Source organism: Tetrao urogallus (genome assembly GCF_951394365.1).
Source record: "Tetrao urogallus genome assembly, chromosome: 7".
NCBI lineage: Eukaryota > Metazoa > Chordata > Aves > Galliformes > Phasianidae > Tetrao > Tetrao urogallus.
Window position 1 is genome coordinate 16316739 of NC_136820.1, and position 144179 is coordinate 16460917.

The 144179-nt window shown below is 38.1% G+C and overlaps 4 protein-coding genes across 5 annotated transcripts; 2 read left to right on the top strand and 2 right to left on the bottom strand.

Annotated features, from left to right (window-relative positions):
* Nucleotides 1-71401: 71401 nt before the first annotated feature.
* On the top strand, nucleotides 71402-75486 carry SGO1 (shugoshin 1; the record flags this gene model as incomplete). The annotated part of the gene is made up of 8 exons (XM_079538345.1): nucleotides 71402-71537; nucleotides 71648-71844; nucleotides 72117-72221; nucleotides 72672-72736; nucleotides 72925-73076; nucleotides 73649-74506; nucleotides 74938-75112; nucleotides 75345-75486. 8 exons carry the CDS (start codon nucleotides 71402-71404, stop codon nucleotides 75484-75486), a joined length of 1830 nt encoding a protein of 609 aa, XP_079394471.1.
* A 3369-nt stretch (nucleotides 75487-78855) lies between these two features.
* KAT2B (lysine acetyltransferase 2B) lies at nucleotides 78856-118157 on the bottom strand (the record flags this gene model as incomplete). The annotated part of the gene is made up of 18 exons (XM_079538648.1): nucleotides 78856-79049; nucleotides 80550-80634; nucleotides 80732-80795; nucleotides 81049-81085; nucleotides 81867-81981; nucleotides 83642-83785; nucleotides 84522-84632; nucleotides 88144-88270; nucleotides 91208-91416; nucleotides 92777-92913; nucleotides 96470-96595; nucleotides 97946-98052; nucleotides 100183-100374; nucleotides 102946-103127; nucleotides 105125-105214; nucleotides 105739-105884; nucleotides 109775-109901; nucleotides 117933-118157. The coding sequence occupies 18 exons, from the start codon at nucleotides 118155-118157 to the stop codon at nucleotides 78856-78858; spliced, it is 2418 nt and encodes an 805-aa protein (XP_079394774.1).
* A 7915-nt stretch (nucleotides 118158-126072) lies between these two features.
* PP2D1 (protein phosphatase 2C like domain containing 1) lies at nucleotides 126073-131278 on the top strand (the record flags this gene model as incomplete). Its single annotated transcript, XM_079538488.1, has 2 exons — nucleotides 126073-127075; nucleotides 130044-131278. The coding sequence occupies 2 exons, from the start codon at nucleotides 126073-126075 to the stop codon at nucleotides 131276-131278; spliced, it is 2238 nt and encodes a 745-aa protein (XP_079394614.1).
* Nucleotides 131279-132821: 1543 nt separating this feature from the next.
* Nucleotides 132822-142008, bottom strand: RAB5A (RAB5A, member RAS oncogene family; the record flags this gene model as incomplete). 2 transcript variants are annotated; one of them, XM_079537984.1, is made up of 5 exons in its annotated part: nucleotides 132822-132937; nucleotides 135918-136011; nucleotides 137832-137954; nucleotides 138793-138944; nucleotides 141846-142008. In XM_079537984.1, the coding sequence occupies 5 exons, from the start codon at nucleotides 142006-142008 to the stop codon at nucleotides 132822-132824; spliced, it is 648 nt and encodes a 215-aa protein (XP_079394110.1). The 2 variants fall into 2 exon arrangements, with proteins under 2 accessions (XP_079394110.1, XP_079394111.1); XM_079537985.1 differs by lacking the exon at nucleotides 137832-137954.
* Nucleotides 142009-144179: the final 2171 nt, after the last annotated feature.

The following is a 144179-nucleotide window of genomic DNA, read 5'->3' on the forward strand; positions in this document are numbered from 1 at the left end:
GACACATAATCCTATTCAGTTAGCACTTCTTCACAGAGTGCAGAACTTCGATAAGCCAGTTCCAGAAGTAGAAATCATTCCAAATGCATCCAGTCCCACAGTTTTCCCCTTTTCACTTGCCCATCACTGTTAATTACAGCCCTTTGTGCTAACAAAGTATTACACAAATTTGGACTTGTTTAGGCGAATCTCTATTTGACATGCCTTGAAATTGCCAAATTCTGTCAAAGAAGCCAGCACACACAATACACAGCTTATGTCAGCTTAATATTGGATTTGAACTGACTGAGGGAAGACCAGATGGTGCCAATATGGTAGAAGACAGCAGAGGCACAAGCAAGGCTGATCTGCCGTAAAGCCAGAAGTTCACATGCCAATTTTTTCTAAACACACTTGAATCAGAAGAATGAGGTAGATCAGGACTTTGTGCCACAGGAAGAAAAAAGACATGTGTTTTTCATCCAGTGTTAAGTTCTGCAAGATCAGATTTACATTATCGTGCAACCACAACTTAAGCCAAAATTTCTGCTGCCTACATTCTGAAGGGATGTATTGATAAGATAAATGGTTCTTAGAAAGGAGAAGATTACAGAACACCCCATCAGGGAAGATTCAGCACATGAGACAACACAGTCTTGAACTGAAATAGTGTCTTATAGCTGGAGCAACAGAGTCTATTTTTCTTGCTTTCTCTTCTTTTCCTGCACTGTGCTAAGCACTGTATTTCTTCTCAGCCTTTGGCACCTTTCATAAATGTAAACCATCCTCTCTCTGCTCCTGCACTGGCATTTTATGAGAGAAAATAAAGAAATATGAAATTCAATTTCCAGAGACAGATACTTAACTGCATTTGTACTACTTAAACAACTCTGCCTTAACATCCAATTTGAGTAGTACATAAACTATGTAAAGTAATTACATAGGAGCATGAGAGAAGATGATGTCATTTTATTTTTAAAGGATTATTTTCCTATTTGTATTTACTTAACATTCTTCCAGTGACTCTTTCAGTTAAAACAGACACATTGTTCTCTGTTCAAGATGGGTGACAACTACAAAGCAGTTAGATGGCAAACACCTATTCATTCATTCTAAAACCAAGCCTGTGAGGGTTAATACTCCTCAGTTAAATTTCCTGAGGACTTTGCCCAGAGCCAGTTGTTATCCTTGGTGTCAGGGCTGAACTCTTCCACCAGCACGGAGAAAGTGCTTTCATTCAAAGAAGTGAAGAGTGATGGAAAGGAGACTCCCTCCTAAATGGAAAGCACACCCACTCTCAGACCCACAGGCCACTGAGGGTTGAGGCCTTTATTCTTTCTGGGTTTAGTTCCTCCTGTGGAAGAGCTGATCATCAGCTGGCTGATGAAACATCCCACTGTGTCCTCTTTGGTTGGACAAGCTTTCTGACTGAGTCAGGCTACAGAATTAAGGCCTGGGAGAAGGAAGAAAGGATGAAAAAAAGGAATGGAAAAGGGGATGAATAAACGTATAAATATCTTAACTATGGCCAAATTCCCAAAGACAGACATAATTCTGACTTCTTTTGACTATACCAAAAGCCAGATTGTGCTTAGCATGTGGCTAAGCTAGGTTCCAAGCTTACTTTTTGTTCTCTACACCAAATGAACATCTTTAATCTTTTATTCTACTCTTGATTCCTGGGATGTCTGCCACAGATATATCTGTACCATCCTTTCTTCTTTAATGTCAGAGAATACATTTTCATTTAGAGGTAGAGAAGAAACAGAAAAAGAAATAACAGATTTAAATTGTTTTCTAAAGTTGCAATGTCACTTCAAGGCAACAGTTAATGGATAAATTCTTATCTTCCCTCAAAGAGCAAGCTCAGCAGAATTGCTGCAGACAATTGCCTGCAGATCAGGAGAGATGATATTGTTTAATTACTGAACATTCTATTTTACCTTGAAGTAGATAAATTTGCCTATTTAAAGTGTTCAAAATTAACTCTGTGCCCAATCAAAAGAGTATGTCATTTCCAAGCCTTTCAGAAAAGTTCACTGGTACTTATCCATTCAACCACGTATCTTCTTGTCAGGTCACCCAAACAAAAAACAAACAAACAAACAAACAAAAACACCACACTTCAGGATTTGAATGCAGATATTTGATTTCTTCTCCCTATTTTTATTGAGCTATGCTCCAGGGAGGCTGATACTGTTGGTGCTGTTTTGACAGTCTGCAGAAAGCTTTTTTTTTTGCTTGTATTTCATTTGAGATATCACTTGTCGTGATCACAGTACTACTAAGTAACTCCTGACAGCAAGTTCTTAGCTTTGGGATTACAGCTTTTTGATATTTGGGTTTTTGTTCACATTTTTTTGTTAGTTTTTTGCCTTCTTGTTTTTTTCCAAAGATAAATTTTTTGCCCCTGAAAAGGACAGGGTAATATCATGTTATGGTTATGAGAAAGAAGCTTTACCCATATAAGTTGCCAAACTCTCCATCCTTCTAATATTTAAAGAACCCTTTGAAAGACAATCCAAAGGAAAATGAATTTCTGGAAAACAAAGTAATCAACAACAAAGGATTTGTGTTCACAACATTAAAAACAGCTCATTAACTTATACCTGCTCAGTTGTTAGCAACAGACACTGGATGACAGGCTATCTGCACCATCTTAATGCTAAGCAGAATGAAATCCTGCATCTTTTCTGCCCGGTACTGAGGGTACGTAGTTGTTGCAGATGGAGAGATCTGCACTATTCTGCACTCATAAGAGAAAAGCTAGAATATATTTATTGATATGAATACAATATAGTAATTTAATGAAGCTTAATTGTAAACAACACAAGAGCTTCACAAGATTTGAGATGACTGGACCACATTTACCACATAGAGGGTACAGTAAACACATTTATAAAGGAGACCCTCCCACTGAATCATGAGATTTAGAGCAGAACGCTTTACTTTCTAAAGACCCTGAGCCATAGAAGTAAGGAGCTGAGGCGCAGCTGGATCCACTTTCAGTCCCAGACTTAGCCAACAGCTTATGTCTAAGGGATTATATGTACACAATCAAAGGCAATCTTAGCAAAGGAAAAAATCTTAAAATGAAGGATACGAAATTATGAGCTAACAAAGCCTGAAACAGTTAATCATTCACTGGGGATCTATATCTGCAAGGCATCTTGACATCAAGGCATAAGGGATGTCTGCACAGGCATAACCTTGAGAGGCCCCTCCTACTCAAGGGGAGATCATGTTGTGCTGCTACCTGTCCCACAACTAAACTCAAAGGGGCTTTTGGACTGCTTGATAATTATGGGGTAAGAGGATTGACTCGTAGTCATAGGTGGCTCTAGGCACATGCTCAATGGTCCTCAGCTGTTGAGCCAGGTGTCTATCAGTTCGTTCAGCCTCTCCTAGTTTGAGACAGATTTGTGGTCATCATTAATACTGTTGCTCTCTGTCTTCCTGAGTAAGGCCTTGTGTATGAAGTCAGTCCAAAGGAAGAAGCTGAAGGAAGAAAGATGAGGGGGAACACACCATCACAGTGCTGCCTGCTGATTTTTTGCATGTTGCAAAGACATTTCTCTCTAAAGCCTAAGTGCCCTTTTATGAGCATTTAAGCATCAAGTGCAATTACAACATATATATATATATTTTTGCACAGGGCTGCATTGAGATAATGTAAAAGAAGATGAATGAGGCTTGAACCCAAGAGATATTTAAGTGTCTGTGTGATATCGGAACAGTATTCGCTTATAAGCTTGAACAAAGGATTCAGTTTCCTAAGGCATAACATGATGTATTGCCTTCGAAAGCCACCAGTTATATATGAGCACTGGTAAATTATTAAGTATTCAACAAGATGAAAACTTATATGGTGGTATTGTGTATTAGAGGTCTTCAGGCCACGATATATTAAAGTACGCAAACTGACAATAGCTCAGGGAAAGCTTGAGCACACACTGGCTGAGAAAGAAACAAATTGTAAAAGCTCAACTTAATAACCACTAAGGTAGTGGGTGGCAGCCAGCCAGTATAGTCCATATGAGATCTTCAGAATAACTGCTGTCAGACCAGAATTAGTATTAACTCCAGCCCAGGTGCAGGTTAACACAGTGGTTTCACTCCATCAACATTTCTTTTCAAGGTTATCAATACCGCAGCCAGTGGAGTTAGTCTGTTATGCTGAGCTGACCCCAAAAGAACAAGCTACTTTTCTTTTTTTCCAACCATGCATCTCCTGTTTTCCTTATTTCTTTATCTTGGATGGTGAACTTGTAAGATTTCACAAGCTAACGGAGGTTAGCTTGGGTCATTGGCTAGATATACAATCCAAAACATGACCACTGGGGTCTCTCCTTTGAGTTGCTGTTAAAGGTGAGTCTGGAGCAAAGTCATTCAGATAAGATCTGAACTTGCAAAAGCCTGAGAGCATTGTGATTGAAAGTCTTGGTGTGGGCACATTACTAGTTGAGGGCACAAGGTTAAGTACACTGTGATACCAAGAAAGAATAAGTCTCAGCTGCTCAGATTTGTTAAAATACTCACAAGACTCTTGGAAGGATGTGTTTCCAATAATACACAAAACCCTCTCATATTTAATGCTACAGAAATCACTGAAGTTCTCTAACTACTTCCCAAAAGTGTGTGATAAATGTTATACACCTGCTCTCTGATTCATACAGATTACTTTCAAATTTTCTTCAAGAGTGACTACTCTGCCATTTTAATGCCAGAAAGTTCAATGGGTTAAAAAAATGTTACCTTTACACGCTTAGAATGCCACTGTCTTGGAAGTCTGGATTTAAAAGCATGGTTTAAATGAACAGGAAAATATTTCACATTTATTTCAGGCTGTGAATGAGCTGCTTCCCCCAAACATTTTCATCTCGTACATTTTCCTTCCTGCCAGTCTACTGCAGTTCTGGTAAGTTACCAGAGAAAGAGCCACTATTGTTTTCCAGCCTCATCACTAGCCTTCCTGTTCATATGGCCTTCACAATTATTACTGAATAGCATACAGAGCTGAAAAACTACCACACTTAAGAATCACAATAGTTAACCAGTGTTCAGTGAAAGACATCTTTGCACTTGAAATAAAATGAAGTCTAGCATCTCTTCAGTTTTGAAATCTTCATAGCAACTCAATCCAATACTGTATCCTGGACTGCTTAGCTTATAGGTGAAATCACAGGAAAGCTGAGGAAAGGCCCTATCACAGCTGGTGAATGTTGGTTAAAAAGACAAATAGCCCCCAATGACAGACGCCTTCAAGCCTTGAATTTCTTATTTACAAGCTAAGTAAAGGGGAGGCCACTGTACTCCTAAAGTGGATGGAATTTTTATTATTGACTTCCAAATAATGCAGGCACTCATCCTTTTGGCACGTTTGTGCTGTCACTGACCTAAAACTGACATGTTTTATTTGACTCTGTTTAAACTTCAGAGTTTAATATCTGCCAAATCCTGTAGCATAAATGCAACACTGGAGTGGATTTTTTTTTAAACGATGAGAGAGAAATACTCTATTTTTAGAAACAGTTATTTCTCTGTCAGCCTACTTGTAAATACATTGCTAGTTCCCAGAAAGTGAATTCCTTATGTTATTACCATAACATTGCACTTTTAACTCTATTTAATATGCAGAGAGAATAAGCAATTGGTTAATATTACTTCCTTGACACAATATTGCATTGGAGCAGGTGCAACTGCAGAATTGTTATGAATACAAAATAGAATGGCAGTAAGTTAGTAGTTACATGTCATTTAAAATTGCCTTTTGAATTCTACTGAGGTATGGAAAAAAGGCAAGGAAACCACAAGCTACAAAGAGCAGAATAACACTATATGATAAAGCAAATTCGCACCTGCAAAAATGTTTTTCAACATAGTCACCATTATTAGCTATGCATTTTCAACAGCGATGAATATGAGCCTGCAAGCCGTATTCGTGAAAATTTGCACCAGCAGAGGTGGCCCACTGTCACAACTGCTGAAACACACCACCCACTGCCTCCCTGTGCTCACATCCCCTGTTTGGTCACCATAAACATTCAGCAAGCATCAGTGAACGTCAGTGGGTCATTGTTTTCCACATGGAGGAATTCAGTGACAACCCTTTTCTTCAGAGACACCTCCATGTCAGATACCATTTTGTCAGACTGCCCCTCTGCTGCCATCTGTCACACAGCAACAACATGTAATGGAATGCTGGTGGGAAGATTCAGATTCTACTGCCAGTCTACCAACATCTACCCCTGATGTCATGGGCCAACATAATAAAATTAGGTATTACGTTCAGGGCAGCCTTCATATGTACTCAGAACTAGCAGAGATTGACAATCTGAAGAAAAAAAAACAACAACCAATGTCACCATGAGAAGAGAAGTCCATAAAACTTCTCAGGCACTTAATTAGTGACTATCTATCTTCAGAGGCTGAGCGTACTGATACTTTCTTAGAGAGGAACTTATTTATACCCTCAGACTTCAGTAAATAAATAGACTCCAATACTTGTTGTCAATGTTTTCCTTAGCTATGTATAAAAATTAAAAAAAAAAAAAACAACTGTATACTCAATTACCAGTTTCCAGTCCAAACTGAATCTTACATTCATATTTAGAAGGGAGGCTGATAACAAAGGCAGTAAGAGGCTTATTACTGCAATGATACTAATGTCTAAATTAATCCACACATGCCTTTAGATATTTCAAATTTTTGGACGACGTACACAAAAATATCCTGAGTTGAAGCTTCCAAATCACTAAAGATTTGATTAAATTCTAGTTCTCACATTTCACCATTTGACTACTTGAATACTGTGCAACTAAAAGTCATTTGGTTTACCAGTTTCAGATCGTTTTTTGAAACTTTTCTACCAATATCGTAAAATCATAGCATCCTTAGAGTTGGAAGGGAACTATGAAGGTCATCCAATCTAACTCCCCTCCAATGAACAGGAACACCACAACTAGATCAGGTTGCCCAGGGCTTTATCCAGCCTCACCTTGAAAGTCTCTAGGGATGGGGCATCAACCACAGCACTAGGTAACCTGTTCCAGTGCATCACCACCTTCACTGTAAAAGATTTTTTCTTTTTATCTAACCTAAATGTACTCTCCTTGAGCTTGAAACCATTTCCCCTTGATCTATCACCACAGACGCTGCTGAAGAGTCTGTCCCCTTCTTTCCTGTGCCTCCCCCCCCCCCCCCCCCCCCCCCCTTTAGATACTGAAAGGCTGCTATCAGGTCACCTAGCAGCCTTCTCTTCTCTAGGCTGAAAAGCCTCATCTCACCATAGGAGAGGTGCTCCATTCCGTGCATCATTTTTGTGGCCCTTCTCTGGATGTGCTCCAACAGGGCTATGCCTCTCCTTTACTAAGGATTCCACATCTGGACTCCAGATGAGTCTTTACCAGCATAGAGTAGAGGGGCAGGATCACCTCCCTCGACCTGCTGGTCACTCTTCTTTTGATGCAGCCCAGGATATGGTTGACTTTCTGGGCTGCAAGGCACATTGCTGTCTCATGTCCAGCTTCCCATCCACCAGTACCCCTAGGTCTTCTTCATCAGGGCTGCTCCCAATCCTTTCATTTCCCAGTTTGTGTTAGTTATGGGGGTTGCATTGACCCAGGTGCAAGACCTTGGCCTTGGATTTGTTGAACCTCATGAGGTTCACCTGGGCTCACTGCTCAAGCCTGTCTTGGTCCCTCTGGTGTCATCGGCAAACTTGCTGAAGGAGCACGCAACCCCTCTCTCAATGTAATTGATGAAGACATTAAAGAGTATCCACCTCAGCTCCAACCACTGGCAGACACCACTCGTCATCAATCTCTACCCAAACATTGAGCCATTGACCATCACACTCTGGACTTGATGTATTGAGTCCAAATGTATCACAAGGTACTGTGATACATTGGAGACTGATCTACAGTCATTAGGCATAGGTGATAAAAGAATTTCTTGGACCACACTGCACGCTCCTAATTCAGTATATCAGCTTTATTAAGTGTATATTCTAAGGACCCTGAGGATCTCTTTACAGTCTTACAGAGTCAGCAAAAGAAAACAAACAAAAAAAATATTGTTGTCACTAGGACTGAATTTTCAGTGTAAGGCCTGACACCTGCTTCTAAAAATGCCAAGAGGTCTACAGATGAAAAGAGACTCACACAAAATGCATTAGAATGACAAGAATCTAGGATTTGAGTTTCACAAAAATCTTGACACCAGTGTCTCATAACCACAGACTTCTGCCTTTGAAATGCTGACCAGCTGGTGATTCTTTTCAAACTTGCCAGTCAGTTGAAATGAATTTTTCAATGATACCTTTTCATATAAGATGGAAAGAGTATTTATTTTTCTTCATTATGGATAAAGTATATGAAAACATTCTTTACATTTCCAGTTTTCTTAGATCTGTGCAGCTGTGAGTTTCCATATCTCTTCAGACGTTTTCCAGGTGCATTCATCCCAAAATTTCTAATATTGTTTAGAATACCTTGGTTTCAGCAATGTGTTACTGAACCTACAGTGTGGATTCTGTGGGATTCATGCTTGGGGTCCTGCTATTGTTATGTACTGGCCAATAGCCACAGTCAGTTTTTCAAAAGTGAAAAGTCTATCCTGTATTCTTTTCAGCACATGCAGAAATCCTGTGATTTGTAAGAAATAATGTATATGTAAGTGTATGTAATATGCATCTTATAATTACATATAATAAATATGACACATGTGTATGCATACTTATCTTCAGTTAAAAACAAAGAAGAATCTTTAATGGGGAATGGAGGAAAAGTGTTCTGTTTTTTTATGTCAGCTCTGTAATATCACTGTCAACAGCAAAATATTTTGATCATTTCCTAGAGACATAACACCTCCATTTCTTTAAACAGCTCCATTTCTCTTTAACATCCAAAGTCAGAAGTACAGTTCAGGACTTTTCTCTATTTATCACCCTCATCTGACTTTCCATCAACTTCTGCATCAAGTTCAAAATTCTCATCGTCAGGGCACAATCGACAATCTGCTAACATCCAAACTCTCATTCTCACTTTGTCTGCATATTTTACTTTCTGTCTACCTAAAGAAAGATCTCCTTTATCATTTTGGCTGATAATTTGCTTTTTTTTTTTTTTTAATGCAAATAAACGTATTCCTTATTCTGTGTCATCCTTAAGGCATCTTTCATGGAACAGCACCATATCTGTAGTGGCATTTTACCCAGCCTCATTTCAGGACATTTTCACAAATACTGGGCACATCTCACCATGGCTAGCTGCAAACACTCCTTGGAAAATTAGAGTACTCACTCTCTGAATCTCAAATAAATATGATTGCAGTTTTAGTTACACAGAATTTCACTCTTATGCCAGAAATAGGAGATACAATGACTCTTAACACTAGTCTTCAGGATTCATAACAGAAAAAACTAGACCCTCTGATCTCAGTTTATTCTCTCTCTTCACAGCATCATGTAGACAAAGGAGACATTGCTCTGACAGAGCACGACAGATACTCAGGCTATATGTAACCAGTAAGCCTTCAGAGCTTCCTGGTTGTCAGGGACAGATTGTGCAACAGTAATGGCAGCACCATCCCTCTAATTTAGACTGTAAACAATTGGGAACATTCAACAAAGAGAGACCTCTATGTGAGTTTGCATATGCATGTCAAAGATGCTGGGTTTAAGCATCATTCTCCATTCTATTAGGAAACTGCTGCCAGTTGGTATGTGTGCTGCTCTGTGACTTCCCTGGTTGATTGTTTGCTACAAGGACTAGATGTGTAGACATCTTAACCATTTGTTGCATATGCATTATGTAAACAGTCATGCTGATGTGTCATCCTTTCATTATGAAATGCTACAGTGAATGCATTTTCTATTCTAAACATACAACATTTAAATATTCCCATCCTGGCCTCAAGTAACGCTCCATATAATCCTATTTTCACTTTCCTAAAAAAATCATTCCTTCATTGTACTGCTCACACAGGTGTTTGACGCACTAAATGATTATGATGGACTCTTCATTACTGACAATTTGTGGAGTTTAGTTGCCCATGGTTGAAGTCTGAGTCTTCGATGTTAGGGCCAGCAGATGGGCTGCAGATGGCAGAGCTGCTGCCCAGAATTTAATAGTTGCTGTAGAAGAAATCACCATGCTGGTTTGCTGTTTTGGGGAGTTTGGACTGTGATATCAAACCTAACAAAGGTTGCTGTGATGTAGAAAGGTAAAAAATAAAAATAAAATTAAAAAAAATTCACAGTTGCTTTAATAAATCGGTGTGTGTGCGTGTGTGTGCGTAGTAATCAAATGAAGTATGCTTCTAATGACAAGATTTCATACTTCTGGTATTTATACTTGGTGTTACTTAAATCATCTGACAGTGTGGAGAGACAACCAGATAAGACACCAAAGGAAAATCCTTGGAAGTGAGTGAAGACAGGGAAGATGGAAGGAAATGTCACCATCAGTTCAGAAACTGCATTTCTTTGAAGTGAGTGTTACCACCAGAAAAACTCTCCCTTTTTACATCAAGGAGCTGGGAAGGAATTGTCTCAATGGTGCTGCGAAAGAGCTAATGAGGCATCCTGACCCAATTTGACGAATAAAGGAAAGCTTCTTCTCAAGATAGTATTTCTGTTGGCCACTCTAATCTATTTGTTACCAAGAGACAAAATTTTCCCTCTTATTTCCAGGGTGGTGAACTCACCTTCAAACCTGTGGAAATACTAGAGAGATCTCAGCTTCAATACGGAAAGAGGATCTTTTATTATCCTTCCATTTTGGGATGATCATCCTTTATTGTGAAGATCTGTCTTTCCCACAATTCATTTTGTGTCATGTTAGGCTTTATAAAATATAGATTCATTCTAAAGAAGGAGAGGGGAGGCAAGTCCACAAAAAGACCAGATATCATTCACAACATTAGTGAAATCAAGACCTCCCACATGTCTGTTTAACTCCCTCTGTAAAAAGACAACCTTTCCTTCCCATCCTCTAGAGTATGTTTCATGACATATTTTTCATTTGCAACTTCTCTTGTGATCAGCAAAAGAGCAATTCCCTTCCACCTATTAATTCTCCTTAATATGGATTTCTATGTATCATAAATACTTCCTAAAAGCAATAAAATTTCCCAGACATGCTGAAAACAATTAGGCCACCTCTAGCAGATGCAGGAATGCATAGTGAAGTGGATATGCTTTTGAATATAGAGCCAGATCATGTTACTAGCTACACCCATATGAGGTGCTCATGTGGTATACAGATGTGAGTCCTCAGCAGTGAAATTGCTAGGAAGGTGAAACATTGCCACATAAAAGTTCTTTTCTCCCACAGAGGCTTTCTCCACTAGTTGGGAGGGCAGTTGTACACTGCTGTCTTACATGGTGGAAGCTTCCCTCTGATTCCTGTCCTCATAAACAAAAGACTATATGAAGCAATATTTATGTGCTCTTTATCTCTTCTTCTACAAACTTCAAGCCATGTCATTCACTTAACAAACAAAGAAAAAGGATGATAAACTTAATGAGTCTCATTAATAGATACCCTATGCCCCTTCCTCCATATTGAATATGGAACACTACACCCTTAAGAGAGATAGCTATCAGCCTTGCATTTCGTTGTAAATGCTACGGAAATAGGAAACTAGGCCTTTGATCAAAGCACTGTTTACATTTAACTTATCTTGGAAAACTTAATTCAGAGAAAAACATCTGGTTTCTAACAAGTCTTGCCTTCCATCCAGTTATCCTTTTGGACCAGGTAAAGAGCAGGGAGATTTAACTAGCTGCCTGTGGTGACAGAGGAGCCCATAGCTCCATCCAGGCTAGAAGCCAGAACCCCTGCTCACCTCTAACTTCCACATGTCTCTGCAAACCTGAACATTCCAGACCTTCCATACTAAAAACTTATCCATCTGGCTCACAAACTGGATACAACCTCTTCTTCTCCCTCTGACCTGCTTTTCTGTTGGCTTTATTTTTTGTTTTGGGGTGGGTTTGTTGTTGTTGTTGTTGTTTCTTTGTTTTTCTTTTTTGTCTTTTTTGTTTGTTTGTTTGTTTATTTATTTATTTTGAATCTGTGGCAGACATGAGTGTTTCAAAGCATTATTATTTTAATCAAGAGAACAATGGTCTCTTTAAGGCCATATACTGAAAACCTGTGGAAAGACACATCAAAGCCAATTAGAAACCAGATGTTGCTGGTATGGATTGCCAGCAAAATCAACCAGAGGTGAGAGTGCAGAAGGGCTTCCTAGACCCATGTATTTGAGCACTAAATCTGTAGCTTCAAGCTCTCTGTGACCTGGCAAAGCAGAAGCATGAGGGTGAAATCTCAAAGGTTGTTGTTATGTTCTGTCCACGACATACCTTTAGTGTATGTAACAGTTATGTCCATATACATGTAAAACATATGTAATGCAATGGAAAGTGCAGCAATGACAGCAGAGTAGCAAGACCCCAGGCTGCAGCAAGCGAGAATTTGTTCAAATGCAACAGCTGTGGGCATAGAAATAAGGGGGAAAAAAATTGCTTACCTTCAGAAAGCCCTCATGTATGTCATATACGACAGTTTCCTACTCTCATAGTGTCTCATAGTACTTATACATAGCAAATAAATGAGTCTGAAGCTGTAAGTTCAACCATGCAGCAGTTTTTAGTTGAGACACATGCCCGTATGGCAGGACTTGTCCTGGTATAGGGAGGAAAATCCTAGCCAAAACTAGAAGTTTCCTCCTCATTCTTTCCATGATGTCCCTTAGCTCTTTAAATCTCATCTGGCAAAAGGTCTACCAAGTATCTTACTTATGCAACTATAGTTAAAACCCTTCCTGCAGAAGCTCACAGGCACTTCCATACAGACAAATGTCTAAAAAGAAAATTGTTGCAATGTTTCCAGACTTTAATTTTCACTACAAGACAACACAGTTCTCTCTTGCTCACTTTCAGAACAAGAATACAAAGAACTCTCTGCATGTCCAGCTAGTGGAAATTCCATTTTACATCAACAATCATTAAACTTTGTGCCAGTTTGCTAGATTTCTCCTGCCTGCAGTATTAGCCTACACTAATAAATACTCATTTTTCAGGTACTTATGCTTGCAGCAACTATTTGCAACTCCCAGCAAATTCCGTAGGAGCTACATCTGTGTATATACAACTTGTTCTGGACTCTAGTTTTGCTAATGATTTCCTCTAGTACTGTTACTTTTAAGTCAGAGTTTGTTGTCTGAACTCTCATTTTCAAGTAACTGTTACACAAAAGAACAAGAGAAACAAACACTAAATCTAGACTTATTTCAGAAAGTGGCAAGTTTGCCCAGTGATTTCCAGACACTGAGGGCCCAGACAAAAGCTCAGAAATATTGCTTCACCTCCTCCAAATATCCACAATTTCATCTACAACAGAGTTCATATGGCTTGTCTGTTTTTTTCCATTCTTACAGAGTTAATATCCTTCATTAGACCCACTTGCACTTTGCTAAAAAAGAAAAATGGATTTAAAAATGACTCCTGGGGCCAATGGACCAGAACAACTGTCAAACGCTGTCTGTACTGTGGACTCTAATAGAAATCTTGACATCAGATCAATGGCAGGCAGATGGTGGAAAGCAAACACAGAAGAGGACATACTACAGAAAAAAAAAAAAAAAAAAAAAGATGGAAATGAGAATCTCTTCTAAACAGTGCAAATTCACTGGCATTGAAGCAAACACTCCAAGGCAAAAGCAAGGCAAATGCTGCACTTGAGGTATGATTCACTTATTCCCCTCTAAGCAGCTATAAAACATAGACAAAACATAATAGAGAATTTAAAAATTGGGATTTGGCACCCTTTTAGATACAGAGACCTATGCAAGTTTGTAAGTAGATGAGGCAACAATTTTTCATCACTGAAACATAATTCTGCTGTGCAGAATTGAGGACTAAGTAGAGATACATGCTGATGACATGAGGAATATAAGAGGTCTGAAGAGATAGGCTGAGTCTCTCCTCTTATCACAGCCGTAAAGTCTGCTGCAGCGTAGGGGGAGTTATGGAATTAAGGACTTTTCAGCATGGCCACCAACACAGCACTTCACAGCACTTGACCTCCTCACATGCTAGAAGGATGTTACTCATTTGTTTACAAGTCATGTCCTGCTGCAGTTCAGACAAGAAATACGAGCAATCAGGTAAGCACTTAAACAATGGCATGCAGGCAGAAGGAATAAACTGGAACAATAGGGGATTTCTGCCTGGCTCCCTCTTCACCTCCTCCACCTGACTTTTCCTCCTACTATGGGGCTGGAAGTAGCGCTGTTTTGACTTAAGTGTCCCTCTGCAAAGCAGCGCCTTCAAGAATTTAGACAGACAGATGAAATCCACGACCTTTTTTTTCCAGTCCTTGTTTTCAGCCATCCTTGTGCCCTTCATCCAACCACTGCCTGAATAACAACAGCTGAAGAGTCACGCTAAATGGCAGGCTGCTATCCAGTTGAAATGTGGCAGAACTGCTTTTCACCTTGCCAAAAGGAAAAAAAACTCTTTGAATAATTCATTGTAAGGTTCGACAAACTGACCAGTGTCCCTGCTCTCTCTTGTCCCCTGTCTGTGTTTGAGGAAGGAAAGTGAGTCCTCTGTGTACTTTCTTCTCACTTCCTCCCAGCAGCAAGCCCTGCTTGAGAGCTGAATTGACTTCACTGTAGTAATATTGCTCTGCTGAGACAAGAGCGATGATCAGCACAACAGCACTGTTAAAAATGTTATAGGCTTCATAAAAACAATCACATCAGCTATAAAACGGTAGGTGATCATGACTGCTGCACCGTTCCCGTCATAACTTAGCTTGACTTCTCTGGATGGAGAAACAAATTATAGACAATTCCCTTTTCTTTCCCCATTACTGTGCAAAGTGATACAGTGTCCCTATTCCCCGCTACACCTCTGATGCTATAAAGATAGAACAACGATTTTAAAAGATTGGAGATATGATTTGGGGTTGGAAATTGTCTGCATAGTGTTACAAGGTCTGATAAAAAGCAGAACTGAGTAATAACCAGCATACATTTAAGGTTCATGAGAACCAGTAATATAATCCTGGATAGCTCATCTGTATTAATATATTGAGCAGCATCATCTGCATTCCTCACCTAGGTAAGGCTTCCTCTGTTAAAACCACTTATAGTTCTGAATCAGGTCCTGAATATATGTTCTCTGAAAGGCTTATGCTAGCGTATAACCAGCATTTTGATCTTCTCTTATGCTCTACACATGTTTACATGGCATAAGGCATCAGAACTTAGCATTGGGAAAATCATTCAAGAAAGACGTTTTGACTTTGGTCAGAAGAATGAGTGACGTTGTCACTCAGGAAGCTGTGGGAGTTTTTTCACTTCAGAGTGACGCATGAGTCTCCAGCAAGGTCTGTTCAGGAAAGAGAATTTATCTGCCACAGTGATGGTTATGCAAATAAACAGCTGATTTTTCAGAGGAAAAATTATCCAAAAGGAAAAGAGGTGAGCAAGCAGCTTAGGCTTTATCAAATCAGACTTCTTTTGCTTGTTCTTTTGTTTTCCTTGCTGGAATGAAAAACCAAATAAAAGAATGTTTTATATACAGATGGCTCTGAAAGTAATGTCTCCTTTCATTTCCATGGAAACTACAACAGATACAAAGAACACAATAGCACTATTTCATAAAGCAAAGTATCAGCTACAAGATAATATTTTTCAACCATTAAAATTTGCACCAACAGAGGTGACCCACTGTCACTGTCATCACTGCTGAAACACACCACCCGTTGCCTCACTGTGCTCACATCTACTGCTTGACCTTCAGAAACATTCAGCCAGCATCAATGAATGTCAATCAGTGTCATTCTTTTCACATAGAGAAATTCAATGACACACTTTTGCTTCCATGAGACACTTCCATGTCAGACACCATTTTGTCAGACTGTCCCTCCGCTGCCATCTGTTTTACAGCAACACAAGGTAATAGAATATTGGCAGGAAGGTTCAGTCTTTGCTGCTATACCACAGACATCCTCCCCTCATATTGTGGGCCAACATAATAAAATAGGAGGCATTACTTTCAGAGCAGCCCTTGTATTTAATGGAACAGTCTGAGAGGTCCCACACTAAATGTGCTGATTTGGATGGACTATGCTCTGCACTGCATTTGCCTTTTACAATGTTTACAAAGCATGAACAAGAAAACAACTTTCCCTTCCTCCCAAGGTGAAGGAGTTCTTGACTTAGCTCATGGATGTCCAACCTTTTGGCTTGCCTGGGCCTCCACTGAGTGGAGAGAAATTGTCTTGGGTCACATGTAACAATATAATTAATAATACAATTAATGCATGGCACTGCTAGGCTAACGGTTGGACTTGGTGACTTTAGAGGTCTTTTCCAAACCTAATAATGTCACCAAATAACAAAAGATCATGGCCTTTGCAGAGGTATGGACATGTCCTGTCTGCCATGACATATGAGGAGGCGTTGCATGTGTTCTGCCTTGGCTGCATCCAGCGGTGGGTGAGGCTGACAGCTGTTTGCTGTGCAGGACAACCATGAGACCCATCCAGGTCTCTGTGTAGGGAGTTGAAGTGTTCATAGAGTGCTTTGTCTCTTTGCCTGCAGTGCCAGTACCCATTTTCCATTGACTTCCATCATGGAACCACAGCAGCACCAAAGGCACTGCAGCACGAACTTTATTCTCTGTGCCATTGCCATCACAGCAGAAAGCTGTGAAGCCAGAGATAAGGGAAACAGTGGGTTAGGGTTAGGGTGAGGATTAGGGTTAGGGTTAGGTTAGGTTTAGAAGTTTCTAAAATAGGTATTTCGTATACAATAATTCAGGTGCATTGATTCACATTTCCTGAATATAAAGGCTTTGAAACTAAAGCCCTATCTCATTGAGTAGTAGTGAGTCATGACTTTTGAATAACAGTAAACTGCAGTGTCTAGCTCTGACAGCTCACAAGACAGTAAATTTTTGATCTGTCACTGATCTGAAAGTATTTCTAGTGCTGGGCTTTTGGGAAGGGAAAACCAGACGTGCTGACATCACTGAATGGTGCTATAGAATAAAAGTGAAATTACGTGCTTGGGAAAAAGAGAGAAACATTTTTTGTGGTCTGGTGTTTAAACAGTACTTATTGCAATTATGCCTATTTGCAAAAGACATATTTTTTATGGAAATGTATTAGCAAAGAAATTTACAAGTTAAAGGATCATAATCAGATGGCATAAGTTTCCCAAAGATACGTTACTGGCTATTTTGGCACATACTGTCATAACAGTGATTTTTTATTAAACGTTATTTTGAGCTGAGAAACATTAAAATCTAAAATATTTGCAAAGCAACCAAGAGAGTTTAGAACACGCTGCTCAAAAGTGTTTATCGTTCACTACTACATACAGTCAAAAGCCTTTGAGTTTAGTGTAGAATGTTACAACATGATTTGAAACATTGCCCAATTTGGAGAATTGAAGTGGATAAACCCTCTCAGAAGAAGATGTTTTAACTTTATTTGCTGTATTTTTTTACAGAATGAATCCTTCACAACAGTAATTTCACAGTTTGCTTCCCCTGCATTGATCCTCTATAGACTCCCCAGTTGTTTCAATATAAAAATGCATTACACTGTGCCATAGCCTTTTTGTCAGCGGTAGGCAGTACGTGGACAGGGCAAAGGGGATATGTAGGATCAAGTAATTCAGAGTCTTCAAAGCCACAAGGTTTGCTCTCAGCATATTCAGCAGACCTCCACCCTCCAGAGCACAAGAAGATAGTGCACTGGAGCATTTCTTCTCAAAGACAATTGTGCTCCTCCCTTTTAAATGTTTGAAACACTTAATTTTCTATTCTGCATCAGACTAACATTATATTGCAAAAACTTGTCCTTACTGCAGAATGTAGAAGCACACCTTTCCAGACAACTCTCCTATTAATGTCTCTAAATCAGGATGAGAGAAAGATTTGAAACTTTGTCTCACAAAGTTTCATATTTTCTTTTAAATGTGAAATTTTCTTTTAAAACAAATACACCATTGTGAAACATTCTACATGAACAAAAATGAGTTCAGGTCCCACAAAAACTGTGGAAGCATATCTTTCTAAGCCTGGCCTACCAATAATACAGTAGCAGATGGTGCAAGCTAGTCCTAAAAGCAAACCACAGTGCTTTCACAGTGGAATTCATCTAAATTCTTGTTTTCTAAGCTTTCATCACTGAAAAGGGCAAGGACTGGAGTGCTGTCCTACCCACACATCCTGAACGTGTCACTCCATCACCTCAGAATATGATATGCAGATCCCCAGCCCTCTACTGCAAGTGTTCTGATGTTGCATCTGGTGTTGGGCTAGGTACAGCGAGGCCCAGAATGACCAGAGTTCTCTTGAGACCTCTGCAAACTGTGGTCACTGACTCAGAAACAGGTGACTGATCTCCCTCATCCTGTTGTTACAGAGGAGGACAGAAGAATTTTCTGGATTTAACAAAAAAAAAAGCAGTTTTTTTTGTGTTTTGTTTTGTTTGGGGTGTTTTTTGTTTTGTTGTTGTTTTTTGTTTGGTTGGTGGGTTTTTGTTTTTGTTTTTTTGGTTCACATAAAATCTGTGCAGTTTTAATTTGAGAATTCAGCTCTGACTAAGAATTTTCTTCCCTCCGCATCCCCCATCTGGCTGTTTATTGCTGTCTCTCCTTCCAGCTGAGAACAGTAACTGGCACATCACCACCCATAGAGACTCTCTAATGATCCAGGGGAAATCTAATCACACCGTACCATCACATATATCACAGCAGTAAGTCTGTGACTTACAAAGCCCTAGTGAGGGCCAAATTTTGAGCTCCCAATATTCCAAGTCAGTTTTAAGGTGTGTGTTTGATTGTCTTTTCTTTTTTTACTTTTTTTTTTTTATTTATTTATTTATTTTTTTTTTTTTTGCAATAGATCTGCTTTCATTTCTGCATTTCACCTGCTGAGTCGATCTAAAGCATTGTAATGGCCCATAAAACTACCATCTGGGACATAAAATCTCCAGTTGCTGCTCACTAAAAAGTTCTACCACCTATTATGGCAGAACTTCCCCTGCTATGATGTGCTCTGATTAGCCCAGGTTGTTACAGAAGGAGACTGTGCATGTATGCAAGCTACTCTATTATAATAGCACAGCAGCACAGAGGGTTAAAGCCTAGGCAGATTTTTCCCTGCCAATATTTTAATTTAATGTAAACTAAGTGATTTCGGTGAAAAATTCCTACTCAGTGCACATGCAAACACACATGCAAAAATCACATATTCTCTGCTTACACAATCATATCTGAAATGTGTTGTTGTGATATACAACAAATATAAAAGGAAATCGAGCGCTCAGCACCAAATAAGTAGAAGGGCTATTTTTCCTTTTCACAGGAGGCTATTGACATCAAGTCATGATGAATCAGGAGTGTAATGATACTCAGAAACCAATTGATCCTGCACTTCAAAAGCGGCCATCCTTCTGAGCACCCACAGCATCCTTTAGCTATACTAAGAATTGAGGATTCAGTACTGCTGAGGATGAAGCAACGAAAGCATTAACTCAACAAGAAGAAAAGCTTACAGTATGGAATGACAGAAAAGAAAAATGCTTCAGTAGAAATCTTTTTGTGGCATCGGACACGACATGAGGTTTATGGTATCTATGTGAAAATAAAATCAACTTCCCAGAGCTTGTATCATTCAACTCCTCCCTTTCCTCCTAGCTTTTATTTTAGCCAAAAGGAAGCCTTGGTTGAAAACCTTAGGACATAAATTTATCCGATTCTGATTTACTGTCTCTACTTATAGCAGTTACTCCATCTGAAAACTAAAGTCCTTCCTAAGATTAGTTATTAAATATATAATCAATATTTAAATCACTCATTGATCCATTGTTTATCAAAACATAACAAACATTTTCAATAACCACACTGAAGTATTTAAATATGTATTAAAACAAACATTTGGCTAATTTTAGCTCTTGACTGGAGGGCACAGTAAGCAGCAATTCATCTTATGTAAGGTCATAAATTTGTGTGAGAATATCAGTGTCAAAACGAAGTCTGAGACCAATAAATAGAAAGCAGGAAAATTTTTCCCTTATAAAAAATGATCACAATACAAAAGTACTCTGATATTAAGACTTTAAAGTGACAAAAAAAATCTAGTTACTAATTGGCAATTCAAGTTCAACATGATCTAATTAATCTCTCTCTCTCCCTCTCTCTTGCTTTCATTTTTTTCCTTTAAAAGGAAGAAGAAAATTCTAATTTAGCTCCTGGTGCAGCATTTCATGGAACACTGATGAATTTTAAGAACTGAAATGGGTCACTATTGCCTTAAGAGGAAGCTGATGTAAATAAAGTATTATTATAACTGAGATGGTCGAGGACACAGAGGTACAGTTTTGCAGAATTAGATAATATATTTGATGATTAACAGTTGGTATGTTTGGAAAAAAATAAAAATCAAAAACCCACATTTTCAGTCTCAGAGTTCCATAAGCAAGTACTAGCATAGTGTAAGAATTAAATAAGTGCAAGTTACGTAGGCAGAGCTGGCAAGGAAGATGAAAAATATCACAGAGCAAAACATATGAAGCTGTAGACCAGTCTGAGTCTGGTTATGGCTCAGGAGCCTCTGAACACGCTCTATCAGGCACACATCTTTCACTTCCATACTGAGGGGTCTGGTGAAGGCACAGCATCAGGTACAGCCCACTAATGAGATCTAAAAGGCCAAGCATTGTCAGGAAGCATCAAGATTCATCCTGGCTGGGTGCTCTGATACTTTCTAGTCCACTCTCAATAGTCTGTACTTAGCAATAGTGGCCATTGATTTATGCGGAAGGTGACTACTTTCAAAACTTGGCTAAGAATAATATTGCTTAGATGTGATTGAGAGCAGGATACTGGAGCTTGCACAGGTAAGGCAGTTGTGGCTGCCAAAATAAGTACAAGAAAAATCCCTTATCCAGAAAGCCAACACATATCCTCTATGTCAGAGGTAGAGATTCAACATTCAGATCACATTTTCACAATTCTGGATGTAATTTTGGTCTTAAAATGCACGTTCCCTCTTTGAGTCACTTCTGAGCCAACCATTTACGTTAAGTCTGGATGTGTTGGTTTAACATTTTGGTGTTTTCTTTTCAACACGAGTGTAGCCTGGATGACTGGTAATCTCATTAACTCTGGACATACAGATACAGATGTTCTCCATGGCTTGTGCTGAAGACAAGTGTTTGGGAATCTCAAAGTGATCTCCTCTGCATGCTATCCCACTGCCTACTCAGTTGGGATTATGGGAGATAAGTCGCATTGGAACAGCAAGGTGACATTGGAGCTAAAAATTATTTATTTCTCTCTCTCTTACTAATTCAGTCTGCTGACTGTTTCATTGCTACCCAGTGTGAATAAGTCTCCTTACACAGAGCTCTTACAAATTAGACGAGATATCAATAATACAAACAGAATGTGAACATATGATTTCTTGTATTTCATGTGAGTTCTAGGCAAACTGCAATCTGTTCATCGTTAACACTGACAGAGTTGGTCGTGTGATGTTTTGCTTGGACATACCTATGAAAAGATGCATTCCTTCTCAACTTTCCTCCCAGCATATGAATGAGCTAGTGGAATGTTGTAACATATCTTCATGTTGTGAAGCTCTAGATTGTCTTTGTCCTTAGGAACAGGATTACACATTTGTTCAGAATGATAAGGAGACAAATCCTACCTAGGGTAAGAGTGATGGATTTGACTTTGCTGCCCCTGGGCTATATTGAAGTTTCTATGAAATCAGTTTCACATACACTATGATGCTCTGTCTTCTTTAACAGTTAAAATATTAATTAGAACAAAATCTAATTGACAAGCTGGAGCTGAATGGAGGAATTATCTAATAATGTATGATTAAACAATAGTAAACCAGGTCACTGCTTGACTAAATATTCAGTAATCAGTAATTAGATTTTGTTGGTCAATCTCTTTAAAAGATCTGATTGGAGATGACCTCTTTCTTCTAGATTAAATGTCTGCTCAGGCTGAGTTATTATTGATCAAGAAGCTGACCTTACTGCCAACACTGGTGTTCTTCCACTACTAATCTCTTTGCATATTGTGTGCACGTAGTTGCTGGAAAACTTCAAAGAGATTCGATCAAGTTGACGATTGCTTAGTTAATTAACAAGGTGCCATTTGTTAGTATTCCAGACTGAGTTGCTCTCTGTAATCTGTAAAAATCTGTAAAATCTGTAATCTCTGTAAAAAAAGAGAAATCACTCCTGGAGTTTAGTTAAAAAAGGAGACAGAGAAAAAAGACTATGGAGTTTTCATTCTATAGGACAAGTCTTGCCTTGTTTTCCCAGACATTGGAACTGAAGGTTTTTTCTCTTCTCTTGTAAGCAGAGGAAGGGTGTAACAAAAAAGGTGGTTCCTTTACTTCTTTACATCCTGCAGTGTGAGCTTAGGTGCATGAGTGGGACAAGGTGCTTTGCAAATAGTCAAAGCACAAGAATGACATCATGGAGGCTTTTAGCTACCTGAGCTTCAATTACCTGTCTTCAGATAGTTTATATGACCACGTGGGGCAATGAAAAAACATCTCCCTTTAGGGCAAAAAATCATAAAGCCTTATGTCTACTTATTTCCCAGTGGATATACTCCTCTTAGGCTGCATATTACCAGAAGTCTTTGAGTACTTCCTCCAAAATTTTCTGTAATTCTTTTTGCAGAAGTAAAACAATAATTCTTTCTTGGAGAAAAATGTCCAAATATGCATCAGGCACACAGTCCCAAAATTTTATCACCTTCAGAAGAATGCTGTCACATTCTCAGGAAATAATTATTTTCTTGGTTTGTCACTGTGCTGTAAGGAACTCACTGTTTAAGGGCCAACAGGGTTACTTAGGGTTTAAGGTATACCTGATAAAAAACACCACAGGTCTATACAAAATCTCAACCAGTTCCACACATACATGGAGCTCCAACTAAGAAGTCTGCTTAGTATGAGACATTTCACAGATTATGTACAAACTGTGGTTCAAGGATCTGCAGCAAATGTTTAGTGCACAACATGGATCTAGGCAGATATAAACATTTCAAGTGTCAGACTCTGCTTCGAGTTACCAGAACATTTACGTTTGAGAGCTTGAGAAGTGCTGACTGAAGGGATATTGTGAAGATGCAACATGGATGAAATCTTTCATTTAGCCTTTCATCGAATCATAGAATCATTCAGGTTGGAAAAAACCTTAAAGATCATCAAGTCTACCTGAAAGCATAGAGTGAATATACCCTCATTCAATAGCCTTTTCTGCTTTTATTTGCAGAGTCATCCATAGTTTTCTTCAAATTAAGTTCCAAATTTTCTATCTGCTATCTATGCTGTAAATGGTGCATATGGAGTTTGAGTATGGCTATTCTTCTGAAACAACTGAAATATATAGGGAAAGAAAATCAGAAGACAGAAAAGTTACAAACTTGAGACGAAGAATAGTGCAGCACACAATCAGTTCCATGCTCAGGCTCTGAATTAGCTGGCTGTTTTCTGTTTGTATATTTCTAGAGTCAGTTGTTACAAAAATATTACAGAGAGGAGCTTACCTGCATCCAACAGTTATTAAAAAGAGTGCTTATCTATGAGAGCTAAGCAACAAAAGCAACAAGTTTGAAATTAATTTTTCAGAACTGAGATATTCAACATTGATAGCATGTTAAAGATAAAAATCTGTTGGATATTTGCTGATGTCAGTATAAAACTTTCAGAATAAAGTGAAGATCAAAATGGAGAAAGAAAAGACAGATTAGAGATCTTTTAAAAGTAGTTTTTCTCAGAACACAGTAGCCACTGGCTTTATAGGTAGATAACTCTCACAATGTCATTTAGGGACAACTGCACAGGTTATCAGGCGATGGCAACCTCTGCTTTAATAATATACATATATGCTTACAACAAACTATTTGCAAAAGGTCAAAAATGTTAATAGTTTGCCTTCACAGGGCCTGTTTCTCTGAGATTTGCATCTCAACACAGACACTCCCTTATTTCTCTGTCTAAGTATAGATTTACTGCGATCAGTGGGGATTGTGACATATCTATTGGCTAGCACAGTGCATGCTCCTAATGGAGCTTTCTCTGCTTTTAAACAGATATCCTGGCTATATCCATACATGCTCTCATCAGAAGCAAGCATTTTCTCCCTGGGTCTTAGCTAGATGTCATACAGATGGACATATCAGAGAACAGCATTTTTTCTCCAGGCAATGCCAGAAATGATTATGATGTCATTAACTCTTACTTCTGCACCATTTGGTTGCAATAATGTCTAACCAAAGCACGTGCCTGGTTAAAAATGATGGTGGAAGCTGTGAGAAGAAATTGCGGTTCTCCTAGCCAAAACAGCATGGTTTGCAAGCTTTTTTCCTCTTAATTTTCAAGTTCTTTTTGTATGAAAAAATCCAATGTTGGTCAACCTTAAAATAAGAGAAATATATATTTTTTATTTTTTGCTCATGAGCCCCTTTCAAACTGTTATTAATAAGATAAAACATTTGGAGGCTTAACAGGAAGTGTTTAATTCCGGTGTTTGTATTCATTTGGTTTTTAAAAAGTCAAATTCCTAACTGAGGCATTCTTTCAAAACCCAAATTTGTAGTAAAAATATGTAAATGAAATATTTACATTCTCTCTTTCTGGAACATAAATTAATACACCTCTCACTGCAGTATTTGATAAATGCATTGTTTATTTGTGGGGAAAAAAAATGTTTTGGTGAAAAATGCCACTTGTGTTTGGAATTCTACCTCTGCTATATCTGTTCTCACTCCAGAGCACACTACAGAAGAGTACAAACTCATGTATGGTACATTAAGTGGCTTTATCATGTCTCTTTAGACAAAGAAATGTTAAGAGAACTCCCATTGCAGGGTTCCATTTAGCAAATATTTTTGTATTGGAAACTGGCTGTTGTCTCCTCCTGCTGAAGACATGGGCTGTGGTGAGCACATGCACCTGAGCCCTATTCTCACAAGGAACCCCAGAGATGTGGCACCTAAGCTAAATCTCTCCTACCACTTTGCTTTCCATTGTTTCCACCCAGGAAACAGTGGAAGCCATGAAAGGATTTATCTTCATAGCAGACACTCAGAGCTAAGAACACCTTGGAATAAAGTTGCCTGAAATCTGTCCTTCCCTCCCAATGCACAAGACAATTTGTGGAGACAAATGTGTGTGAGACTGGAGAGTTACTAAAATTCTGTGTTTAAACAAGAAGTAAACCAAAACCTCCTTCCTCACAAAAAAATGGAAGGTAAAAGTGTTAAGCAACATTCTGTTGAACATTTATTACCTAAGGCGCAGCTCTGGCTTGTAATTGCTGCTGAATACAACTTTTAAACAATACAAAATAGCATAAAAATAATAAAACTAGCCTGGAGAGAAGTAATAATTTGATTATTTTACTCCTTTAGGAGTAACCTGTGTTTAATCTACCAATCCTCTGGTTTAGACATCTGTTAGGCATTTATTTTAGATATGTTAGCACAGATCAAATTGTTTTTAAAATTATACCTCTGTGAGAAATACAGTATGTATACTGGAAAAAAAATACAAACAGTATCTTAAATAATTTTCAGGTGGATAATTTTCTCTAAATCCAGTGTCACAAGCAGAGTGAGAGTACACTAACAGTGAATTATCTTCAAGTATAGAAGGAATAGTTTATCCAAAGTAAGGGGTTAAATGTGAGATGTATGAAGAGTCTATTACTTGTTTGAAAAAATCACTGAATAAATATTAGGCAAGTTGTACCTTTCTGCTGACCTCCTAAGTGTTGGGGACTAGCAAAGGAAACAACAGGAAGAAATTCAAACAAAATTAACTCCTATAAAATAGCAAATTTATTCAGAAGGTATGGAGGAATGTTAATGCTTTCAGATGCATCCACCTTTCATGCTGCCCTTGAACAACTAAGGGAAGGTCATGCACCATACAGACAAGCATCTGGAGTCTGCTTCTCCATATAGCTTCTGTCTGCATGCTCCATAGTAGCTGGAATCCATTCTTATGAGTTTCGTGCCTGCAGTATAAAGTGCTAATACCAAAAGCATCAAGTGACCTAAAAGGCATGTCACCCCCATCTCTAGTGTTCCTTTGGGAATCAGAACAAGTCCTTGGGGGGAATCCAGATCTACAGGCAACCCCCAAACAAAGGGGAGGGAAAAAATCCAAATGGTAAATGACAAAAGCTCTGTAGATCAGAACATTGGGAAAATCATCTGCCCTCCTATACTAACCATGAGGGATAATATCACAGATGCTCAGATGTCCTGAGCTCTGAGGAACTGGCCCACTTTCAAGGAATTGTTCTAATTACAGCTGAGAATCCTGAGATTCACTGGCAGCACTTCACATTTCCAAGCTTGGACACCGTCAGGCATTGTGCAAAGGGTGCTTTCAGTTCTACATGGATTGAATGGCAGCTCAAGGCAGTAAGCTCTTAACATGGTAGGATCAGATGAAGGTACTAGCCCGTGGAGCAACTGCACAGTACTTTAACAGCTTTTATGATGAAGGCAGCTGGTTAGGCAAAAGTATCCCACAGGCTGAATCTGAACCACGCTGCCAGCTGGAGCACGCTGTGTGGTCAGGCATATAACTACAGGCAGAGAATATGAGGGGGTGAGGAAAAGTTCATTTATAGCCACCTCCTCCAAATGTCTTACCAAGGGCTCTGTACCAGTTTCCCATATAGGGAGTGATAGGAGAATTTCTTCTCACAAGCAGCTCAAGAATTTCACAAAGACTCCTGTAAGCACTATAGTTAACTCAAACCGTTTAATTCTAATTCCACACGTGGGAAGAAGGCGTCTAGGTTTACCTTTACCTCCCTTTTTATGTTTCACAAACTCTTAAAACACACTGCTAATGAAACATGCGTTCACTATGTGGAGAGAAGCAGGGAGACCACAGCTGAACGTCAGATTAATTTATTTTCTTTGGGGGTTATAAATTCACCATGGACTGCCGTGCAAGGCATATTCCTAACTCACCAACCCCAGCTTTCTGCCGGTTTCTAGGAGCTGGCAGCCCCCTACTGGCCACCCACCTGCTCTGCCTCGCACTTCCACCCTAAAAATCATCCTACAATAAGAAGTGAGACTGAATGTTCTTTAGTAGTGTCAGAAAACAGACAGTTTGGAGCTACAAGCTTAATTTTTACTGCATTCAGGTCTGGTCAGGCTGATAACAGCAGTCCATTTCCAAAGAATGAATCTCTTAATAAAATTAGGAGGCAGCTCATTGTGCTTCAGCTTTTTGTAGAACTTCCCTGGTGTGTGTATATATACTTAAGTCCTTGACAAATTCAGATTCCACTGGAGCAGTAAGAAAGCTAAAGTCAAATTAATCAGAATAGATTCCCTAGATGAGACAGTCATTGCTGCTGAGCAAACCTTTAGGGAGAAAAGTTGTCCTTGAAAAATATTTGATGAAGCTGTTGCACTGGGAAAGGGGCTAAAGCTATGAATAAAACAGCCACAGAGAGCTCCGGGGGCCCCATAGGCTCAGTTTGTTAATCAGAGAGACAAAGGGGAGAAAGGATGCTGATACAGAGAATTTCATCATGAACAAAAACACTAAATACCTCCAAACCTAGAGAAATCCAGATCTCTGTACCACCAAGTCCAAGAACCAGAAACAAGGTTTTGCCCCAAGGTGTTCTTTGAGCTAGGCTGAGCATTTAGATCCCTTGAGTAGGCAGCAATGGAGCCAAAGGGAAGTTTCTTCCTAATCACATTCCAAAACACTGGTTTATATGGGGGCTCTTCCTCCATTTCACAGCCAGATCTAGAGCAGAGGTTCTTTCTGGGTCATGATGCAGCCTGGAGACACTCACTCCTCCTGCTCCACCCATGACTTTTGTTCAGTGCTTGGTGCAGGAGGATCTTGCACCATCCGTAACTGACATTCAATTCAGCTTACCGCCAAGAAAGTAAGCATGAGGGACCATGCTGCAGTTAGATCAGGATATTGAGAATTCTTCATCTTTCAATCATACAAAAAATTATTTTTCCTTTTTTCTTAAAATATACCTGCAAATCTGACAGACTGGAATGTTTTTCTGAGCAACTGGAAATCCAGTGACTGAGGGAAAATGCACTTGTCCACTCCAATGGTCCAAGTGGTCCAGCACCCTGTGTCCAGCTGAGCAGCAGCTATATCAAAGAAGGAGGATGAGAACAGCACAGATTTTTAGCCTTCCTAACCCTTCCAAGCACTCCCTCACCCATCTGTGATTTGTAGCTCAAGGAACCTTCTGAAGCAGAAGCAGCATGTATTTTTAATTTTTTTTTTATATTCTTTATATTTGTTTGACTTCTTACACCCTTTGGCATGCTTATTTACTCTAGGGATAAACATGAACTTTTATCTTATGCCACACCCTGTGGCAAAGAATTCTCTAAAATATTTTTTTCTTATGACTCAGCAACAAAAAATGAATATAACCTCAAGCTCACCTTAGAAAACATTGAGACAAGTACGGCTGCTACAAAGCCTCTCTGTCACAGCATTCTTTGTTCTGCCACTGCTAGACACTTCCAAAGGACAATGCGGTGATGTGTGGAAATTATTTTTCAGTAACTGAAGTGATGAATTTAGTCATGAGACCAACATACAAGCTTTCATGTGATTATGTCAAACCCACTTAAATGAATTTCCTCCATAATCCTCAAACTTCAGTCAGATATCATTTTCATCTCCGTTTGTACTAATAAAGTTCCTTTATCATTGCTGTCTATACAAGCAGAATATATAGAAGTTTGGTTGTGTTTTTTTGTTGTTTTTTTTTCAGGAGAAGGCAGTATGCAACCTGATTGAAGCAGGATCAGGGTCACATGTTATATAAATAGAAATACTGCCAGATGTAACTTACTGTCAAACATCTAAGTTAGCAAGGAGTAACTCAGGCTAGTGTGAACAAGAAGTACACAGATCTGTTCACTCTGAGACACCTCAGTACTGAGTTGCACTGTCAGAGGAGGTTGTCCTGCAGAAGAGGCATAAAAACAAAGGCCTGACTACTGGTGATCTTGAAATTTCTACACTTATGTTTTTATAGCAGTAGTGTCAGCTCAACGCCAAATTTTCTGATATTCAGTTTGACTCCACTTTCCCTTCATCTACCATTTTCATCTGACAACAGTACCTTCTCAATGCATTTCTCTATGGGTTGTGTAGCAATGCTCATCTGCTGACTCCTCTGTAAGAGCTTCAGAGTATCTCAGAGTCAGAGAGGTTTCAAGGGGGACTTTTAACTGTTATTTCAGTGAAGTTATTCTCACACATAGTTTATAAAGCATTCTGAGATCCTAAGGGATGGAAGGTGCTATATAAATGCAAATTGTTGCTGTTGTTATGCATGAAACATAGCCAGGTTTTAAAGTAGACTGACTGTGAAAAATGTCATTCCTCCTGACCTTTCCTGATGAGAACCAGTATGATTAGAAAATCTCTAAACTGTTTGGACATAAAGACAAACTCCAGTTCAAATTATCTGGAAGGTAATAGCTATACTCAAAGTGAGCAGATGAGTTAAAGGAATAAAAAAATCATCCCTGACTTAAGGCAATACTGATAAGACCCTGGTCTTCAGGCCAACCAATTTGGACTTTTTATTTTGACCCTATTCTAGTTGTACTAGACTAGGACAACTGGGAGGGAATCTGTTCACTATTCTGCACTTCTGTTCTCTCCTCCTCCCTCACACACCATCTGTTTTGCCTATCCATATGCTTTATGTCTGTCTACATTGCAAACTGTCTCTAGCTCACTGTTCATACAGTGTTACTGAAACCTTATTCTCACAGTTTCCAAGTGAACAAATTGGGCTAAGCAGCTGTGTCAGGTGCTCAGGAAAAGGTTTGCAAATTGGATGGTGCTAACAGGAGGAGAAAAGTGGGTCTATGGACCTTCAATATCCTATCTTCTTCCTGCCAAGTAAATATTCAGATTCCTTACCATACTATTTTGAGAAATGTGAGCTAGCTCACAGTTAATTAGCTGGGGCAAAGTGCTGTATTAATATAGATTAATATAGCTGTATTGCCTCAGGTCTAAGCTCGATTGTGCAGAACCAGCCTGGGAATCACGGCATAATTGCGTTGGCCTTTGAACAGTTAGTTATCCTCGGTGCTAGATAAGAAAAAGTAACACAGAACAAGGAGACTGGGGAAGAAATTCAGTATCCACCTTCACTTATAATCATGGAAGAGTATTCTCCATAGTTAGTCCTTATATTGCCCTGCCTTTTGCATGTCCTCTCCACTGGATGTGAGCAGATTACCTTCTCAGGAACCCACTCATGGAAAAATACAGTCATGTTCATCTTGCATGAATCCTTTGGATCACATTTTGAAAGCTGAAAAAATCTTCGTGCTTCATGGCACCATTCTTAGCTCTTTCCTTCAGCAGTCTCCTGCATGGTCAATTCAGACAAACTTTTAAAATCTGTTTTGTCTATTGTTCTCCCATTCTGTTATGCCAGCAAATGGAGAGTAGCCTGTTGATTTGACTGCTGTTGGTAGAAGTTTAATATGGTCATCAAGAGACACCAGAATAATTGTGCCTGACCCATTCGCCAACTATTTCCCAGTCCCTCACCATGATTAAATTTCTAACAGAAATCACAACATTAGCCAGGTGTGATAGCTGTGAAAACCAGGGCAAAATGATAGCAGTGGGGAAGTAAGTGAATGTGAATGGTGGATCAGATAACCAAGCTGGTAATAAAAGGAACAGATGTCTTTCATGCAGTTTTAATATTGAAAGTACATTCTTCCCGTGTTAGCATACAAGGTATTTCCATTTTTTTAGTAGAGGTTTTATTTTGAAGCAAGATGACAACTGAGAAGTCAATGGTAGCATTTCAGCTGGTGGACTCTTGCCCACTTTTTATTTTTCTATTTTAACATGGGAAGGTGCAGAACTTCTAAACAAAAACGCCAAAGGGGCCAGCTTTGGTCCCAATTTATTTCATAGGGAGTTAAACACAGAACTGTAGAACTCAGAAAAGAAAGTGCTGGTTTATTTTTGTCCAGACTAAGAACAGAGTTGCTATTCAACCTAGCAGCTTATTCCCACCGCATCAATTCAACCTTTTCTGGACAACTCTTCCACAAGAAATTATGAAGTGTGAAATTAATCTTGGAAAGACTGTAGAAATTAGTCACTCCATACTGGGCATAAATCTCTCTCATTCACAGATCTGCTTTTTGGTATTGGCACAAAGTATCTCTCAGTATTCTAGGCCTGTATAAAAATTGCAAATCAGACACTGAGAAAGCCAAATATATTGTGAACTTGTGTTGCACCCAGCTTAAAACTAATCAGAGATTTTATTTATTTATTTACTCCAGAAAAGCAAAGTCTCTTACTTCTTTGGGCAATCCTAGAAGTGTTACCTCACATATGGAGACAATTACTCTCTTATCAAGTGTAAGAACCACCCACAGGCCTACTTCTAGCTTGAGACACTGGTGAAATGATTTTCACTGGAAAATTAGAAGCACCAAGAGAAAAAATATGCACATCATTCTAATCAGAAACTGTATCTCTTTGGAACACCACACAGAAATGGCACTTCTGGACTTGCACCCTACATGTAGCTGCCTACTCAATAAGTCTTCCAGTAAGATCATACTCTCACCAAAGAAAAAAAAAGAAAAGAAACAAAAAGAGAGAGAGAGAGAAGGGGAAGGGGAAGGGGAAGGGGAAGGGGAAGGGGAAGGGGAAGGGGAAGGGAACAGTTCTTCCTCAGACCCAAATGGGAAAAATTGATCCACCTGACTCAGGAAGAAATAAGTGCTGGAGAGAGTTCAGGTAGAGTCCAGAATTAGACCAGGATTAAAACATTGTTCAAACTGTTACCAAGCTAAGTACGAAAATTTCATTCTCATTTACAGAAGTGATCAACAATGCAATTTCACAGTTTTTACAAACCTTTCCCTAATTTCAAAGCAAGTCCAGTGACATTTGAGTTTACATGCTTGATATTTTGAAAATTGTGTTTAAAATAAAAAAGAGTAATTCTACTCCTGAGTGAAAGATTGCAAGATTGTATCTCCAAAATTAATTTAAAGCTTGTTTAGTTTCTGAAAAACTCTCTCAAGTGAACACAAATTCTTCCCACCCATTAAAGGTTTATACATATTACCCATATAAGTAGCTAACAACACTTAGAATGCTCTAAGAAGGAAAATATGCTTCATCACTGAATCAGTTTCTTGTCTTTGTCCAATCATGAAAAAAAAAAGAGTTTTGTTTTGCTTTGTTTTGTTTTCTGAAGGTATATCCTACGCTTACAAGGAAGCATTTCAGCTACTCTACCAACAGCAGCTGAGGAAGCACACAAACTTTACTCTTGATTTTTTTCCCCTACAAATATTATCCACTACCTGCATTTAAATTCACTTAAACTGTACCAGGATAAACCACATAAAAAGAATCAATGATAATGTGGAACTAACTGTCGTGTTTCTTCTAAGTTACTATACTGACAGGTATGCACCAGCAGATCTCTTAGAAAACAGCAAATTGCTTTACTTATTTTCAGAAGTTGCATAAAGTTTTGTAGAGAACATTGTGCATTTCATCACAAAGTGCTTTCAGCTGAGACAAAAACAATGTCTACCACAAATTTTCAAAACTAAAATTTTTAAAACTTTTTCTTTATACATCATCTTTCTTTTCTCCATTATTTCTCCTCTTTGATGATATTTTAATTTTTACAAAGTAAATGAAAACCATGTACCATTAAAATAAAATAAAAGGCAAAATACAGAAAAGTCAGAAGAAAATATGAACAAAACAGAACTGTGAGGAGGGTTTGTTTTCAGATGGTCAGTCCTTACTTTTCAAAGTGAAGAACTACACTCTCATCTTCCAGGATATAACATGAAATATGTATTAATCACCACTTAATATTGGCCTGATTCTGCAGACATCTAAATAATTCATATTGCTTCAGATTGAGTTGCTAAAGTTACTGTCAGAGGCAAACCACTGTATACCTCCTATTTATCCTTTTGTTTCCATGAAAGCATATTTCCTTAGACTGATGTTAGAGAAAATTGCATTTGTTTAGGTCAAAATTGCTTCATTTATTTTTCCACAGTATACACATACTTCATTGTCTCTATTAGCATGATAAACTTGTTCGACAAACTGGTTATTTAAATTTAAAACATATTTTAAGTTTTAATTTTAACCAAAGTAGATTAGGGTATTTTTATTCTTTGCTATTTCAATTTTTGAGTCAAATATTCCAACTTTTTCAAAAATATTGTCTTGATTGAATAATATTTTCAGAAAGAAGACTAAAAAACAAAGAAAAGCCTTCACCTCTTCACTGTCAAAATTGCATGACTATGGTCAGCTGCTGAAGCTCAGCTGATGCATTGGTACTGGTTGAGCCAGTGAACAACTCATATGTCTGAGCTCTTAAGCTCCTTCCTTCTTTATTCATCTTTCTGCAGGTTCCTCATCTTTCACATGTAATTCAGAATTATATTCACAATGTCAAAAGAAGGCCCTTCTTTTTCATGCATAAGCTTAATATGTATACGTTAAGCCTATGCCTGTCCTTTAGGCAAAGACAGAAATAGTAATGTATGATTACTATTGCTGTAGTGTATATGTGGTCCAAAAAACATGAGGAGCACACTGCAAACAGGATGCTCTGCAGCAGTCGAAGATGGTCACACAAGAAGGTTTGAACTATGCTGAGGGATGATCAAACAGTATGTCTGTAAACATCTGAACACAGAAATTAAATTAATTGCTGAAAAATAAGGACTAAGTCAAGTGCAAAATCAAAGATAAAACTAGGTCTACAGAACCCTATTGCTAATATTTAAGGAAGATCTATTTTCCATAAGAAAGAGGCTCATAACAAATAGGATTTGTACTTGTATTATGTATATACGTATATATTTGTTGTTCCCGGTGCAATGATATGGTGCCTCATAACTCAGAAGGTGGGGCAGGTTGGAAATATGTCATTTTCTCTTTTAAGAGAGCACTCTGACATTCTATGAAAAAATTACTCAATCCATTCTATAAAGGTCACAAGAACACTTGCTGCAAATACATACAATTATTCAACATCTGTAATGGTTGAAGAATTTATTGATGTTTTCCATCAACTTTCTCTTTTTTGTTCATGGTTAGTGAACAGTTATTATGAGGTGATGAATCTGACTGCATAAGCACTTTTTAATTTCTTGAACTGTTCTAGCTGACAAACAGCTGTTTTCAATGTAGGATTTAGAGGCAAGCTGATTCTGCAAGAGAATGTACATTACTCATTTTTTCCTCCTCTTTCCCTAAATAAACTCTTCACTGCAACCCCCTTAACCATCCTACAATCTCTTATTTCAAAATACGTTCATGCAGAATGAAGATATTGCAGCCCAGCACACAAGGGCTTTGCTCTAGTACTAAAAATATTTGCAATCTTTCCATAAAGTTATTAGCAACAGCTTACATTCACATGTTAAAAGAAAAATCATTTAATTTTTGCCTCCCTAAATATCCTATCTTACAAGTTAATCCATACGGCAGATTGTGTAAATGTTATGTTTTTGCCCTTAAAAGATTTATAGTTGTGGCATGAAGCGTAAAAGTTTAGTATTTCCTCATTTTATCACTCTTGTCACACAGTCCTTGCTGAAACATGCTGGGTATTACCATGGTCTGTAATGCTATTTATGACTGATACAATCCAGCTTGATTATGCAGTGCATAATACACTCAAGTTTTCAAAAAAGGCAAGAAAGAGGATCCAGAAAACTACAGGCCAGTCAACCTCACCTCCATCCCTGGAAAGGTGATGGAACAATTTGTTCTAGATACCCTCTCCAGCAACTGGAAGAGAAGAAGTTTATCAGGAGTAGTCTACACGGATTCAAGAAGGGGAAATCATGCTTGAACAACCTGGTAGCCTCCTGTGTCATCACAGGCTGGGTAAATGGGGAGAGCAATGGATGCTGTCTAACTTGACTTCAGCAAGGCATTTGACACTAACTCCCACAACATCCTTGTTATAAAAATAAAAAAGATATAGATGAGTGGATGACGAAGTGGATTGAAAACTGGCTCAGTGGCAGAGCTCAGAGGGTTGTCATCAGTGGTAAAGAGTGTGGTTGGAGGCCTGTAACTATCAGTGTTCCCCAAGGACCGGTGCTGGGTCTGGATGGAGGGAGAGAGTCCACCCTCAGCAAGTTTGCTGATGATAGAAAGCTGGGAGGAGCTGCTGACAGAGTGGAAGGCTGTGCTGCCATTCAACAAGACTCGGACAGACAGGAGACTTGGGCAGAGAGGAACCAGATGAGGTTTAACAAGAACAAGTGTAGAGTCTTGCACATGGGGAGGAATAACCACATACATCAGTAAAGGTTAGGGGATGACCTGCTGGAAAGGATCTGAAGATCTGAAGAGAAGGATCTGGATGTCTTTGTGGAGAACAGGTTGACAGTGTGTCCTTATGGCCAAGAAGGCCAATGGTATCCTGGGGTACATAAGATAGTTTTGGATTTAAAGTTTTGGACTTAAAGTTTTGGACTTGATGACCTTTGTGGGTCCCTCAGGATATTCTATGATTCCATATATTTTTATTAAGCAACAGCAACAATGAAACTTTATACTAAGAGGTATAGAACAGAGTTTTTCTACATAGAGAAAAATACACTTCACAAGATTGTGATATGATGTTGTAAACTATGACCACAATGCCATGTAAGACCAGAGCTGTCATTTGCTGTGTGTCCACATCTCCTTACACAGCTGGAATTGGTCCAAAGGCTTATACAGACAACCCCCAGTGAAAGAGATAGAAGCTCTTATTTATCACATCTTCCATGTTGGAGACATTCATGCACATGGGAATAGTCGGTATGAAAGAGAAAAATGGGAACAAAGACATCTTCACACTTCTCCTGCTTTCTTTTGAATTTCTGTATGAGAATAAAGTGGAGACTATCTGTGGTGCTGCATCGGGAATGCAGTAATTGTTATCTTTGGGGCAGAGGAGTGGTATTTCAGGTCTACACAAAGCAAAAGTAAGTGAAGATCCCCTTACTAAGTGCCTTCCCAGGAAGACTGTTCCTGATAAGTGCTAGAAGAGTTTGTCAGTATACATATTCAGAAATATCTCTAGAAAAAAAACGTTTTTCAGAAAACGTTTGTAAATATTAAGAAGCAAATATTTCCAGATAATTAAAATAAATAAATAAATAAATAAAAACCAACAATAACAAAAACAACATGATGGGGAATCTAAAACCCAGGCCACCTGGATTATTTTTAAGCCACAATTCCCTTCACTACATTTAAACAGAGAAAAATACCATTTTGGACAAATGTCTTACTTGACATTTTATATCATTCATGTCAGTCACACTGTATTTCCTAATGCAAAGTGACATGGGCAGCATTAAGCCAGAGCCACTTGTCAAGCCATTGCGTCTGCAAGAACAATTTCAATGAACTTTAATTTTTTATAAATTCAGAGGTGGAAGCAAGAGTATCTTACGGTGAATTTTGCCTTTTCTCTGTGGAGAGCTGATGCTGCAGTGGAGAATATCCTTCTACTTGCTTGAATTTTTACTTCCTACTGCAGCAAATAAATTACACCCATATATATAGAGAGGTAAATAACTCTCCCCTCCATTTGATAGTTTTGTTTTTAGTGAGCACTTCAATTTTACTAATCTGAAGTATTTATATTAAATTAAAATATACCAGATGACTAAACAAAAATCTGACAGCTCGAATGAGACTGGAACAGTACCAGTATAAATCAGCCCTTCAATGCCTAAAAGGTAATTAGAGAGCAGATAGAGGATTGTCTTTAGAAGGAAGCAGTGACAAAACAAAAAGCAACAAAACCAACCTGGGAAATTCCACAATCTTTTTTTTTTTTTACTATGAGAATAGTTAAACACTGGAAAGGATTGTCCAAAGAGAATGCTACTGGAAACTTTCAATATTTGCCTTGACAGGGCCCTGGACAACCTAGTCCAATGTCCTACTTCAGTAGGAATTAGTACTAGGTGATCTCCAGAGGACCCTTCCAACCTAAACTTTTCTATCTTTCCAGGATTCTTCATATTTAGTTGAGAAAAAAAAAAAAAAAAAAACCAAAAAAAAAAGAAGTTAATGTATGTTACTATTATTTCTCATTTCTTTTTCACATATAGCTTCGCAATGTAAACTAAGATATTTTGACTACCATTAAAAATAAAGCCAAAACATAAAAATTTAAATTCGCTCACTTCTATAGTGAGTTAAAACAAAGACTGAAAGTCTCTACAGAACCTTACACAATCTGTGTATCTGTAATCTGTGAATCTGTGTAACTGTGCCATGAATGTTTTGTAAATCTTCCATCACTTCATGCACTTAGCAAAAACACAACCATTTCTGCACAAATATACTGCACGCTAATCGTTATATTTGCCTATGAAATGAAAAACAGTGATGAACTAATTCTTAAAAGACTACTTAAAAAGAGAAAGAAAACAACAAGAGAACTTCTGGTTAAGTAATCTGATCTTTCCAGATTCTTTCTGATCTGCTTACTGACACTTAACTAAAAGCCCTAATCTTTGATCCTTAATTGTAGTGCCTTACCATAAAGAGCTTAAAAATACTTGCCTTCAATTAAAGAAAATAAATACAATCTGAACATAAAAAATAAATTAGGAACACCAGTTGAGATTATGGGTATAAAACTGCTTCAGATTTTCTGAAAAGGCAATTTTATATATAGAATGGGACCAATTTACTGATAGTTCTGCCATCAAAGTTGAAGTCTGTTTTGCAAAGTGGAGCAACTGGACTTTTTTTAGTTAAAAAACTTACTTTTCAAAAGTTCTTATTCAACTGACCTAACATTAGCATGTAATGTTAAGTCAACTGAATACAACATAGACATGCATAGGAACTGGCAAACACTTTCTGTTTAAATATATACTCACACAGAGAACACTTATGCATTTCCATCCCTTTCCTCTTCCCCTGTATATCCTATAAGATCCTATAGCTTAGTTAGAATAGCTTCTCAGAAATTAAATTAAATTCTCATTTCCCATCTGCCCAAATCACAGCAAACATCTGATTCAAGACATCCACATGTACAAGTACATACATAACAGATTAGGGAACAGTCTGCCCTACAGTGTCCATTCTCCCCTGGTGAAGGTATTATGCTTAACATTAGCTAATAGAAATGCAAAAAGAGCAGCAATACTCATATCTCTATTGAAAAAATACACTACCCATCATCCGCACTTTCCCTTATACAGTGACTGCTCGATGATAGATGTAAGGTGAAACAGTATTACATGGACAAATTCAGTTGAATATTTGCAATATTTGGTTCAAATGCTTAAACAAGAAATGAGTAAAAGGGAAGAATTGAAGCAAAATCTCCAGAAAATCTGTCTTCATACCCGGCCCCAAAGAATTTTAAGAAACAATCTCCACTGTTATATTCTCAATTTTGTGATTTTTTTACTTATTTTTGTATGCATTTCAAAAGTAAAACTTTTTGGAGGAAACAGTAGCTGCTATAAAACAAAAATCAACTTCTGTTTCAGCAAGCTTGTCTGATGAGATTTCGTTTGAGATATTTCATTTTAAAGATATTTTATATATTTTTTTCTGAGAGTTAGGAAAGCAGCCGTTTGGGAAGACAGTTTTGGTGAAATGTCCTGGAGAACCTATGGAAAATCTGCTAGATTTCATTTGCAGGCTTGAATCTTATTATTGTAACAAACCACACTCAAACCTTTTTTCTGATGGAGACATTTCCCAAACCATACCAGATAATATTCAGCTCAGACAGAAGCTGTGTTTTTATATATAATTCCAGAAGGATTACTTTTAAATTATAGGTCCATGATAGGATATCCATGATAGCTGTAAACCAGTCTCATGTGACTGCATCACAAATTCCACAAAAATACTGTGGCTTGTTTTAAACATGCACAATATAAGCACCCAAACAGGTCCTCCCCCCGGAGTTTACTACACGTGGTTTGTAAATATAGCAACCTTTAAATTTTACACAGGTGTGGTAAATGAGAATAGTGCCTGTTCTCTCTAAATCTTTTCAGTCCCCTTCAACAAAAGAATTCATATCACTGTCCTAGACACCATAATTAACAGATATCATATGCACTCTATAAGCTAAAAGTAAGGACAAGATCCAGTAAAGGGAGACATTCGCAGTCTCATAATTTGAATTACCATTTAGTGCAGTCTCACAACAACTCTGTTTTCCAGAACCAGAGAGTACAGAGGAAGAGCAGGCACATTCCAGACATGGCTAGCAGGGGGCTCTAGAAATTCAACTTCCTCTTCTAGCCTCATCATGATCCACCAGTGTAGCAGATCTTGCCATGCTTCAATTTATCATGTGTTGATTTAGGACTCTATTCTGATAAGAAGTAAGGGCACGCAGCAAAGAACTTTTTTGCAGCACAAAAACATACAAAAATATCATTAAAGTGAATGTAGTGTTAGACACTTTACTAGAACAGCAGAGATGGAAAAATGAGCTCTTATTATTTAATTTTCCTACTTAATTTTTTGGATTTGTTTTATTGTTCTAATTTTACTGTTCCTACTTTATGAACATTTTCTCTAACTTTCAACATTCAGATTCCTCCTCAAATTCTAATTTATAACTGTTTGCCTAATACTTGAGGGATTAAGTCAGAAAGACTTAAACAATTTACTGCAGGCCTTAAAAAAGGTTACTTTTTAGTTTTACTAGGGCCTTAACACGCTTGATATGTTAGGAAGTACTTGCCTCAACAACTAATACCAGGTCCTGACACACTGCTGCAGCGATCAAATGAATTTATCCAGAGGAGATCTTACTGAACTCAAATCACATACTGCAGCATTTGCAGGATCAAGGTTTAAAGTCTGTTAAGATTTCAGTGTAGTGACAGGTTTTCAGATATTCTGTCACAGAGGACGAATACAGAACAGTCTGAAAGATGCAAGAATGAAACTGTAAATTGAGACTAAACTGAAGACAAGTTCAGACATCCTTCTCTAGACATTTAAAGTTCCCCTGACCTGGTGGGGAGTTTGAGCTGAAAAAAAAAAAAAAGATTGGCTGAGTACAATGTCCAGGGTTGTGACACAGAGCATGACATTTGGGCCCTCTTTTCTCTGCTAAAGTCTGCAAAGCCATTAATAACCATGAGATAGGAGTGTAAAATTATGATACAGTCTTGCTTTGCATTCTGTGTTTTGATATAGGGAGATGTGTGAGATGCACATTAGTTTAGCATTACAATTTCTGCTTTCTTGTCTGTCTCCATGATCACATGTGATTCACTAACCAGAGCTCAGCTAACTGAAGGTAATGAAAGTAAATCAGATTAACTCATAACCTGCCAGTCATGCAGATGACATAAATGCAAATCTATTAAAATGACTTTCTCATTTTTCTGCATTTAAAATTTATATTTTGCTTTACTTATGGGAAATATTAAAAAAGCAGTTAGCAACATGATGTTAAGTTTCATTTGTGAACTGTTTGAGAAAAATCAGAATCTGTCCAGCCCATTAGTAAAATGAAAATTGTACAGGCAGAATTCCAGCACTTTGAATAATTGAATCTAGATTTGTTCATTACAGTAACCTTCAGGGAACTATAATGCAGATCCATGACACCAGCAGCTTTAATAGGGACAAGAATGTGAATTTGCCAGATATTCTCAGATTTTTTCAACTCTAAATTGCGTTTTGCTTACATACATTATCTATATTCTCTTTATATCTCCTCACACAGAGAAAGTCATTGGCTTTTTCTCATGTTATATGGAAACAGGAGACACTGAAAGATTATACGAGTGTTTCTGCACAAGTGAGGGTGACAGACTGGGCTAGAAGACTTCCCTGCGTCCACCTCCAGAGACAGGGTTCTGAGGTGGTAATCATTGCAACAACAGCAAAATAATTCAGCTACTGACTTATACCTACCTAAAGGTCACACATGACTCCTGCAGGAAGGCTTCTCTGCCTGAGCCTTCACCTCATGTTCAGTCCTATGCTCTGTCTTCTCCACCAATGATATTTATATCAAGAAAAGCAAGGAATATTTTTTTTCTAGGCTTGTATACTTGCAACAGACTTTTTACATCTTGAAGTAAGAGCTGGAACTTGACATCTAGGCTGTTTCTAAAGATTTGTCACTAAGTTGGATGGAAAAAGAGCTTACACATAGAAATATTTGGATCTCATGCTGAATTATGTCTTAACTCAAGGACTGCATATCTTAATCTCTCTCTGTCTTGACTCTTTCCATACTTTCCTTCCAGTATGGAACCAGAGCTCTTTAAAATGCATAGTAACATTTCCATTGATGTGGGTTGATAGGGGAAGAACGCCATTGGTACCACATTTCTTGCATCCTCTCTTGCTTTTCCAGACCATTGTTAGGACAGAATGAGATCTGAGAAAGGCAGTGCGTATGTATTTTATGGGCAGCTAAAGCAGATCTGCAAAAACTGCAAAGTATTGTCCTGCATTTGTAAGCAAGTGACTTTTCAGTCCTGGGTAAATTTTGTTCTATTGACAGCCTATACAATATTTTCCAATCAGAAAACTGCCTGAGTTTCAGCACTTTTAAACCATTACATAACAGAAATGACAGAGCAATAAAAATGCAAACAGCTTTTACTGGTTACATCTTCCCATTATTTATAGCTTCAATTCCCTTTTGGGAAATGCCATCCCAAAATTAAACTTAATTTTAGTCTCCAAAATTAGGCAAGTCCTATGACTCAGTGGAGGAGAGAATGTTACATATGCAAACTTCTAAATAGGGCGGGCAGCTTAGTCTATTAGAATTCATTAAAGTCTGAGTCATGATTGTGAAACTGAATTTACTTAGGACAATAACCTTCAAGTAAATATGACAGCGAGCCAGTTCTCATCTCAACAAAAAGTCAGGCAGCCTCCAAGCTTTAGTAACTGTGGTAATTGCTTAAAGTTTCAGCTTGGCAGGATTTAAGCTGCCTCCTCTACTTTCATATACCATACATGATACCTGCAAAAATGTAATATGAAATTGGTATTTCGCTGCCTGGAATGTTTAGTCTGTATAATATTATTATCAAGACACCAGGAATTCATTCCCAATCTAGTTAAGGAGTAAAATTATAAAGGGATAGCATGCAAAAATAATATGAATAAATAGAAACAGCTGAAGTATTTCCCTCTGCACACAGAGAATAAAGTCTAATAATAATTTATTAAAACAAAATGTTAAATGTCAGGTGAAGATCTAAAGCTGAAGTTTAATACTGGATGTACTATTTTAAGAATGAGAAGCACTGAGTACATAACTCTTAATAACAAAATTATTGACTGATGCTGAAATAAAAAATAATTCTGAAAGTGCTGTCTGCCAACATCTCGGTTTGGCAGGAGGTAATTGCTCCCACAATGAGGGCATGATTTGAGTACTTGCTTCTCATAAGCAGCACACAGTAGAGCCTGACTTTCTCAGTTCTGACTATGGAAAACTGTCATGGTTTTATGATTTTTGGTCATCAGTATTCCACACCATAACATCATGTAATGCACTGGGGGTGGGGTTTGATATCTGCCGAATGTTCGTCCGACGTCCAAACTACAGCCTCATTGTAAGCCCACTTTATCAGGTGACACGGAAGAAGAATGATTTTGTGTGGGGTCCTGAGCAGCAGCAGGCTTTTGAGCAGATTAAACAAGAGATAGCCCGTGCTGTGGCCCTGGGGCCAGTACGGATGGAACAGGATGTGAAGAACATCCTCTACACTGCTGCTGGAGAGAAAGGCCCCACTTGGAGTTTGTGGCAAAGAGCCTTAGGAGAGACCCGAGGCCGACCCTTGGGATTCTGCAGTCGAGCCTACAGGGGGTCGGAGGAGGGCTACACTCCAACTGAAAAGGAGATCTTAGCTGCGTATGAAGGGGTTCGGGCTGCTTCCGAAGTAGTCGGTACTGAAACACAGCTCCTTCTGGCACCTCGACTGCCAGTGCTGAACTGGATGTTCAAGGGAAAGGTTCCTTCCACCCATCATGCTACTGATGCCACTTGGAGTAAGTGGGTTGCACTGATTACACAACGAGCACGGATGGGGAACCTCAGCCGTCCAGGAATCCTAGAAGTCATCATGGACTGGCCTGAAGGTAAAAAGTTTGGAACACCACCAGCAGAAGATGTATCTCGTGCTAAAGAAGCCCCACCATACAATGAATTACCAGAGAATGAAAAGAAATATGCCCTGTTCACAGATGGATCGTGTCGTATTGTGGGAAAGCATCGCAGATGGAAATCTGCTGTGTGGAGCCCCACACGACAAGTTGCAGAGGCCACCGAAGGGAAAGGAGAATCAAGCCAATTTGCAGAGGTAAAGGCTGTCCAACTGGCCTTAGATGTCGCTGAACGGGAGAGGTGGCCAATGCTCTATCTTTACACTGATTCATGGATGGTAGCAAATGCCTTATGGGGGTGGTTACAGCAGTGGGAGCAAAATAATTGGCAAAGAAAGGGCAAGCCTATTTGGGCTGCTGACCTATGGAAAGATATTGCTACCCGAACAAAAAACATGGTTATAAAGGTGCGTCATGTAGATGCTCATGTGCCCAAGAGTAGAGCTACAGAAGATCAGCGAAATAACCATCAGGTAGACCAAGCTGCCAGAATTGAGGTGGCTCAAATAGACCTGGACTGGCAGAACAAGGGTGAGTTATTTTTAGCTCGGTGGGCCCATGAGACCTCAGGTCATCAAGGGAGAGACGCAACATACAAATGGGCCAGAGACCGAGGGGTGGACTTAACTATGGATGCCATTGTACAAATCATTCATGACTGTGATACATGCGCCACAATTAAACAAGCTAAGAGGATGAAACCTCTCTGGGAGGAAGGGCGATGGCAAAAGTACAAATATGGGGAGGCATGGCAGGTTGATTATATCACTTTGCCACGATCTCGCAATGGTAAGCATTATGTGCTCACCATGGTGGAGGCAACAACCGGGTGGCTCGAAACATATGCAGTACCCCATGCTACCGCCCGAAACACCATATTAGGTCTGGAGAGGCAAATCCTGTGGCGACATGGCACCCCGGAAAGAATTGAGTCAGATAATGGGACTCATTTTAAAAATTCACTTGTGGATACTTGGGCCAGAGAACATGGCATCGAGTGGATTTATCATATCCCCTATCATGCACCAGCCTCTGGTAAGATCGAACGCTACAACGGGTTGTTAAAAACCATGTTGAAAGCAATGGGTGGCGGAACATTTAAACACTGGGAGAAGCATTTGGCAGAAGCCACCTGGCTGGTTAACACCAGAGGATCAATCAGTCGAGATGGTCCTACCCAATCCAGCTCCCTACATATTGTAGAGGGAGATAAGGTCCCTGTAGTACATGTAAAGAACATGTTAGGAAAAGCAGTTTGGGTTTTTCCTGCTTCTGGGAAGGGCAAACCTCTTCACGGAACTGTCTTTGCCCAGGGACCTGGGTCCACCTGGTGGGTGATGCAGAAAAACGGGGATGTTCAGTGTGTACCACAAGGGAATTTGATGTTGGGGGAGTGCAGTCTGTAATCCCATGTGTTAAGCATGATGTAGTGATGTAGAATAAGGGGTGGAATGTCATGGTTTTATGATTTTTGGTCATCAGTATTCCACACCATAACATCATGTAATGCACTGGGGGTGGGGTTTGATATCTGCCGAATGTTCGTCCGACGGAGAAGAACTACATTTCCCCAGGAGGCTTTGCGGTCAGCAAGGGGATATAACTCCATGCAAGGTCACCTGATCCTTCTTCTTCGCCTGCGCTTCGCTGTCTGCGCTTCGCTATCTGCGCTTCGCTGCCTGCGCTTCGCCATCTGCACTTTGCCGTCTGTACTTCAGTCACTCAACTGGACTGCACTTCTCACCCCAGCATTGTGGTGAGGTCTATACAATTCAAACAGATTCTCTCTCTCTCTCTCATTGTATTTTACTAATACTATATTTAGTAAAATCATTTGTTCCACCTCAGATTAGTGCTGTTGTTTTCAAGTATTTTGGGGTCCCCTGCTTCCCCTTTCCCAGAGGCGCGGATCCGCAGATCCCTCCGCCCTGCTGGTCACGGAACTGGGCCGGACCAGCCCATAAACCGTTGACAAAAACACTGAGAGAAGAAAATAACTTACATGGTAGAGGACTTAGTTGTAGGCTAATGATCCTGTTTTAGGATCATAGAAGTAATAATGCTGCTGACAGTACAGTGCAGTTTCAAACTTCAACAATGATTGAAGAATGGCAAGTACCTGCTTTTTATTCTCCCCTGGTTGAACGGTGTGTACACTCACTCATGTACACTCAGGTGGTTCCAAATTTAATTTTCTCCCTAATGGACATAATTAACAATTAATACCAATGCTTCACAATTCATTTAAGCATACAGCAGTCCTCTGTTTTTCACAGTGGCAGTTGTTCTCCAACTCAACTGGGACCTTCCCTAAATCTATCCTCTAATAGCTTGCTTAATTTTATTTTTGTATTCCACAGTCCTTGATAACAGCAAACTAATTTCTATAACTCTGTTTGATGAAAATGTGCTGATGGAACTCATATTTCACTTCATTGACTGTAATGAGCTATTTCATCAAACTGTCCGTGTGACACTATTATAGAGAAAATGATAAATTTACTAATTTATTCACTAGAAATTCCATTGGAAATTTAAAAAGGAAAAGAAAAGAACCATGAAGTGATTTACATTAGGCTTCTACCAAATAATATGTCAGGGCCTACATGAAACAAAAGCACTGACTACTGCTACGCTTAATGGAGTGTAAACATAAAGTACGTGTTGATTAATTACTAGGTTTTTTGAAACTCACCTGAATGAAAATATGCTCTGTGGTGCAGGTTTTCCCCTTGTAAATGGTTTTAGTCTTTGCTTACTTATCACATGTGGTACTGGTACCATAAGAAATCCGAGTTTCATTCATACACTTCCTTCTCACGGGTGAGACCGTAGCCCACATTAAGTTACATGAATTTGGATAAAGTCAGCTGCTGACAACCAAGCTTTTCAATTGTACCATCTTCCTAATCAAGCTTTGCAGTATACTAAGGCAAGGAAATGATTCCTCCAGAGATCATTCTTTCCAAAGATTATTTGGACGTACCTCTTTTAAAAAGGTGTTTACTGTAATCACGCTGTTGTGTGGGATGGCACAGTACTGGGAGTACTGGGAGAACAGTAGGAAATATATAGTAAGCCTATTCATCCAGTGTTAATATTAGGCCTGAAAATAGAGACTATCAGATGGCCTGCCTGGCTTATTTTGATCAGATGTCCTCCATCTGCCATTACAATTACGATCCATGTATTTGATTGCTCTGCCTCAGATCAAACTGAAACCCAGACATCAGAGGCACATCAAGTGGAAATACACAAAAGCAAGCAGGGACAATGACTCAGGTTTTTCTTTGCTTCCCATTTTGTGCCTAACCAGGGAATTTCTTCATCTGTAATCAAACCTGCAGTGCATTTGTCCTGCAGTACTAACTGTCAGTGCTTGTTTATTACTGAAACAAATTCTGAAGGTGGTTCACAGAAATGGACAATTTTAATTACCTTCAAAGTAGTCTAAAAGCAGTCGCAATGTTGGAAATAACATAGCATTTAATACTGTAGAACTGTTTATTAGAACTTTCTGTTCCACAAAGGTTAGAGGAATGTTGTATGTTGTTTCCCTACAACATACAAATATGTTGTAGGGAAATATGTTTAAAAGTAAAAAATAATAATTAAAAAAAAAAAAAAAAAAAAAAAAAAAAAAACAGAACTATTTAGATGAGATTGTTGCTTTCAAGAACTACTTTCTTTGCTAATCCTTGAAGGTTGTCTGGAAGACTAAAATCCAAAACAAGACAATTATAAAAAGAAACCAAACAACAGTTTTGGAACCTTATGTTCACATTAAGGTACTCTGTTCATGTGTAAGTAGAAAACCGCCAAGAGGGAGACAGCAAAAGCTGGTAACAGCCTGCTGAAGGCAATGACGAAAGAATACCTATGCAGCTGGGATATAGTGGAAGTCTTCTTAGGGTATGTTACAGGGAAAAATTGCTCACTTAGCTTGGTTTAAATCAAATCAGGATGAATGAAGTCAATTTATTAATGACATCATTAATCAGCAACCTAAACTTAAACTAAATATTCAGGATCAGTACTTGCAATATAGCACATAAACCACAATATCAGATGCTTCCAGAATGCTAACAAATACCCATACATTTCTAATCACACTATAACTATTGCTAATCCCAAATTTATTACCCCAACAACAACCTTCCCCATCTCACATGCACTCACAGTTACGTGTATATGCTACCCTGTCACAAGGCTTGATGGTAACAAGCCCTTGCTACCCTCTCGTGAGAGTACAGATTCCCTTTCTTGCAAACAGCACCTAGTCAGAAAGAGAGCATACATCATTGGTGCAAAGTATGCAGCAAGCTTCCACTGACTGTACGTGACCAAGAAGATGGTGGCTTGTATTGCTTTCAGTTGGTTACTAATGGACTGCCTTCTCCCTGCTTGGACTGGACCTCTGGGGAAGTGCCATGTCTTCTCTCACACTGGCCCTAGGTTTTATCACTTCTCAAATTGCCTTAATATTTAAACATCATAAAATCAGAGAAGTGACCATTACCCCATCCAGCCTGGCCGTGACATCCAAGTGACAAGGATCTTGTTGTGTTAAGACAGCTAGCCCTTAGAAATATAACCTCCAAATATCCTCTAAAAGTACAAATTTTGTTCTTGAAGTAGGTAAATACCGAGGAATGGAAGCTGTTCTCTTTTTTATGAGAGCAAGTATGCCACTCACTAATTAAGACATTTAATTATATAAGTCCTGGGCACATCAAGTGCCAGAGTTCTCCTAAGAGGTTTCTGTGATATAGGTCAATTAGTAGTCCCTAGATCCCTATCCTAAAATTTGAAAACAGTGAGAGGATCCAAGAAAGATCGATTCAGATGCTCTTAGTAAAACAGACCATATATTCGTCTTCATGTATTCATCCGTAACCACTGTGATGATACTTGTACAATACTTGTCTAAGATATTCAGCTTCTTCAGGGTTTTCATAAAGCATAATCAGATTAATCAAACCGTTTCTGGAAATGTCACTATATGGTTAATTTAGATATCTTTGTTCTATACCCATTTTAGTCATTTTAGTCCTTTTTTAAATTATTTTAATATTATTATACAGATTGATGTAGCAACCATCAGTAAACATGAATATGGTCCTGGCATAATTGGGGAAGCAAAAACCAAAAACACCTGTTTCCTCTGTCATGTCAAGGAATACCTTCAGCTCAGTACAGAGCCAGATAGCCAGCCAGATTGTCTGCAAAGCATGGAAGCAGCTTGGAAAACCATTCTGTTTCTGAGCACTCCTTTTGCTCTTCACACAATGGCTAGGGAGCAGAAGATGCAAATTAATTGAGAACTAAAGACACTTTGGTCCTCTTCACCAAAGATTTCAGTCTAGGGACTGCTACTCCAAGATGCTACTATAGGCTTCTTTGGTTGATAGGTTTGTGTTTGGTTTTTTTCTCCTATTGAAATTGTGGTACTAATAATAGTAAAACAGAGAAAACACAGCAGGAAATCTGTAAGTTCAAAAAAATCAATATTAAATATTTAAGATAGTCTATTAAAATGCATATTGGTGCAAGTCTTCAGGGATAACAGAGTCAAAAATCATTTAACATAAGAGAACTGTAGAATAATTTTCAGAATCTGATTTTGTAAGAAGTGTAAACAAATGCCAGAGACTAATCAACCCTTCAGTTTTTCCCCATTCTCTTTAGGTATGCTCCTGCTCACATTCAAGCTTAGCACAAGAGTGCCATGACCCATCTGAACCAATATAAAATCACCTATTTGTTATCTTTTCAGATGATGTTCTGCCCACATTCCCTCACTCCATAAACATTAGCACACTATCTCTTAATTTATGTCCTGTTTCTTACAGCAGCAGAGAGTGATCCCAGAATTACTTTGCATAGCAATGGAATACTAAGAGTAGTAAAACTAGTTGAAGAAAAGCTAATGTTAAAAAATAAACTACATAGCTAGTCAAACAGTCATCTAAAACATATATTTACTATAATGGAAATAGCACATGACACTCAAAAACTGAAAGATTATAAAAGGTAGAGGCATACAGAAGTGCAGAATTAGTAACAAATCTCCTGTAGAAAACTCTGTGCATATTCTGAATTGCCAAGCTGTTGTCAGTTGAGCTGAAAGAATCATCCTAATAAAAATAAAAAAATAAAAAATAGGGCCATAATAAAAAAAAAAAAAAAAGATAAATATATCACATACTTCAGAAAGAAATAACCAGCCAGAACAGAATGGTATTTGGGAACCACCTGAGTACATTTCAACACCAAAAAACTTAAGAGCATTCAATTCTGTATTGAAATATCTTTTTTTTACACCAATTAAAATACAATCTACAAAGCCCAGAATTCTTCTGTGAGATGGTGAATTGTACAAGCATTAAGATCTACCTATTTCTCCAAGTACGTGTCTCAGCTGGAATCTCAAACTCAAGCTTGTTTCTAATATTTTGCCAAAAAATATTTGCCAAAAAGGCTAGTAATCTTGAAAACAAAACATGCTATACATGGATTCAATTGCCCTCTTGCGGTGAATTGGCACAAACTTTTCATTGGTAGTTCAGACAGACTTTTGAACCTAACAGAATAGGCTATTTCATCAGCTCTAAAGAAACTTTTGTTAACATAGCAATCCATGTGGCCATATACGTTGTTTTGGTCCTGATTGTACTGTCAAGATCAACACTCAGCTTATTATGGTATTCAGAAGCCAACCAAAACTTGCATGTTTGATAGCTGCACGGAAAATATGAACAAATATGAACAAAGCATGTTTGAAGAATGTTTCTAAAAATGCCAGATTTCTTTTCAGAACAGAAAAGGAAATATTTAAAATATGTTTTGGACATGTAATCTGAGTCATATTAACATGTTTATTAACGTAAACAAACTCCAGGGCTTAGAAAAAAAAAATAAAAGCACAATTTCCTTGGCAATTTTTATCTTACAATATAATCTTAGCAACACGTGAGTTTCTAACTGCATTCAAGCAACACCGGTATAGAAGGAAATTTTTTGCAGTCTGTCATTAGTTTGCCTGTTACCTGGAGGCATTCAAGGCCAGGATGGATGGAGCCCAAGGCAGTCTGATCTAGTGGGTAGAAATCCTGCCCATGGTATGGGGCTGGAACTAGATGATCCTTAAAGTCCCTTCCAACTTAAGAAATTCTAAAATTCTATGATTTGTGATGGACAGTAAACAACCTGACTAATCCGAACTGTGTTAATGAGGCACTAAAATGTTTTAAGTGATATAGTACATTTTAAAATTTCTTTGATACATTCTATTCATTTAAAAGTAATTTATTTAAAAGTTGCATGTGCTCTTGACAGTCACATAAAAATGTTTGTTGTATAGAGATTTTACTCGTTACTCATTTTCAGAGTTCATTTACCTTTTTGTTTATTAATTCAAGCTTCACTGTTCTCAGATAAGAAAGAAAAAAAAGTGTTTCATATATTTTTGCACATTTGTGACAGATTAGGAAATAAAAAGACAGGATAAAGAAGAACAATTCATAACCCCAAATGAACCATGTACTTTATAAGTACATATAAAGAAAAAAAAAAAAAGAAAAAAAATAAGTACATATAAAGAAAAAAAAGTGTTTCATATATTTTTGCACATTTGTGACAGATTAGGAAATAAAAAGACAGGATAAAGAAGAACAATTCATAACCCCAAATGAACCATGTACTTTACCTACATTGCTCATTTTTTAGACTCTTGTGATTTCTCTACCTCATAACAATGATACAGCTGAGGTCTGAATCCAGAAAGCTTCAGAAGGGAAAGCTTGTATTACATTCAGCGTCCAAGGTGATATCTTAGAAATTGCCATACTTAATCCAGTGAACATTTTGTTTCAGTGTATGGCAAATGGCTTTCAATGAGTCAATTCCTTAACTGAAATTGAGAGAGATTTTTCTGTAGCACAAATGAGCAAGAATTATGCTTTATTTCCTGAATAAAAAAAAAAAACACTCAGAAGTTATGAAACTGAACTAACTTAAATAAGAAAGAATTAAGCAAGGCTCTGAACACTTATTAGTCAGTGAAAGAAAGAAGTATTAAGGAATAGCAAGGAATAAAAAAATTCTCCTGAGTTGCAACAGCTTGCCTTACCTATATTTATTGAAATACAACAAAAAATTTTAGAAGGTTTTCTGGAAGCAATCCATAAAGTCTAGTTGCTTTGACATATAGATACTACAATACGTTTTCTTTTTTCAGACCAAAGGAACTCCACTGCAGAGTGCATACAGAGTTGTGCTTTCCCACACCGTCATAGCCATTCTGTTTTAAAACCCACCTGTCGTAATAAATAGACATCTTTTTAAACTTTATGCTTCCTTTTTTGTCTGGGTATATTTTGTTCCCCTTTATATTAATGCTACCAATTACCATTCTTTTCCTTTTTATTCACTCATTCTCTTTGATGTATTTGAATTCACAGTTTTTGTCTCCACGTTTTTTTCTACTGAACTACAATAAAAGGGTTTCTGCAATGCACAAATTATTTTCTTGGCAACAGCTAACCATAAACAATATAACGGCATCAAGATTGCATTACAGCTGAGGTAATTAGCCCTGATGAGAAATACTGCCCACCCACCCAGGAATTCAGCTAACAATACTGCCTCAAGATAGACTCCGATCATTGGCCAAGTAGGCAGTTATTGAGAGCTATGCTTTTTTTTTTTTTATGTCAGACAATCAAAAAACCCAGCTGATAAATTTTTGACTAGTAGAAAGGCTAGAATATGTAGACTATTGCTTTGGCTGGCAAGTTGGATTAGGCTGGCTGTCCCTCTGCATTTCCCTCCTCGGATTGGTCTTTTTGTAGTCACAGCAACTTAGCCTTTTTCTCTCAACCTTCAGATAACAGAATTAACTTTGTTCTACAATGATGAGAACAGCCACTGCTGTATTCTGGCTATTTATGGGATCCGCTGATAATACCCTAGTTTCTTCTTGCAAGACAAACTTTCCACAAAACTTGACAGAAATCTGATTTGAGTAACTGATCCAGTAGGAAAACCATCACACCTCTGCTATATAAAGGGCATAACATGAACAGACATTACACCTAGACAATCCAATAATGTTTCAAAAAGATGAAGTAGTGATGTATTGGACTGTGTGTTGTTTCAGAGTACAGCTGCATGACTGAACTCTGTCCAGAAATGAAACTCCAAATATCTTGCTTGCTTTACTTTTAGAGTCTGTAGTTTTCTATTTGTAGCTTACTATGTGATGGAACAAAAAGGCAAAAGAGGACATGAGCAGTGGTTAGTTTTTCACCATTGTTACTTTTTTTGGTAGGGATTGTTGGAGGTCTTCTGTGTAGGTTTTTTTTTGTTTGTTTGTTCTGTTTTTGTTTTTTCTAATTGTAAGAATTGCTTTGAGGAAAAAGCCAAATTATGATCTCTATAACCACGGCATAAATCTTTTTGGTAGGCTGTGTTCAACCACTAGCATTTGGCCTCCTTTTGCAATTACAGTTCATCAAGCATAAATAGTATTTGTCAGTCTATTAATTTTCCACTGGAATCCTCCATTATTGCTCACTTGAGTGTGCAGCCCACATTTCTTTGGGATCCAGCTGGTAGTAACCACAATCATTAAAGAGGAATTCCAACCTTTGTTCAATCCTCCTCTTCTTCAACATCTCCTAAATTTCTCAGAAAAATCTGCCATGCCACAAATGTCTGCAATTGTTCTCAGCCCAGTGCTGAATTATTTTGGAAAGCATGAGTAAAATCATTTTAGTTACTCGAGTTAAGCTAGCATGAAAAATAAACTGTGCTTTCACCATATGTCCTGATTGAAATGTTCAAGCATGGAAATTTTAAAAATGGCTAATTCTCCACACATCAGTCCAGGTTGTTTTATAAATCCTCAAAGAGGAAGGAAAATTTATTCATGGCTAATGAAAAAATGGTTCAGCAATTGTAAGCTTATAAGCATTTAAAGTCACACTTTGTTTAAATTTTCCCTGAAATAAGGGGAGCCTTTAATGCTGCTTGAGTTTAGAACTGAACAGTTACCACTAATGTTTTCTTGGTAAAGTCTGTTTTTGTGTATGATTAAAACATATTTGTATCACATTTTCACAATATTTTTTTTCTTAAATACCATAAATAACTAACACAGCATTAATGATTCAAATATCCCCAAAAATATATCTCCTTCTTCAGTATCAATTCTGTTACCGAACCCAGACAACGCTTAAACTCATTTTCTGGCACTGTTAATCTTGAAGCACTATTTTTTCCATTGTTTAAACTCTTACCTACCATACAATATACAGAAGAATACAGTGGCCAAAACAACAAGATTACGTTTCTTATAATGTATCACTATAGCTCCAATTTTCACAGAAAGGGAAGAAGAAGGGTTGTGCAGTCACACAACAGCACTGTTTTACCTACAACGCAGGGTACACCATACTCAAAAGCAACTGACTATGAAAGAATGGAGAGGAAGATCTGAGCTATTGGTTCTCCCCTTCCCTCTCACTGAATTAGCACTTGCTTAAGCAATGCAGGAGCCATAGATGTCCTGGGACTGTAGAAATAAATGGAAGAAGATAAATATTGCTTTGAGAGCTTTCATCTTTAAACAAAAGGAAGGGAAAATGAGTAATCACGTAAGTAGGCTACTAAATGTGTGACAGTGCCCACCTTGTCCTCTTGGATATATTTTGTTTAAAGGCCAGGGAGCTAGTCCCAATCCAAATGTTATGGCAGGTATAAAGTTAAAGCAGTCAGAAAAGTGTAAAAGGGGAAGTAGGTTAAAAAATAATTAGATGAAGAAAATGAAAATAGCTACAGTAAAGTATACAAAAGAATGTTAGAAGGCCCTCACTTTTTCAAGAAAATACTACCACATAAAAACCAAATCAGTGGTGAGTACTGAGGTAAAGATCATTTCTCTCTCCCAATTTCTTAGCTGATCTCTCTGCCAAAAGCTTGATTCATCTAAAATCAAAAGGAGCAAAAATTGCATAAAAATGAATTAAAGATCTCAGGATTTGGCCTCTAGCATTTTCATCTGACCTATTTTCTACATTATCACCAGCAAAGCTACAGATTTATGCTAGAAAGGTAAAGACTCCGTGTAGTAGTAGTCAATAGTGTTCTCATTAAGACTAACTAATGTTCTTCAATTGCTTGAAACACTTTATTTGCCATACCAGTAAGGTCAAAGTCTTTAAGAAGTGAATTAGTGGTAGTGGTGTTTGTCCTAGTTGAGAACACACCCAGCTACTCTTGAGACCCGGTGGTCAACACCACTAACCTAATCCAGGAAGCGATGATATGAAAGTTAATGACCTTACTAGAGAAATAGCCTTGTTACTTTAAAAGCTGAAGGTTAAAGAATAAAAGAGACCTACAACTTCTAGAATTATATTTTAGCATAAGTAATAGCATAGTAGTCTCTGCAAAATGAGCATTATAGAATCAGTGCCTCCAATAATACATTATCACCTACATTTATTCTTTAATTTTCCTTTGTTTATTGGAGTTGCATGTGCTCAGCTGCACTAAATATTCAATTGTAGTACTTCTTATTTATATTACAGGGACTGTTTACTGTGTTTTCTCACGTTATAGTTGATTTGGTCATTCCAGTCTGTATGCTGTAGAGCTAATACCTTATTGTTAGACAATCGTGAAATGTTTCTCGGTTTGCGAATACTTGCTGCCGCAGGCTGTGTTTCAGACAATTTAAAGTCAGATCCAGTATTAGGGTTTTATAACATTATAATCTTTTTTTTTTTTTTTTTTTTTTTCTTTTTTTTTACTTTTTTTTTTTTTTTTTTACTTTTTTCCTCATGTCTTTAAAGGCAGTTAAAAAAAAAAAAACGGGGGTGGGGGGAGAGAGAGAGAGAATGAGAGATCCATGTTTTTAAGAATTTTGATATTCTTGCCTAACTTTGAAGTCATCCTGTCAAGTAACTACATAGGTCACTCCAAAAGTATTAGTTCCTGTTTATTCCCATGGAAACTGCAACAGATACACTTTTTGGTAGAGCGAATTATCAGCTACAAAATATTATTCCTCAACATTTTCACCAGCAATGAACAGGAGTTCGCGTGCCACATTCATAAAATTCTGCGCCAGCAGAACTGACCCTCTGCTGCTGTCATGACTCTGAAACGCGTCACCCACTACCTCACTGTGCTCACCACATCCACTGTTTGGTCTCCATAAACATTCAGAAAGCACAAATGAATGTCAGTATGTGCCATTGTTTCCGAATGGAGCAATTCAACTCCACACCTCTGCTTCATACACATTCCCATGTCAGACACCATTCTGTCAGACTGCCCCTCTGCTGCCATCTGTCACACAGCAACAAAACGTAATGAAATGTTTGTGGGAAGTTTCAACCTCTAATGCCACACCACCAGCATCCACCTCTGACATCATGGGCAAATATAATAAACCAGGAGGCATTACTTTTGGATCTGCCTTGTACTTCCTGTGAACATCTACACAGTTTTATTTTACCTCAGAAAATTAAAACTCTCATTGCTAGGAAATACAGTCACTTGCATACAGGTTACTCAAGGAGAAAGGAGATTTTCCACACTTGGTATGATTGTGCCACTGTGCAGCAGAAAAAGATTCCTTATGACAATATTTCAGCAAGACTCTTGCTAAGGGTTAAAGTTTCTCACTTAGGGATTATTTTATCCAGTTAATTAGCTAGATGGCCGGTTCTCTGAGAATAGATTTACTTTCCTTAACTCACCTCATGCTTACCCAGTATGACATTCACAGGCTGGCAACAAGCAGGCTTCCAGAACAGGCTGCATTCTGCTGCAGTGGTTCATCAGGCAGCAGCACACAGCTCCTAACAGTGATTTCTGACTTTCTTAAGAATATACTCATCATGCAGCCATGTAGCATCCATGCCTGATAACCCCATATATCAAACTGCCTGGAATGAAAATGGGACTGTTTTTGTTGAAATGCAATTAGTGAATCTAAATCTGGCTTTTAATTTCTGAAGCTAAAAATATTGTGTGAATATCTGGACCCTCCAGTATTGAGGACTGGAGAGTCCCACTCATCACAAGGATAGGGCATTCTAAATATACTTGCTGAGGTAACCTTTCACAAGTGTAAAGATGTAAACAGAAGAAAAGCACGGGGTCATGAGTACGTTCAATTAAAAGTACATTTACTTCCATTATCCTTTCGGTTAACTCAACCCTTCAAATCCAAACTGGCAACAAAGTGTCAGATCTAGAAATTATGAAGCGTCTTACAAAGTGTTGCTACGTTACAAATACATGAGAGTGTCCTGAGAACAGACTACACACTGCACTCAAACACCTCATATTTAGTAAATAACTTGGATTTAACATTAAACCTACTTTTGCTTCTAATGCAGTTGCCTAGTAGCAAATGTAATGTCAGGTATTTTTATCCTGTGCAAGCTATGCTTCCATGAGCAATTATAATCTAATTAAAGTCATTAATGTTTATGCCCTGGGGAAACATTCAGTTATTTGTAGACATCTGAGTTTTTCCTGTCTACCAATCCTTATTGTAATGTATGCTTTATTGAACACTTCTAAATATCCACACGTTATTTCTCTGCCATCCCAAAGCAGTGCCACCCTGTAGCCTGTGGCATTGTTTTCTGAGCTTCTATTTAGATTTAAATTGAATAAAGATGAATAATATATCTGTTAAAGTTTCAAGACTTGAGATACAACTTTTGAAGACAGATATTATAAAGTTTTTCCTTACACCAAAGGATGCTCAACCTCTTCAGATCATAAATCATGCCTTAATCAATGTTGAGAACTCTGTCTTTCAAATTCAAGTATACGTAGGGGTGTCCAAAAGAGTACAGTGGTGATTTCAAAGCATACAGCATATATGTGGGATGCTGTGATGCTCCTGTCAGCATTATTTTGGAGCTAGGAAAAGCACATAGCAAAGTATTGGTGAGATTATGATTTTAAGATAACGCTGGAAAAATTACTGTTATTTACCATTTATACACCCCATATTTTCATCACTAGATGATACTGTTTCATAAAGGACTAAGGTTTTATTTTCAAAATCTGCTAGGACTTGATATTAAACCCAGTATAAAAAATTCCACTTACTTAAGTAAGCTGTGGAATGAATCTCTGTCTCTTAAAAAACTAATACATTCAGGTCATGAAACAAAGCAGGAAAGGTGCCATAATTACAAAAAGCTGTATCTAATATCTTCGCAGGTTTGGACCTTTCCTCTTGGAACCGAGAACGTTTGGGTGCTAGCTGAAACAGCTGGTGAAACAGCACATGATTTCATTTCAAGCACTCTAACTCAGTTACTGCAAAGGATGTGGGAAGAGATCTGTGCATATCACTGTTGCCAGCCAGAGGAAGGATCATCGCAGAAGGTCTGTAATAAGCAAACATTTTCTTGATGGTGTTTATACCACCCTATCATCAAAATGTGCCCCTTCACTGCAAAGAGCAATCCATTCCAACTCTGGCAATGAAAAAAATATTTTCTCCTCAGATGTTATTCTAGATTTCAAGCAATTCTTGCCACTTGGTGTGAAGTTGAAGTTCCTCAAATGTTTTCAAAATAGAGCATGCTTTCCTTGGCATCCTCTGATTGGGTTCAGCTTGTTGTATAACCTGGTATAAACAAGGGATGTAAGGCTAAGCTTTGTTCTAATGTTTCATGAGAATCACGCTGTCTTGGAGTGGATTTTTTTTCTCTACCACTAAACCAGATATGCAAATATATGCTATCTGCAAACATTCAAACATTTTACTTCAGCTAGGACTTCATATCAGCAGAGTTTATAAACATTAATTATTCTGGTTTGGGAATAGATCTACTTGTCCTTCTTTGTTTCTATGGCATGGGACCAAAAAAGCTATCCCAAACTAAGATCAGTGTACTTCAGTTTGACAACTGGTCATTTTGTGATAAAACCAAATTTCAGTAATTCCCAGTCAGAGTCAGTAATGCTTCTTTTGGAACAGTTTCTGCACAGAAACCTGGATGGTCAATATGACCTTATTTGAAATCTGCTAGGAACAGATTTAATTAATGTAATACTAGAAAGCCAGAAAACGATGAAATGTTTTCCCTTTTTTGACCAACTTCAAATCATGTTGTCTAGCTTGACATTTTCTAAACCTCAGATATGAAAAAGTAGGATACAATTTTCAATAAAAGTTCTAATTTGTTTTGGTTCGTTAGACTACCTGTTTCTAGATTAGCTTAGAATTACTCATTGAGAACAAAATAAAACAAAACCAAAAAAGACCCAGACTGAGGTGGCAAGAATTTAAACTATTCTGTGACAGGCAGCAGATGAAATACTTCTTCCTTCCCAGAACTCCACTGAGTCTGCTAAAATGAACTTCTTGCATAATTTAAATTACCTGTGTATAATCCAAAGTCACACTGGAATCATGCTGATGTTCTGCTTTATTCAAATAGAGGAACTTTCAGGTCCCACAGTTACACCCTGTCATAGACTGCATTCTGCACAGACTTTTTTGTAAACTAAAGTCCTTTGTAGTAGAGATTCAATGCTTATATAGCACTGTATAATCAAGATGCTATAATCGCAATATAGTTGTTTAATCAACAGATATCAAGATGTTGTAATCACAATATAATCGAGAGAATCAAGCAAGGTAGACAATGATCACAAAGAGAACAAGCGGAAGAGCTTACCCTTCGGCTGAGCTCACCAGAAGACACCAAGAGAGGGGATCTCCAGAAGACATCCTTCCCCCCTGGTAGCCAGCTCTTAAATAGGTCTAGGAGGGCTGGAGCCAGGCTTCACCCCTTCAGCAGCACAGGTGAATTGCCTTCACCTGTGCTCCTCTGGCTGGCTCATGGCTTGCCTCAGGTGATTAATCAGAGGTTCAGGCCGTGACTCAGCAGTTCCCATACAAGCACAGTTCCATTAAGAAACACTTAATTGTGTCTTTAACAGGAAGTTAGTGCAATACAAGTACATACTGTTACATACAGATTGTCCCAAGCAAGGATTAAGATATTAGTGTTCCCTGGGAGTTATTTTTAATCTGTGTAAAATTAAGAAATGCAAACAGACATTTTGTCGGGCTTTAGTCCTAATAGTGTATATATGACTTTATCTGCAATGTTTTGTAGCTGATTTAAGACTATAAACAGAAATGACCTTCTTTTTGTATGCTGGCCCATTCCCTAATCTGGGAAAAATATAATCACAAACTAAATTATTTTTCCGTATTTTCAAAATAGGAACACAGCAAACATTTTTTGAACAGCTGAACTGATTCTACTACTTAGCAAAAGTGTTTGTCAATATTTAAGTATATTAAGAATGTGTCTTTCAGGTTCCCTCACCCTTGCTTGTTCAGTATGCATGGCAGTAAGAACTCCATAAGTTTAAATGCTATTACAAGGCTTAATTATCTGCTACTTCCATCATATATATCTAGGCCACATTTCATTGTCCAAGCTATTAACTGAAAATTTGGAAAACATCTACAGATTAAAATGGATTTATTTGATTAATGTGTGTATATAATTGTTGGTTCTCTTGTGAACTATTCAAGTATTGAGTTTAATTGAGCTACAGCTGGTGCTGACTGTTTTCAGAGAGTAGGGATTTACTGACAGATTGACTGTAACCTGGATGAAGATGCATTCAGTAAGAAGTGAAATTTCCTGATGCTACAAAACCACAGGGATAACGGTAAAAAAGAGATGAACAGTAAATTGAATAGAAATAAGAGCACATAAAATCAAGTAGCTTATACAGAGGATGGAAACTAGGCATATCGGTTAGATTTTATATATAAGTCTACAACTAAGAAAGAGAGAGAAAGGAAGGCAAGGAGGAAGGGAGGGAGGACAAGTAAGGGTTATTGTCTCAGTGATGATGCCAGTCTCCTTCAGGGAGCCTCTCCGTTGTCGTCACTGTAAGATACAGTTGTTCAAGTGGCATCAGAGAAAAGCTATGGAAAATTACAAAATCATAAAAAGGAAGAGACTAAAAATTTGTTTCCCCTGTTTATGTAGGTCAAACATTCTGTATGACCTGAGGTAATTAAAGTACTGCTTATCCTGAGGAAAAGGAATGTAACCCAGTGCAAATTGCCAGACTGCCAATGAAAGTATTAGAAAAGCAATGAAGTCATTCATGAAAAAAATAATAATAAATATGGCTTCACAGCCTTTATTCACTAGAAACACAATCCAATAACTAACATTTTACATCATTTTGGCTGACCAATAGCTGTTCTGGATGGTCATCCAGAAATTGTCATCGCAGAGCCTCCTTCCAGCTATTCAGTGTATACAGAACCAATGTGCCCCTACTCTATTAGGAGAGTAGCAGCATTAAGAGAGGCCATACTGTCCTTCTTGATATGTGAAAATCATTTCTTTACTTAAGGTGATCTCATTTCTTCTATTGATTTTTTTTCTTCTTCATCAGTAATTTCCTTCCTGTCTTTCCAGGATCTGTGATCTATTCTTCACATACAGATGTAATAGATTCTTTTTTTCTCTTTCAAGGAAGTAAAAATACTAATTCCATGCAAAATACAAATCTTTGCACTGTCCACAGTAACAAATCAAGATACTCTACAAATATGGTCTGTTTTCATGATTCATGTTTCTATTCACTTAGAAAGAATGGCTTCTACACAAAAATAATTGAGGAAATGTAAGAAATGTAATTGTTTAGGAAATCTTTTTAGTTCTGGGTGATGTTCTTGTTATACTTTTAGATGTAAAAATTAGGACACTGCACCATCACCATTTCCTATTCTTTCTCACTTTTTCATATAATAGAAGAGGAACAGTCACAAGTTGACTCTCTGCCAGGTTTGCCAGTATGTGTCAAAAACATGAAAATCTCAACTGACATTTGATTCAGTATATCACGGAAGGAGATGCACTTTGCAATGGACATGAGAGAAAGCTGTGAGGCAAATCATACATTTTGTGGAACTCAGATTCTATTATGGACATTATGTCTTCCTAGTTGATTTTTCGAGCACAGACCTGGCAAATCCTTAGTTCCCCTCCCCTACTGTTGAGGCTTCTCTCCTTTTTTACCAGTTATATCTATCAACAGCTGGCTGACTGGGCCAATCAGTTTTTTCTGGCATATGGGGTCACCGACCAACAAAGAACTTTCTTCACCACACATATACTGCGAAGAAATATATGAGGGTGAAGCCCAATTGATGGAGTCCATTTCAAATAAATCAGTCTAAAGAGTATATGCTGACTTCATTATAAGCTGGTCTGTTCACCTACTCAAAATTTTCTGTCCTCATCCTTCTGTCTTGAAGCAATTCAGTGCAAAGACATACTAAGTAATAAGAAATACACATACTCTTACTTGATGTCTGAATATCAAGACAGCAGAAATCAGCATCTCTCTCTGACTTTGCTGCAGTGTGCACAACACATAAAATGCAGAATCAGTGTGAGTTTCTACTACTGACAGTCCTCTAAATAATGTCCCTCAGGTACAGATAGAATGGGGGAAAAAAAAAACAAAACATGAAATTTTAAAGAAAGAGATGCCAAGGTGTTTAGCTTAGTGTCCATTCTTTTTTTTTTTTTTTCTTTTTTTCTCTTAGGATGCTCTGTGCTCTACACTAGAAATACATTGGGTGCCCTTCCAGAATTTATGAAGAACATTTCTAAGACAGATATTAAAATGGCAGAAATAAAAATATTACCAGTAAAAGAAAATAGTTTCTAAACTGTAAAAATGGACAAGAATTAGCAACATGAATTGCTTTAAATTTTACCAAGAAGAGAATGACAGCTATCATTTGATCTTCTCAGGTTTATGCATACATCACCAAGCATCTACAATACATTTTCATTTTATTACAACAAAAGGAGATTGTCTGCTTCCGCTAGAGTATTTTATTTCTCCTGTGCTAGAGTAATTAAAAGCAAGGCTGTAAAACTTCTAATTCCTCTAAGGCTTTATTGAAATCCTGCAATTTTTGATTATCTTTCTCCAATGCACTTTATTTATAAGTCTTGCTTTTGAGACCTTTTATGCAAGCTATTCATAAAGTGCATTCAGTTTGTAGAGTAATTTGGCTCCACCAAGTGACAACTGCTGTGATTGCTAGTCTACAACTAGACCTAAAATAATACAACAGAGTACTAAATACTAGACAAATCTGGTAACATTGGAATTTTATTGAAGAGCTTCTACTCCAGTAATAAATGCAATTTAAAAACAGCTTATTCTGATATAGTTTAGATGTTAAATGAAAACACTGAAACACTGGAAAGAACTTATTTGTCTCACTTATACTGGGTGGTGTTGAAATTTGGGGCTTGGTTGTCTATACTACTAGCAAATGTAACAGTTTAACCTATGAGAATAACCATAATGGAGTAGAAGCATGGCAGGAGAGAAAATTAACTACTTCAAGTTGATGCCACAGACTTCTAGATGCTGTGCAAACAGATAGCAAGAGAATGTCTGCTGGAAAATGAGGATGTAAATAAGCTTACTATGCAATACTTCCATGCAAAGGTCTGAAAGAACGTACTTTGGAAGGCTCAAAATAAAGTGGAGAAAGCTCATAGAAAATCACAGTTTTAAGGAAGACTGTCTTAATAGGTATGTTGCATAGTATTTTAGAATGAGAGAATATTCTAAAATATTTAGAAAGGAATATTTTTTAAAACATTACACAGTAAGGAAACTGATGGCCAGGGACAAACCATGCAGAGACACGGTGAAGCTGAGATTGCTTTGGATGCTGTCTGCATCAGCTTTGTGTATCCATCCAGAGATCCAGAGGTTACATTTTGAAAGTTCATAGGAGCATGAAAAAGCAAATCTGCTGAAACCTGAAACTACCATGAGGTATTTGCTACATTTCACTTTTCCTTTATCAATATTATAACTTTGAGGTTTGGGTTTTTTGTAATTTTTGTTTTGTAGCTTAGATAGTATTTATTTGTATATTCTCAGTTACATGTTATATTCATATGAGAAGTCTAGAGATTGTCCCAGAAGACAATAGGAGATCAGTCAGCACCGTAAAGGGAGAGAAAGAAGGATGGCAGGAAAGAACAGAAAGGAGATTCGTAATGAATGGCCTGTGTCCAGAGAAAGGGAAAGGACTTCCCAAACAGAACTACACTGAAATTATGGCACGAAGCAGCAGAAATCCAGGAACTGCCTGCAAAGACATGATGGGTGAGGACAACCGAGTCTTACTCCTGTTCTGTCATCTCAAATTGCCTTATGTTTTCTTATGCAGAAACAACATTTAACTTAAATTATACATGACTTCTTTTTGGATTAGAATTTTTTTTTTGTCTTTTGTGGGAGCTCATTATAAGATGAAAGTCTGAGGCATTTCCACATCTAAGCTGTACTCTGAATCTTTCACAGGAGGGAACAGACAACCTTGCAGACCAATAGAGTCTGTTAGTGTCCTAGATCCTTGTATTATTCTGAGGAAAGGAAGGGATTGTGGACAATTTTGACCAGCAGTCAAAATCACCTTTGGGTGTGAACTGATTCTTTCCCAAGCGACATTTTTGCTCAAATTCTTTGTCACCTTGTGTTAACCTGTCACTGTATATAAATAAAAGCTAAAAAGAAAGGCTGAATCTTGCTCTCCTCTCTGAAGATCAGGAGAAAAAATCATCTTGTTTTTTTTTTTCCAGAATTCTATCCTTGGTATTCTCAGAGTTTATTTCTTAGGAATTACACACTCAGCATCAGTTATAGACTTAAGCATCAAATAGTGGGAAAAGAAATCCTTGTACTCCAGCCCTATTTGTAGGACTTCTGTATTTCTACACTTCTTTTACCAAAAAAAGTGTCCAGTTAGCTATCATTTCTCAGCTAGCCTAAGTTAACAAAAAGCACGTGCATGTAGTTTTGTATTTCCCTTTCTGATTTTCCTAATCTGATGGATTAGAGGACAGTATCCACATGAATGAATCTAGGAAAGCCAGAAAGAAATTGTTTTGTCTAAATGTAGATAACGAGATACTAGACAGACTCTTCTGTGTCAATTTGCACCTACACTCTGCAGAACAAAAATAACAGCGGAGGAAAGCAGGGAGGTGACAGGATATTGAGTTGACCCAGACCCCACATTTTCATTTTCTCTACATCATAGACACACCAGAAAATTGTCATCAGAGGAACTCTGTTTAAACAGATTTGTGCTTATTTCTTAACTCCTTCTAATTTCTGTCATGAAATTTCTATAACATTGCTTTGTATTAGAGCATTTTGAAAGTTCTTCTAATAGATCTTCTCCCAGTCTGTTTATACCAGAAACTGCTGGCTTGCCTACAGAGACTTTCTGGGAGCATATATGATTATATAAAAATATGTGACAGAACAGCTTAATCACTCTTTTTGGTAATTTAAGCATTTCATAATGATTTTATCATGACAAATGTTATATTCTATTCCTGTTAAATATTAAAGAAAAAAAAACCTTAAATATTAAGATTGAATCAAATTTGGTCACAATATCTTATTTTTCAAACGTTCCAACATTTTATAATACTAAATAAACTAAATTAAATACTAAAATCAACTAAAAGAACAATGGAAAACCAATTGAAAATGCTGTTCTTCAGTGTACTGCTTCTGTGCTTCCTCTCTTAATGTAATCTGTAGTTCCTACTATTCCTACCGTATCTGCATGTAAATATAAAATAACAATATTGATATCTTACTATTCTGTTTTCTGATTTATCCCAGAAAATTGAAGAAGAGTGTATTGAAAGACCAAAAAAAAAAAAAAAAGAAAAAACCAACCAGATGAAGTTGCAAGGAATGATAAGCTGTAACATTGGATTCTATAAATACAGTTGCAAAGTAAGATAATAGAATGATAAAAAAAAGAGAGATAAAGGGAGGCAAAAGTAGAGAGAATTTCAAGATAACAGAGCTTGGAAAATTCTGCCAGTGTTCATCTTTTCTGTCAGTCAAAAAACTTGTCATGTTTGAAGCCCACATCAGCTGCAGTTCAGTTGCCTTTCCATATCTCTTTACCACTGCCAAGCCACTTACAGCTTTCCCTGGTGACAGAATTGCTTTAACTTTCAAATAAATGTCCAAATGTTAGTGGCAGGCCAAAACAAAGCGCAACCCTTACAAGCCATTTTAAGGAAAAACCTTATAATGTCATTTTAACATTATTCATGTCAATCCTCATAAGCAGTAGTCTTTCAAGCCCCTTATTTCTTACAAAGAAACTACAACCTTAGCAGTGGTTGAGATACTTTATCAACAAAAGCTCCAAATGAATGTTAAAGTATATTGCTTATATATATATATATATATATATACATATATATATAAAACAATAACCATTCATTTTGCACCTCTATTTTCTGTTTTAGGTTATCCACAGTATTCCACACAAAGTTGTCTAAGTAGTAATAAATGAAATAAAAATAATTAAAAAACCAGAAACCTGCTTATGCTAATATGGGCAGAGTGACCTGAATGGACTACTTTTTGATCTTTGTTTCATCTTTTCTTCATTGTTCCCTGTGGTGGATTGAAGTCATTAAAAAGAGCTTGTGTAGGAGCCATTGTGAGAGAACAAAGTGCCGATCTATATCTTTCTCTTCTACCTGTGAACAATGATTTGCTCTTTGAAAATCACTCACCCATGACCCAAACGTCTGAGAGCTGACTGCAGCAATACAACCCCAGCAGGAAGGAAAATTGCTTTTCCACACTTTGTTAAAATCCCCCTTACATGAATATTCTGATCTAGAAGCAGAGTCAGTTGTCTAGACATGCATGATGGCAGTGAGCTGTAGCCAATGTGCATGCAGTGATGTCAATCATTGCTTCTGTTCTTCACTGTGTTTTATCAGTGCCTTTAGGAGCTAGGAAGGATTGCACTGCAGCTATTGCTTCAAACAATACACTTGCAGTTAATGTGTGCATGTGAAGTAGTCATTTTTCAAGAGAAAGATAAAAGAGATCAGTTCTAATTGCAAGTCCATCTGTATAAAGTGACCTTCTCCATGGATGTCAGAGTACACAAAGGAGAGGTATACAAGAGCAGGTGCTCTGCTTCACATGCATCCAGGGTTTCTGAACACATTATTCTACAGTCAGTATTCACCTCTCAGATTATGACAAGTGTATTAGCATTGAAAATGCTTCTCTGAGATATTCTGTTGTATCCATCAACAATTTTCTTTCCATTACGTCAGACAGTGTCGTCATCATCATCAAAATCTACTATGCAGATAAGAGAACAGATTTACACCTGTGTCTCTTTATGTCACTATTCTACTATTGTCTCTAAGCCATTTATTCATTACTCAGGAAAAAAAAATGGGTAACAACTAGTGGAAAGCAGCATGTACATAGAAGCACTATATAGAAAACGAGCTTAGTAAGTCAATTTTCCATTCAACATACATTAAAATAATAACAGTAATAAAATAAAAAAGTTCCTGAAAAGTCCCTGGAAAACCAGAACTAGTGATAAGCCTTGATTCATTAATGTCAAGCAGAGCTTAGTATCAGTTTTAGGAGGAGAGAAATCGTGGTAGAAGGGGTTCCTTCTTATTGCATGCATATAACTGTTGCATGTTAGAGAAAGTCAGGGTTCTAGTCAACAGACAGGCAGCAAAGTGAAATTAAGATATATATTCAATGGATGCATTAAGCAAATTTTAAACATTGACACACACTTTACTGACTCATGATTCCTGCTTAAGTCATTACATTTGTATGGTTTCAAGATTTCAGACTGGTACTTACATTCTCTGTAGTAGTACCACAAGATGAAGACTTCCTTCGGAGACTCTTTCTGAAAGAAAAGTTTTTGTGGCAGTTCAGACTGCAGCATTTATAACAAATTACGTCTGTAGTGAAAAGAACAGCTGTATCTGACCCATATAATAATCATTGCATATGTTTTCCTCTCTGGAATGTCTCTCACAAATGGAGACTTATTAATCTTTCACCCCCCTATTTACGTCAAACTGTTGAGTAATTAAAAACATTTTAGAATATGTATGCATGTCAAAAAGACACTGACAAAATTAATGTAGGTATGATGATTTATTGCGAATTAATTTTAGCTTAATGAAACACATGCTGTCTGATACTTCAATTAACCCAGGCTTGTTTTCCTCTTACTGTACATTGCTTTAAATGTATGTAGAAAAAAAAGTATTTTAGAGAAAGAAAACTATAAAATATGTAAATATAAAATACAAAAAAATATTTTAAAAATCTCCTTAGAAAGTGGCTATGGACAGAACTGGGAATACACCCCTAACAACATAATCTAAAATAGAATTTGTTTGAGTTTTAGCAGCTTATGGGCCTAATTTGAGAAATCTTTCTGAAAGTAGGGCACACATAAAACACAATGCCACCTAGATGACACAATTCTTTCTATCCTAGCTGAAGGATAAATATCAGGTGGCTGGATGTCAAAATCTTTACAGCTCACTATTTCCAGAGGATTTTCATCCAACCTCAGTTGAGTTATTACAAGAACTTTTAGCTTAGATATGTCTGTGTCAGTTTCTTAAAAAAATGATTATTACTCTTTATTTAGTTTGGGAAGCAGTGGATGCATCAGCATCTTACAGTCCCCCAAGCTCTTGTGTACCAAATACTTTTAAACTTCTGATATGACACTTCCAACCTGATGATATCTGAACATCCTACTCAAAGCTGATTAGAACAGCATGTGTCAGGACAATAGGATGTAATGACACACTCAGGTGTTAGCTCTGGCAAGATGCAACAAAAATGCTCCCACAGTCACTGCTCTGATTCCTTTGCTGTAAATAGGAAAAAACTCTTTCCTTTTCATGTAAGTCAGTAAACCCAAGATGAGATCATATCTTCCAATGCTACACCAACTCTAGTAATGGTAGCAGCTGTTTTGCCACATGAGTATATCCACTAGAAATAAATTATCTACAGCACCTCTGACATCAATCATAGCATCAGCCTTCATAGAGGAAATTGCTTACAGCAAAGAATCAGTTGAGTCAGAAAAATTCACTACTAGGAATGTGATATTATAAATACTACAGAACAACATGGAGGGTCTAACCTGCAAATAACCTAATAGAAAAGAAATGTCTTGAGAATAATACAAAAATAAGGGTACACTGCTAACAGAAGCAGATTATCAAGATACATAACTTGGACATTAAAAAATAAGAATTTAAAAAAAAAAAAACGTAATCTGAAGAAACATCTCTGAGTGTTTCTGAAAGATCTGTACAAATTTGTGAGTAAAATCAAATACAATAGAAAGAAAAAATGTAATGAGAGGCTCTTTAATCTTGGTATAGGCATACTCAAGGGGGAAAAAAAAGAATAAATAAACGAGAGTACCATGTGGATAGCAAGGAGGTAAGCATTCTTTTTCAAAGCATGGTTCATTTAATCACAATCAGTGTATTTGTGCTAAGTAGGTGAGTGACTAATGGTTATAAGACCTTACCAGCATTGCTGGAAACCACTAATTGCTAGTTGGGCAAATGCAAAATGTTCTAGCTTTAAGTGAAATAAAGTTTGCAGCAAAACATATTACTTTTGGTTAGAGTAGTTGGTGCTTAGCTGAAAAACAAACAAACAACAAAAAAAAAAACAATAACAAAACAGAAGCTTAATTCTATTAGATAATTTAGTCTAATATTTAAAGAGACTTGCTTGCGAGAGTGCAGATAAGGTTGTGAGCCACTGTTGAGCAGACATGCCTAATAATTACCTATAGAACTGAAAGGCCTGGTGGAAGTAGATGAGAGGTTAATTGTACATTATCAGGAAACCAGTATTTCTACTGAGAATGTGATTTATAGTATCTGATATATTTTATTTCAATGAGACTATGAGAGTTTTTGTTGGGTAATGGCATGTTAACCTGGGGGCTGAAAGGGTTGGTGTTTGGTAAACTAGGCAAGCAGACAGAAAGGAGAAAAAAGATGTAAAGAGCAGCAATAATTGCTGTTCTACCATTGTGTGAACCTGTAAACTCAAAAAGAGGGTCTAATGTGGTTAATCTGCCCATACTTTCTCATGCTAACTCCTAAAGAAAGTATGATTCTTTCTGATATTATCTCATATCTCAAAAAGGGATCTTTACATAGCATAATGAGGACTATTTGCAGAGCAACTCCTTCCTTGAGAGGAAATGCAAACTCATTAGCTAGTGATGAACTTAAGAGACTAATGCGAGTGAGGCTAGTTATTATGAGCTGGAGGAAAACCAAACAAACAAACAAACAAATACAGATTTTGCAAGAAGAAGGAAAGTATATGAATAGACTATCATAAGTATATATCATAGAAAGTATATATCATGGACTATGGCAGGGGTTTCCAACCTTTTAGTTTGTCTGAGTTGCAGTGAATGAGGAGGAACTGTGTTGGGCTACATATAAAATACATAATATAGTTCAATATGTATAACAAACACAACTTCTTATTTAATGCATATCTAATATTAATACATAAAAAGAGAGAGCGCGTGCAACAAAAACTTAAGACTAGAGGGATATTTTACCTTGTTGTGAAACTGATGCATCAGTCTGGTTCGATGGCAGTGGTTGCAATTCCTAGTGAGTTCTCACAGAATTCATAAGAGATTTCTGATGAAATTTTACTCTTCCTGTACTTTGTCTCTGACGTAATTGTTCACAAATGTCCATGCTGCCAAAAAGCAGTGACATGAATAAGGCGTGATTGTGAAGTGGGGGATATTCCTTTCTGGTAAGAAAGGGCTTATGAAAGTCTAGTAAAGAGACATCACAGGCGGTACTGATTGCACAGTGACGTTTGGTTGCTGTGAGCAATGGGAGCACACCCAGGGCCAGGCTGGATCCCTCCATGGGGCAGAGCTTCCACCACGATGCTGGGGGCAGCCACAGGGCAGGCTGGGCTGGGCTACATGCAGTCCACATAGATGTGGCTGGACTACGGTTTCAGTCACAATTGTGAGAACTTTTCCACTTTAAAATCAGCTTGCCATGCTGCATCCCAGCTGTCAAGCAAGCAACTGCTAATAACAACACAGTAGCAATGAAATGCTCATTTCTCAGATACAAGAATACCAGTGATCACAATTAGTAAGCATCGGCTTCGCTGTTGTTTTGTTTTCTGCTGTTATAAAGTTAGCTTCATCAAAGTCCGTGGTCAGTGAGCTGCAGCATGCACTGGTCAGTCAGTGCCATCATTTCCAAGTGACGTAACTGAGGCAAACACTCCTCTGACTGCAAGGAGCTGCAGCTGCAGCACCACGTCCTGTAGCTGCATTCTCATCTAGCATTGACTTCACCCTGCGCTTCATGGCCTTTCTCCGCACAAATCTCACATTATTTGCAGCTCTTTGAAGGAATATAGGAGCAGTTTCTTTTATAAAATAAGTTTGTGAGAACAGGCTTTCCTTGGGCATCTTTTGGGGTATTTTCTTCTAAACTATGCCATCAGCGATTAGGAGTTGCCCTAAGCGCGATTAGGAAGCCTGGGAAGAGCTCACCTTGTTACACGCTACAACAGCAACCAAAGTTAAAAATCTAAAGATTCTTTTTTTCTTTTCTTCCCGTTTTTGCTATGGAATAAACATCTCGCACTCTACCTCCCCTTCCTCTCAACAGGAGCGCAGAGCCGGGCGCAGCCCAACCCCCGCCGCAACCCGCCAGCCCCAACGGCCGCCCCGCGCGAGCCACCCTCAGCACCGCCCTGCAAGGGGCGGAACCCCGGCGCGGCCCGGATGCGAGCGGCGGCCGCGCGTGACGCCAGGCACCGCTCCCACCAATGCGCGGCCGCGGCGCTGCGTTTTGAACGTCGGGGATCGGCGCCAACCGCCCGGCTGCGCGCGGAGACGCCTTGCTGCTCGTGGCACCTCTGTGCGGGCGGCGGCCGGCGCCGCTCTCGGGTAAGCTGGCGCTGCGGCTGGGCGTGTTGCGCGGGCCGGGCCGCTACGAGGGATGGGGAGGAAGAGCTCCGACCGCGGCCTGAAGCCGGGGCTGCCATCTGCTCAGGGGTCCGCTGCCACCCGCCGTGGCGTGGCGTTGTGGATCAGTAGCTGAATGAGCCCGTTGCCGTTTCTGTTTGTAAAGGTCGAAGATGGCCGAGCATCTGAAAAAGCCCTTCAAAGACAGTCTGAGCGACATAAAGGAACGGATGAAAGAGAAGAGAAATCAGAAATGGGTGACGTTGAGCAAAATTAGCCAGATCTCAACTGTGAAATGCAAAAGAGCAAGTAAGATACTTGAATATCTTAATGTATAGGTTTTCCAGGTTTTTTGTATGTTTGTTTTTTTGTTTTTTTTTGTTTTTAACCAAGTTGAAATGCGTGCTGTTTTGTTGCAGCCACCACTTCTGTGAAAATGAAAAGCCTCCAGGCCAACAACATAGCTCTGGCTCAGGCTTTGCAGGAAGAAAAGCTCAAACTGAGGGATGCTCAAGCTCTTATCCTACAGCTAAGGAAAGAGTATCAAGATCTGAAGTTTCAAATGTTTGACTTGCGCAGAAATCTTGCATTCAGGCAAGCACAAGGACTGGTTGAGGTACTTTAATCACATCTTTATAATTTGGTGAAGCTACCTGTGAGAATCAGTGCAAATGATCCAGTAATAGCTTTGTGAATTTAAACGTTTCACAAAAATGAACTTAATGCGTAGAATTTTCTTTGTAATCAGTTAAAACACCTAATTACAGGTATTTTATACAGTATGTCCAGAATTTAGTTATCTTGTAATATTGGTGAAAGGATATTATGTTATTAGCTGATACCTGAATATAACAGCAACAACCTTGTTTTCCTTCTCTCGTCCATTAGACTAGACTGTCAGCTTTGAGTGAGATAATTTCAAAAGTTTCTCAGAACTTACTGGAGTCAGTTGATCTCCTTGGCCCAGCGAAGGATTTGTGTTCCAGAAGTGTAGTAAGTACCTTTTCCTCTCTGGAGAGGGGGGTTTTCTGCGAGTTCTTTCCCTTACTCCTTTGTGTGCTTCTATGTTGCTTCATTTTTTGAGATTGGAGGCTCAGTTTGGAGGTCAGAGTAGTACCTCTGTGTGGGTGTGTAGCAGGACTCAGGCTCTGCTGTAGGGTGAAAGGTGCACCCTGATTCTCTATGGCTTTGTGTCTTCCTCTCTGTATCATCCTCACAGTTCCCTCCCCTGTCAACTATGTATTTTTGGGTTAAGGGTTGCTGTTGACATGACGGAACTGAGTGAGTTCCTACAGTGTTTTATGTCAGCCAGTCAGGAAGCAAATGAAAGCAACCAGGAGTCCCTTTTAGCTCTTCTTTGCAATTGGGCTACTTTCTAAAATCTTTATATGGCCTGAGCTTATTTCAGCTGTTGAGTCAAAGTAAGATTTATTTTCTCCACAGAATCAGAGGGTGTGTACTTCAGTGCTTGAAAATAATTCCAGTGACATAGGAGGGAGAAGTTCTGTGTAAGTATGTTTTGTCAATACATATTTGAAAATGCCATTAGAGTAAGTTTAATTTTGTGAGAAAGGGAAGAAATTCTATGTAGTAGATGCAGTTGTTATAAAATAGCAGTTTGTTGTTATAAAGTAGCAGTTCATTGTTACAAAATATATTGTTATTTAGTAAGCGTTACCTTTGGTATTTTTTCCAGAGAGCTTCTACAGCCTGCTGATGGAGATGATCAAGTACTTCAATGTAGGTTGGAAGCCGATTGTGAGAAAAGTGAGCCGGGTCATTCTGTGTTCAAGATCTGTCAGGAACTTGACAATGACACTTCCTTAACCAAAATAATTCCAGACAAAGGTAAACAAATTGAAGTATTTGGCATTGCTCTATTCAGAAGCAGGGAAAGCGTGTGAGATTACAAGGTTAAAACTGAATTACTGCTTTTCATGTAATTGGCAAATAGTTTTCATTTATTACTCTCTGAGCTTTACAGTACTGGCTAGCTGGTAAGCTTTTTGAATGAAGGTGCATAACAAAATAGGGTATCAGCTTGAAAATGCTTTTTCTTCCATATATCTGCAACCTAGTTTCATTTATCTACCAAACAGTTGATCAGAGTAAATTAATCTTCAGTCATGCAATTAAAAAGTCAACAACTATAAAAGTACAAAATAACTGGAGAAACAAAAGACCTGTAGTTAACCTCTCCAAATAAAACACTTCAGGAAAATCCTGATTTTAATATTCTTAACTGCTTTTTGTCTGGAGGTTGTATTAAACATAATTTATCCTAATACATAGCAATCAAGATATACAAATCTCTTGAGAAAATTCTAAGATAGTCATAAGTTTTGACAAATTAAGAACTTGAATAAAACCTCTTTGTATTGTTACTATTTAGCTTTAATGTGGTTCTTTTCAATTTTGAGGGCAAACATCTGATTTTCATGTGTACAACATTGCATCAGTGCTGGGAGATGTTTCTTCAAGTGGCGAAGATGGATTTGGTAATATGTTAACAAAGAATGTGTCTACCAGGCGCCGCTGTTTGAAGATGACAAGTAGAGATGAACTTTGCACTGGCATCTTGGACGATTTGGAAGCATCTTATCCAGCTGAAGAGCCTTTTAAACAGGATGAAATCAGGCTTCAGAAAAGTCTAGATGTGTGTACTGTGGAAAACATACATTCGGGTATTTCTCAGACGGACAAAGTAGGTTCAGACCTGGTATTAAGGCAGATGGATTCTGAAACTGCAAAGGTCAGTTCACGCAACAGTTCAGATCTTAAACAGCGTGCATGTAAAAACAGAGAAGACTCTCAAGTAAGGAGAGAGAAAGATCAGAAGGTGAAAATGGGAGGGACTAAAGATACTTCCAGACCAAGGTCAAAGAAAAGACAAGGTAAAGAGACTTGCAAAGAAAAGTTGGACAACTTGAGTGGTTCCAGTGATGCTTATGATTTTAATTTTGAAGAGAGCATCCATGTTACACCTTTTCGACAAAATAAGGTGAATGACAGAGATACTGATGTGGGTGACAAAGAAGAGTCATCTGAATCTAATAGCATCGAGTTGAGTGATACTGAAGGAGATTCAGATGATAGCCTTTACGTACCTTATAAGAATAAACCAAAAAAAAGGAAAAGTTCAGTGGATGAGACGGGTACATCACCAATCCATGTGAGGCCAAGGTCTAAAAGATGTCTGGCACAGCGTGAGCAGAAACTCCATAAAGAAGAGACTGAAAAAAAGACTGAAATCAATAAATCAAGTGAAAAGTCTACTAGTAAGTTTGTAAAGTGCTCTGTAACTGTTTGATTGAGCTTTATTGCTGTTCCAGAGGTTTAGGCTTTTTATGTTTTCAATGGAAACAGAATAATGTTGCTGAAAATAATTAGATTCATTTTTTGTCCACCTTTTTCCTCACAGCAGAAATTGAACTTAAAGATAGTTTTGTTTGAGAAATTGCTCAACAATGAATTAACGTTGTATTTTAGTTGTAGTTCAAAGTGTACTAAAGCTGAGTTTGAAAAAGGGAGAACAAAAGCATAATCTGGGAGACACTGAAAGATAGAGATGATAGTTATAGCTGACTTCCTTTGTGTCTATTCTATTCATTGACATTGTCTGTTAAGGTTTGACATTGCCTGAGTTGTCTTAAACAACCTTTCGTGAAGCACAACTAATTTTCTTAATTTTTTTTTTCTTTTTTTGCAGGTCAACCTTCTAAATCATTTCATGGTCATCTCTGTGATGTTACTAACATTGCTTCATCACTCCTAAGCAAAGGGAATGCACCTGTTGGCCCTGCAGGTGAAAGATCACCATCTCCAAAACGCAAACGAAGAAGCTGTACACTTACTGTGAACTATAAGGAACCAAGTATTACAGCGTGGGTGTTTTTTCAGTTTGATATAAAGTTAATCATAATCCATTAAATAAATTATTTGAGAGGGGTACTTAAATACTGTTAATACGTTCTTAGCAAAATATTCAAAGGAATCTGTTGGCAGTAGTATGAAATAGTTGATGTGAAATTGAACTTGCTAATGGGAAGATAATGTTTTCAATAAGGAAGAAAAGAGAACTCAAGTGGTTGTTTTTTTTTGTTTTTTTTTTAACAGGAAACTTAGAAGAGGAGATCCATTTACAGATATATGCTTTCTGAATTCTCCAATTTTCAAGCAGAAGAAAGATGCTAAACGCAATTCCACTAAGAAGAAATCTCTTTCAAAATATAACGAGAAATTTGTTGGTGGTTGTTGAGATTTTCTGTGATGCTAACAGGACTATGAAGAGAGGAAATCCATCAATCCTTCAGCCAGCAAACTTACACTATACAACTATCTCTAGGCGTTTAACTGGATATAAAACAAAATGGGTTTTGGTTTTAATCAAATGACTTATTCTTAAGGATGTAGAAGACATGAGATTACTTTTATAGCTAGGGTGATTCCACTTAAACTTTTTTGGGAGACATCCTACTTTGTGAATTTGTAAATACATCTGAAATATCTGAAAAAGATGAAGAGCAAAATTTTCTGACTTAAATCCTGCTTCATCTGACTGTGGTTGGCGCAAGCAAACTTCAGGTACTGAAGTTCAAATGTTATCCAGATCTTATTTATGTAACAGTTTCATATTGAAGCCTATAATAAAAGTGTTAGTGTTGGAAAGAACTCAGAGTTGATTGGAGTCCTTTTTACAGGGTTTCCATAGTTGCTTGAAGGGTAGCAGTGTCACCTATAGACAGAGTGAAAGCCAGTGCATTCCTTTCCTTCTCTTATATTGAGTATGGTTGGAAGTAACACTTCAATTGTAATTCAGTTATGTTGTGTGAGCTCTCAAAAGTTTCAGTTCTAGTTGTTACTTCTATAAACATAAGATAAACTTAATTTCTTAATCAGGAACTTAATTTGTTCCTAATCTTATTTGGTTATCTGCAAATGTTGTGAAAAGCTTTCTGTTTTGGGAACTGCAAGTAAACTGTAAGCCATAGTACTGAGCTTTACTGTTATGTACTTCATAATTCTCGTCTTACTGTATAAGAACCAGAGGAAAACTTAGTATTTGATACAACAACTGGCAGAAAGCTAGAGAAACTTAGCTGGAAGGAAGCTATCCAGCAAGATTTCAAGGTTCGATAGCACTTAAACTATAGTGCATTTCTTCACTTCAGGAACATTTACAAGTGTTAATGGATACATTAATGAAAAGAGGAAAGCTGCATTCAACATAAGTAATGGAAAGTACAAAAATACAGGTTCTTTACTTGCTCTGCAAGGTTGCCTATCTTGCCTGTCCTGCTTCAATAGTTATTAGTGCTCTCCTGTGATAAATGTTTTGATTTACTGGCAACACTTTTTCATTGTGTGTTTAGTGTTTTGATTATGTAAACACTAAATCTCTTCTGAGTGCTACTTACTGCCTTATGGACCATATGCTTTTATGTGACTGTTTACTTCCCAGTGCCTTGCATTGTGATACTAAGGGGCTAGTGGACAAGAAAGAAAGAAAGAAAAAGAAAAAAGCGAATGACATGCTTTGAGACTCACTTTGAGACTCACTTGGTTTTTCAAAGAATTGTTCAAGTCCTTAAAGAGACTGGGATAACAGCACTGTAGCTCAGCTAATGGAAAGCTGGGAATAGGTGGAATACTTGGAACCTTCACCTCTCTCCTTACTTTCTCATCTCAGCTTTGTATACTGTAGTCAACTAAATGCTCCCGATGAACTTTTGAATAGATTCTCTCAAGTGCACGTAAAAAATGCATTGACTGCATTCTTACAGATTCATGGTGCTCAGTTGTGAAATTGCTTCAGTGTGTATATTTGCAATGCAGGAACTAATCAAAAAGAAGAAGAGACCAAGTAAGGTTTTGTACATATATAATTTAAAACTATTCTGTACCAATACAATATATTAATTTTACAAATGTAAAATTCATCAGCTGTTAAAGCATTTGCAAAACCACATTCTACTGTAACTTTATTGCACAGTATCTATGAAAATATTAATTCTTAAATTAGAAAACAAATGTTTCAATATAGAAGAGACAATCTGATTGAAATACAATAAGAAAATCTACTCTGAAAATAACAAAATTTCACAGGATACTAAGCTTACAGGTGCACCTGTAGGCCCAATCTACAAAACTGGATCATAGCATCTGGTACTGGCTAATTAAAAAAAGAAAAATTCTTTGTACCTTAGTTATAGATCCAAATGTAGGTCAGACTAATCTCATGTGAAACACTGTGGCAATTCTAGTGTTAACATTTTGAATACTTTGCATATACCACGTTTACTACCAGATAGTTCCTGACTCTACTTAACTGCTTCAACATTGCACAGGTATTTTGCAGGAATATATTCCTTGATGCAGCATAGGGTGGGGGTTTTTCAGCCTTATAACTACTGAATGTTACCAGTGTATCATCTGTAAATATAAAACACTAAGATTGAGAGTTAAATTTGTTTGTCACAAAAGCATTATAGTTACAAACTGATTAGAAAATGTCAAGTGATGACTTTTTGGCCTGTCCTATCTCAATTAGGAAGTTAGAAGTACCTCTTAAATGTAGTGTAGGCAGCAAAATATATATTACATATGTGCTTAATTTGAAGATATGCTAACATGAGTTGTAAAATGTTAATATGCTCCTGGGTCTAAATAATCACAGTTAATAAGTATTTACAATAAAGCTTGGTAGAAAATCCAGTTTACCACAGAAGCAAGTATGTAAGATTGAAGCTGAAAGACACTGACATTTGTGTACTTTTGTCTCTGCTGAATAACCTGAAGAATTTATGAGTGAAGAGTATTATGTGGGGTGGATCGTGAAGTGCATCAAAACCTTAATGTCATTAAGCCAATTAAAATTAAATACAGTATAATTAAATTGGAGCCTTTAAAGATATTTTGAGTACTTATGTCCTGCATAAGTTATTATGACATTATGTATCTAGTCTGATTTTTTTTTTAATTATCTCTTTTAATAGTGGTTATGATATTACAATTTGAAAGTTAATATCTATTAAAAAAAAAAAAAAGGAATAGAAAAACTTGCATCTATCAAATGTTGTAGGCAGTTCTTGTTTGGAACTGGCTGTTCTCTCACAGCTTCTCAACCAGCTGAGTGTTTCTTTTAAAAAATAATATATTATAAAAAGATCCTACAATGAAATAAGTGGCTCAGATATTCCCTCCCTCCCTTTGTTCTCCCTTACTGTGTTTTGTTTTTAATGGGGAAAAATCATAAAGTTTTCCAAGTAGTTACTGCATTAGGTAAGCTATAACATTAATTGTCTGGAAATTTTCTTCAGATTCCCAAACAAGTGCAACTTCCCATATTTTGTAGTTTTTCTGACACTGGGAAGGTTATGATGAACATACGGTAGTGGGAACACAAAAAGATCAATAATTAAATATATTATAAAGCATTTTAATAAAATAATTTTTGTAACTTCGTTATAATACATGTTTGCAAAACTGAAAGGGTTTTTAAAAGTGCTAATCATTAAACACAAGTTTTTCAAAACCTTATAGTCCCACAACTCAGATACAATGGCTTCCCCTGCCCATAAAGTAGGCACACTGATTGGTTTGGTCATTTAAAAAAAAAAAAAAAGTGTCACTTATCAATCAATCCAGCTTCTTTAATTTTTGTATAGAAGAATTTCTCCAGTATATTGGCACATTTGTAGTATTCACTCTCGGGGGGGTTGTACTCTCTGCAATTTGTAAAGACTCGCTGCAAGTCTGCCATGAATAATTTCTTAGACACGTAGTACCTATTCTTGAGTCGCTCACTCATTGTTTTGAGATCTGTACAGGAAAAAAATAGATTAACAATGTTTGATTCAAACAGTATTTTATGCAATATCCCTTCATGTTGATGTGCCACTTGACATGAAATGGTGAAGCTGCAGTTTGCCTTATTTCTAACTGTGTAAGTCTAAGGCCTATTCCACTTTTTAGTTTCAACAAGACCAGGTGAGCCCATGGCCCTAAGCAACATTTTACTGTAAGAACAATTTTGTGTAGAGTTTATTTTTAATTCTTCAAAACTCATTCTTGTGTGTTCTCATACTTGTCTTGAGTTTCCTCTGGGTGTGAAGTGTCCCTAACTCTCCACTAAACGCTCTGTGAGGCAGAGCTGTTGTGAGCTCTGCTAGAGAAGACCTGAGTAGCATACAAGTAAAGAGTTACCATGATATCATGCAACGCATGTTAACTTAAAATCCTTATTTCTGTACGAACACAGAAGAGAACAGGCATCAGAAAAGCAGAGAAAGAAAACTCTGCCAAGGGATGGTACACAGCGTTCTTTTTCTTTGTTGCTAGAAAATATATTTGTGTCAGGGACTGAGGAAGCTGGCTGCTATTTTAATAACTACACAAATTGGTACAATCAGGCCAGGAGTCTATACAAAGCAACATGAACACTGTTCCACTAAAAGGATTGATAGCAGCCTGCAATGAACTTGTATTTCATTCTCTAATAACATTAAAAGATACAGAAGTCAGAAAGATGGAGGTGAGTGTTGCACAAACAATGAAGGAATACCAAGATTGACTTTTAAGTCTGCTGCAATAGCAATCAAAACAAGCATCTATTTAGAATAGCAGAGGTTACATGACAGCAGTCAAAAGCGAAGAAAAATGATCTCAGTTTTTGTGTACTTTCCTTTGCAAGTAATCCCACATAAACAATAGCTGCATGGGGGAAAAAAACATAGCTCTGGTATGTCTAAAACACAAAGATAAAAGTTACAAGAAATGATTCGTATTGCAGTTGAATAAAGAATTTTCCTAAATTTAAATTGAAGCAAGCAAGCCCTTTGTTAAGGGTTGAATTGAAAACTCTTGCACTTCTGATGAAGTCTTCTCTATGGGATTTAGAAAGCTTAAATCTAGTTTTCAAAGCAATTCGAACAGGCGTTATTGAAAGTTTGCTATCAGACTTTTTAGCATAGCAGTAGAAACTGCAATGACCAGTTACCACACAAGAACTGTTCATACAAGTCCCATAAACCAGCTAAATCCCAGAGGTTTTGAGATGTCTGCATCTTTTAAGAGCTTCACAGTGAGTCTCTAAGGGCATACTGAGATTTCACAGGAATATTTCATAAATGCTTCAGAAAGATCACAGACTACTCAAATTTCAAATGACAGCTTCATACTCTTAGAACTTCAGAGCTGCAAGTTATCCAGCTGCAAATAATGTATCTTTTAACACAAAACAATCAGATTACAATTTGTCTGTTATGCCTCTAGCTATAAAGATTTTTAAACACTATACTTAAAAAATGTTAATGGCATTACCCATGGGAAACCTTATAACTTCATAATATCCAGGAGCTTCTGTTCTCTTCACAGGTTCCATGAAGGGCCAAGCGCTTTGATGGCTCTTTGGTAAAGAAAAAAGTAAGGTATCTAATATGGAAACTCTATATTAGAAATTATTTAAAAATCTTTATAGAAGGTAAGCTAGAACGAGCACTCACCTTCACCTGCTGCAGGATGGTTTTTAATGTGCTGTAAAGCTGATCTGGATCCTTGGGCTCCTTACTTGAAAGAAAATATTAATACGAAAAGATTAGTTTGAATCCCAGATCTTCATCCCAGCAAAGTGCATCATACCTAAAAGCAATTCCAAAAATTCAAGCAAAATAAAAAGTAAAACAAAAATCTTAAGAACACATCCCTGGCAGATTTTTATCTGTTTTCCAATGAAGGAAAGGAAATCTCAAATGACATTACTGAAAGACTTCTCAAAGGAAACTCAAATCCACTTCATTCTTCTCTGTGCAGCAGCACTTACCCTCTTTCTTTTCCGCTTGGTTTCCAGCCAGTCTCTCCTGTACACCAACAGCATGAGAGATTACATGAGAACTACAGTAGGTCAAAACATTAACTGAGTTATGGCAACTCTAAAAATATAAGCAATTTCAGCACTGTCATAGCAAACTAGGTTAGCTTTCATAAAAGCTACTTCTAATAAGAAATGCAACAACCTAACTTAGAGCCCCATTCAATTTTCTGCATGACCCTTCTTCCAGACTGCTGAGAAGATTCTAAAATATTATTTTGTGATATGTGATACACCCATTTGTATTTTACCATAACCTCTGTAAAGAAAAAGATAGAAAGGTTGTTCGATTCCCTAAGAAAATAGAATAAACTGCAGAAAAACAGTGCTGAGCAAATAAAAAAGAAGAAAAAAAAGAAAGAAAAAAAAAAAGAAAAAATGAAGATACTTCAATGTCCTGAATCTATTTTATCCTGTTCAAAGTCCATGTAAGTCCATGTTTAACACAGAATTCAGCCTTATTCAGGAGTGCAGTGCATCAGTGGTGACATCGAAATTGCTGACTATACTGTGATATAAATTAAAGATGGATCTGATGTAAATCAAATTAAACACGTACACAAAAGAGCATCAGCCTTGGATGCCTTGAGGAAGTACTGAAGACATCAGCTGTAATGGAAATGCAATAATCTTCATTGGAATCAAATTAACACGAAAAATCAATTGCATATTAGTAAAAAATAAATAAGTGATTGTATTAGTATTTATTATCTTGGATATTTCTTGGGTTGTTCTGCTTCTGTTCTACATTTAAAGAGGTTGATACATACTAATTCCAGGGATGCTTTCTATAGGAATCTGTCGTACTCCATCTTTGAAGCAAGAAAGGCCAGGATAAACTTTTCGAATCTGAGCTTGTTTCCTTTCTATGAGCTTTTTAATGATCTGTAATTAAGCAGCAGAGAAAACAAAAAGAGTTGATGTGCTCCAAAGTAACAAAGAACTGTGATGAGCAAAAAAACATTCATACCCTGATCTTATGGTCCTTACAAATACAAGTGGCTAACAGAGGCAAGATACCTGGCCAAGCACTAATTCTATAGATGAGTCTATCAAGTCTCTCAGATGTCTACTTAGGTACAGATCTGGAGAAAAGGAGTCATAGCTCACTGATCACAGCCTGCAAAGCTCCTGGGCAGGTGGCAGATGTACAGAAGGAAATTTCCTGGAAGTTGTTGGGGAACTGCCTCTAACTCCAACATCTGGTGCTTGGGAACTATTTCCACACATCCTGGTCAAAAATTTCAAGACACATTTGTTCTCATATTGCAGTATTTTAGAAGTATCTGGAGATTTCAAAGCCTGCATGTAAATGCAGGATTTGCTTAGATATTAGTCAGAGATGTTCTTACTAAAGACTTTACCTTTAGGAAGACAAAGTTGATTCTACTTTTCGGACCCTATATTCTACTTGTAAATGACAAAAAAGGCTTCCCCAGACTAGATGGTTTGAGCTTATAACTGTATTACTTCTATTAGGCATGTTTAAGAGAAGCAACAGTAGCAAACTACAAGAGATAAGTGTTATGTGCCCACCCAACAACATCCCATCCATGAGGAAATGATGGGTCCAAAAGAACACTGGAATCTGAAGAGTAACCGAAACAAACAGATATAAGAGGTAAAAATAACTATTTGTGCTATATGGACTTTAGTTATCAAAACCTTCCCAGTAAGTTATTTTTTTTTTTTTTTTTACAGGAATCATACAACAGCTGAGTTGAAAAGCACCTCTTCACAGCACTATCTAAAAATCAAACCCTATGTCTGAGAGCACTGCCCAAACACTTCTTGAACTATCTAGCAGCTTGGGGCTGGGACCACTGCCCTGGGGAGCCAGTTCCAGTGCCTGACCACCCTCTGGTAAGAAACCTTTTCCTGATATCCAGTGTAACTTTCCCCTGATGCAGCTTCATGCTATTCCCTTGGTCACCAGAGAGAAGAGATAAGCATACTAAATGCACAACCCTCAAATTCTTTCTTTCTTTTTGTCACCACAGGCCAAATAGTTCTACTGGAAGGAAAATGATTGTTCCACAAAGAAGTATTTTATCAAATGCTTTACAAGTGATCAGGTTAGACTATCCTTGGAAGAATAAAGTTAGCCTTGTAATTTCTATTTCTTTAAATGTCTAGGAAGGTATTTAAACACAACTGGAAATGTCTTAATTATTTTGCTTATGAATTGTTATTATATTGAAAACTATGATTCACTAACATTAACTTCAAAAATGGACGACCTGGAATTTAAGAAAACCCAGTCTAGATTTGTCCATTAAAGCATTAAAATCATAATATATCTTAATGAATCAATTTAGTTATTAAACACAGCTCAAAATATCAGTACTTTTTTAAGACTTAAATTGCAGAAGTATGGCGCTGAGGCTTGAAATAAAAATTCCTTAAAGAAAAATGTACACTCTAAAGCATCAAAGAAAATGAGAGAAAACTTGATACTAAATGAATTGCTTCTAAACAGCGCTCCTACATGGCTTCTGACCATCTAAACAGATGACAATATTCAGTGTTTCATTTCAGCTTTTACCTCCTTTTGTTTTTTAATGATGACCGAAAATTCTGTGTAGGGAATCCTTGGATTTAATTCACATCCCATTAACGTGGCACCCTCATAATCCTTGATGTAGCCAACATATTTTGCTTTTGGTACTTTAATATCTTTGGAAAAACCCTGAAAAAGAAATAAATTGAACTTGTCATTACACAATTTTCTTTTTATGTATTTTTAAATGAAAAAGCTGTGATAATTTAGAACCAAATCGTAATTTTACATATATGTGAAAATATATACTGATATGCTGCAGTGTTCATATAGTTAAAAAAAAGTAAAGTGAAAAAGAAACACAATAGAATCAGTGTAAGACTCTCATTTGGGCTCTATTTCGTTCTTACATTGCAGTGGTTTATATAAAACCTTGGTAAAAAACAGGAAGCCAACCAGGACTTCTGCCTCACCATTTACAGTCAAAGCCTTCAGTCTTACCTGGATACTGAGCAACTTCAAATTTGGGAAAAGATATTTCAGAGGCAAAAAGGAGTCTGTCTGCATAGGTCTTATAGTAGAATCACAAGCTTACAATTAATTCATTCTTGATGTGTAAAGAACAAATTCAGTGTTGTACGTTTAATCATAGAATAAGTGGGAGTGGAAGGGACTTGTGGAGGTCATCAGAACAGGTTCTTCAGTGCTCTGTCCAGTCTTGAAAACTGCCAAGGACAGAGAAGTTCTACAAAGCCTTTGGGGAACATTTTCCATTTCATCTCCCTTATAACATAAAAGGTAAAAATAAAACTCCTTATGTCTAGTTGCAGTTTCACACTATGCATATCTAACTACTCTGTTTATTCAGTTTGATCACTTCTAGAAGTAAACTTCTTGCATCAAGTAATTTCTTAGTGTGACTTACTTGTTTTTTGAAGTAGCCGATAGCATATTCATCTGCATATGTGAGAAAGTTGAGAATGTTGTGTTTGATGTGGTACTCCTTCAAATGGTTCATTAGGTGAGTTCCATAACCCTGTGTGAAATGTGGGAGAACAAAGACAGCTTGAAGCCTTTGGGGACTGCAAATATTAAACACTGTAAACCAACAGTTATTATAAACTTGTTTACAAAATGCAGTGCTTCCTCTATATCCTGTTTTAAAAATTTTGTCATAAATGACTTAGTGAGGTGTACTCCAGACCTAATAGTTTTCAGCCTTGTAGGAATATCTTTGTGACCTAGCAAGAAACAAAATATTGCAGCTTCTGATGCCTGATTCACTTTTAATCTAGGAGAGCCCCAAACCTATTCTCTCTCTAGGGGTAGAAATGGAATTACAGAATCATAGAATGGCCTGGGTTGAAAAGGACCTCAAAGATCACCCAGTTTCAACCCCTCTGCTATATGCAGGGTCACCAACCACCAGACCAGGCTGCCCAGAGCCTCATCCAGCCCGGCCTTGAATGCCTCCAGGGATGGGGCATCCAAAACCTCCTTGGGCAACCTGTTCCAGTGCATCACCACCCTCTGGGTGAAAAACTTCCTCCTAATATCTCACCTAAACCTCCCCTGTCTCAGTTTAAAACCATTCCCCCTTGTCCTATCACTATCCACCTTTGTAAACAGCCGTTCTTCCTCCTGTTTATGTGCTCCCTTCAAGTACAGAAAGGCCACAATGAAGTCTCCTCAGAGCCTTCTCCAAGCTAAACAAGCTCAGTTCCCTCAATCTTTCTTCATAGTAAAGTGTGCCTCAAAAGGGTACATTGTCTTGAAAGGTGTAATTCAACATGCAAAAAATTTTTTTCTTTTAAGCTACCATCTACTAATAGAAGCAAAATTACTTATATTGTAATAATAAGGCATCCTGTCTTTGTCACATCACTTAAAATTTGCAAGACAAAGGGACTGCCTCACCAACTCCTAGAGAAAACCATTCTGGCCTCTCTTTTACTGAGTTCTGTATATCTACAGCAGAAACAGCCTCTTCCTTCATCTTTCATTCTTTCATGTTTGACCATGGAGCATAAAAGGGAATAGTGAAATAGCTATTACCACAATAAGTAGTATAAAAATAAATAGCTATGCCTTCTGACTGCACACAGAAATAATTTTCATTTTCATTCAACCCCAAAGTAAACAAAAGTTTCCATTTATTCACACTTTCAAGTGAGCTATAGTTTTCCCCTTCTGCTGTGAGAAAAAAAAAAAATAAATGCAAAAGACAGGAAATTCCATAATAATGTGTTGTTCCTCCATATGTTCAAATTATAATGTCTTAAAGAATAACTGGAAATTTTCACAAATGTACATAGAATGTTTTTGAATACTTTTCTTGAAAGCAGGGGAAAAAATTATTTATGTAACTAGGACACGTATATTAGAAAATACATACTTATGACTCAAAAATTTAATAGCCTTGAACATGAAAACAGCAGATAAAAGCAAGTTGGGTAATTGCTGAAATTGAAAACAAAACACAGCGATACAGTAGTAGTGAAAAGGTAGTGACATACATTCTTTAAAAATGTACCACTCTGGGCACAAAATTAGTGCATTTATCTTTCCTTTCCTGATATTGTTCAGAGCATCTGTTATTCAGACCTCATATTCAAAATGAAGATGTTGTGTATGAAAATAAATATTTCTGAATTTGAGGAAGCTCTTAGAGCAGAATAGTCATTTGTTAAAGCAGCAGATATTGTGCACAGCATTAATTACAAAGTAGTTTTACAACTGATGGCATGTTAAGTGGAATAGCATTTCTTAGAAGTGCTGAAAATAATGAAGAGACTTTTTAATTGCAAATTTCATAACTCTGCAGAGGACAGGAAGTCTCAAAAATTTTCAAGAAAAACGTTTTAATTAAGTGCATAAGCCACCCAAGCTTTTCACTTCCTTTCTCATCAACAGGGTGCAAGAAACAGGGTGTGAGACATTTTACTTACAACTCGAAACATTGCAATTCATTCCAATAATCCCAAAGCAGCAAATCTCTAACACAAATTGTCATCTTTTTGTCTCCAAGAAATTCCAGAAATTATGATGACAATTAGTTCAAATATTTTTAGTTGACTTATTATTTTTATAACCTTCCCAGCATTTATTTCTTCTCACAAATGCTTGCCAAAGTCCAACAATACTAAAGAGAAACAAAGTCACGTACAATTCAATTTAAAATAATTTCATAATACAGCATCAGTCTATCTCAAAACCAAATTAATTTTTAAAGATCACACACAAAACAGTATCCATATTTCTTACTCCAGACTCAAACTGAATTAAAATGTGTTTATTTTTCCCAAGAGTTTGCAGTGATATCCCTGCGTGAACATTTGTTTTTTCTCACTTATCTGCTGCTAGGGGTTATCTTACTTACAAAGGAATGTGAGAAGGCCACAATTAAGAAACAGTCAACTCAACTCCACAAACATTGAGGCACCCAAAGGGTAACAGAAGAAATTGTGCTTCATGTGTGCATTTGCAACCTAGGTAGGCACTGTGAGGAATCAGATTTTTGCTCCATTATATTTGGAAAGGCTAACCCTTGAGAATCACAACAAATATTTGGCAGCTTAACTCCTTTAGCGCATTTGAATGCTTGAGTTTAATTAAAACGCTTTTTATGAATTATTTAAGCACAGAATAAACATACCTACAGCATGCTCTGTTACTGTTCATATAAAACACTTAAGAGTACTTTTTTTATATACTACTGTGACCACAGAAATGTTAACCTTATAAATTCAAAGAGTATCATAAATTCAAATATAATTCAAGTACTAAAACTTGCCACAGGCTTTCACACAGTTTCTGCTTGTTCATCTGCTAGAAACTCTAAATCAATCCATATCTCAGCTTTAACAATTTCAACTGAAAAACATATAGCTACAGCACCATCTAAAGGCTGAATCCTGAACCAAATACTCTCAGTTAGATTTACCTGTAATCCTGGCGAAGGGGAGCAGAATCTCCTGTATATTTATAGTGCTTTACATTCTCTCAACATTACAGCTCAACACTGAAAACATTTTGTAAACCGGACTCAAAAATAAGTATTCAAAGTAGTGTATGCTTATTTTGAGTTGTAAAACTATACCTAATTTATTCGATATACCTAATTTTCATTGATGATGTGTAACAACATAAAGTGATTGAACATAAATTACAAACACATGCAAGCCATGCTTATTTCAGCTAACTGTGAGATGTTATGCCACACTGAGAGGCAGTTGCCGAAGAAAAGGGTGAATAATCCAAGAATGGAAGAAAAATTACCATTATTTTTGTGTTGAGGAAAGTGTGGGGTTTTTTTGTTTTTTGTTTTTTGTTTTGTTTTTAGAAAATGGTCCTACTATTATTCTGATGATTTTAAATCTGCACAATTATTTAGGTTTTCTATAGTATATTCAGAATTACTGTATATTTCAAATTCAATTTTTGTTTGGTAGCCCAATATATTGAATGTGACTACAAAATTAGGAGTATATGTGTGGTAAACTGACCTCACATGCATTTAATAAACTCTAGTGGAGAGTTAATTTTACCTTGACTTGCTCATTGGAAGTCACAGCACAGAAAACGATCTCTGTAAATCCTTGGGAAGGGAACATTCGGAAGCAGATACCGCCAATAACGCGACCATCTTTTATTAATGCAAGAGTCTTGTGTTTCCTGAGTAGACAAAAATAACATTCATTTTAATTCACATACATAGTACACAATGTGCCATTACTTTCCTTTTTTTCAGAAACTTGATTCACTTCTTTCCATGGTTCCACTGCAATTGTATATGCTTCTGTTAAGATATCTGTTTGTATAACTGAAGAGTTTCTGTCTTAACATCATGCTTTGAATTTACCATAAAATTCATCATTATGCAGCATGTCCTAGCCTTGCCAAGTACTCCTACATACTAGAGTACTCCTATTAATAAGAGTTATATTGCTTTTGTTGACTACATTACTGACAGTTGTGCCGTTGCATAGTTCTCAGTATGGTCTTAGCCTGCCTAAATTAGAAATTAATGGAGTTACAGGACAGCAATCCTAACAATCCTAAGGGATTCCTGTTTTCTTGCATGTACTCTGAATAGCTATGCCATCAGTTTCCAACACAGCTGATCAAGCAATAAATGACACTTCATATTTCTAATGCAATTCCTAGTGGAATGGAGACCAGAATAAATATCCATTTCAGTTGCACTTACACTGAATGCCAGGAAAGATAAAGCAAGGCACAATCTGAACTCTCACATCAAGGACCAAGAATTTTAGCACCATCCTCAAGGTCTGGAAAGATTTGCACTGTGTTCTCTAGCTTATTCAGTACATAATATAATATAAATTGAATAAACAATACTGTAAATTCAGAGAAGATATCTCTGGTGTGGAGGAAAGATGCTGCCAAAAATGAGCCACTTCCAAAAAAGGTCAGTCTGAAAAGTACTTGCATTATAAATGTCACTGTCGAAGTAGAATTTATATATTGTACATATTCTTTTTTGTCTTTATTTTGGTATTTTTTATCTGTAGAATGACAGCAGTGTGTAGTAGCTTGTGTTTTTAATTTTGTTTCTTCGTGTTTGAGTTGTTAAAAAAAGATTTACTAAGGATGACCACTGTGGAAATAAGAACAAAATAGATCACGATTACATTAACAGCTGAAAAGACTTGGGAAGAGAACAGTTAGACTTCACTATCTCCTATTGGATGAGGTTTGTGTCTACCCACTACTCAGTGTAGGTCTCCAACTAGTGTCTCTGGACATCATGGCAGATATTGGGTTTCTCAGCTGTCCAAGCTACTCGTTTTCCTTCCATTGGGTCAACTGTTCAAAAAAGGCACCAGGGGGAGCAATATTCTTGCCGTAGCAATATCTATATTTCTTTCTCAAGCACGTCTGCTCTCCAGCTATATCCATACCGAAGAGCACTTTAACAACCAGCAATTCTTATCAACCTACTAGAAGAGTCTTTCCCAATAAAGAAGGGCCTAGAGAAATGCGGGAGGAGGCCATGGCCCACTGCTTCAAGATTTACTTATATGTTTGGTTATTGTGGAACCTAAACTTCTTCAACCAGTAGCCTTTGCTTGAGATCACAGTGCTGCTAAGACTCTTGAATTCAGAAAAGTTCTCAGTGCTACCTCCTAATCAAGCAGCATTTATCCTCACGTAGGAGAAGCAAAAGATTCCAGACTGGTGCTGGTCCTCATAAGAACCTTGTTGATCTCTTCTGAAGAGAGCAGGATAAAGTCTCAGGGCTGGTCTCCTATGCTTGGAGACTGAAGTTCTTCCCACCTTTACCAGCACTGGGCTGCCAGAGCTTCAGAGACTGCACAGAGCATGCAGCAGCATAGCTGGTTGGCACTGAGAGTAGTGCAGAGGGAAGTGCTAGCAAGGCTAACAGCAGAGGAAATCATTCCAGAAATGTTTTCATAACTGCTGCAGCAATAATATCAGACACAAAGACAGTGGCTAATATCACTGGTGTTAGAGGTAGGCTCTACCACTAACCAGGCTGGGCAGCTGTCTAGATCAGTTCAAGCAGAGCTCCTTTTGTGGTCTCTACTGACATGTAGCAAAGAGCCTACAAGCACACTACACTGTGAAGAGCTGCAGTCAGCATAGTAGGCTCCTAGATCTTCACTGGACTGTGAACTGGATTGTTCACAGAAATTTGGGGAAAACACATTGGTTGGAAGTAGACTCTGTAACAAGTGCAACAGTGAAAAAATAGACACTTGTGAGGAAAAGGTAAAGAAACTGTCAGGGCTACAAATAGCCTTAATTTATTGATCAAAAAGAAGATTGATACCTGACATCCTTGAAACTGTAAAGGGTTGAAATCAACAGCAAGAGAGTGTTGTAAACAGAAGAAAAACGTCCATGTAGTACAACAGCTAAGCAGAAGATAAAAATCAGAATGGAGAGAGCTTAAATATCCATGAACCTAAGAAAAACCCTTTTTTCCTGCTTAAACAGAATTCATCAGTTCACTAGGGTGGATGTAGGACAACATGCAACCTACGGATGCTGCTACAGCCAGTATATCTCTTTACTAGTGCCTGTGGTGTAGATTTGTACCTAAAGCAAGGCAGGAAATGTGCACGGATAAAGAGAAAAGCTATGTACTTGTGTGAGGAGTGATTCTAAGCATTCTCCCCATGTTGACTTAAATGCTGCTCTTCATAAATTCCACAAAATAAATTTGTGGAAAAATTCTAAATTCATAAATTCTCACTGAAAAGCCTTCAATCTCTGCTGCCATTTGGTTTACAAACTCCAAAAACACAGGATGGAGCAGTCTGCAAGTCAGTATGGGTCCAGAGACCACTAATAAACACCATAATTATTTTCTGATTTTTGGTCCTAACATTCATAAGAATAACATATGTAGGAGCTTCATTAATTCAGCATTCATTTATTCAGCCACAAAAAAAGTATTTAGTTGCCAGAAGGACTGGCCAAGATTCACAGTGCCTGGAAGAGGTAGAAGGGGCAGAGTTCCCCTCTACAGTATTTGAGCTGGCCAATTCTCAAATCATTGCCTACAACAAGCATCATGCTCTCTCCATTTCACTCATGAAATTCCTCTGCAGCTGTACTCACGGATCAAAAACCAAACGTGTGATGTACTCCTTTGGCATTCGAGGGAGCTGATGGGAGAACACGTTCTGCAAACCAACCAGCCACATCATGATCTTCTTGTTTGGCTTCTGGTTCAGGGAGTTCCCAACCACGTGGAATTCAATCACCCCCCTGCGCTCCTCCAGTCTTGCTGCCTCATCCCGAGCTGAATGTGCCGAGAGGAAGTTGGTCTGTATGAAAGAGGAACACAATCACATTGTATGTATTTCACATCCTCTGATGCAACAACCTTAAGAAACAAACAAACCCTGTTCTTTTCCTAGGCCATCTGTTATACAAAAATTGAGCTGTCGATGATTACTCTTTATTTTGTTTTAAGCAGAAATGACAACATCAAATAAGCAGATACAAAATCTATGCTACAATACACAAAGGCATATTCAAGCTTCTTCTCAAGATTATGTATCAACAGTGATTTCTATATCTCAGCAAGTTCCAAAACATGACAGGGGACAGCATTCATCCTGTTGAAGTCCACGTCACCATGTCTTCACATTTTCTTTAGCTTGGGCAGAAATAGTAATGAATTTGCCTACACATATTGCAAACCAGAGACTTTAATGGCTTTGGAGGCATAGCTTTATCTTTTCATTTTAGCAGTGCTTTCCACTACCTACATCACTATCATAAAAGAAAAAAGAAAAAAGAAAAAAAGAATTTCTTAATTCCTACTGTTTTTGTCGTTATATATCTAGCAACTGCATATGCATATTTGCACAGAGATGAAATTCATACAGTCAATTCAACTTTTTCCAAGATCCTTTTACAATGCCAAAAGATTCCTGCATGTACATACTGTTTACTTTCTTAAAAGAAATTTGGCTGCTGAGTTTCTAGTCACTGCCAGGCCCAACATCCAGACTGTAAATACGCAAAGCCATCAGTCACAGTGTATATCTTGAGCAAGAAATGTAGGTGGTTCCAAACCTTCAGCACTCTCTAGCTAAATCTTGGCAAACAAGAGCTGCTTGCAAAACATAGCCTGGCAAAGAGAACAGAAGGAGGAAAAGCCAGCCAAAAAAAAAAGTGTGCAATTCTGCAATTCTGTTTGTTTTTCTCTTCCAGGAGAAAAAAAGAGCAACTGTGGAAGAAGGAGCAACTAAGTGTTTAGATCAGCTCTTCTGCACTAAACAGAAGACTTAAATTTGGGTCTTTCATCCTTGTGCAGGACTTGAACATATTTTGCCTTGTCTGACATGCTGTATATATGATTAACAACAGAAAGTGTACTCTGGAATTATCCTGCTAAAAAAAGTATATTACAAAATAACTTCAAAACAACTTCTTCACTATTATAGTTTCAAATCTCTTTGCAAACAGCACATAAAGCATTAAGAAAATTTAGATTATTCTTCATTTTAATGATGCATTTCACCGATAGTGTTTGCTTACCTAAAATACCCTTTTAAAGACTGTATGTTTCATACTGATAGTATAGCACGTTTTGTGGACTCTTGTCTTACTCAGTTCATATGGAACATTTATTAAAAACTGGCCATTACAGACAGATCAGGTTTATACGTTCCTCACCTCTGGCCCAAGCATTGCCGCAGGATCTGTAATTGTTGACATCACTTCATTGATCAACTCAATAGGAATATCTCCTATAACCCTTGGTCTTTTCGAGTCCTCCAGAGAATACGGTTCGTTATTTTTTCTCTTTTCCCCTACAAAACAAAACCAGGACAAATTAAAAAAGACCAAACTTTCACAAACAGTTTAATCGCTATACTCATGAAACCAGCTAAGAGGAAGCAGAGCATGATTTTGAATCAGTTTAAATATTCTCACACATAAGCAGAAGGTTAATCACTTTTGTAATTAATCACTTTCTAATAAGAAGCTAGGATTTGAAGGTTTTTTTTATAGATAGAAAAGAAATTTGAATCTTAAATACTAATATACCAAGTATGAACCTACAAAAAGCCTGAACAGCATCAGCTGTTCAAAAATTGTAAGTGAGGTAAACATAGTGGATGAAGAAGTACTGCAATAAGGAATACATTATCAAGGTAAAGACCTCAAGTTATTTCAGACTCTGTTTCTTTAATCATGAATGCTGGGTGTAAGACGCTGCCTCAGGGACCTAGAACAGAAGTTAACCTCTGAAAAAAAACCCACAAAGTAATCTGGAGCAGAGCTAACAAAGCTCAGCCTTACAGCACAGGATACTATCCATCCCCAGTCAACATGGAACATGAGGTTAGGTAACATCTACAAGTCTCCATTTCAGCTCTTTGACCTTCACTTCTTTTTTCCCCCAAGATAACAAAGGCACTTAGACTTGGGACATGCTGTCCCTCCAAAAGTAATAGGACAACAATGTCTGACATCAGCTGTTCACAAACACTGCAAAATTAAAAGTAGAAGAAATTGGAACAAAATAGCAAGATTAGGTGGCAGTGTATCAGAGAAGTACAGTACTTTCCAACAAATACACATGCCAGTATGATAAATAAAGTAACTATGATTTACCCAATCCATTTAAATTGAATGATTAAAAAAAAATTACATTAAGAATCCCTTTCTCAAAGTTCTTAAACTGAGGCCAAATTGTCAGTGAAGTTATGTTGGTACAAAGTACACAGTATGAAATATTCCTTAGTTGATGTAATTATATCACAAATTTATCTTGCACAGTCACAAAAATGCTATCAAAACTGACTTCTTGCTCACTAATATGTACTGCTGCACACACAATATTAAAAATTTTTGCCCTTTCGTAAGACTGATGTATTTTAATAAAGTATTATTCTTCTACTGCCACCTCAAGAGTAAATACAATATACAACAAAATATTGATAATACTTTGAACCTAACACATGTGTAACATGCACAGTCTAAGAGGAAAAAAAAGAGCATTATTTTAACGTTGGTCAGATGTAAAGAGTTAATGTAAAAAATAAGTGGAGGATCCTGAGAAAGTTCCCTCCCTTCTGTCTTGGAAAGCCACAGTAATGATTATTATTCCCAAGTATCTTTGTCCCTTTGACTACTACCTTGTCTTTCTCTTCTTACAACTCAGGCCTTAGATCATACTGACGCACATCACAAAGACCAGTTAACACTTCTCCTCTGCTTCCCTTCCTTCCTCTATCAACATTTCTTTTTGCTTTTACTATTTGCTACTCCTGTATTCTATCCCACCTCATTTCTCAGCTACGTTTTTGTTAAGTAGTCCTGTACTCTAGCACTTCTGCTATATTCTTCAGCTTGTATGTGAAGTATGGGGAATTACACGTATTTTTTATTCCTATAATGTCAGGGTGAATATACCTCTCCTTGCTCTGTTCCTCTACAAAATCGTAATGAAATTACTCACTTCTCTGTTTACCTCAACACTATCTGTGGTGAAATTCTGTGCTGCTGACCTGGAGGGTAAGTGTTCAATATATATTTTTGGATAACATACTATTTCATTTTGTGATTCACTGGAATTAAGTATCCATTATAGATTTTTTTTCACTCTTATTGTATACCAAACAAGTGCAGTCTAACATGTCATACATATTTGACTTAGAAAATCAATATGAAGTTTCCAAATCAAAACGCACTGCGTTAATTATTAACCATACTACTAACTGTAGACCAACACGTGATATAGCAACAGCAACTAATTAAACAAATTCATGAAGGAAGCTTTTACCAAAGACAGGAATTTCATTCCATAATTACCTTTTTCTTATAGTTTTCTTTTTCTTTTTTTTTTTTCCTAAAGATCTGAGACTGCTTCTTGTCAGAGCCAGGATAGAGAATTTTGACTGTGAATAGCACTTGTCGGTGAGCTATATTTTTGCTTGTTTGTTTGTTTTCACTTTGTTTTGTCAAACAGGAAAATCCACAATAACGCTGAGACCACCAGATAGTTCAGGGCCCAATACTTTACGTATATTGTACAGACTGTCTTGCCACAAATACAGTACTCTAAGTACATGAATGTTAAGTTGTTCACTCCCCTTTTCAGACTTTCAAGCAGCATAATTGTTTGATTAGCAATAGAATTTTATTGTTAACCTTAATTCATTGTGGAAATTGTTTATTCGTATTATTTATTTCCTAGTTTTTAAAGTCATTCATATGCGAATTAACTTTCCTCCTTATTTCTTATTGCAATTTGTCACAAGCTTTCTGGAAATTTGGGTACATTAGATCATTCAAAATTCTTTTCAAATGTTCACCATTGTCCACCAATGGACATTCATGTGTTTTACAAAATAAATGCCAAGTTTCCACATATCATGTTACACATATATTAATTCATTCAGTTTTTAATCAGTTTATTATTTTCTCTTCTAACCATCTGAAATGGGAATCACAGTTTAAAAGTTTTCTGAATTTTCTTAGAATCCCTTTAAAAGCCAGTTTTGTATCCATGATGTTTCAATTCTATAGTGCTGAAGGCAAATTGAATGATAGCCCAGCTGCACAGCTTCATTAGCTTGTCAATTCCATATTTCTTTTCACACACTGAGAAAATATCATTTTTTCTTGTGACTATTTTACCACTACACATTTTACCACTTTTAAGGTCATCTCTCAACTTGTTTTTCAAAAAGAAGGCTGCAGTTCAGGAGATTCCCTAAGTTCCTCTGCAGAGAACATTAACAATTCACTTCTTCAGCTTCCTTGAGGACTTATTTCATATAAGCTTGTGATCACTTCTTTGACTTACAAACTCTTTTGATAGACTCATGATTGAGGTATTTGAAAAATGTTTATGAGGAGAACTTACCCACTCAACATCTTTTTATTTTTCCCAAAATACCTTATTATAATCTGACCTCATTCCGGTATTATGTTTAACCTCGTGTGCGTTTGTTCTTTACTTTATTGCTCATAAGTATGCAATTTCAGTACCTCAAAAGTTTGAAAAAAATAAAAAAATAAAAAGCAATGGCCCCTTCTACTCTGCCTTTTCTATTTAAACAAAACCTTTTTTTCATCAGTCATGGTACTTCACTACAAGTGAAGTGTTTTTCAATGTCTGTCACATACAGAACTTTTACCATATAAATAGAATTTAAACAAACTGATGGATTCTTTTTTCAAAGACAGTTGCCATATCTTCCAGTTAAATATTACCATAGAGGAGAAAAGCTATGCATGTCTGTATGTGTCTTTTAGTAAAACCACCTCACTGCAACGTGAAAGCCATGGTCATCGTATGCTATAACTACTGTTAACATTAACAGAAGCAAGAAGGTGAGTCTCCATCTTTGTTACCTAAGTTTGGGTCAAGGACTGAGGAAACTTTGCAAGCAGGACTCATATTTCCACTGTTGGGTTGCTCCAGAGATGACGGGCTTGCACAATATGAAACAGATCTTGCAACAGGAGGTGGATTGATAACTGCAATGGTATGAAAAGCACACAAATAAAAATCAGGATACAAAATCCATTACAGTGCTGATCAAACAACTGCCATGACCATGGATTCAGCTTCACTACAACTCACCTAGAAAGTAACATTATCAATATCAACAGAGCAATTGGTGGGCAAGCAGAGATATTAGAGCTTTACCTCAACATATTTTTCCTAAACTTAGTGAGGAACTGTACTACTTCTGGATGACAGCATTAGTTACACCTCACTGCAAAAATCTGGCCTTATTATTCTGCAGTGCTGAGCACATATTAAGAAAATTAGCTTTCTTCACATGTCTGCCAAGGTTACTAGCATTCAGCCTCATGAAAAGACTTTTTGCAGGGGCTCATTGAAAAGTACAAATTCATCATTCAACTTCATCTGTCCACTTTAACAGCATTTAAAGGCTGGTTGGACAAATCAAACTCAAAGAAGGGAGAACTTGTTACACCAGTTAAGAGGTTGAAAGTACTCTTTCAGAAAGTCACAGTCAAACCTCTCTCTAAATTTAAAAATAAACAAAAACAAACAAGGAAGAAAAAAAAAAACCACCGCATGTAAAATCATCCAGCTTTCATTTGTTTCAGGATTTTTGGCAGGAAGGCCAAAATGGGAGGGAGGAGGGGAAATGAGGTGCCAGCTCTCAATCTGGACACCTGCAGTCTTTCTCTCTGCATTCCTTTATCCTAGTGTCATCACCAGCAACAGCTCTTTGGTGCCATTTCCATGCCAAGAATCCAGTGCTTAAGAGCTGCAAATTAAAATGAAGCACTTCAGAAAGGTACATGAAAGAATAAATTCTGAGAGCAAGATGATTTTAGAGTTGTAATAAATTTGTGCCTAAAGCATAATTTACCAGTTTGTGAATTCAGAAATTAGGAATTTCTAAGAAAAAAAATGTATTTCTCTCACAATGGAATTTTCTCTACTAATCTCAGAAACTAATTATCAGATGAAATCCTAACGTAACAGTTCAATCAACTGATAATCAGCAATTGTTGCAAAATACTGAATTAAATGACTCTAGTCTTCACTTCCTAAAATAATCAAGTGAACCTATAAACTGCAAAAGCAGATTTTAAATGCTGTTGAGCAGAATAGAGAGGTAGAGCAAAAGAAAACTATCATCATTGTATTCCTGCAATTTCAAGGGTGACTTACAGACCTCTGAGTTACCTAGGAGAGAAGTGAATAAATCTGGAGAAAGAAAGGAAACAAAGTAAGGAAAAGCTATACAAATGCCAAAAAATCACGTGCATGTTTGCATCCAAAGCAGATGGTAAAATGCTGCCAGGTAGCCAGTGAACTGGCATGGGTCACTAAACCCTGCTTACCTGTCTGGATTCCCAGTTGGCCAGTTCGAGAAGTAGACACCATGAAATCCTGATCCCAAATAGGAGAATTTGGGCTGTACACTTCTTCTTCCAGCATTGACAGAAACCTAGGCACAAAAACAGATGAAATATTAACTTAAAAGAAGAATTCAATACAGGATTTTTTTTAGAATAAAGACTTTCTAAGAAAAAAATAATAACTCTGTAAAAAAACACTGTTGGTCAATCTTCTTCAAATAAATTAATGTGCACACTATCACAAAATGGAGTAGACAATAAGTATCTTAATTCAGTAGAGAGATGATGCCTACAACAATTTGTCTGATTATAAGCAATATGTGCCTAACTTGATGGAAAAAAAAAACAAAAACAAAAACAACAACAAACCAATGGGTAGAATCTAGACCAAAACTAAGCACTAATAAGAAAGCTGAATGTAGGCAGATTATAGGTAGTGATGGTATATAATGATGACAAAATATGTCTACCTACATAAGCCAGTGTTTTGTAGATATATTTGCCTCCTGCATCTCACAGATTCACAAAATCACAGTTTTAGTTATTAACAATAGGAAGACATTTTCATTCCTTTAAGTGTGTTACTGCAACATTTAACTGCATGTTTATGCTTTTACAGTAGTATTTTTTATCTCATTTTGGTACACTTACAGAAACTTTCAACCTTTCTCAATATTACTGCAAATGAAAGGAACTCCAGAGCGGACTGCCCAGCACTCTTGGTTTCATGTGGCTAATACATCCATTCCCTTTCTGAAACAAGATAGCTGCTTATCCTATTTTGCACAGCAGGAGTTTTCAGACCAGAAGATATCTGACATTTATTTATTCTCTAGAGTCATCTGTATATACAGAAAATGCCCAGCTGAAAGCAACCAGACTGCTGAGTAAGACTTTCATGAACAGGGAAAGGATGTTCAAGATCAAGTCCTGCTGATGTATTTTATACACAGCATGTTTATACCTAAGGACAGCAACTTGTGGTGCTGGCTGCTATCCCTACTGCTAATAATGGCTAGAAAGCAACTTCACCACTTGTGACTTCTTACAAGTACAAATGAATATTCAGCAAAGGCTGCATTTCAGGTAGCGCGATTTGCACTCAGCTCCAAGGTGGCTGCTTCCTAGGCTCAGACAGACACGTCACTATGCCAAAGGAACTCAGAAATCTGCAGTCCTGGAAACCTTCCTCAGATATCATTTCTCATTCTTAACTGGGGGCTACTGATCACCCACATTGCTGGCAGCACACTCACAGCTGTGTTGCATGACAAGTCTCTAACAATATTTCTTTTGAACCACATCCACCTAGTTCTCCTGAGAGCAGTAACACCCTTTGGAGGAGCAGGAGGGAGCCCAGCCCCAGTACAGGACTCCCGCTCCATGCTCTGAGCTGTAGCACTCTGGCATATCTCACTGCATAACATCAGCAGTCAGAGACAAGCGCTTCAGACAAGGCAGCCTGTAGAAAATTTAAAACACTCAGTAAACAGTGATTTTCTTCTCTTATTTCCCCAAATGCAGTGAACATTTAATGTTGTCCAAATAACTTTTCCAGGCTTTGGAAATGTAGGGACAGCTTTCCCCTGTGCAAGTCTGCTCCTTGTACCAATGTGGTGTTGAATCTTCCTTACACCTACCTCAAGGCCAGATCACAATCCTGTTCTCAGATACACCAAGCACTCCTGTAAAAGTCTGCCCCAGAGACAGTTAACACTCTTCAAAGTATTAAAAGGCACTGTTAATAATACTAGGGGCAACAAAACCTATCTCTACCCAGCCTTGGAAAGTTCACGTGGTTTTTCATTCTCTTGAGGACTAACCATCTCTAGCCCCAGACAATAATCTGCAAATCCAACTCTCCTTCTAAAGTAGGCTCCTTACAGTAGGTCACAAAGATAGGCATCCAAACAGGTCTTGAGTATCACCAGAGTAGGAGATACCACAACCTCTCTAGTGCTTCATCTTTCTTACCATAAAGAAGTTCTTCCAAATGTTTGTATGGGACTTCCTATGCTTACTTTAGGCCATTGCTCTTTGTCCTATCACACATCACTGAGAAGAGCCTGACCTTATCCATTTGCCTCTCACTTTCCTTTATGTATTCATAAACATTAATCAGATCCCCTCCCAGTTCCCTTTTCCCCAGGTTTAGACATTTCCATGTCAAAGTTACATACAAGTGGTTACCCTCAAAAAATCGCTTTGTGACACCTTACTTAGGGAAATGGGTGAGGATTAGTGTCCGTTTCTCTTGAGGAAGCTTGTCTTTCTCTTGCCTGGCCTGCTCCAGCAGTTGCCGTCTCATTACAGTAAAAACGGAGCGAAGCAAAGTCCTGCCGAAAACCTGTGTGGTTTCATATCGAGGTAGACTATCACAGAACTGAGGGACATTGCAGTAACAAAGCCACCTGTAAGGATGAAAAAAGTCAGATAGCTATCACCATCTAACATATAAATTAATAACTGAAAGCATTAAAAGCACTATCTACATCATTTATAGTACAACTGAGAGCTATATAATTGTATAAATCAGCTCCACATTAAGTCTGAACAAAGTTAAATAGCATTTATATTGTCTGGCTCTTTTTTTAGAGAACTATCAGCCAAGCCCTCTTAAGTCTCCATATATTCTTTTATTCCACGCTACAGTTTCCACAAGGTGCTCTTGTGATAGACAATACTCACATACCACTAAAATTCATGTTGACATCAAGGATTATCTCAAATCATTCATGAAGTCACTTGCACCTTCTGCCTGTGACTCCAAAGACTTTGTCCTTTTGGTCTATCTTCTCCTCTTTAAACTTCTGCATTTCCCCACACATACACAAAAGAGGTGACACTTCTAACTAGTTCCACTGGAACACAACTAGATTTCAATCCTGGTATCCCACCAGCTAGCTTATTCGCATTAGCCATGATTCAATGCTCTCCTTTACAGTAATTTGCTACATAACGAGTCTTGCATGAAGAAGCAAATATTAAAGTGTAGCAAGTCATGTCACTGTTCTTAGAAAAGGCACAGTGTATTGAAGAGGTAAATCGAGAGAACATGGACTTTGCAGGCCAACAGGACTCCAGTGTTTCAACACTGGAGTACAGATGAACAGAGCCAATGGTTATCTATAGCTTTAACAGAATTAGATCACAACCATCACAAAAACTCTAACAATGAAAACTGGATATTTGGGTGTAAACAGGCTATTCTGGCTTCTGTACTGCTCGTCTCATTCAGATCCAAAGTACAGCCTCCCTCAAAACTCTTCTATCTTAAACAGACAGGGCAACTTTTCAAACATAAGAGTTGCAAGATTGTTGTTCGATATAGTTGTACACACACCTCTGCTTCATGTTCATGGCTGATAAAGCACTCCTCTTACAGCACAAGAACACATGTAATACTCTGATAAAGTTATACAGAAATCATTATGCTTTCAAGTAAACTCAGTGACTGTGAAAATTCACATGGTGCACCTTTGGTGCACAAGTGCTCCTCAGCACCCATAGCAGTGCCTCTATTGACAGGACAGGGCGTAATCCCAGAGGAAGAGAGAAGCTTCTACAGAGAAGCAGGAACTAGATGAAAAGAGGCCCTCATGTCTGAGGAAGCCTTAGGGACTGTGGACAGAAAGCTTTGAGAAACTGTAAGCTACAAAATGATTTACAACACAAGCCATCAATCAGATCCAGTGCTAGCTATTGATTCCTAAAAACATAGACCCCAGTTAACTCTGGCTATGACATATTTATTAAAAACAGAGATATCAAACACAATCTGAAGAGCCCCATCAGTACCTCTTCCAAGAAGGTGTTTGAGGTGACAGGTTTGTACAGGGACACATTTCCAGAGGTACAGATACGATCTGGGCCATATCTGGGCAGACTACTGACTCACTCAAACCACCCATGACACCCTTCTACAGCATAGCTGGCTACTTCATGCCGCAGTGCATGGAAAAAGCTTGATGGGATGACTCTTCATGTTCTTCATGGTAGGTCAAGGACTAACAGATTTGATATAACATCTGCTGGCAAACAATAAAACCCCCTCCAGTTTTGTGGAAGAGGTGTGACTTGGTAGAGGGACAGTGTACAGATCAGCATCCTGCCTCTCACAGTCACAGGGCTTCTCATCTGAATGCACTATCCATAGTACATACTTACACAGGTTTTTGCTCTTCTACTTCAAGGGAATAGGATTTTTGAGAAGAAAGGACATCCAAAAAGAGGAGAGAAGTCCATACTCATCCTCAAACAGAGAAACTGTCTTTGTCCATTCCTTGGAACAGTTGAGCTGACAGCACATTGACTGCTTACAGCACTGGTAGCTAACTGCTGCCTGCACTGACGTGAGAACTTACTGCCTTTGTCTCTGCACTAACTGGAAAAGGTACCACACTGTTTTAATGATGAAAGTAAAACTAAAAGCAACTTGGCTTTTTACACTAGCTTTTCTTCCCCCAGTGACTAAGTCATTCTTCTGAATTCTGATGGAGTATTAAAAGGTCAGACAGGAACTGTAATTCTAAGTAACCTGATATCTCTTCACAATTTGGCAATCAAACATTTAAGAATTCTTTTTTAACTGTTCCTATCTTCCATGATTTGGTTTCAAACCAGATGCTCTGCAAAGTTTAATACATAATTTTAAAGTTGAGTAAGAACTTGCCCTAATTTCTAGGACATGAAATAAGGACCTTAAACAAGCCTCTTACAATAACTGGACTGACAACTCTGCAAACATAAGAGTTGCAAAAGAGCTGTTACGTTTAGCTGTTTGCAAACATATAATCCCTTTCTTTGGCTGATAAAGCACCCCTCTCACAACACAATGATGAGTGTACAACTTTGACATGATTTCATTGAAGTCATCAGGTTTTTAATAAGCTCAGTGACAACAGGAATTCATGGCATACCTGCGAGTACAGGTTCTCTATGTACATGTAAGCAAGATTTGTAACAAGCGAAAATGCCATTACCTGGTATAATTCACTTTATACCCTGCAATATCATCATTGGGTGATCTTAGTCTTCGTTGAGAAGGTGTCTCCAGGTGCCAGTAGTTAATGCGGTTCAGAAACATTTTAGCCAGTTCCACTATTGTCTGCCTTTCCTTTGAGGGTAAGTGGCTAAATTTGTACTGCACAAAATTATTCACACCCTTGAAAGAGAAGAAAAATGTCTAATTATTTACCCAGAATTTTTGTAGGCGCGACCTTGAACACTTATCACTTTATGTCTATTTACCCTGGAGAAGAAAAAAGATATGGGAAAGAAAATAAGTACCAAAGACCAAGAACTCCTTTCTGAGTCACATGCCACAAGCTGACTCTTCTGTTCAGAGAGTCAAGTGCATTCAAGTGTTTTTACTCTGTTCCTCTCTAGGACGTGAGTTAGTGGTAGAGAAGGAAAATTCTTTAATTTTTGCTGTTTTCCAAATTAAAAAATAATAATAATCAGGGAACAAAGAAAGATCCACAGTGCTTTCTTCTTTATGTTCATACAGATACAACTTCGATGCTAACCATGCTGCATGATTTATGCATTTTCTCTGCAAACAAAGTATGTATTCTTCATCACCTAAAATAGTACAGTTGGTGCTGTGGGCTTCTATTTAATTTTTTGTCTATTCAGTACATTATTTTTTCAAGAAGTGCCAGTGTTTCACAAGTACAACACTTCAGTGCACTTTATATGCCTGTCTACATTAAAACAAAACAAAAAAGAACCATAAAATAAAATAAAATACAATAAAATAACCAAAGAAACTGGGGGTCGGCCAATTCTTCCAGGTAACTAGCGATAGAACTAAGGGAATGGACTCAAGTTGTGACAGGGGAGGTTCAGGTTGGATGTTAGGATATATCTATACTCCTATGAAAGAGTGGTCGGGCACTGGAATGGGCTGCCCAGGGAGGTGGGGGAGTCACCAATCCTGCAGGTGTCCAAGAAAAGGTAGATACTGTAGGACATGGTTTAGCAGGAAATATTGGTGTTAGGTGGATGGTGGGACTGGATGATCTTGGAGGTCTTTTCCAACCTTGGTGATTCTATGATTCTATAAATTATTGAGAATAGTTAAAATGCATGACTGTAATTGCTGAAATACATCTATATTGAAAATCAATTATAATTCTGCTACTGAGTTGCTGAACTGCTAAAACAAAAATGTGAAATTATTGGTCTATTTTGAGGAAAAAATATTTTAGAATAAGCTGTAAAAAAGAATTATCCTTTCATCTCTGTGCTTTACCTTCTTAAGCAGAATGAAGTGTGTGAAGGAAAAAAACCCACTATATTACACAAAATCTTTTTAGTAGCATATTTTAGGACCAGGAATGTATGGTTATTACATTCCCTTATTGCTTGTTTATACTAAAACTGAAAAAAAAACTAAGGTAAAGTCTTTCCAAAATTCAGCAATAAAGAACTTTTATTATACTAAAGTACAAAAAGCAGTAATTGTAAGGACAGACTTATTATACTAAATAGCCTTCACACTTAAAATGTCTTGTTTAACAATAGAGCAGCCATTCATCCACCAATGGGAACAAATTCAGGTCCTGACTGAGTGAAGTATGTAAGCCTCTAGATAGCATCCCTGGAGTTAATGGGCCCATTTGTATGCCAAAAATCCATTCTCAGGAACTTGCTAAAGCAAAATCTGAATTTGTCATATGCTCTTTATCCATTTAGAATTATAAAAGCCTCAGCTATTCTTTGGGGCTGTTTTTTGTTGTGTGCCCTTTGAAAAGGAAGGCTATGAGCTCACTGAACGGGATTGTAACATTTACATTGACTTACTGAAGACAAAAGTCATTTTAATATTGGATTTCAAAACTTTGTCAGCACTTTTCATCACACAAGACAGAGAAAGACTAGAACTGCCACACAAAAAAGTAGTATTTTAAGTTTTATTCTCTAAATCCACAAAAAACCTGTCAGTTTCAGTAAAGCATAAGATGAATGATGAGTGAAGTGAAATAATGTGACTATCATACCAATACAAAAGTAGAAGAAGCTGCAGAAGTCTCCTACAGATTTAGTCTTGATAAATATACAGAAACATCTGTAAACTGCCTGAAATGCTATATTTTGAAAAACAGTGGTTATGCTTAAAAAAAAAAAAAAAAAAAAAAAAAAAAAGTTTTTGTTTACCTGCTCAATGCTAGGCTTTTCAAATGGGGGACTTTCCAAAGATCCTTCAATAACAGGTTTTCCCATCTGTAAAATGCACTTCCTCAAAAGCTGTTAAAATATATGAATTTAAGAAAACAAATGTACACAGGATCACTGAAAGTCAACAGAATACAAAACACATTGCAAGCAGTGCTGAAAATCTCCTAGCTATGTATCTATTTTCTTGGTCACATAAATTTATAGCTCCTTAACTTCACAATGAATTGCTTCATATCTTCTCTGAAACTCATACAAAACGTTTCTAAGTATGCGTAGGCAGCTTAGTTAGCATTTATGTCAAGTGACTTTTCCTAGTTTGTGAGTGAAGACAAAAAGAACTGTGGGTGGAAGCAGTTTATAGATGGGAGTCGGGGTTAGCTCCTGAATCATCTAGCTGACTTTTGGAATAAGATATGATACATTGCAAGCACTACAGATTTCTAGACCAGGGTTAGCTGCTAAGGTATCATGCTGAAGAAAAGAAAATCTCTCACTGGATAAAGTCAATACATGCATGAGGGGCATTTGGAGCAGTGAAACTGGCTTATGTATGAGGGGAAAAACTGAAAAGATCCTGCAGAAGTTCAGCTTACTTTGAACAGGTAGAAATAAACTTGCTTGGTGTCTGCATCTTCTTCTTTATGGACGCAGGTGAACAGGTACTCCACATCCAGTACAATCCCCAGCAGCCTATTCATTTCTTCTTCAGACACATTCTCCAGGTGGGAAACATGAGCAGCTAAATAAAATAAAAATCCAAATATGTGAAAAGCCTACTGAAAGAATCTATACCAAAAAATTTCCCAAGATATCTCAAACTAAGCCAACAAAGGCATACTTGCAGAGGTAAAGATCCTGCAATAACTCTATTTGAAAAGAGCCTCTTATCAGAGCCTACTGAAATGTAAGTCACACCAGAGCCCCAAGGAGGTAATTCCCACAGCACAAGGAATATGGCTGACTGGAATCACAGACAAGTGATCACAGACAAGTAAGTCCTGTCTGCCTGTATTAATATGCTGTAATACATAAATAATTACATTCCTTTTTTTTCTGAGAAGAAATATGCTCTTTGAGACAAAGTTCCTTGATTAAATTCACTTAAATTAGGTAAATCGGGTATTGACGGACACAGACAGCACTCAATTTTGTCAATATTAAAAAACTCGGCTCCATAAATAGGCTTTTTATTTTAAGCTGGACATTACCAGCTAAATTTCATACCTTTCTATCATGTAAATTTAGATACTGTTTTGTGCACACTATACTAATACAGCTTCTGCAGACAGTACACACTCATTTGTTCTGAAGCTTACCAAAAAAAAACAAAAAAAAAGCAAACTATAAAACCTAATCATCTTTTAACATGTCATAATTTCTAAGTAACAAGTTCCACATTTGTGATTTTCAAAAAGCTTGTGGGATATTCATGAAAACTGGTTTAAGCAACTGGCCTCAGGAAGTGAGAAAGCAATATGAAACAAAAAGTCAATTCCCAAAAAGAAGACATTTGCATTACAAACAGCAACAATCTTAGCTGACCCCAGGCCAGTGCACATGCTATGCATATCCTTTTCTCCAAAAGGACGAGGAAATATCTTTTAAAAGCAAAGTAAAACCATTTAAAAGTTGAGTACTTTAATTTTTATGTTTTTTGATAACTTTTATCAATACATCTCTTACTGGACAATTATTGTATTATCATCATATGTCAGTGTGATTAGTACTGGTAAAAAACTTCAGTGTAACTTGAAAATGATGATATTTATTGGCCACCAAGGAAATATCAAGGAAAGGTGTAGTTCAGTATGACAGCTACCAAAACATTTAAATTCAACAAATTCATGCAGTTTCAAGTAAAAAGGACACCTTGGTTCAGAACATCAGAAAGATGCCAGCATTCATTTCCACTTAAATGAAAACTTATAAAAGGGTATTTTATTCTGAGCAAATAAGTGAGGTGGCCCTCACAGGTTTTCTTTAAGGAAAAATATTCAGCAATCTAGGCAGAATAAAACTATTTCTTTTCTGTCTTTGAGCCAGATACAACAGTTTAATATTCCCAGCTGTCTATTCTCATCCTGTAAAAGTAATAAGTTCCATCCTAGACAAGCACTGCATGAGAAATTGACAACATAATGAAGAAACCTTTCTTTGGATGTTCAATAGCCTACTCCCTAATATCTGAAGCCAGTAATAAACCCTTACTTAAACAAAAGCTTTAACATGCTGATATCAAACGCTGTGTTACTCTTAACTAGTGTTACATAGTCCCATTTATTTGCATTGCTCTACTGGTACTTCAGCTGCTGTTATATTTGCCAAAAAAAAAAAACAAAAAAGGAAGAAAACCACAACTATAGGTTGCTTCTGCAGCATGCAGGAGAAGGAAGCAAGCAGAAAGAAGGCCAATGCAATGATTTCAGTGATGAAGACCTGAAAAACACCAGGTTAATTACATTGCTTGTGCAACTTCAGTAACAAAATACTTGATTGCATGAAATAGCAGTCAGAAAACAGGCTGAGGAGGAATGTTCCTAAAGTCTATCTCAAAATCAGTGTTTATGTAAAAACACAAGTAATATACGTATGACAGGCAAACCAAGGAATACTCAAACACATTACGTGAAGGTGCATAGCAGGAACAGTGAACAGAACGGGGAAGAGCGGAGCCTGAATGCGTACATAGTGCATACACTTATGTAGTGTATACACATTACTTAACCAGTGTATTATTCTCAAGACTGATAATGTTTACCGACAGGAAAATGCACTGTTAAATGAGAGAAACCAATTAAATTTAGAAAAGTCTCTGAGTAACATAACACCTGGTCTTGAGGCTGGTGGGCAGCAAATTCTCCTGGCCCACAATTCGGTCAGCTGTTCATGCCAGTGACCCAGCATACTGTCCACAGAAAAGAAATATTCAGTAAAAGTCCAGATGTAAGGCAAGCTGAGAGACTGAGCCAATCCCATCCCTGAAGAAAAGGAGATGAGAAGCAGAACTGTTGGTAGCATACACTGGCATACCAAATGGAGATGATGGTTGTGAGGAGAATACATCCCATATTTTTGATCAGGTATGGTTTTAACCATCAGTGGAATATATACATCTCTACTTCAACAGTACCCTGATAAAAAAAATATGCACCACAGATGATAACCTGACACCTGAACACCTTGTTCTTGTGCTCAGCCTAGTTTTAAAAGCATTCAGAAGTAACATTTAGAGGGGATGAATATGAAAATTGCCTTGGAAGAGACCACTGAAAGACACATTTTGACCAGTAGACTAAGGAAACGGATAGCAACTCATTTCAGTTATTTCAAATGAAAAAATCATTCTCATTACTCACAGTTGACTCACACAAAAACAAAACTTTATCTTTTCTAAAAAAGCAAAAAAAAAAAAAAAAAGTGGTTTGTTGTTTGTTCCATAAGGTAGCTGTCAGTGGTACTGGTTTTCCCCGAATCCCTAGTTAATGAGTGATTTAAGATTTCTCACAGACCAAAATCTCCAACTTTAGAAGCAGATTTTTTTTCTGGGGGAAAAAAAAAAAAAAAAAAAAAAAAGCATCCACAAATTCCACAAAAAAAGTTGGTAACCAACAGCCACAACATCTCATAAGATTTATAAAAAATGAAAAGTCTCTTTTGTCAAAGGCCAGGAATGAAAGGAACAGGTAACACAAGCTACCCTGGCTGCACAGCCAGAGGCAGCACAGAGAAGCAGTATGATGAAAGGTTGAAATTGACACGTGTGAAGAGACCAAACATTCTGCAGTACCACATATTTATTAATCTTCTAGGCAAGAAAAAAACAGGGATTTGGGAGACTCAGAAAGGAAACTGATAAAAAAACAGAAATATGTCAAATGTAATGATGGCATGAAAAGGGAACAGGAAAGAAATAAGTTGTACCCTCCCTGTCCTTCACCCTCCTCATTAAATAAAAACAAGCTCCCTACAGAGTTCTATGTTATTTTAAAAAATAAGTGAATAAATGATCCATTGTGAAGGCTTTAGATTTCCTTCTCCTTATTACACTGTGCTAAGTTATGGTCACGCCAAAAACATTTAAAAGCATCTGCTTCTGTTCAATTACTTCTGAATTTTGTGACAGCTCAATTTTTATTAAATATTTGCCAATATCTACTGAAAAAAAAAAGTAATCAGCTTTTAGTTTGGATAAGCACAATTTTTAAATAAAAAAATTACAGTGATAGACTCCTCTTTTTCTGGGTGTTGGCGCAATAAATAAATATTTTCATTTGCAGAAATAAAATATGTAGCAGGATTTTGTGCAGGTACTTCCAAAATATATACAAATAAATTCCCAACAACATGAGGTTAATGCATAGATCACATGAAATACTGAAATTTCTATGGGTATCTTAATGGTGCTTTTGCATTTTAACAGCTTCAAATGTCTGTGGTGTTAGAACTTGTACTTTAGCTCTATTTCTCCAAAATTCATTTGGGATAATTCTGACATATTTTAATCTAAGTGAACAGACATTTATGTCCAACAGTTTCCAAGTCTCAGCACAGCATCTTAAATTTCATCTTGCAAAAGTGCAGACTTGTGGGTATACACAAGTGGATTCCAGAAGAAAGACAAAATCCTACCTAGTGTGTGACTGCAGCTGCGGCATGGCTCAGTAAGGCTCACAACTGCCTGCTGCAGGTCTGCCCGAGGAGGTGTGGGAGGTGGGTTGGGGTTCTTCCAGCCATTGCATTTACACGATTCCTCAGCCTGAAACCAAAGTAAAGGAGAATCAACCAACAGAGTTTAAAAAACACAACAACAAATCAGTGAGAACAACAGCAACAAAAAAAAGAACTTGGTGAAACTGTCCTATTTTAGAAGCAATATGAAACAATATTATTATTTATGAGTTTTTTGCTTTTAATAAAACACAGTGCTAGGTTTTATATTCTAGATAAAATCAGAAGTGGAATAGTGCTCCAAATACAGAGATTATCATGGTGTATCATGGTATGCAAGCTGTACAAATACGCAAACTCTGGCCAATTCCTTTACAGAAAGCCCTCATTCTAGGCTCTGTATAAAAGAAGCATTCAAACATTTACCAGTATGTCAGCACAAACAGATCATATCAGCACATACAGATCCACCATGACAGTTTAATGATTTAGATACAACCAGGCTGTCCAGCAGGCAATGTGTTTATCGCTACCTTACCAGCTGCCCTGGTGGCAAGAAATCATGCAACTAAAAATAAGCACATAACAAGACAAGCAGGGTTAACTAAACATTGAAATAAGCAAACAGTAACTGTGCTAGTAAAAAAAGCTGTCCAGGACGAGGTTTGGCCGCATCATCAACACAGAGAATGCCAAAGACTTTGAACCTGAAACCAGGAATATCTTTGAGGGCTGCTCTAAAAGTGATCTCTCCTATTTTATTATGCTGGTGCGTGTCAGAGGCAAATGGTGGTGGTACAGCAGTAGAGGTTGAACCTTCCTCCCAGTATTCCATTATATTTTGTTGCCAATGTGACAGACAACAGCAGAGGGGCAGTCTGACAAAATGGTGTCTGATATGGAATTGCAAAGGTGTGGAATTGAATTCTTCCATGCAGAGAAAATAGTACCCACTGACCTTCATTGATGCTTGCTGAGCATTTGTGGAGATCAAAGAGCAGATGTGAGCACAGTGAGGCATTTCAGCAGTTTCATCAACAAGAAAGGCAAGCCAAGTTCTGAATGGCCACACAGATATTTTACGAGTGTGGCATTCAGGCTCTTGTTCATCACTGCCAAAAACACATAGCTAATGGTGGTGACTATGTTGAAAAAGTGCTTTGTAGATGAGAACTTCTTTTATTAAACAGTGCTATTGTGGGCTTTGTATCTGCTGTAATTTCCATAGAAATAAATAGGAGGCACTAATTTCAGAGCAACCTAGGTAGTTATGGTCACTGACCGAAACAACACTGAGGGCTTGCAACTAACAGGGATGGACATGAAAAGGGAATGTGAAGACTTGGGTAACCACATTTCAAATCAGTCAGCTAAGACTTTATCTGAGGAGCAGCTTTATAGGAGGGGATTTTTTTCTGTACATCCAGAAGTTCTTAGTTATTTTCATGGTAAGGTTCTCCTAACAGCATTCACATTCCCATTTGAAGATCTAATCAGAAGAAAAGAATGTTTTTCTACTGTTCAGAGATATCTGTGCACTGGGCTGTAATGAGATCCTCATAAATTTGCAATGCCAAGAGCTCCGTGAGAAAAGTGCCAATGGCTGCGTGATATTTATGGCTGAATCAACCTTAGTAGGAAAAATGGTGGAGTTAATACATTCAGCACTAACATGACATTTATTCAAAACGATTTTGAATACATTTAATAGAATCTATCTTAGAAACCTATTTCATTTTCCTATTAGGTTTCCAAATCTCATCTCACCTAAGGAAGGAGTACCCAAAAAAAGCAGAAAAGATCGTGGTTTGACAGCACCTAAAACTGACAGCTTTGTAGACCGGTGGTAAAATGTTCCTCCACTCCAATTTCAATATTCAGCAACCTGAGCAGTAGCACAACTGCTGCCTGTGTTCTGCTGAGCACCACACGATATTTTTACCATTCCTACTGCAGAAGTGTTTATCCAACTGGACTCCTGGCCCCAGGCTCTGATGGCATTCAGGCATGGTAGAAGGGAAGAGTGGTGCTTTCAGCTCCAGGATACTCAGAAACACACCTGCAAGTGCCCAGCAAAGCCACTTCCACATACTCCCCTTGGAAGAGGGACCTGCTGCATTGTCTGGATCCAGCAGCTCTTCCAGTGCACTGAGTGTATGATGCATTTAAAATATTGCATCAGGGGGATTTCAGCATGAAACGTGGGGAAATCTGGGGAAAATTAAAATTACTGTTTTTTTTTTTTAGGCCTCAGCAAATGCAACCTGGAATGATTTACAGTGAATTTCACATTATTTTTCTATGAGTAATAGAATTGGCAAGGAAGTGAAGAAGGGCTGATGTTATTTTGTAGTGGAAGCCGTCTCTTGCAGTTTCTCAGGCATTGAATGAGTTTTATTTTTGTTTGTTATCCAAACCTACAGGACCTATTAATGTTTGATGACTAGAAAGAGAGGTCAGTGATTGAGTGGCACCTGAGAACCAAGGATTGCCCTGGTGTGAGGACTGGGAAAGCAAGTAAAATGATTTGAAGCCATATTTTCATTTAGCACTTCAAGTTAGGCAAAACTAAAGCCAAACAATCTATCCACATTTGCTTTGTGAAGAGATAATGTTGCCATGAGAATTAAAAAATAGAGAGAAACTGAGAAGACTGTCAGAAAATGAGAATATTGCCAAAGAGAATTCAAGAGAGAGTTGTAAGTTCTCAAGCAGACCAACAAACAAACAAACAAAGACTGAATATTAGTTGAGGGAAGCAAGATTTGATCCTTTCCATACAGCTGTCTGGACAAACATTGAACTCTGTAAATTACTGACATAACACAATGCTCATTATTAATTGCCTTAAATCATACCACAGTGAAAAATGATACACATCAAAAACCCCACAACCTAGGCACAGGCATTTTGAGAAATTCTTTTCCAAGTGAAAGCAGCATTTTGCAGAAGCTCACCACACAGTGTTTATGATAAAGCCTAAAAATCTATAAACAGTGAGTAACTACAGAAACTTTAGTGTTACACAATAATTAACAGCAAAGATGCAAACAAACAGATGTATGAATTGCAATAACAGCTCAGTTAAGCTGCCAAAAATAAATATCAACCCACGCACAGCAGAATAAAAACAGCGTGTTCAGTGGCAGATCTTTTTCAGCCCTTGGTAGCATTTCCTTGCCAGATATTTTGAAGCAGATGTTAATTTGTATTGTTTGAATTATTCCAGAGATCTTTCTCTAACAACTCTTAGGGTATTTTTTTTTTCTTTATTCTCTCTGTAAAACACCAGAATCAGCATAAAAGTTCTGTTAACTAAGGGGGAAAGAAGCCCAGAAGGGTCCTCTTTAAAACTAAGCTTTCATTGTAGATGTTGACAGTGCAAGTATTTTGCACTGAATACCCAATGTGCATTCCTCAGTGACTTCAATTGCAGAGTTGTTTCACGTCTTCCACTGTATTTTGTTAATTCAGTCCTTTCCCTGACTATCTTAAGCTTTTTGGTTTCTTTCTTTTTTTTTTTTTTTTTTTTTTTTAATGTCACTCATCTGCTTTTCATTTGAAAATAAAGTATGACTTCACCTCCACAAAAACTTAATTTAAGATCAAAAGAGTTGGGGAGTGGGGGGGAAGCAGGGGGAGGAGGAAGGAAAAGAAGCATTTAAGCTGCACATCCAGTCCTTGGGTCTTGTTTTCGGGAACATCTGCGGAGCTGTGATAAAGGCACTGCAGAAAGATGGGCACTCCTGCTTATTGAGGCCTGCAAAGTAACCTGTGTTGTCCTGACAGGCCCAAGGATCACCACAGCATCTTAATTGGCATTTTTAAATAAAACTGAGTTCAGTGTAACCGAACACAACAACCACACACTCCCCTCAAAAGCAGTGCAGAAATTATGTACATTTTGAGCTGAAAAGTGGTGCATTTTCAATCATTTTTTTTATACTTTCCGCATTAGATATAATGGGGAAAATTGAATGGTGCAACAGCTCAAGGCTATGAAAACAGCAGCTCTGGACAAACTAAAGTTACTCTTTTCTTTAGAATACCCAATATATCCATGCCAGGTCAAAAACGGATCTTGAAAGATATGTTAGCATTATTACTTGAAAGAAGTGCCTTTGGAAGCTACAGTGTTGCACTCCCCAGGCCCTGTCAGGAAGCTGTTATTATATAATTATACTGGATAAATGAGCACTGTTACAATATCTTACTGCCTAAAAAATTCCTCCCCTTTTGGAGCGGTGAAAAGGGCACAGGAAGGCAAGCTTCAAGCTAACTTAACTACAAAGTGAAAGACTTCAGCAGCCTTAAAACTGAGTTTCACAGCAGCTTTTGCTCTGGGCTCTCTTCTGCTCCAAACCACGCAAGCTGCCCTGCCCAGTAACGAAAAGCCAAGCTCACTCAGCACGTTGCAGATACACAGCACCATGGCTCTTGTTTCCAGCGTGTACAATTGCTCCAGAAAAACTACTTTTTCTCCCAGCACAAAAAGTGAGCAGAACAACCCATTGTAACATGCTGCCTCCTACAACAATAATCTCAAATTATTGCTGTAACAAAGAACACCACACAAACCACAACAAAAACCTGGATGAAATTTAAATGCTTATTTTTCCTACTCCAATGTATAGCACCCAGCAACCAGGCAGTCAGACGCTGCTCACAGATCTATCTACTCCTATGCATCAGGAAGGCAGCCAACCCATTTGCCTTTAACAACACAAAGTAACCAGTTCGATGATCAGCTCTAAGCACATTCTTCCTCTGTAGATCAATCCAGGTATTTTATGTCACATTTTGTTCTGGTTTCTCTCACCTACAGGATAGATGTAGGCTATCATATCAATGTTTTTACTAAAAATGGGGATCCATTTCCCACCTGGTGATGTTAATGTTTGATTTAAATGAAGATGCTTTAATTCAGACTGTAATAGTCACAAAACATATTCATCTTACTACATAAGCAATTGCAAGGAAGTTTTAGATTTTCTGTTCATCCTCCTTAATTTCTCCAGAAAACGACTTCCAAACATTTTCACTGGAGCTTCAAGGAGCTGTATTCTCACAGTGCAGAGCTGAGTGAAGTCAAACAACGCAGTTCAGCCTGCCTCATCTTGATCAGTCTTACTGAAGTCAGGAAAAATTATACAACGTTATGGAAACCATGGCCCTACAAACTATTTTTAATGTGTGGGGGCAAGAAAACACCACAGACATCCATGCATGATCAGAAGTGGGGAAAAGTGGCCATATCAAGGGTCAGCAGCTGCTCTGCAGCAAGGAAACCCAGATCACAGTTCAAGATCTGCCACTCATAGGGCCTTGGCCAAATCTCCTCATAGCCCTGCTTGTGATGTTTTGGTTATTTAAAGCACATGGTCTTTATGGAGGTGTTATTTCCCGCTGCTTGCACAAATGCCTTAAGTGATAGGGCTCTAATTACATTATCAAGTATCTAGGTATTACTGTGAGAAATAACCAACTGTACAGAAAATCTAGATTACTAAAAAAGTACCTATTTCAACATATTTTTAAGAAAAATTCCCAATGGGACTAAAAAAGAAAGTTGTGCTTTCACAAACCAATAGTGTGAAAAAAAAAAAAAGGACTTCCTCCTCCATCTTCATTAAACATATTTATGTGTGTAAGCAACACAGTGCTGCTTTTATGAAAAAAGCTGCAAACTCATGTGTCCAATGCTGAATTTCACACTGGGCAAAACCAAAACCATGTATGCAGTCATTCATATGTACGCAGTTATAGTGACTGCCAAATGCAAAATGCTGCACAAATACAGCTCTACTGTGCACTTCTAAAAGTCACGAAAACTGCCAACTCCTTACATATCTCTTATTGTTTAAAATGGACATTATCCCCACACAAACTCGGGCATTTAAAGGGCTGTAAAACACAGAAGAAGCTGTTCTTGCTCTTCTACCCCTGAGCTTTTTATTTCACAGGAGAAAAGTCAAGCAGTGCAGCTCCATGGTGACCACTCTCCTGCCTCAATTCCTTAGCAGGAAAACAAAAACAAACCACTCAATAAATACAAGCAAACATGTATCTCCAGTCCCAGGACAGGGCAGCAGCTCCCTAGTCCCAGTTCTCACTCAGCTCAGCGGTACCTCCAACTCCTTTCTGCTTGCAACCTCCTCTCCAGCATGGCACCTTTCCTCCCTCACCCCAGGCATTCTCCCAGCCACTGACATCTCTCCATCTTGTCATGCTGCTGCTCAGCCTCAGTGAACCCACGGCCTCTGCTGTTCCCTGCATCTCTGGAATCCAGTTTCTAATGTGTTTTGTGTGCTGAAGTAGCAGTAATGTGGGGTGAATTTTACATAAGAAAAGGTTGTCAACACTAAGAAAAATTGTCACACATTTTCTTCCCTCCAACTTATACAGTTCTACATAGATCTGCAGATCAACATGGCTGCTACCACAGAAACCTCATTCAGAGATAGACTGTTTGAGCTTTCATACACACAGAACAAGTGGAACAGGAGTTGGAACGCAGAGTAAGAAAAAGCTCAATGTTCCCCTCTGTGCTGCTACAGCCTCTTGCAGGCCCAAGCAGTTTGGAGCCAGGTGTTCAGGAAGAAAAACAACACATCCTTCCACCCAGCTTCATCCTCTCCCTGCCCCAGAGGAGAACGCACTTGATCAGTTTACAAGGATATCTCATTGTTGACGTTCTGAGACCTGAAGGAATGTTGTCTGCCAATACATTCCTTTTTTTGAAGGAAAGTCAGGTAGCAGAGGCTAGATTTCCATTGGAATCTGCATATGGAGTCACACTGAGTACTGCTCTGTGGCTGCTTGTTGACAGGGGTTGAGGATGAAGCCCAGGGTACCCCAGCCACACACCCAGATCCATCAGGCAGCACCATCTGGGCCTCTCTGCAGAACCGTGGAGATGATACAGACACCTCTGCAGGACATGAGTGGGTGAGTGGTCACTGTACCACCAGCACCCTGTTGAGAGGTTTGGGAGGGCTGGCAGCAGGCTCTGTCCTTCCAGTAGGACCCTCTTCTCTGCCGGTGCACAGAAGCTGCTAAGGCACTGAGGAAGCAGAGTGCAGAGACATTGCTTCATTGCAACAGGAAAGCTTAAAACCACCTTCCCCCACCTTCCATGAAGGCTACAGGTTTCCAAGCCTGGATGGTTTTAACTGACTGACATGGTATAACCTCACAGCACGCCATGGACTCAAGGAGGCCAAAGCAAAGATGCTTACACATTTGTGAACTGCAGAGACATTGATGCATGTGGCTTCCTGAGCTTGCCCTCAAATGACAGTACTGCGACATGGCTCCAGCAGACAGCAAGCTCTTCACATCACCAAGCAGGGCAGCGGACCCGCACAGGGATGCTCCCTCACATCAGTGGGCAATTAGTTGGGGCATTCACTTCACACTTGCCTTCTTGGAGGTCCCAAAGTACGGGAACAACAAAGAAACAACAACACAGAAACACACTTTTTCCAGCAAACAGCTCAATTATTTTCAGCACCGAGAGCATTACTGGAGTGTTTCGCATCAATGCTGCCAACCCGAGCGTGTCAGCTCGCTGTGCATCCAGGAATCGCCCTGACAGCCCCAGCGCGGCCTGCAGGAGCCCTGCACCGCACACACAGAGACACCTCCACCGCTGTTACAGAGCCCCGTGGCAGCACAACACTGACCGCGCTCCGCACCCGCAGCAAGCGGACGGGTCGCGGCCCCCCCGCGCCCAGAAGCGGGCTGCAGGTGTAGGGACGGGCGTGGTGCGCAGGGCAATGCGGGGCGGTAGCGACCGACGCCGGGCGGTGCGGGAGGCCGGGGCAGGGCGCGGCGGAGGGCAGGCGCCCGGCCGGGCGCTACGTGACGACGGGGCCGCAACTTTCCCGAGGGCGGAGGCTGCACGCCGACTCTCCCGAGGCGCGGCAGTCGGTGCCGGCCGGGAGGCTCCGAGGGCGGCGGGACCCACGGCGACGCCGGACCCACCGCTTCCGCGGGGAGCGCCGGGCTACAGCCGCGCCGCCTCCCGCCCTGCCCGGCCCGGCGCTGCCTTCCCCTCCTCCCCACCCTCCGTCAATCCCCACCCTCCGTGGGCGGGTGGGCGCTCGCGGCCGGGTACCTTGCAAGCGGAGTAGACGCCCAGCTTCTCCAGCTTCTTGGCCCGCGGAGCCGCGCGCAGCTGCGCCTTCTTCCCGGCCGTGCGCGCAGAGCCGGGCCCCCCGGGGCTCTCGGCGGCATTACGGGCCGGGCCCCCGGCGGCGGCGGCCGCCACTCCTCCGGCGGCCGGGGAGCCCTGCTGCGGCCCGCCGCCTGCCGCCGCGGCCCCGCCGCCCGCCTCCGCCATGCCTGCGGCGCGGCGGCAGCCGCCCGTCCGGCCGGCCGGCGCGGTGCGCCCGGCCCTAGACCCTCCCCTTCGCCGCGCCGCCGCCGCCGGCTGCTCCCCGGGGGGGGTGGGGGGCGGGAGGAGGGCCCCTGCGCTCCGCGGGCGGCTCCTGTCCCGCCGGGCGGGGGGGAGCCGGCGCCCGCCTCCCGCCGCCGCGAAGCGCGGGGCTGCGCGGGGGCGGGCGGCGACCGAAGGCGCCGAGTGCGGGCCCGGCCCTCGGGGCTGAGGAGCCCGGGGAAGGGGAGGCATCGTCGCTTCACCAGCGGAGCCCCCGCGCCTCCTTTGCCCCTTGTAGGGCCACGGTTTATTTGACTTCAGCAGTGCTTTTCCACGCTGTGCGCTTTGCGGCTGCTTTTCAGCGGGTTTGTAGGTGATTTCCAAGTCAGCCTACACGTATCTGTCAGTTTCTTTTAAACGTAAAACTCAGATGACCCTCTGCTCCATTCCCTGCATTGTCCAGGAACATCTCCTTTAGCGCTGACAGCGGGTCATCCTCTGTCTACTACCTTTCAATTGAAAGCAACAATTAAGCAAATGATCCCACCGCAGTCACTGCGCTCTGCGCGCAGAAGTCCCGACGAAGTTACGCTCTGTCGCACGTATGTAAAATCGCGGCCGAGCCGCGAGAAACCGCAAATGGCACTTCCACAGCAGGGCACCGCGGCTTAAAAGGCTGGGCTCTGGTGTGCGATCCGCAGCTCTTTGATGTGTCAACTTCAGGCTGCAACACCAAGAGGAAGGGGGATCCCAGTGCGTAACGCGCACTTGCAAAAAAAGCAGCTCCGGATTTCTGCACCTGCCCCGTTCCATCTCTTGCCCGGCTGTAAGCGGCCCCGGGAGGCTGCGGCGAAGCCCGGCGGTGGCGCGGTCCTCCCGGCAGCTGTGACAGCGACCCGTAAGATGGCTGCTGCCATCCCCGCTGCGTTAAGACGGACTGTTAAGGTGGAGGAGCCGCTGCGCTCGGAGGTGATGGGAAACGCAGCCCCTGGCTTAGCGGAGTATTAACAGGAATAAAAAGAATAAATAAATTCGCTTCTGTTAAATCTGAGAATTCTTTGTTAATGGAAGTCGTCGAATCGCGTCTTAGAATGACAAAAAGCCGCTGTATGATAACAACCATTTAAGAACAATTTCCTCAGCCTCTCTGCTCGCGTTCCTTTATGTAGGCGACGTTTCCAATTTTCCCCCGGACTCGAAAACGAAACTGTTAACGCGCAGTTTCACTTTCAGCTATACAACGCTCTGCAAACGTGACGACGACCAAGCAGATCCTCTGAAACTATAGTTGGCTCCTACAGGCCGGGGGGGCCGTTGTTGGACACGGGCTCCCGGGCTAGACCGAGCTGCTGGAGCCGTTCCACAGCTAATGGTATTTATGCAACCCACTATCATTTGCACACCCATATACAATTGAATTACCCGTTTCAATTCTCAACACTTACTATTTTTGCACAGCTGGGCAATTCCATCAATACGTTTTAGGCCCTTTATGTCTGCAGCTGCACAGGCAAGTGTTCACAGGATCATTCCCCAGGTGAACAACCTTAATCTTTTCACTCTACTCTCTTCACGGTTCTCAAAAGCCCAGTAACTTTTTTATTTCTACTGAAATAAAACATTTCATGGTGTGTTTATGAGGTCTTTCACAAAACCATATTGCACACAGTTGCATGCAGATTAGTATAAAGGCAAAACTCTATATTCTACAGCTCCTCCTTGAAGCCTCAAGAGCACGTCTGCCTTACACCACATCTCTGCTTTTTGCCTTCTGCTCACCAGATAACCAGAGCACTAAGTCTACCAGAACAGTTAGTCTACCAGACTGTGGCTACGGATACAGTTACTATAGTAACATTTATAAACACCAATGTCACTACAAATGCAGTGTTGCCTGCTATCATGGAGAAGTAGCTTAAAAAGAAAACACGCTTAAACTGAAGATAGGTAAGTCCTCTTTTAGATATATATTTTATATGTATATATAATTGTGACATCTATTAAATCATTGTTTCCATTTTAACTGGTGTTATTATGTTTTTTAAAACAAAGCAAGCCCAAGGATTTGTCTTAAGTCCTTGGGACAGTTAAAATTTTGGCAAGAACTGCTACAGGTATGAGGAAAAGACCATTTGCTGGCTGGAAATACAGGGTATAACTTGGGCTGAACTGACTTGCAGTAGCTTCAGGAATATAATTTGGCCATAAGTTACACTACACAAGAAAAACTGAAAAAATTGTGCTTTAACATATGACTGTTATACATTCCATTCTCAGTTTCATATATTTGAATTTTTCTGTTGATTGAATTCACAAGCAAGCACATCTTTATTCTCTATTTATAACATACACACAGCTCAACCTGAGCACAACAGAACAACTGCAGTGCTTATTTTGAATCAGTAAGTACATAACGCAAAGATATTAACTTCGAATCAAACTCAAAGCATTGTCTTAAAAATCCTTGCCACATTTTTCAGCTTCCATCCTTTGGGGCATTTCAGCGGGTTTTCTCAAGAGAAGCCAAGTCTGGAAGTAGCTCCTAGTAAGCACCAGTGGCAGCCAGGTGAGCCCAGCTGTCTCTTGCCCAGCTTGTGAGCTCAGTCAGGCAGCCTTGCGACTCTGGGAGGGCTGCTCATCTGCTCCACAGCCAGCCAGGAGCCAGGTGATGTCCACACCAACTCCCATACTTTTCCCTTTAGCCTGGTGTTGCCCCAGGAAAGCTCTGCTCATAGTTAGGGCTCCCACCCCTCATCACATCCCGAGTATGCTACCACTGCCTGGACTCACTGTGAATACCAGGCAAGCTTAAATGCAAAAGCATACACATTATTCCAGCAAAGGAGATGGCTGTAGTCTTGATGCAACAAAAGAAGAAAATTAAAATGCAACTTAGAGCGAGGCTAATGCCTGCTTGTTACCTAGCTGTCATGCAGAGCTTTTGGGCCTACCTAAGGCCACATGAAATGACTCAACTAAAAACAGCCTGATACAGATCAATCCAAGGAGCCTCCCTGCCCAGGGCCCAGCTCCACAAGCCCACCAACCCCAACTCCCATCCCAAGCAGAGCCCTCTGCCCAACCCAAACCTCTCCCTCCCTTCTTGCTCATGGTGGGACTCCTCATTCTCCCACCAGTTTTATTCATGAATTCAATGCAAATGGAGAAAGAACTCCCCCCTTCCAGTGAATTTCTCGGAGTATATAATCCAATTGTGTTCTTTCATTAGCACATTCCTTGTGGGCGAATTGGCCTCCTCTTGGTCACCGGGCATTCTGGACTGCTATCAATATTTTATGAGTCACTGGAACTAGTAACAGCACAACATTTTTGTTCATTATACTATATCTAGCATCTTGTCAATTTCCCATGGTGGTTCCCATGGTTCCCATGTTAAAGAGAACATCACACCCCAATTACTTTTTTTTTTTCTTCAAGGAAAAAAAAATAGAGAAAAAGAATGGAGAAATGAGAAATGTCACTGCAACAATCATGACTGTTTGTGTTGCTAAAACTTCTCATGAGAGCTGAAGCACTTTGCTATTTTTATTCACTTCTTACCCCAGATGTACTCTTTGGGGCTGCAGTCAGTTTTGAAAGACCCAAACCAGGGCAAAGCTGGCAGCTGAGCTCACCACAGGCAGTCTTTCCCCCCATGCAACATGAAGCACACATGAACTAAGTTCAGAAGCTGCTTGCTGATGTTACTTACTCATCTGTACAGCCTCACATTGTGTTACAAGGTGGCAAGCTCTACCTTGCTTCCTGCAGGCACAGGATGTATCATTATTTCTCCTTTACCTTTTCTTCCTTCTGCCTCCCTATTTTTTATTTGTTAACATCCTTTTCTTTGCTACTCTGCTCCTCTCCTGTGAGAGAGAGCTCTGCAGCTTTCTGGGACCCTTTTCCCAACCACCCCACACCAGCAGCAGGCCCACTGGCAGTGGTGGTATCACCCATCCCTAGTATCTTAACACAGCCGCAACTGACAGCAGGACAGGGAAATCGTGTGGCCTCAGTTCTCCAAGCTGCACCTTTGATATCACACTGATCTAAACAAAAAAGCCACAAGGAGAAAATCCCTTTTATACCTCTAAGATGATCACTACAGAAGGCATGTGGTGGATTACAAACTGGCACCTCTGCCCCACCACAACAAATCCAGCTACCACCATCACAGGTATCTTGCACCTGTGGTAGAGGAAGTTTATTTAACTCCCACTTCAAAGGCCTGCCTCTTGGTGAAGAACTGCCTCTATCCAGGAGGACAGTTCTAAGAGAACCTAATGCAGGGAGCAGTTTCAAGCTGACACGATACCAGTGGGGCTGGAATCCCACAGTTCCAGTTTAGGACAACACTAAGAAGTGAGGAGGCTAATTACCTTAATTTATTCCGTAATTATTTTAATTATTAATCACTTCCTTCTTTCTTGCCTATTATCGGGGCCAGTGCTGGGAGTGCTCCCAAGCCCCAGCACAGCATGTGACTCACTGGGTTCATCTCCATCACTTCCCACCTTTCATAACAGGGCTTCCTTGGAGCTATGCTGTTGCTGCTGGAGACAGTAAGTCAGGTGCTGTACTGACCTAGGCTGACTCATCTGGGAGAAGATGCATGGTTCTTCCTGCAGATGGTTTTGGAGGCCCAGCTCTCCTAAAAGTAGAGGAAGGTGTAGGACACAGCTGCTTTGTCTTTTCAAATGAAGGGTTTTTAAGAGGTTGTATATGCATTCAGTAAAGCCACAAGAGTGTTTTCATGATAGATATTAGCTTGTGGCTGCTTTGGCTAAAGACCACAAGAAAAAGAGATCAAGTAAATGTGTGGTCTGCTGGCAAGGCAGCACCTGCCAGGACAGGGTGTGGTTTGCAAAGCACCACGAGGTGGCACAGCCAAAACCACAGCTGCAGCAGCTGCTCACACTGGCTCCTGGGCAGGGACCTCACACAATCCCAGTGATGCCAAGTCCCTGTCACGGTTTCAGTATGCAGGTATGAGAAACTCAGCTGTTCAGGGAGATCTTGCAGCAGTGCAGCCTGTTTATACATATTAGCTGGTAATATCATTACAAGCTCAGTGAAACACTGACCTCCATGCACATATTCTTTGCCTCCTCCAGTCACCCTCAAGCAGGTAGGCACCTTCCTGGCACAGCTCTCAGCATCCATGAGTCTTCTATGGCCACTAACATATAGCTAGTACTAACAGTAATACAGAGTTCATGAAGGAAGGAGTTTTCAGCTAGATACTAAGTTAATTGCTGAATGTGACAAAGGTAAGACAGGAAGAAGCATGCTCTGGGTGAAGACAGGAATGACATGTCAGAAGGAGATGAGGACATGTGGGATTCCTCTGGACACAAATCAGATCCTGGATCATTAAATCTCCATGAGTGACATCTTTACTACCTAAAAAAAAAAGGAAACAAAACACTTTGCAGAGCAAAACTGGAGGAAAAAAAGTCTTCTTGCTATGTGAACAGCAAGCAGCTAGAAGTGCTAGAGCTACAGCACGCTACCAGAGATAGGGTTACTGAGATGATGGTGCTCTCTGTCACACAAGCCCATGGCCCCAGCTGCGCGCTCTGCCTGTTTGGCCACTCTCTTGCATATGGCAGCGGACGGGCAGGCAGAGCAGCAGGACAGCTTACCTCTGTAGGAGCCAGACTGAGAGCTGACCAAGAGGCTTTCAGCTGAAACACAAGAAGTAAAGAAAATATTTACCCTTGAAAACAAGTAATCTCAAAATACGCTTCCCTGCCCATTCTTCTATTTTTTTTTTTTTTTTTCCTTCTCCTCTGCTCTCCTATTTTTAGTTCAGAACATTAAACACTGCCAGGCTTGGGCCCCCTAAATGGGTACAGGGAAATTGCAGTGAGCTAGGAAGCTGTGTTTTCTCTTTCCCTCTCTGAGGCTACTAGAGCTTAAGCTTCCAATGTTGTAATGGCAATATCTTACTGCTATCCCCTTTAAACCTATAGCAAAATATTTGCAAGTCTGCATCTGTTCCTGGTGAGGAAAAAGCAAGGAGAGAAGAAAATATAAGCAAGTCTTTTTTCCCCTCACAAAAGATCAAAGTGAATTTTTCCCTTTTTTTATTGTTACCAGGTTTGTAGACTGTGAAGTATATATAGCATGCATAAACAATATAAATATACTCTATAAAAATCTAACAAAGTAGCTGATCTTTTAATAATTTGAGCAAATGATTGCAACTGAAGAACTGCAGCACATTCTGTTATTCTATGTGAATTATTATAGATATTATTCTGATTATTCATACTGTCATCAACCAGGACCGTTCTGGTTCTCTGAAATAGCAATTTGTTAGCACTCACACCCACCTACAGCAATATAAACAGTGTGAGTGTTAACAACTAAGCTTCCTGAAGCCAAACCAACATTTTATTGAAAATTTTCAACTTCTTGTCTCTGATCCAATAAGCTTTTATATATGAATTCATTTTACATATGGCGTACTTAATAGGCTGACAGAAAGCAGTTCATCAGATTTTCTGTGTATATTAGCCCTAACCTTTCTTGGACATGAATGCATCACTACCAGGACAGCAGTGACAAGGCCTGTACAACTTCCCAGGCTCAAATTCAGACTACGCAGAATAAAGAGAGAGGTCTGTGTGAGACTGTCTTCTGCTGGCATTTTGAATGTGTACCTCCTTATTCTGCCCGCTAAAGTGGTGTAGCATTTCTGAAGCACCCTGATGCTCAATTCCAATAGACAGATGGACTTACCATGAAATGGTCCCACAGTAGATTGAGAGCTGTAGCCACATGCAGGCTCACCTCTGTAAGGACAACAATACAACTGTGTGAAAAGGGTTTAATAGCTCTGCTAATACCTTAGCATTTATCACTCCCTATAAATTTTCCTTCTTAAATTTTATGATTGATCTGCCTCAGCTGCTCATAGGCACTTGATTCTTTAAAATTCTTACAACTCAGAGATGATGAACAGAAGAAGTGAGAAAGAAAACAGCATCCTTCCCAGCTAAAGTCCTGGAAGAGGTAACAGTTGCCAAATAACTACTTTAAGTGTGGCTGTATCAAGTTTAAATATGGAGCTCTGAAAAACTTGAAGCAGGATGAAGTTGCTGAACTTCAATGCAGCAAAAGAAGAGGGTATGCACCATAGGAAGCTGACAAGATAGTAGAGACAGTATGTTTCCCAGAGATCTAAAAGCTCAAACACTGCTTGGTAATATTTTGCTCTTCCCTATACTTTATTAATTCAGAAACTGACACTTTCAAAGTCCATTCTACGTTAAAAGAACACTCACATTGCTAAGTCTGACTCTTGTAAGCAGAAAACCCCAACAGAATATAATCTATGTAAATGTTATGTATCTTACAAGTCTATACCCCAATCTTATATTATTTTTCCAGTTACTCCTAAAGCATTGATTAAATTTGATTTGATTAAATGAGATTTGATTAAAGAGATATCAATGCTACTGGCCCGCACAAAACTGGCAGGTATTTTTTCATCTTTAACTCTCAATTTTTAATATGCACCTACTCCACTATCATGTCTGGAAAGTGAGGATTAGGTACAGAAAACCTGATGAGAAACCACTTCACACCTGCAGTAGTAACAGCATGAAGGCACAGAGCTATGCATCAAGTCACAGTGAGGAAACAGAAAACTGACTGAGACCTTAGGAGGTGTAAGGTAACAAACTGCATAATGCACTTTCTATGTCCAAATTTTTCAGTTCTTGAATTAGCTGTGTTACTAAGTTTTAACAGTTTTTACACCTTTCACATCATTTCATTTATAAACACAGGTCACACATTGCACAGTGATGTAGTATTTATCTAACACTGAAGTGAAAATTCATAGCATATTGAACTCCTTTATAGAATGACATGGGAGGAAAAATCACAGGACAAAGCAAGACCACCCAATGATGAACTCTGCAGAGATGAGGAAGATCATCTGGAGATCATGATAGCATCTGAGAATGCAGATGCCACAGGCATTTCAATTCTCTGCTCAGCGTGTCAACAAGCAATATATCCACACCGTATTTTTCATCACAAAAAAACCCACAAAGCTCTAACTTTGTTGGGCTGTGACAGCTCACAAACAAGAGTGGATGCTAAAACACTTTTAGCTCAGCGACAGAAGCTAATTTCAAAAGTGACCGAGCTTCCTAAGAATTCTGAAAGACATCGGCAGAAGATCAATACTTCATTTGAATTTCTTATGGATGGTCACGCTCCTAGACTGTGTTGTGATCATGACAATACAAACTGTGTTAACACTCTCAAGGAAGTAAAGAATTCATCAATAAAAGCATTATCAATTAGTGAAGATAAAAATTCCATATGGCAGAGAGACATGGAAGACAGATTTTTTGTAGTGGACAACTATGGAAGTAGGTCAGATACATGTTTTCTGGGACTAATTGATGGGCACCATGGCATGACAGCTGCAGAAACAGTTGCAGCAGAGCTTCCACTTTTATTTCTTGACCAGCTTGCTCAAACAGATCCCTCCTACAAAATGACCAAGGAGGAAAGGCAAATTCTAGACTCTCTTGCCACTGTAATCACGGAAGACTACAGGGAAAAAGAGAGGATTTTCTCTGACAGACAGGAGAACAAGACCCATAAGATAAATACTTACGAATGGATTCACAAAGCGTACACCAAGGCCTTCTGGAGAATGGACAGACTTTTACAGCTAGGAAGGAATGAGGTTTCCAGAGTTCGATGGAGTGGCTGTTCAGCTGTAACCTGTTTGATGGAAAGACTCCCCAGTGAAAACATGGATGACACTGAACACTTTGAAAACAGTTTGCAAAGTTCATTAACTAGGACAACTGAGGATGTTGCTGGGCTCCTGCACATTGCTAACATAGGTATGTACATTTCACACTGGATTTTTTTCCTCTCTGCCCAGTAAGAAAAATAATTTTGAGGTTTGCTGGCAGTAAATATTTGGAGATAAAAAGCTGCAATTGCTTTAACTTGTCGATGTGAAGGAAACACAGTAAATATCTCTGTAATTGACAACAGCATCAGGCAACAATATCAGGCTTATTGGATGAGAGCCCTCAATATATTTGAATTAAGGCCGTAAGCTTACTAACGAGAGACACACGGCTGGACAGCATTCTGTTCATGTGACCCATGTAAAAGTACTATTTAAAACCAAGAGGAAGCTTAAGGTGTCAATCACTTTAAGATAAATACAAACATACTAGATCTGATAAATCCCTAGTGTCCAAGAAATGCTTTTAAAGGTATTTTCTTCTCTTAGTCATTTGTTTCATTGAGTGCCACTTCATATTGCTACTGGAAAATGCGATCCGTAGGGATTATCTGAACTGTCCATTTCAGAAATCGGTGATTTACTACTGTCAAATCTATTCAGTCCTTCTTCCTTATGGAGGTCACCTTTCCATATAGTGGAAAATTATCAATTACAATGAGAAACGTTGTTATATTCCTCATGCCTCTCCTCCCAGATTTGCTGCAGGCTCATGCAAACTAAAGCTCATGCAGTCCTTTAGAATTCTTCATTACATCTACCCACTTGGAAACTTGTTATCAGTTAAGTTCTTGTATACATATGACAGAGGATGCTTTCCCACAAATACACAAGCAGAGGTTTGTTTTTGTTTTGTTTTTGGTTTTTAAAGCTACCAGATGAACAGCTTCAAATGAAATCCTGTCTGCAGTCTCAAGTACACTCCAGTCTCTGCTTGATTTATGTCCCCAGCACTAATGCCTTCATCTCATTCTCAAGAAGCATTATCAGGAAGCATGCTAACGCTAATTTTCTATCAACAGGGGTACTTTCTCCTCCTCAAATGAGTGTTTTCAGAAAGCTTCTATGACCTCTTCATATTTCTTCCTGTGAAATTTGATAGCAATTAATGAAGGTCAGAAATAAGAAGGAAAAGGATAATCTTTTAAGATACTTCATTTCTTTAGGAGGCAAAAATACTATATTCCACATCTGTATCCAACTCATCCAAGATTAAGAAATTATTATAGTAATACGCAATTCTCTGCAAATCTGAGGATTCAATAAACTAACCTGAACATGCAATGACACTGAAAGATGTTACTGTGCTCTACCCACCCTTCCTCGCTATTCTGCCAACACTTGTTACTATATCCACGCTTTATCTTCAACAAGCATTTTTCCAGCCACCAGAACTTAACAATTACTATTATCAACACTGGTAGCTTAGCACCAGTTTTATGGTGGCTTCAATTACAGATACTATAAGCTCAAGCTCTGTAAATCAAGTTGATCAGAGATACTTCAAGCCTTTTATAACTTAAGTCCTTGCACTTGAACAATATACATTATATACTCTAAATATACATTTACTTAACCTACTACATTAATTTCCCCCACCAAAAAGAAAGATTTTCACAACAATTTTTTTTTTTTTTCCCAGAATTGCATTCTTACAGGCAGAGCAGAAGACAGCAGCACTGCTTGCTGTATTTCATCTCACAGTAATAGGTCACCTGGTTTTTGTTAGTTCTTCTGCTGTCTCTAGATTGCAGACAAACCTGCACCCAAAAGCAATCTATGTTTTATTCTCTAGCAGAGAAACTTTTACACATGGGTTACATTACGCTCTTGGTTAGGCTTTCAGTTGGGGTCTTACTCTGAGGAATCAAACAAGTTTTTAGGCAACCAGCTAGTTTTCTGCAGAAATCAAGACTACAGAGGAGGGAGCAAGAAGCAAATAACTTAAGGTGTTTACATTCTGTAAACATCCGTATTTGTCAGTTTGATATTACGAATCACCTAGAGAAATCCACGTTCAGAGGAAATTACACTCGGAGCTATCCCCTAGGGTAGACAATGCCAGTACTTACCAACAAATACAACTGTATAAGCATTGCCTATAAACAGTTTTCATGCCTTCCTCTAGTCAGAAAATGCAAAATGCAAAAGAATGCACTATGGACAACTAAGTATCTGGAAAGCTACAATCCCACTCAATTTGTCTTTAGCATATCCCCTTTTGTCCTTACACCAAAAGAGCAAAGACTCTCCTAAACACAAAAATTACCTCCTCTCAGTATAGCCACAGGGTATCTCAAACACTGCTCACCTTGTTTCAGAAATGCTTTCCTTTATACCCTGTATTCAAGTCTGACAAGGCTGATCACCTGGAACGTTGTGATTTTCAATACTTTCTCCACTCTCACCATCTGGATATCAATATAATTAAGTGAAAGAAAGAACTTATTTCCACTAAAGGAAATAAATTAGTCTAAGACTACTGCAGAGTCCTACTCCCTCGAGTTCCTCACCCAAAGAATAGGCTTAAGGCATAATGCTAATGAATTGTAAATCCTAAATAATGTTCAAATTATTTTTTAGCTACTAGCTATTTTATAGTGCTTTAAGAAGTCTGAACTTGCTTTCTGATGGGTTAATTCAGCCACAATGTTTTGAGAGCACACTCTCTCCTAGAGAAGTACATGAGAAGTAGAGTACTTGGCACCATCCTTATGTATTCAATTAAGAGCTTCAATTGTAACATTTCTATCAGACTGCCAGATGTTAGGCCAATTTGAAATGTCACAGATTCCTCACAAAAGTTTAGCTGCAGTCAGTCAGAAAAACAAGATTTTAGAGCAGTCTTCTGAGTAGTGGGAGGAGAAAAAAAATCCACAAAATCTTGCTGTAAAACAGAACTGGATTAATTTATAGACACATTGCTGCCTACAATAGTAAAAATTGAACTATCTTTTTTTCTGCCCTTCAGCAGAACCCTAATCACTGATATTACAGCAACGTAAGAAGAGAATAATCAGTGGGCTTCAGTTACGAAATATTAATTTTACTTTTAGGTAACGTACACGCAGTTTTGTGTAAAAACGGCAAGAGTTATCGCCTCTCAGAAGAGCACAGCACTTCTAATGTAAGGGAGAAAAAACGCATACTTCAGAATGGTGGAAACATCAGCCCTAATGAACCAGATGGATTAGTAGAGGGTCACCTTAGAACTACAAGAGGTCTTGGATATCATGGAGATCTCGCACTAAAAGGATCCGTGATTCCCGTACCTCATAGCATCTCTGTCCCAATTGACGATTCCTGTCAATTTCTTATTTTAGCTTCTAACGGGCTTTGGGAGGTTCTGGATTACAAGGAAGTGTGTGCGCTAACACTAACAACATTCACTCATTATCTGAGAACATATGAACGTATTCAACAAAACGGGGCTTCTCTGTATAACTGCCTATATTTGTTACCCTGCTCTGAAGAAGAGTTAAACGACTCAAAGGCTACAAATTATCAGCAAGTTGGAACAGAGATGCAGGACTCCAGTATGGAGATTTTTCTCCCTGACTCAAAAAGCAGCACTACACATGGAAAGCCAAGATGTTCTAGGATGAGCTATTTGCAAAGTGAAAATGGAGATGTTCCTAAGGAAACTGATGACCACAAAAATCAAGCTGATCCAGAACTGACACTTTTCAGCAATGATGAGATAGGTCCAGAGAAAAGAGGGATAAAACAGTCTGATTCTAGCACACAAGTCAGCTCTGAAGAAATGAAGCAGTCAGAGGACAGAAAAGTTTATCTACGTAACAGTTCTCAGCCACATTCACAAACCACAGCACCAGAAGAAACAGACATTATCCACGCAACTAGTCCAAGTTACATCCACAAACAGCTGCCAAATAAACTGACAGTAAGGTCTGAAGACATGAAACAGACTCAAAATTGTGCAAAAGCATCTCTCTCTATTTATGACTCAGATCTACAACTGGCTGAAAAAACAAATTCTAAGATATCACCTGCCAAGCCTGTAGGTTATACTGGCCACCAACTGCTGAAGACTCCATTGCCAGTGGATTGTAAGACACCCACACATTTTGAAGAAGACATAAAAACATACCTGGCCAGTTGTGAATCACAAATTGCAGGAAAAGGTGGGGTCACTTCCAAGGCACTCTATGACAATGCAGCAAGCTACATCAGTGAACAATTGGTAAAGGCTGCATTACATGCAGGTTCAAGAGATAATATTACTATTTTGATTGTACTTCTAAACGGATGTGATAAGTTACCCAACTAACTAAACATTTAAGAGGTATCATATGACAAATGGAGTTCTACACAGCACAAGCGTCTATTTAGCTGTGTCATGAAGTTACTTGCAATCACCTTAAATGCTGACCCATATAGCAAATCAGATGTGCTTTCAAACTGTTCAAATGAAATAAATACCTCTGAAACTCGCAGTAAGAAACAGTAAGCACAGACTTTTTTTTTTTAACCACTTTATTCAAACCTGAGCACCTCAATATAAAACTAAACACTGGTGAACTGTCATTTGCCTTGCTAAACCCAGATTACTGCAAATTAAAAATCTGCACAAGTTTCTGCTATCAGTTCAACATTTAAATAGACTAATTCATCTCTTCTGACACACTTGGTAGATTTCATATAATGAAAATAACTAAGAATTAGTGCAATATACTGGACAGGTCAAAATAAAATGTACTTTGGAAAACAAAGTTGCAAAGTTCATTATTGACAGACAGCAGTACTTATGTTACAGATACAGGAGCGTTATTTATTACTGTCCTAGCCATAAAGGAAGAACTTAGAACCCCCTTTGATTAGAGAGGAAAAAAGTTAGCTTTAAGTAACTGTACATTCTGTATACCTTCAAGCAACTCTTAAATATTACAGAAAGTATTAAACAAATGTAGACTACAATGCAGAGTACCTATTTACAGTACATTAATATCCAAATTTAAAATCAAGTTGAATGTCCATAATAGTTAGTGCGCTATTTTTTTTTCCTCAGGAGAAAAACAAACTGTAATGGCCAGCAATGATCAAAACCAAGAAAAAAGTCACAGACACCAAGTTTGTTGTGGTTTTACTTGAAGAGCTCTTACAGTTTGTAAAGAAAAAATATCCTATAATATAAAGAAGAATGTACTGGTTTGTACCTTCTGAACAGATTAGAAATGAAGTTAAACTTGATTTATCCTATTCTCTTTAGACAACTAATTGGGTTGATATAATTTACATACAGTGTACCAACTAAAAATCCACTTTCCTGCAAGCACAGGGTTCTTTAAATTGTTAATGCAAGTAGTATTTGGGATTAAATTATTAAACTATGGAATGTATAACTAAACAGTAGATACCTGCAGAAACAACTGGTTGCGTCAATACTGTGAATGAGTTTAATTTTTAGACCCTGTTTCTAAAACTCTTTTAAAGCATAATTGAGAATTATGAGAAGTTCGAATTCTATTCATCGTAACAGTAATCAGTATTGAAGCAACAGAACTGGCCAATTAGGTCCATGGAAAGTAGGTCTTCTATATCCCTAATAGAAAGCGATTTTTAAAACCTTTTAACTGAAGGAAGTTTATTCCGCTTCCATCACTCCTCTATGCTGAAACATTACAGACAGCGGTGGATACATGCATGTTAAAATTTTAGGTCAAAAGGAAATCCTGTATCATAAACTTGACTATTATTGTAAGTCTCTTCGCTGTTTGGAAGCTGTACTGGGCCAGGTTAAGCACTCCAATTCCATGGTTATTAACAGTTAGGAAGCAGAAGAATATTCAGAACAGTTTAAAGCAATGGATGTTTTAGTTACTGCAACATTGACTCTTGGGTGGTTGTGTGGGTTCAGTAAGGTCTACTCCTCTTCCTCTGGCAGAGTTAGCTCCTGTATTCTGTGGTTCATTCTTTGGCAATTTTTTTGCTATAAAATTGACAAAAAAATAAGAGGTTAAATGTTGTAGTGAGATTAGATCATCTGAGTACACAAACAGGCAGCACTTCATTAAGTTTACACTCTATAAACATATCAATATAATCATTATAAAGTCTGATTCAATTCAGTGTGTTGGTAATAGAAGTTAATCATTAAGAAGTTAAGTGTCTTAACTATCATAGCTAAGATTTAAGAGCAAAATGTATTAGTATCTTGAGCAGCAAAAAGTATCTGCCTAGGCATGCTGCGCTGTGTCACAAAGTGACAGCTCTTGCAGGAATTCATCTACACAGAAAAATCTAAGATAAGAACGTTGAAGGTAATATTAATAACGTTGAAAGTATACAGCAACAATGAAAGAACACAACAGACAGAAATGGGTCAGTCTACTGCCCAGATAACTACCCAGAGTAAACACTGCATATAACTTAAGAAATGGCCCTCAGCACAAGATCAAACCCCTCCTTTTCTTTCCCTCCCCTCCCTCAAAGATACATACATCCAGTTCTTATACATCAATTTACTGTGCTAACTTTTGTCACCCTTGTAATTCTGATAATTCTCAATCAGACATGGAAAAATGCAGGTGACAAGCACTACCCTTCTTTGTAGCAACTCCTTGGAGTAATTTTCTGACAGAGAGAAAGGTAAGTTCTACGTCAGAGGACTTCCATGAGGCTGTCTTGTTCACTTTATCAGGACCCATCCACCATTCCTGCTCTACTTTCTGGCTGCGTACTTTGATTCCAGAATTATAAGCTGGCCAACATTTTTTCAAGAACGACTTTCCAAAAAAGGAATGAAATTCAACTACAGGAACAGGCAGCAATAACAAAACCAGCACATCCAAAAGTTTAACTCAGTTAACAGAACCCAAGAGTTCTCATGACACTAAGCTGCAAAGACAGTACGAAGATACACAGCATCAGCAAAAAAAAAAAAAAAAAAAAAAAAACAACACACAACCAAAAACCAAACATCTTCCTAGCACTGTTGCTTGAGAACACAGATACTGGAAATGAGCATTTTTTATTTTTATTTTTTTATTTTTTAATAACAGGAAGCCTTGAACAAGCTCTAAAGCAGTTAATTCACAAGCAGTTGTAGCTTACAACCATTCTTTCCTGTGTTCTCAGTTTTGACTTTTCTCACATTTTTGGAAGACCATATTTACATATGGTCCTTAGAAATGAACCCATGTTGTGCAAAAGGCTATTCTAAGCTCAGTGCTGCACAGACCTTGTTTTGATGCAATGCTAAGTCTAAATTTCACCTATTTCACCCAAAGAATACTCACATGGACTAGGAACCTTGCAGACCAAGTACTCAGGTACTAAGTATGTACTTTTTGTCAGATTTATTGCGTGTACTTCATTAAAATAGAGACAAGTAAGAATTACTGTTTATATAATAAATTATCAAAATCCCAACAGAATTTGAAGATTCATTTTTTCACATTTCTTTTAAAGATGCAGTTTGCATTGCGATGTTAAAAATAATTATTTTTGAAGCTGAGCTGTAGTCCTGCAAAGAGGACTATAATTGATCATTTCTGTATCATTAAATGCCGTGCTACCTCCAGCATTTATGACAAAAATATATCTTCTACTTAGAATTCTGTACACCCCCCACCTCTCACCTCAAATATTTATAGTTAGTATAAAGAGAGTACTTGCTGCAAAATGTTGCCATAGCCATAATTTTATTTCCATTTGCTGGAAGTTCAAACTGCATTAGATTACCTTCCACTTTATTGGTTTGCAAAGAAAAAGGTAAGGGCTCTTTAAAAACAATTTATTTTGAAAGCAAGAGATGTCACCATAGTGCAACATCAAAAACAGATTAATACAGTTATTTGACACTATACTTCACTGTTTCCTCCTAGTAATAGAGTGACTCCAATTAAGGTTATTAAATAGGGCAAGTAAACCCACCCAAAAAAGTCCTCTTCCTCTTTTTTTTTTAAATAATGAAATATGTTATATCTATCAAGGGAATTCACAAGATTGTTAGTACTTTCAACTTTCTATTATGAGTTATCACCTTCACAGAAATTCCTAAGGAATGTTAGAGCTAAAAATATATTAGAAAATTCACTTTTCCACAGAAAGTACCCTTCACTTGTACTCCAACTTTGAATTTCAACACATACGCTCATTCTTGGCACATCCTTTGCATTTTACATTGCTGCATTTGAAATTCAAATAACTTTAAAATAAAACAGTATTTAGCAAATACTCTGATTAGACTAAAACAAATACTCTTGACTTCTTTAAAGCAAGTCACTGTCATCTCCTATTTTGATATGTTTCCAGCTTCAATTATGATTGTCTTGTAAGTACATTATTATAGCTTTTGCACCTACCCAAGGCAGTATGAGATCTGCTGCAAAAAGCATAACACTAAAGTCACTTATTTATACATTTTTACTTACATTCTCATACTAATGTGATAACCATAAAATATATTTTAGATTTGTTAAAATCATGTAAAATTGTAATGATTAGCTACACCATGGGAAAGGTTGTGTTGTTTTTTTTTTTTAAATATGTAACAGCAACTACAGCTTAATTTTGCTTCAACTTGAAGCAGTACCACTGATCACAACAGAAAGACAGTTGCATGAAACTTGGTGACAGAAATCAAATTAATCTAAGCTTGTTCAGCTACTACAAATTAATCCAAGCTCTAAGTGCCTGACAGAAAACCAGCGCAAATATGCTTCAATTCAGTTTATCTCAACATCATAAAGTAGGTGAAGAGCCTGAGGAAACATCAGTGCCACAGAAAGAAAAATAATTTATGTGAAAGTCTGAAAGAGCTTGAGTTCAGATGCTTCCAGTTATATGCATCTAGAGAAAACAATTATATTAAATTCTCTTTTCCCCCCCATCAACTCACCAATTCTCAAGAAAACAATTATATTAAATTCCCCTCCCCCTTCCCTCACCCCCCGCCATCAACTCACCAATTGCCATAAATATTTCGTTTACATTCATAGATGTTTTGGCAGATGTTTCCATGAACAATAAACTGTTGTCATCTGCATAAGCTTGTGCTTCCTGAAAGAAAATACTGCATTAGTCCATTCTTAAAAAAGTTAAAGCCTCACTTTATTACACCTCATACTCTTGCTGCTACTAAGGAAGAATTTCTATTCCGTTTTGAAAAAAGGTTTGCTGAAACACTCATGAGAGAGTGCTACTCATTAGCTGTGGGAAAACTGTAACTCCACCAAGCAGTTAAAAGAAATGCAATCTTGAAACCCTTATTTGTCTTAAAAAAAGTAATATTCCAGATCAAACCTAATACAAAACTAAATAGTAAATATTAAAAGGACAATCCTACTACAAGACTCCAGCTGTAATAGCATGAATAAATAAGTAACAGGAAGTGCCTTCAAATGCCAAAAAGCCCATTATCACCTCTGTAAAGAATTACCTTCAATCTTTCACCCATAAAGCAGACTGACTAGAAGTTTTAGGATAGAGTATTTCTGTAAGGATAATAAAACTAATAAGGAGAATCTAACGTCTTGTCATATGATCTCCTTTGCCAGTCTGAATTTCCATCTGAAATACACACATGAAATATTTCTGTCCCCTATTTTTGCCACTTCCTGTTAGTTCAGCTATGAATCCCTGGTGTCTCCGAATTATATAACTGACTTTGAATTCAATAGGAAATCTGCATAAAGCCAAGCTACAGTACCTATGATGCAAAAAAAAAAAGAAAGAAAAATTGTAGTATTGTAGTCTAGTTCAATATTAACTTAAACAGTGTGCTTAGACACAGTATCAGAAATAACACATTTACCAATATTTAAAAATCTGAAATGTTTTTGCAAAGGACTATCAAACCTGTGGAGATGACAATGAAAAATGTTAACATAACTATAAGAAACAAAACTAACAAAAAAAACGCACAACAGTACAGGTATTCTCCTTTGATAATTAAATTTAATTAAGTTTTTTATCTATAAAGATACACAGCATTTGTCACATACAGCAATTTTTCCACAGAATACCAGATTTTTCAGTGGTAGTTTTTACGTTGCAATTGACATGAAGGAATAAAATTTCTGAGAATGCTGAGTTTAGGTTGAAAAAGATATAAAATTACTAATCTTTGCAGACTGATTTCTGAAGTTATACAAGGGTTCATTATCACATGCAGCAGTATCTTGCACAATGACATAGATGAAAACAGTAACAGAATTAATGACTAATAAATAAATATGTATTTGAATCACTTTTCTTAAGATCAATCAGTCCTGAATGAATGAGAACATTTATAGCGAATTTTATTTGCTTTGGAAGTCATTTTCTCATAACTAAGTTTAATCAACGTTTTCAAGAACATAAATGTAACAGAAGAGCACATGTGTATCCATACAAATAAAAACAATGCCATGAATTAATTAAATTAAATAAACGATTAAAAGCTGAACACTGCTTCAACAGCATACCCTAGGCAAGTCAAGTCTATCAATCACCTTTATCACAAGATTCTCAAAATTCCCTTGTGGATAAGTCAGAGAGCTTAGAGACAAACTCTGCGCAGATCATTCTATTGCTTCCACTAACACTGTAATTATAGATAATTTTGAATGGAAGACAGGAAGAGATCATATCATAGAACAGAAATTCAATTAGCCTAAAAAAATACACAAATAAATTAGTCTATTGCCATATATCATTTGTACAAAAATATTTTTCAGCAGCATCTAGAATTGATCTCTCTTGAGGTTTATATTTAACAGTATGACCTCTATGACAACCACCTCGTCTATGCATATAAGCTCCTCAGTAGGCCTTTTTACCTTCTACTCAAAAAAAAAAAAAAAAAAAGCTATTTCTATAAACAGAAGATATGCACATACCTGGAAATCCACAGCTCTTTTGTTAGCTAGATCAGCTTTGTTTCCTGCTAAAGCTATTACTATGTTAGGACTTGCTTGACGCTGAAGTTCTTTGACCCAGTTTTTCGCTCTGGCAAAGGACTCCTGTTAATGATTGCAAAATGATGCAAGTTGAGTTTTACCATCCTTTTCCACTCACCTATTATCCCAATCTCTGTTATCTATATTTCAAGCAAAATGCCAATTAAAGCAAGGCTGCTACCTCTGCCCTAAGACACATTCAGAGTTTTTTAAATGATGCATTCCTACCCTAATTTTTAGATGCTCTGAGTTATGACAGTGCTGAAAAAATAAAGATACAAAGATTTATCTAGACTAAGATAAAGAAGCAGTTGAGAGAAAATTAGAAATTTATTTTATCCTCTAGAAGAATAAAGTTTATTAATTAACTCAAGGATTGTCGACATTTCTAATTATTGCCCACCATTACAGTAGAGGGCTGTTGAGTTTTTTGAAAGCTTTGTTCTTTAAAATCTTGTTTTTACTAAAAGCATACAAAGTTATCTGATGCAAGTTCAAACCAAAAGAAATCAGTTAATGTTATGGCTTCAGTAGATTATGTTGCCTTTAATCCCTACCTCCTATTTTGCAACAATAACGCAACATCTTTCACCAACAAAAATAATTTGTCACCAGTAGTGTGGAAAGCAACATTTCAATTCAGATGAACTGACATAAAGTGGGCTTGAAAAAAACCTGCAAAGGCATTTGCTTGCTCTAGTTTTTATTATTATTATTATTATTATTATTGCTTTTTAAAGAACACAATGAGGGATCTGTTGATAAAAAAAGATTCCAGGCACAAATTAATATCACATAGCCCAACATTAAATGATGAACTGATACAGGCACACACAAGACAGTTATAAATAAAAACAGCAGATACAAGACCACTAAGAACTCCCACTTCAGTTGTACTTACCTCATTTGTAATGTCGTATACAACTATAGCTGCTTGCGCTCCTCTGTAGTACATAGGTGCTAAACTGTGATACCGCTCTTGCCCAGCTGTATCCCAAATCTCAAATTTTACCGTTGTATCGTCAAGACACACAGTTTGGGTTAGAAAAGCAGCTACAAAAGAGACAGAGGTGCTGAAACCAGAAGTCTGCTCCTATAAAATTATGTTCACAAAAGATGAATCAAGCATGATTTCCTTGACAACTCCAGCCTATTATTAAAATATAGCAGGTCTGAAGCCAACACATTGTAATTGATCGACACAGAAGAATTAAACAACCAACCTGTCCTCACATTAAAGACATACAGAAGCAAAAATCAGGAAGAATTCCCATTATTCTTTTCTAACAGTTCATCTCAGCAACCACAAAATTTTTCTCTCACCTCCTAGATACCTCTTATTTTGATGCAACAAACAGCATTTCTTCATGCTACACTCCAACAGCTCTGACACGTGCAATTCTGAACTACAGCCACATTATTTGAACTGAATATTAAAGCCTAGATTTCCAGCTCTTGACAATCCCACCTTGGTTAAAGGTTATAGAAGTTCAAATAAGTTCTGAGATTTTCTTGCTCATAAAGCAGTCATATAGGTATATTTTTCCCTTTTCAAGTCATCTCAAAAATTACTTCAAAGCATGATTTCTACAGCCTGCAGTTTCAGGGAAACTTTTATCTTCTGCCACTACAGCTTAACATGTTTACCTGCATATCTAAAACCTACATCTGTTATTACTTTAAGTTAACTACTAATCACAAAATCAGTAAGTAGGTAATAGCAAGTCTTCAAACAGTTACTCCTAGAAAATACTTTCCATTCAGATTAAGGTCACATACTAGAAACACAGAGTTGTTCCTATAGAAATCATATATCAAAATTATGCTAAAAATCTCAACAACATGCTAAAGGAAAGCCCCTACTTGGTAGAGAAAGAAACTGGGCCTCTCATCAACACACATTTTCACAGACAGTGGTCAGTTTAAATCTGTTTGAATCTGCCTTTAGCAGCACTGACCAGTAACTCTTGCACACCTTGGATGTTATCCTGTCCCACATACAGACACTGTTACCCTATGAATCACTCCTGAACTGTTCTTTCTGTAACCTTCAACTCAGCTTATTACAATAAAAGTCAGTCAATCTCGCTTTATATGTATATATACATGACACCACAACTAATTTAGAGAAGTTGACTACTAAGCAGCCAGATGCTCCTGCATCAGAGGTATGAGCATCCACCAGGGATGAGCAAGCAGGCTGGAGAAGAAAAAGGCTTTGATGTTCCAGTGTTAAATCACTAGGTCTCTGAACGCTCAAAATCCAAGCACTGGTAAAATGGGCTTCCCTTACCAGCTACTAAAGCCGCCCAAAACCAGAATGAAGATAAACCACAACCAACCCATTCTGTGCTATACTAAGGGTTTCCTCCTCAATCATCAGAATGTTACATTTCCCCAAGGCAGAGACAAGATGTTAAACAAGTGGAATTTGAAGCTCAAGATACTATTGTCTTCAAGAGAAGAATGTACCTACTCTCCATAAATGAAGGGATGTACAGAGAAACATATTAAAACAAGTGTTTTATTCTTTGTCACCCGCTTGTTTTTGTTGAAAGGAACCATTCAATGACTACAAAAGAATGTCAGTTAATTTCTGCAAACAAGTCAACTTTCTTCTAGATTGCAAGACCATACTTAATTGATAATTAACTATGTTAATTATCTGAAAGTCTACTATCCTTTATAGCCATCCTTTGCCTTAAGTAGCTAACAAGCACTGTTGCATTAGTCTGAAGTAGCAAAGTCCAGTTATCAAATACAGCACCATCCAACGTCTGCTTTTCACTGCATTCTTTCAGAAGTTCTTATTCAAGCTCACAATGCACATAAGCCTCTCTTTGTTAAAAGGCCCTTCTGAATACAAAGATAATTATGCCTAAAGCAAATGCAGACTACAGTTGGACAGCTTTCCCTACAGAAAACTTTCTGAGTCCCAACACTGCTGAATTTAATCTCTCTCAATTGTATAGTATGGCACTTTCTTGTTTTCTATTTCAAACAGAAGAGTAAACTAATGCAGATATTACACTGAGCGTACACATGAGCTTGGAGTCAAGTCTCTTCTACCTTTCTATAGCTTTTTTATAGCTTAGTGGAACAGTATAGGTTTTTCCTAATCCTACCCAAAAACAAAAAAAGGGAACACAAAAAGGACTTTAAATGAATTTAAAAAAAATAATCAGTGAAAGTGGAAAAAATTAATCAGTGAAAAATATTAGTTTTATTATTCCCTATACCCAGACCTTCTTCTGTCAACTTTTCAATATATCTTTTGGAATGCCTTCTATAAAAGCATATGAGGTGAAACACAAACCTTTCATACTAACACCTATCCTAAATCCATTACAGAAGATACCAAGTCAGAAATAAGTAAAACTGTTAAAGGAGAAAAAAGTTGTCTGTGTATGCTGACAGATATACCTAATACCCAGAAACAATGTAAAAAAAGGTGATGTTTGAAATTTAGGTTGGCTTTATTTTTGTAAGCTTTGCAGATTTTTTACATGTCAACAATCATTTATGCAAACACACGAGTTCTCCCAGTTCAAAAGCAAAAACAGACTGCATAAATTACACTACAACCTTTTTGAAAGAGGTAATTCTTTGTCTCAAAAACACCAAAATACTTGAATGGTTATTCTATGCCTTATGCCCACAGCATAAAGCTGTAGCACATACACAACTCAAACAGCCACATACCCACGCAATCAAACAAAACTGAACATGAAGTCAACTTCCCAGAATCATGCAGTTCAAGCCCACGTTCACTTCATCTGCTTGACACTGAAGTGTGGTACATCTTTGTGCCAACTACAGTTCTTTTCATAATAAGTTAGACCTCGGTTCAGATTTGATCCTTGCTGTCAGTGACCCATTCTGGAATTCCCTTAATATTCATGGAAAGAAAATGGAAAGAATAAAATTGTGAAATAAAAAGAATAATTTTCTCACCTCCAATTGTACTTTCTTGAAACTCATGAAACTGCCCTTTTACAAAACGAAGCACCAAACTTGATTTACCAACTGCAGACTCTCCTAGAAGTACTAATTTGAATTGGCAAATTTTATTTCCAGCATTTGGCCCATTGGGTCTTGTTGCTCCACGATTAGCCATGCCCAAATTAGAAAGAAGTCCTTTGTTTCAAGTTCTTGAAAGTAAGTTCCAGGATTCAGAATTCAGTGGCTTCTGCTGTCAACAACCTGGCTATGAAAAAACAATGCAGGGCATTAGTTTTACAAGCCAAATAAGCAAAACCTAATTCACCATTGCAGCACAGAGTACATATAGGTGTACTAATATTTACAGCAAACAGTGCCCAGTACTATCACCCTCACAGGTAAAAAGTCAGCTAGACTTTTCTATAAAAATCTATGTCAAACAAAACACTTATCTTCTTCAATACCAAATCTAACCATTAGAACTTTCAATTATGACATTAAAGCCCAATTATGCTTTTTCTTGCAAGACTTCAGACTCTTAACCGTAAAGTGGCTTGAGATGGAAGGAAGAAGGGACCTTAGCTCCCTAACTCCACACTCTGCTGTAGGCAATTATATCTCCCACCAGGTCAGGTTCCCCAAAGCCCCATCCAACCGGGGCCTGAACACCTCCAGAGATGGTGCACACACAGCTTCTTTGGACAAGCTGTTCCAGTGCCTCACCACCCTCTGAGTAAAGAATTTCTGCCTAATATCTAACTAAATCTTCCTTCTTTTAACTTATAACCATTTCCCCTTGCCCTATCACAATCAGACTGTGTAAAAAGTCAATTTCCCTCCTGTTTATAAGCTCCCCTCAAGTATAGGAAGGCTGCAACAAGGTCCACCTGGAGCCTTCTCTTTTCCAGCTCCCTCAACCTTTCTTGATAAGAAAGCTGCTCCAGCCCCCTGATCATCTTCACAGCCCTCCTGAGGTGCTGTTCCAACACCTCTGCATCCTCGTGCTGGAAGTCCCAGGACTGGACTCAGTACTGCAGGTGGGGCCTCCAAAGGGCAGAGCAAAGGGAGACAATCACCTCCCTCACCCTGCTGACCATCCCTCATTCATGCACCCTAGGATACAGTCTCTTACTTCATAACATATCAAGATCAAAGTATAACAACACAACAAGTTTGGACTTGTTATTTGATATTTTACCAGTAACATGCAAGAAATAACCAAGATTTTTTTTTTCCTGATATTAAGCAACATTCAAAAGTCAGCAACAACAAACAATGCAAAACAAAGGAAAAAAAGAACCAGGAAAAACCCAATCAATACACTGAGTTCTTTGCAAATACACTGTTTCACTTTTATCACACACATCCAACACAATTTTCTCCTATTAGGAAGTACAGATCTCGATGCACAAACCTTTAATATCTTTTGTAGTTAACAACTGTAGTTTTAGAAGTGAAAATGCTAAGCATGGCAAATACGGGAAAAATGGCAGTCCTGACTGTTAAGAATTCCTGAATGCTTTGTGCAAGCCACCAGAGATCTATCCAATGGAAATAAATAAAAATTTCCAAAACAAATACATAAATATTGATCTGCTAGGATTTAAGAGATCTTTGCTAAGAACATATGCTAACAGTGTATTCCTTCAATTTATCTCCTCTTGTTGCAAACTTGTTCAAAAAAAAAAAAAAAAAAAAAAAAAACCAAAACACCACAGTATTTATTCATATGGATGAAGAAGCATTGAGTCCCCGTTGTTCTCACTTGAGTCAAAGACTTGTGTTTTTATGCATGTATTTAACTGCAAAGATTAAATATTCCACAGGTAGGCACTGATGTACCAAAAATTGGAGAAGTATTTTTCATATTTTCTTTCTTCTCTCTTCCAAAACAAAATTCCAAGTGAACCTGGAGGAAGTATTCCTAGCTGGCTGTTACTCAAATCTCAGCTAGAAAAACATACCCTTCTATATTTAACAGTAATTTATTCAAAAAAAAACTCTTAGCTTTCAACTTTGTTTTAACAGTTGTTTACCCACTTGAATTCTGTGCATTTGTTGAGGATATAGCTTCTCTGTTGCCTCAAATAAAAAGCAAGGTAGATTGGAGCGTAGCATCCCAATGTAGAGAATGGCTTTAATACTGATTTTGCAAAATGCAAGCAAAGCTACCATTTTCAAGAAGTTGTTACTCTATCTTCCTTATGGTAAATTTATCACCTTACCAATCAAACAGTAGTCTTAGTCATTAGCTGCCTTCCCATTCTGAAACATTAAGCAGAGCTAAGACATTCTCTGAGGCATCTGAGCATTCCAACTTATTATACACCTACCTCAGACACTAAG